The 136149-nt window shown below is 38.0% G+C and overlaps 2 protein-coding genes across 8 annotated transcripts; one reads left to right on the top strand and one right to left on the bottom strand.

The window, feature by feature from the left end:
* Nucleotides 1–7155: 7155 nt before the first annotated feature.
* On the bottom strand, nucleotides 7156–21923 carry rnpc3 (RNA-binding region (RNP1, RRM) containing 3). Of its 4 annotated transcripts, none has more exons than XR_014626098.1 (17): nucleotides 21874–21923; nucleotides 20593–20752; nucleotides 20471–20518; nucleotides 20273–20382; nucleotides 17164–17265; nucleotides 14451–14562; nucleotides 13756–13824; nucleotides 13439–13581; nucleotides 12102–12227; nucleotides 11808–11962; nucleotides 9688–9855; nucleotides 9254–9348; nucleotides 8788–8846; nucleotides 8494–8626; nucleotides 8231–8303; nucleotides 7766–8082; nucleotides 7156–7572 (listed from the first exon to the last, which is right to left on the bottom strand). XR_014626098.1 is itself a non-coding variant. In XM_084398237.1 (16 exons), the coding sequence occupies exons 2-15, from the start codon at nucleotides 20746–20748 to the stop codon at nucleotides 8235–8237; spliced, it is 1545 nt and encodes a 514-aa protein (XP_084254363.1). In that variant the 5' UTR covers nucleotides 20749–20752; nucleotides 21874–21923; the 3' UTR covers nucleotides 7683–7812; nucleotides 8231–8234. The 4 variants fall into 4 exon arrangements, 2 of the variants coding, with proteins under 2 accessions (XP_084254363.1, XP_084254362.1); XR_014626099.1 differs by having other exon boundaries at nucleotides 7462–7572; nucleotides 7766–7812; XM_084398237.1 differs by lacking the exon at nucleotides 7156–7572 and having other exon boundaries at nucleotides 7683–7812.
* An 18670-nt stretch (nucleotides 21924–40593) lies between these two features.
* On the top strand, nucleotides 40594–109288 carry col11a1a (collagen, type XI, alpha 1a). 4 transcript variants are annotated; one of them, XM_084399411.1, is made up of 67 exons: nucleotides 40594–40959; nucleotides 45925–46089; nucleotides 47173–47386; nucleotides 50012–50174; nucleotides 57541–57666; nucleotides 59701–59787; nucleotides 61114–61218; nucleotides 63038–63346; nucleotides 63897–63959; nucleotides 64634–64675; nucleotides 64826–64888; nucleotides 66878–66952; nucleotides 68350–68433; nucleotides 68845–68901; nucleotides 70370–70423; nucleotides 70514–70567; nucleotides 70680–70733; nucleotides 70866–70919; nucleotides 71768–71821; nucleotides 71925–71969; nucleotides 72125–72178; nucleotides 72264–72308; nucleotides 73248–73301; nucleotides 74470–74514; nucleotides 74908–74961; nucleotides 75831–75875; nucleotides 76222–76275; nucleotides 76363–76407; nucleotides 77165–77218; nucleotides 77316–77423; nucleotides 77588–77641; nucleotides 80346–80399; nucleotides 82006–82050; nucleotides 82168–82221; nucleotides 82302–82346; nucleotides 83052–83105; nucleotides 83205–83258; nucleotides 83686–83739; nucleotides 83847–83954; nucleotides 85783–85872; nucleotides 88572–88625; nucleotides 91058–91165; nucleotides 91372–91479; nucleotides 92470–92523; nucleotides 93055–93108; nucleotides 93213–93320; nucleotides 95286–95339; nucleotides 95626–95679; nucleotides 95821–95874; nucleotides 96528–96581; nucleotides 97225–97332; nucleotides 97464–97517; nucleotides 97625–97678; nucleotides 98401–98454; nucleotides 100814–100867; nucleotides 101651–101758; nucleotides 102365–102418; nucleotides 102555–102608; nucleotides 103331–103438; nucleotides 104289–104342; nucleotides 105246–105281; nucleotides 105373–105426; nucleotides 105527–105773; nucleotides 106267–106379; nucleotides 107119–107187; nucleotides 108404–108637; nucleotides 108727–109288. In XM_084399411.1, exons 1-67 carry the CDS (start codon nucleotides 40839–40841, stop codon nucleotides 108871–108873), a joined length of 5463 nt encoding a protein of 1820 aa, XP_084255537.1. In that variant the 5' UTR covers nucleotides 40594–40838; the 3' UTR covers nucleotides 108874–109288. The 4 variants fall into 4 exon arrangements, with proteins under 4 accessions (XP_084255537.1, XP_084255540.1, XP_084255539.1 ...); XM_084399413.1 differs by lacking the exon at nucleotides 63038–63346 and having other exon boundaries at nucleotides 40641–40959; XM_084399412.1 differs by lacking the exon at nucleotides 59701–59787 and having other exon boundaries at nucleotides 40641–40959.
* The last annotated feature ends 26861 nt before the right edge of the window (nucleotides 109289–136149 follow it).

Genomic DNA, 136149 nt, shown 5'->3' on the forward strand with positions numbered 1-136149 from the left:
TGAATTGGTAACACCCCACAGGAAGTTCAATTGGAGTGAAAGAAAGATACATTTATTTAATTGAAATTTGAAAAAAACTTCACCACAGGTAATGCATTCAGGGAAATCAAGTGTTCCTTCACCCTGGTTTGCAAATGTTAATTTAATAAAAATTATGACATTATAGCTGAATACAAATGTATATAGGTGGTGTTTCAAATATAGATCTATAAAAACATCAAACTTACACATTTAACTTTTTTCAAAACATTCAAACAAGGCTTTGTCAAGCTAACATGCATTGCTATTGTAGTTTAATTCATTATAACTCTACCTAGTCACATTTAAATTGCAATTCTGTATACTGTTTGTAACCTTTATTCAAATTCAGGACGTTCTCAAATCAGTTTTGAATTGTGCACAACACTGGTTGACAAACACTCGCTTAAGTATATTTTTTGAACTTAGAAACTGATCATGAGCGTGAGTTAAAGTTATCATGCAATGCTTCACTGACAAAACCTCATTTTCAGAGTTCACCATCATTACTGCCATTCAAAAGTACAATGGCTTTTGCTCTGGTATGTTGTGTGCAGTGTTAAGCCAATGACGAACAAGCGTTTCACAGCATGGCTCTGGGCAAACGGCCCAATAGATCCCTTTTCAGCGGCAAATATAGATCCTTGTGCCCCCATTCCATGTCCTTCTTTCACACCTCCTGAGTGAAAACCCATCTGGGATTCTAACAACAAAAACCTGCACAGGATGTCTTACAGCGCACACAAGCTGACTAAGATTCAGTACTGAAGGCCAACATACAGCTGGGTAAGAATCCCACTGCAGTCATGTCAGCCCTGTTTGGCATTCAGCGAAGGAAGGGAGACGTATTAGTCACAAAGAGTCTCAGAGGGAACCGTTCTTACACATTCTGATCACTGTCCACCCCAATGGCCCTGAAAAAGCCAAAGCCAGGATTTATACATTTCTCTTAGATCGCTATAAATTCTTTACACCAACACAAATATGTCCGTCGGGAATAAGCAAGGTTACTGCAGATGAAATAAGTCAAAGATTCAGCTGGGCTTTCAGACAGCACAAAAAAACTAATGAGATGAAGACCAGCTCTGGCCTTCATTTTGTCAGCGCTAAGTTAACCTGTGAGCTATACTTTAAGATGTGATGTTTGGAGGAGGTAAAGCAGTGACTTTATGATTTCAAAGCACAAAAACTCAGAACACACTACACATACACAGTACATAAGGTTATTTTATTTATTTGTAACTATTTGCTCGATATGCAGCTACATCCAAGTCAGGCGGCCGGGGCCCATTAGGGGCCCTTAGCAAACTTCCAGGGGAGTCCAACAAGTCATACAATTATTTAAATGTATTTATATTAACATAATTTTAATAAAAAAATAAAAATGAAAAAAAAAAGAAGTACAGAAATACAAAATTAAACTCAAACTGATAACATATTTTTGAGTTTATTTGTTTTTATTGCAACAGAAGTACCTTCGTAGAAGGGCCTTCGAATATACTTGGAGTAAAAAATAGAATTTTGAGCACTGAATCATCCAATATAATATTTTCTCGTGATTACTGTGCAGGGCCTCTGAATGGATGACCCCGGGTAGTTGTACACTTACAGTATCTGGACACTTAAAAAAAGCTTTCAAAACGATATTTCAAAATAATTGCATTATATAACAAACATCAAAACAAGTGACAAGTTTTTTGGGTTTTAAATTATATATAAAAAAAGATATTGTTGAAAATTATAACAAAATGTATATTTCTGTCGTGACAACTTTCGGAGTGTTTGGCATGGTAATGGATATGACAATGTTGATATGTTTGGTTTTGGTGGAATAGATCTGCTACACTGCTGCTGCTGTTATTGTTGCTGCTGCAGAGCAAGTACAGGACTTGCTACTGCCAACACATACACAGAAATGCTGCTGTGAGCAAGTAAGGCCCCGATCACACCTGACGCGTTTTTTGCAGTGAGAGGCGCCTTTTTTCAATTGTTTTCCTATGGCAGTGAGCGTTCTGCGCGCTGTTTATGCGCTTGCTGCGCCTCGCGTTTTACCGCCTGCTGCCCCTCGCGTTTTTTTCCACTATCCAATCGAATGAATGGAGAGGCGGGCCTTTCGTTGTAGTGATGAAAACAACAGTTGCTTTGAACGCCCAGAGAGTGCAATGATGGACGATAAACTTGTGGTGCTCTTGCGGGTTACCAGGAGCTTTACGACTTCACGAACCGTAATTACCACAATGTTAACAGAAAGTAAATAAAGTTAATAAAAGGCCGATTTGACGTTTACTTGACTGACAGGACAGCTGTTTCTGTGGTTGCCTAGCAACATTAAAAAACGCAGCGTACTGCTCATTCTGTGTGATCGGGGCAGTGCTGTGCGGCTCGCGTTTTCGAACCTGAAAAACGCGTTAGGTGTGATCGGGGCCTAAGACATGCTGCTGCTGTGCAATAGCATACATGAATTACCCATAGCAGATCTATACAGGTGGAGCTGGGGAAGGTGGAGGGTTTCTGAAAGCACGCTGCACTGCAAAGCCAAATGCTAACCAAGTATTTGAAAGTTGAGCACGCGAGCTCATTGGCTACTGATACAGCAGGAACCAATCAGATGTGCCCTATAGATAACGATGTGATTGCAAGCAGGTTGAGTTAAGGACCTATTAGCCTGCGCCATCTAGAGTTATATGAAAGAACTTTATATTTGTACACTTTCTAGTTGTAAGGATACTGTTACTTGGTTTGATACTTTATCTAATGCAATGAAATTCATACATTTTTATGTCTGAGTTAAGTGTAAAAAATAATTCTACTGTACATTCAATATACAAAATTGTACAAAAAATTTAATAAAAACTTTGCTTTAGTCCAATGAGATTATACACCTCAGCATAATTTAGGGTCATAGGAAGCTCAACGGTTAACTAAGATACCCATCTGCAACAGAACAGATTGCGGAGATAGTCACGTGTAATTTAGTAAGCATTTTCTGACAGGGACAAGAGCTCATTACTGAAGTCTCAGGTTAGATTGAAATGGTGACCTTTGTGATGACTCTCATCAAAGACATTAAACATCTATTATTCAAATGAATTACTTCACCTTCTCTCCAAATCTTACTCATTCGGACAACGTCATGAAACTTTCAGGAGTTGCATGCATGAAATATTTACAGCGAAGCCATCACTCATTCCATAATGAATAAGCACACCTTGCCATTGACACATTTACTCTTGGAGCACGAAGAGAGAAAGCAAGTCGTGTCCTTCACCGGGCATCTTAATGCTCATCCTCTGCTGTGTTCACCACAGTAAGCAAATTGTTGTTGGGACACACACTTATAGTGTGACATCAGAGAAAGTTATATCATGCATTCGGTTTCCTACAATGACAGTTTAAAGCATACAAAAACAATAGCACAACTGTGCAACTACACAACGATAGACTTTTTGTCTATTTTTAGATCCACAGCTGTCACATTTACCCTGTTGACTCTCTAGTGCTTTACGTCACTGCAATCCACCTTTCCTTTCACAACATACCGGTCCCAGCAGCAGCTTGACGTGACCCTTTCCGTAGGGATGGGCCACAGTCATTTTGTACATTTTGAAGACCATGAGAGCAGACAAGAGTCAGCATTCATGATGTTTGTTTGGCTCCTGCTGAAACAGTCAGTGTGCTTTAGTCTCGGAGAGGACAGCTCCTACCTGGACTCCTAGACTGGGTGGACGGATGCCCCAAACGCCCCATGACCTCTCCGGTTGTCATGGTTATTCACAAACACCAGGGCTGTGTCACAAGGCATAAATCTCCAGCACTCACTGAAACAAAAAGAACTTACATTTGAACAAATAGAAGAAAACTCACAAAAAGCATAAAGGGCAAGAATAAAGTTATGTTGTGATGTGAAGAGAATCTATATTTATCATATGGAACATGACAGCTGGTTTCTAGCTGGCCCAATAGGTTCATTTGCTGGTCAAACTGGTCTTTGGAAAATTCTTGTTGGTCTTAAAATAACATTCCTTCCTTACAACCAATCAGATTTTAGGGTTAGATTATCACCTGGGTTAGAGCCTTCAGCATTTCATATCAATCTATAATTTTCCCTTTTATTATTACATACATTTTAAATGATAGATTTATTATAGTGACAATCACAAATACAAACATACATTTACATATGTACATTTATATCCATCCATCCATTTATTTCCATCCACACAAACACACATATTACCATACCCTACCTACACTATCAACAAACTAATAAAGTAATAAATTACACATACTATGCAAGTGTTGTAGATTTGAATTGCTAGCACTTACTGTTGTTGTTGTTGTTATTATTACTAATAATCACATAGTCTATAATTCAACAAATCCTGGTTGCACGCAACAGGTGTCATGAAGTTTGTTGAGCTAAAAATGGCTCACTCACAGACCATTTCAAATTCGTCACAAGCTAATTTTGATTCGAACCGAAAGTTGTGGTTTCTGAGTGGCTGAGTTATTTACTTTGAACATAGTCTATCAATTTCCACCAGTCCAGTTCCACTCATCCAGTTTCCGATTCCGAACCGATTGTGGGAATTGACTGAGTTCACTTGAGCAAGAGTCGCGGTCATTTCCGTATTGACGCCAATCAGGGTGAAGAAGAGAACATGATAGGCGGGCAATATTACTTTAATAGGGTAATCAGCCAATCAATACGAAGTTGTTAACATGATAGGCGGGCATTATAGCAGTGACAGGTTATTGAGCCAATCGTAGCGCTCAAGTTGTGTGTTTGAGTGTTTCTGAAATTTAAAATAATACATAGGCCTGGTTTCTCAGACAGGGTTTAGATTAAACTAGCAGTAGCCTAGCCCTTATTTCAATTAGGACATTTAAGTAGCTTTTATAAACGTGCCTTTTAAAAATTAGGCTGGTGTGCTTGAGACAAAACAATAGCACTGACAGATATCAAGTTGCTTTCTGTTAAACCATGAATTTTAGTCTGGCTAGGCTTAAGCTATGTCTGTGAAACCGGGGGATAGTGTGCAATGTGACTTAAACCCACCTTCAGTAGCTTACTAATGAAGATATCTTCAAGTGTCAGTCCTTTTCAATAATATTTACCAACCAAATGATATTTGGCCTAGACCAGGGGTTTTAATACTTTTTTATTTCCACGGACCCCTAAATATGATGCTCCATAATGATAATAATATAATTAATTTTACATTGTTCTCTGAACATTTTCACGAACCCCCTAAGGCACCCTGGATGTCCTCGGACCCTAGTTTGAAAACCCCTGGCCATAGACTAAACCCTAGGGAATCCCTGTAGCTAAATTGAACCACCAAGAAAAATCCACATATAAATCAAGACTTGTCTCCACATATTTTATGTGGGTGGGCCACCTCTTCCTTTTGAGCATGGGACACTTGTCCTGCCTAGGTCACGTCCCTGACAGAAATGATATTTATCTAAATGCAGATAACCTCATTAAAAATGTTCTCCTTGTATTAGAGCTCTGAAGCCCTTTGATAGCCTCATTGCGTTCCCGCTGTAGGTAGAAAAGCACAGCCATGTCCTTTGATGTGTCCTGCTAGGCAGTGTTGTGCTGTGGGCTCATGGTAATGAACCGATGCGGCTCCTGCAGGTGAAGATCTACACAGACGTTGTCATCAATCACACGTGCATCGGGCGGTGGGGAGAAAAGGCACTCGACCTGCGGCTCGTACTTCAATGCCACCCGTGAGGAGTTCCCATCTGTGAGATACTCTGCCACTGACTTCAATGATGACAAATGCACCAGCTGCCATGGAAATATTGAGAATTACCAAGACATTTATCAGGTATAATTTCAAAAGTGATAAAAGGGCCCTTGTTGGGAATGCCATTGGACATAGACGGAAACTGGATTTTTTATTCTCATCTAGGCGAAGCAATCAAGAGTATTTGAATATCAGATGGGCTTCATATGATCCACCACAATAATTTTCCATATGTTTTCATCAAGGACGATAACTATAACGATAAAGACATAAGCTGTGTTCCAACTGATGTATACACTATGCACTTTGTACTCAACCATCTAGTGTATGGTGCAGATGTATGGTGATTTTGTCATCCAGCATCAGAGTCTGTTAGTATTGCTAGTATTTGTTTCTGCAACAGAATTTTTTCCTCGTGCAAGTTTATATCTCGCAATTCTGAGAAAAAAGTCAGAATTGCAAAATAAAATGTAACAATTACCAATTAAATTTGTGGGGGAAACAAGTAGTTAGCCCCTCCCCCTCTAGTATGTATGTGCATATAGTATATAGTATATATAGTATAGAGTGCAACAGTCGGGTTCCGGAAGTAAAAACGCCATTCATATTCTCAATAGGGAAATAGATTTTTAACGGTAACTTAAAAACTGTTAAAGACAGACCTACTGTGTACAATGAGGTTGTTAATCAATGGTATTTGGCTAAATGATTTCTCTTAAGTACACAGTCATGGCTTTTATCCGTTTTATCCCAAAAAAATGTTTTATATATCCCTATGGGAGAAATAAATGGAAAAATACTTCCGGAACCAACGCAAGTGAAAAAGGGGGTGGGCACTAATGTACTCAATTAAAGGTGCGAAGGTTGAGTGTATGGCTGAATGTGTCTGAAATCGCATACTTACTATTTTGTAGGCAAAAAACAGTACGAGACAAAAGAAGTATGCCTGAATTCACAATACTCACATAAGAGTAGGCAAGATGAACTACTACTTCTGGTGAGATTCTGAAGTGTACATATTATGGACACTTTACTGTCCCATGAGGCCACGGGAGAAGATTTGTGAATGGCAGTGAAACAACCCAACTGATGCTGGTAGATCACATGAGAACAACATGGCAAATGTAGTACGTCCAGATTACTTTCATACTACACACATTCATACTATATAGAACATACTTAGCACTCGCAAAGTGCGTGCTTATTCAAAATAAGTCCCTACTCAAGTGATTATGCGCTTTCAGATGCAGCATAAGAAGTGTCTAATATTTCACGCTTAATTTAAAAATGCATCATCCATTTCGTTCTTGGTGTGAACATGCCTGTTGTTCAATTGGTCTTACACTTATGACGTTTTTTTATTTTTATTAATTTTTTTAATCCCATGGACAGTGGTTTAATATTTTAAAAGCAGAAAATCTCAAATCTCATGCAATGTCAAGAGCAACATGATTGATTATGAAAACCAATTAAACATTTGGAGTCCCAAAAATCAAACCTGGTGCAATGCATCTTGAGAATCTTAGATCTCAGAACTACAGTCTAAAGTACAATAAACAAATAACAGCTAATCTTCCCGAGTCGAGCCAGCCCTGGTCACAGTCTTTCTTGTGTATTGTTTGTGTTTGTCTGAGCTCTGCTGTATTGACAGCACCATCTGTTGCTGTGCTGCTGGAAGATGAGCCGGCTGACTGATAGCGACTTTTAAATTTATTCCCCTTCACTTCAAAGGCGCATGTTGTGCGTGCAAAACAATACTGGTACCATTAAACATCAGGATCCGACCTTTTGCAACCTTGAACGCACAAACAACCCAGATTAATAACAATATTAGACATAAAAGTATATATAAACAACATTGCTATGGTCTTGAAATTGGCCAGCAGTTTCAATGAAGATGCCAGATGGCAGTATTATTTCCTTTTATTTTACTGTATTGCAAGACATATCAACAAAATCAGTTCCTAAAAAAATAAAAATAAAATTACAATAGATGATGATGAACTTCAGCCCAACAGGACTCAACAGCTGCAGTCTGCAATAAAATAGAAGGGAAAACATGTGAATAGTAATAAGATTTATGTGCGACAATGTATGAATTTTATTTAATGCTAAAGGACAGTGCTGAGGCAGAAAAACATTGCTTGACATTTGGAAGAATTCAGTTATTATTACCTATATATATTTTTTGATAAAAGCAAGCAATTTAAATAACTCTTTTAAAGGATATTTTAAAGGATATGAAGTAAAGATGGAGCTGCCGTAGGCTCATGATTGAGGTAATTTGATGCAACATCAACATCATCTTAAACAAATAGAAAACAAATCAAGCTTACAAATCTAGAAGCTATAATAATAAATATTCAGTACATTTTCACCAACCCACTCCAACATACGGACAGCTTGAAAAATAAATACATATAGTGTTGATCTCAAAGTGATCCTTAACCCACCAGTTTAGTGTTTTTTCCCTCCTTTCTTTGAGTCAGCAGATTCCTGTTTAGGTTTTGCAGATCTGGCGAAGTGCTAAAGTTTAAGTTAAGGCATACTGTTATTTGACAGAAAAACATTTGTAATAATAAATCCTAGATGAACCTAGACAAAAACATTAATTCCAGCATGTCTAAAAACAGCTCAAGTGGATTTCTACATGACTCTTCATCTATACATGTCTGTCAGAGTGTTAATGCAGAGAACGGCTGAAAACAAAGGATACCACCACAAGAGGTCTGTCGTTGAGTATATATCCATTGGTTTCCTTTAAGGCCTTCTCCGCGATTCTCTCGCTGGGGAGTTCGATGAATGCCTGACCTTTCATCCTCCCCTCTCTCATCAAAACAATACCAAACCTGACGGGAACAAGCACGCTTATACATCAGCACATGTTCATAAAGAACTCACCTTTATTCATCGCTCCTGAGAACAATGTTTGCTTTTCATTGGCTTTGATAGTGATTCGAGGAATGGAGGCCTCAGACAAGGGCCTGAGGCATTAGACAGTGGTGCTTACATGTTTCTCTCCTCCTCTGAGGAGATGTCGATATACCGGCCATAGATGGACTTCAGATCCTGCGGAAAAGATTGAGCTGGGTTATATATCTGGTACTAAAGTGAGAATTATGAGCTGTCAGGCTGTTCTAGACACATGCTGATGAAGTGGTATGTGAACTTAAGAATTTGCTATATATAGAATACAAATATATATGGTATATTTGGAGTATACTGTAATGATAAAGAGTAGTGATATCGGTAGGACTTATTTTACAGTCCTGTTCCGCATGTACATACTATGTACTTATTATAGTTATTACAATAACTGGGTAATAACTAGGTACTGACCCTGAACCTATCCTAAACCTAACCTTAACCCATGTAGTTACCTCATATCACCCAGTACTTTCTTAGGCAAGATACATACGTATTATATATATATTTATTTATTTATTTATTTCCAAGACTATTATCCAGATACTTACTTTTTCTTCAACTTGCTTTGCAATATTCTTAACATAAAGCCTGCAGGTTGGTTCTCCGGGTTCGTAATTTTTAAACACAGACATTTTCTTTATCTCTGTAAATGTAAAAGAATCAATAACAAAATAAATCAATACAACAGACATACACAGTCATGTGAAAAGTCAATCTGAAACAAAGTCGTTAAAGGAATGACTGGCTGACTTAAAATAAATACCTGCCAGTAATCACTAGCAAACATCTGAAACATACAAACAGTCATATGACAACAGCCTGGTGTGCTATCAAATATTAATTTCCTCTTTAAAGACCGACTGCATCTTTCTTGTGAACACTCGAAGCTAAATTCTTTAGTAGAGCTTCTCAATTCTATTTGATGTTCGGTGTACTACAAAAAAGAGAGAGTGTTTGCGTGCACAATTTGAGAGTCTTTCACCGTCTCTGGAGAGTCTGCCTCTCTCTAGCTCTCTCCTAGAGATGAACTCCGAGGGGATGTCCTCATCTTCCTCCTTCTCTTCCTCCTGTCTGGGGACCTGAGCGCTTGGGTAGATCTTCCCGAACCCTTCTGAGGCTTCCTGAGCGGAAACCTCCTTCTCTGCCGTGTCTAGGAAGAAGTTGCATAAACATAATTAGAGCGTGTTTTGAACTGTCACAGTGCTCAATTCCAATCTGTTCGTGAAAGGCTGCCTGTTGCAGATTTCAATGATGACAAGTGAAAGGCGGCACCGAAGTCTTGTGTGAACAACACGCATCAAAATGACAAGCCTTTGACTCTTCAAAACAAACTAGAAAGCACAGGATTGTTTTCTTGTCATGCAGAAAAGCAGAATCAATACCTGTTATCAATAACAAAAAGCACGTAAATTCAGATAAAGTGGAAAATCCAAGCCAGAGGAAAAACAGGCGAGTGTATTAATCTCGGAGGGTGACACTGGTGGGTTTGCGGGGGGTCACGCTCCATGGGGTTTCCTTTCAGGTTCTTTCATAGCGCAGTTGGAGATGTCACCTGGCAGTTGGCAGTAAGCCGTAAGCAAAAGCGTATGAGGAATTATGGGAAGCAGCGAGGCTACACAAATCCTCTGGAAACTTGTCTGACAGATCTATAGTGCCTAAAGTGTACTAGAGCAGGAAGAGCTGATAAGTTCCCTCAGAGAGGTGGATTTCTTTGACGTTTCTCGTCATTTAAACATCAGTAGAAAATGAGTATAATGAAAATAACTACCAGCCCTGTGCTAGTTTCTTTTATAAAGAGGGTTAGGAAAGCTCTTTGGCTTTGAAAGGTTTTCATCTCCGTTTTTGGTCATAGACATTAATGAAAAACAAACAGGAAGATCAAGTAAACAAAAGACCGGGAATCTCAATTTGAGAGCAGAGGATGGCTTTTATTTGCTGTGTCTGCATGTGCCAACATTAAATAATTGCTAAGATGTATTCGCACCGAAAGGTTTAGTGTGCGTTTTATTTTGTTTAATAGTTCCGTCATTCCTGATTCCTGAATTAGGTTTGCACAACAATATATCGAATTAAAACTGATATCATAATAAGGCTAAGTGCGATTGTCAAATTGCACAGGCTGCGATTTAATTAAGTAAATATATATATATATGCTACCGGTTCAGAGTGAACCACGCCACCTCAGAACAGCTTGGTTCATTTACTGTGAATAAAGCTATTCTGAGACGCTGTGAGCTGCATGCGTGTAAATGAACATACAGCGCCTTCACTCTGAAACTGCCAGCACATTTGTTTATTTGTTGGCTACCCGTCAAATTAAAAGCTTTAAGGTATACAGTTTGAAAATGAACAAATTAAGAAGTAAATACTAGTACTGTAATTGTACAGTTTTATTTGAAAGTACAATGGTACTATTACAATATAATTATTTTGTTTTGATTTATTTAATAATAAATCACAATAAAATAATTATGTGTGTGTGAATGTGGCCTGTGAAAACTCAAGTGGAAAAAGATTTTTTTTTTTACTCTGTTAACTTTATGGCTTAAGTTAGATTTTGCAAAGAGTAAACGCAAGTACATCCACATTTTTCAAGTTTTGTTCAGTCAACCCTAAATAGATTTCGCACTTAAAAGTAATTATTTACTCTGAAGAATTTATTTATTTATTTTATTTGTTTTCTATGCAGATGCACTCCCCAACAAAATCACCCCAATTATTCTAGAATTAATAAGCTATTCAAGTCATATGGTGAAACTTCCTATACTTGTTCATATTGCAGAAAAACTAAATATTGCTATTTTGACGATTTAATGAGTTTTCTTTCCAGAATCGTGCAGCCTTATCCCGAATAAAGTTTCAGGGTTATCCTGACACAGGGGAGGGTCTCGGCGCCTCATGGTGAGAGCAGCTCGGTCTGCTGACAGCCCGATACATTAAATCTTCTCTCCAGCTGAGTCACTATTCTCAGGGCTAATTGCTGTGTTAATTGAGCAGGTCCGCTCAGGATGGATGGGTGAACCTGGGGCGCATTCGGTGATGCAGGCGGATAGATAAATGAATGATGGGATAGAAGGAGTGGCGGGGGACCTGAAGCCTTACCTTCAGTCGCATCTGCGAATTGCCGCTCTTGATTCTGTCCAGGCCCCTCGAGGATGGTGGACACCTCAGCCGATATATGGAACTCAATTTTCTTCTGTCCGAGCGTCTGAGTTTGCTCGAACACGTCTGCTGGCTGCAGGGCTGGGCCTGAGGGTCTGAGAGATACAACAATGAGCTTTCAGCAAATCTCTTTGTATTATAAGGTGGTCTTTTGAAACTATAAGGCGTTGCTTAATTTTACTTAATTAATTATAAAGAAGCTTATGGTTGAGTGAAATGTAGCTGACAGTTTACCCGTGGGAATCCGGTTTGGGAATAAACAGGAAGTCTTTTAGTTTGGGTTTCTTTCTCTTGGAAGAAGTCTTTGCTCTCAGCGGTCTTTTGCATGGCTGGTTAACAAGGCCCATCAGTCTGATCATCCTTTGTGGAACGCAGGGAGAAGAAGTGTGAAGCTATTAAACATGTATGGCTTTTGAAAGCAAGGCAAAATACAGCAATGAAACAAACAAACTGAACACTTCGCAGCTTTTAGCTGCTGCCATTCTGGAGGCTGACAATCTGTCATGAGAAAACATGCCAATGCTGATGATGCATCGTCAAAAATACTATCACATTTTAGACATGTGGCAAACACAATATTTGTTAGTAATCTGTCTGTCTGCAGGGAAAATGCCCATTAAGGCCAGAAAAATCTGGTTTGTTTATTATTATTTGTTGATATTTTGATATTGAACATTTAATTGTACATGCTCATTTCTCATATTTTTACATTTAGGACTATTATGGAATAATACTGTTCAAAAGTTTAGGGTCAGTATGATTTTTAAATGTTTTTGAAAGAAGTCTCTTATAGTAAACCGAGTAATAGTGTGGAAATGCTACAATTTAAAATAACTTTTCTATTTTTAATATGGTTTAAAATGTAATTTATTCATGTGATAAAGCTTAATTTTCAGCATCATTACTTGTCAATGATGTCTGATGTACTTGATGTTACTAGTCTTAAGTGTCACATGATCCTTCAGAAATCATTCATGAAATCATTCAGAAATCATGATTTTCTGCTCAGGAAACATTTGTTATTATTATCACTGTTAAAAACAGTTGTGCTGCTTAAAATTTTGATCAATTGAATGCATCCTTGCTGAAAAAAATCATACAAGTTTGCTAGTAACATATTCACAGTTTCTGAGAAACACTGTTGATATTTGAAATGAACCCAAACAAACACACCCCTCCCTTCTTTAAATCTCCCTCTTGCTCTCTCTCTCTCTCCTCCCCCATCATGAGTGTATAGGCCCCCTACTGCTGATTGGCTGTGTGATGTAGTGCAGTGCTCAGTTCAATCCACTTTCAACAGCGTTTCTCAGAAATCGCTTACTGCACCTTTAACTTTAACTAACTCTATAGCTATAGAGCCCCGTTTGGAAACGCTGAAGAATGCAACACATACTTTGACACATTCAACATACTTTACTACTGATTTTCGAATTCAGTTCGGATACATTTCAGAACACAACTTGCTTGCATACACTGCGCTTCAGACATTATTTTGATTGCCCGCATCTACTAATAATGTCAAACTACTTAAACAACTTGTAAATAAAATAGAAAGATGGAAAGCCGGCTACCTCTCTTTATCTTCCTCATCTCCACTCTCATACTCGGATTCTTCTTCACTGCCCGACGCCCCCTCCTCGTGCTCCGGCAGAGGAGGGTTCTGTGGGGGGAAGGGTGGGGGCATGGGCGGCAGTGGGCCTGGGGGCATCTCAAACTGAAACGGTGCAGATGAGTGGGTTACACCTTCGTGTAGCTCATCAATATTAGCATAGCACTTATATTGATGGGATTCAGTGAAACGCAAAGCATCAGGGATGAGGTTGACTTTGAATTCAGACTTCAATTTAAGATAAGATAAACATTCACAAAAGCGCATATACCAACTCACCATTGGCGGACGAGGCGTCACCGGGCCGAATGGGCTGGGGAGGTTCATCTTATTCATCAAGTGAAGAACCTGTGGAGGAACATGTTCATCTGATGAAGAAAGGAGTGTGTGTGTGTGTGTGTGTGTTGTATTCACACACCTGGTGCTGCATATTTCTTGGGCACAAACATTAATTGTGACCCTGGCTCCATATGTAACCCAGATTGCTGCATTGGAATATATTTAGGCTCAGTGATGGCTCTAAAACGGAGCTCTGAGCAACAGATTTAATGTGATTAAAACACCAGCCTGTTAGAAGAAAGCTAGCGCCACCAAAAGGCAGGCCAGATTATATCATGCTGTTTCACAAAGTGGCGCGGTGTAGCTTAAGGGAAAATGTTAAATACATCACTCATCCCTCCCACATGAGTGTGATATTAATACCATCAGAATAATTCCCTCCAAATATTGTGGTTTGATGTTTTAGGGACTGGACTTGATTCAAAGAAATCACATTAGTGCCACTCTGAGAGCTGTGAGAACGTTTTCCTGTCTTTTTGACCTGATATGAACTAAAAACCTGAAAGAGGAAGAGAGATGCTGGTACACAAGAGGTAATCATATAGATGTGCTTGTTTACACATTCCCAACATGAACTGATAAATAAAACAACAGAAAAAGACAGGGGAAAAAAATACTTTGTTGTCTCTACTCACTTGAACGTAGAACTTGGGTACGCTCAAAAGTGTGTGTGAAATGTTTGTCAAAATTCCACTCGAAGGAGGAGGGTATAAATATTTCAGCGTTGGATTTGTTTGAAATTTCAACCTGCGAGAGGAAAAAAAAAAAAAAGCATACATGAAAAGTCGTTCCAGAAATGCCACCCATGACAAAATCCATGAACATAATGGTGAAGCATAAATATAAGAACGAGGTACAAATATTTTGGCTGTGTTTGGTAAATGCCCACGCCTGCATTCAGGAACGGGTGAGCAGCTACCCTTAGTTAGCTACAGTTACAGCTACAAGTTACAAACAAAAAGTAACTTTTATACTTTTTTATTTTTATGATTACAATCAGGTTATGTCAATTCATTAAGAATTGTAAAGAAAGTAAGTTTGTACCATCATCACTTTTAGTATACCACTACTCACCAATACTGAATATTATTACTATACTGTAGTACTTAATTTAGGGTAGGCAATATTTAAAATATTCTTAATGATTTTGCTGGTAATATAAAATTATGCTTTTAATGTATTTAAGTCTCATAAAGTCACCATTAAACTAGTTTAATGATCCTTGCCAGTATGAGAGCAGTAAGATTTTAGCAAGATATTTAATTATAATATTTGTAATAATTACAATTAAAACAAATACCTAATTCCATTATGATTATTATTTATTAATAAGTTTGATAATAATAATAATAATAATAACAATGAGAATTTAAGTGTCTGCTATTAAATAAATAAATAAATAAATGCATAAATACATACATACGTACGTACATACATACATACATACATACATACATACATAAATACATATATATATATATATATATATATATATATATATATATATATATATATATATATATATATATAAAAACAAAAAAAAAACACTGATGAGCCAAAACATTATGACCAGTCACAGGTGAAGCAAATATCGTTGATCATCTCTTGACAAGGGCCAAATTGTTATGGCAAGGCAACTGGGTCAGAGTATCTGTCAAACAGTAAGGCCTGAGGAGGGACAAACCCCAATGTGTTGGACGCCCATGGCTCATTGATGCACGAGGGCAACGAAGGCTGTCATGTCTGGTCCAAGTCAACAGAAGGTCTACTGTGGCAGAAGTCACACAAAATTTTAGTGATGGTTATGGGAGGAATGTGTCACAACACACAGTGCATCACACTCTGCTGCGTATCACCATCACCCTGTCCACCTTCGAAAGTGCCTACAATGGACACGTAAGGGTCTTAACTGGACCTTGGAGCAGTGGAAGAAGGTCGCCTGAACCGCTTTCTTTTACATAAAGTGGACAGCCATGTACATGAGCACGGTTTACCTGGGGAAGTGATGGCACCAGGATGCACTGTATAACGACGACAAGCCGGTGGAGGGAGTGTGATGATCTGATGATCTGAAACCCTGGGTACGGCCATTCATGTGGACGTAAATTTGACAGGTGCAACCTACCTAAACATTGTTGTAGACCAGGTACACCCCTTCATGACAATGGTGGTCCCTGGTGGAAGTGGCCTCTTTCAGCAGGATAATGCACCCTGCCACACTGCACACACATTGTTCAGGAATGGTTTGAGGAACATGATGAAGAGCCCTGGCCCCCAAATTCCCCAGATCTCAATCCACTTGAGCATCTGTGGGATGTGCTGGACCAACAAGTTCAATCCACAGCAGCTCCAGCTTGCAACCTACTGGACTTGAAGAATCTGCTGCTAACGTCTTGGTGCCAGATACCACAGAACACGTTCTTGGGTCTTGTAGAGTCCATGGCTCAGCGGGTCAGCGCTGTTTTGGCAGCACGCAGAGGACCAACAGCTTATTAGGCAGGTGGTCATAATGTTTTGGCTCATCTGTGTGTGTGTATGTATATATATGTATGTATATATATATATATATATATATATCTCAAAGATACATACATACACATAACACACACACACTTATATACTGTATATTTATTACAAACAGTAATACATTTATTTTATGCTTTAAAAAAGCATATTTAGCTGTTTAAAATGTACAAAGTAACATGGATACTGTGAAAAGAAAGTGCTACCCACAACTCCAACTCCAAGATCCAACTTTGTAACAGACTTTCCCTCGCAAGCCAAATGCTTTGAATGTCAAGACTCTTTCAAGTAGAATTTGATTGCATGTTCTATCATGGAAACGGTCTGCACCTCATTCAGAGCATCACAGCACTGAAAAACATGCTTTTCAAGCCACCCTGGTCTGTGCACGAGCTGCTCAGAATTAAATAAATAAAAATCTGTCACAGCTCCGCTCGTTAAGTGAGGGTGAAGTGCGGGCTCCTTGTGCAAAATTATATCTTAGCCCACGGTCTCTTTATCAAAGGCCACCTGGTGCCACCACATGGCAAGAGCAGACGGGCTGTCACTGCAGAACAGACACTCTGAGACATGGGCCTGTAATTGGACATGAGACGGATGGTGACAACCACTCGCCAACTTCCTCTCTCCCTCTTTCTCTATTCGCTATGGGCACTTCCTACAGGATTACCAGGGCCTGAACTACTGACACCAGGTACGGGATGTCAGCCGAGAGCGTTAGCCTGTCTCAAATCTCCAGTGCCATCATAAACACAGTGAAACTCTCGATTGCGGGAGGAAATCAATGTGCTGATCAAACAAACACAGATGCACCTGTACACCTACCCCAGACTGGGAGCAATGCTGTTGTCCATCATAGGGACATTGTGGTGGTGTTGTTGTTGTTGTTTTTCTTTCTTCCCCTTTTCAGCTTTAGCACCAGCACCACTGAAACAGAAGGACAACTATTATGGGGGGCGTTTTACTATAAATATAAGCAGTGTTGGGGGTAAGGCATTTCAAGTAACGCAAGTTACAAAATCAGATTATTTTAAGTAACTAGTGAAGTAACACTACTTTATATTTACAACAACATATCTGAATCAGTTTTTCAAATAAGTAACATGAGTTACTTTGTTTTCCCATTTAATGACTGACACCTCTCCTGTCCCCCTGTTAAGAGAAATTGGAAGTAAGTGCAGAGGTGTTGTGTGCACTGTGTGAACATGATGGTTATTATAGATCTACTAAATGTGAGAATGTATTTATCTCTATGCATCTCATTTGCATAAAAGCAGATTCAGTATTCCTCAAAATGAATAAAAACAGTGAAATGCAAAATCAGAATACGCAAACCTGCAATAATTAAATGTAAATAACACAAATATACTTTCTGCATTTAATCTCACTTAATGAATCAATGTTTTTGCTGCTGACATTCAATGATCCAATTCAAGCATACCAATCAGCAAAAATGGCTTTAGATAAACATCACATTTGTGTTTTTTTTGTTTTGTTTTTATTTAAAAAAATAAAGCGTCATTCGATCATAGATCAAATAGATCATAGATCAAATCGATCCACCACCAAACAGCGTATATTTTGTGCTGTTTTATGCGTTACAGACATGGTGTTTGCAAAACTTACATTTCACCGGAATATTCTCCATCTGTAAATCTTAGAAAGTCGTGCAAATATTTCCATTTTGCTGCTAAACTTCACACTGAACGAGCGCTGCTGCGCGCCAAATAGGAGCGCAATAATTCTGACCAATATATACATTTTGCTTGGAAAATGAATAGGCTATGCGATATTTTATAACACCAGAAATATCTTCTAATTATAATAATTTATCTTTAGGATGTTGGATAAGTTGCAGTGAACTTATAGCTCATTATAGCTCATTACAAATATATTTTATACTTAAAAGAAATTGAACAGAAGTAATTCAGGGAAGAATTTTTTAAGAAACCAAATATAATAAAGATACAAAATATAGTTTTGGGTTTAGGACTTAAGCTACTTAACAAAGATGACTTATACTTATTTAGAATTCTGAGAATTACAGCTTTTAAAGCAATAATTGTTTTTTTTTTGGCGAAAGCAAGAATATTTGGTTAGATTTAGTTTATACAGTACATTATGGAGAGGATAACGTGAAATTAAGAGCACAAGTATACATTTTGAAAAGATATGTGCAACTCTAAAATTAAAGAATATTCCATAAAATAAAGGAATACATATTAGCCTACATTAACTAAATAACTATTTGTATAATTGTGTTAAATGTGTTTGAATTGAAAGACATAATAAAGTACATAATATATCTATCTATATATCTATCTATCTATCTATCTATTATATATATATATATATATATATATATATATATATATATATATATATATATATATGCTTTGTTGTTGGACATTAGATGTGCCTTATTTAGAATTTTAAACCTATAAATGTATTTTTAGGGACTATATAGCCAATTAATAAGCGCAGATTCATCTTACCAGTTAAAATGTAGTCTGTGCTTTTGTAATTATTTATTTAAAATTTTGTGATTGTAACTTCTGCTTTAATAAGGTTTTTTTTTTTTTTTTTTTTAGATTGTAATGTTGTAATGTTCTTCTAATAACCATAAAAATGTATTACAGCTGCCAAATAAAACCAGAGAGAAATGTATTCATAAATCTTTAAAACTATCTAATTAAATCTTGGGCACAAAACATTTAGCCAGTAAATAAAATCTGGATAATATATATTGTATATACATAATAATAAAGTCAAATAATGGTATGAGTAACTGAGTTCGAACTATTTTAAGTTTGCTTTATGAAACAGAATCAACCGACAATAAGTCTGACTAACCAAAATAAGCCTGGCTTGTATTCTAATCTTGTTTTATGGAACAACCCTCAGGTGAGGAAAAAGTCATGCTAAAGTATAAAAAGTAACACAATTATTAACTTTTTTAGGGAGTAATGAAATATTGTGATGTATTGGACTTTTCCTCAACACTGAATATAAGGGTGTTTCTTCAAATATGGACAATTTTTGATAATGTGAACTTGTAGAAAATAAACTATCTTAAAACATATTTGTCATAAAAACTAGTTTAACTTGTCTACTAACGATGTTCAGCCGTGTATGTACATGCATTATGGGAAAATTGTCATTTTTCCTGAAACATCATGAAAATTTCCACATCATTTCTAATTATGAATTGTGTTTTATATGATTAGGCTATGTGATGTAAATAATATTTTTGAAATTTTTTAAATAAAATAGCAGACTATTATGTCTTGCTAAGGCTAATTTCATAGCTATAATTTTATGTATTCTTAGATCCTATAAATATTTTCACTATTTTTTGGCAAAAAAAAAAAAAGATTGATTAGAAATGACTCACACCAAAAATATTTGTTTTTAACCTATATTTACCAAAAAAAATTCTCCACACATGACAATTCTCATTTTACATCAAATAAACTGACAATTTTGTCGCAAATTTTAATAAAACTATATTGGCAAAATTGTTGGTAAGAAATGTTGTGTAGTTTTGTAAACAATGTATATAATCTTTGTGAATATTATCAATGTTTTTAAAATATGTAAGTCAATTGAGTTTTTTCCTGAGACAAGGATCAAGCAAATCTAATCAAAAAAGGCATTTGAAAAGTAGCCAAATAAATGATTTAAACCATGAACAGATAAATTCCAAGAGAGTTTTAATGTGAACTATATATAACTAAATTAAATATGCTTGTTTGAATCAACCCCTGTCACATAAAAGTGCCCATATTTGAAGAAACATCCATAAACACAGTAATGATAAAATATAGAAATGGACAATTAGCCAATCAGAGACACGTTTAGACAGTGTGTATTAGAGAAGGGAAGGAATATGAATAGCTGAAAGTCTATTGTTATGATTGATTTTGCCATTTACCTGTTAGACACAGGTGGGTCTTTCAAAACACTGACATTCTCTTGATCTTTAGCAAACTCAACCACTAGTGTGTGACCAAGGATTCTCAGCTGATGAAGTCTGTTTAGCGCCTGAGGGTGGAGAAAAGCAAATTTGGATTACTAACATGTCGAAGCCATCTCTTAAACCACAAGAGGAGCAAGTGTATTTTAATTTTACCTTAGAGGCTGAGGTCTGACTGCTGAAAGTTGCAAATGCCATATGCTTCTGCAGACGACAATACAATCAGGTCAGCTGTATTTATTCATTGCATCATTTACCCACAGCAATTTGCAACTTACTAGTGGTCCCTTCTCTGACAGCGCTCTTACGGAGGAGGCACCAAAATATTTCAGAAGATCCTCTTTCTCATCTCTGTTGAGTTCTCTGGGCAGATGCCGTACGATGAGGGTTTTGCTTTTCTTTGTTTGAACGTCGGCCTCGTCCGTTTCTGCCATGATTCTACATTGAAAGACAAACAATTAAGTCCATCAGTAACTTTGTTAAAGTAGTTCATGATGCAAATGGCATGTGCATCTTTAAAGTGAGCAGAGGGTAAAAAAGCATGTTTTCATTGTAGTTTAGTGAGCCAAAACAAAGACTTGCTGCATTATAAAAGTTACAAGTCACCTTAATTTTGATTTCATGTCCACAGCTTTCCCTTACATTGCACACCAAATCAATATTTTTAACATCAATATAAATGCAATAATGTGCATAACACATTAAACCAAATGAATGTTCCCAATCTAAAATAAATAATAATAAATGTTTGCAACAAATTTGACCAATAATTTTTTTTTCTTGAAAAGCCATTATTTTATGGCAATTATGCTAATTTCCCTCACCACATCCCAATACTGCAACATCAATACATATATCAATCCTGCCCAGACTCATTAAAAACAGCTGAACTGTATAAAATCTCAACATTATAATATTTAAAAAGTAAGTATCATTATTTTTGCATTGGAATAATAATAATAACGTTTTCACATTAACGAGAACTTGCGAGGGACATAAAATGCTTCAAACTGGATTCATCAAGATAGTTATTACCTTCATTATTATATATTATTAGTATATTAAGTACATATAAAAATTAAATAGAATGCATGGGTTAATGCATTTTAGTTCTTTTCAATACTATGACAGAGCAAACTTTCTGCATAATCCCGCAGCGTGTCTGTCCGGAACTGAAGTTAAGCATCTATTGTTGTTCAGGGGGAATGAAGTCCTGGAAACACAGTATCTGCACAGGCTAAAGAGGACTATTCTTATATCTGACCCTTATCAAAGACTGAAGGATACGTGGAATTTGCATTCAATGAGTAACAGGCTTAAGATTTTAAGTAAGTAAACAGTTAAAAAATTAGCAAAAGCACGTTGAGAGGTTTTGTTGTGAAGCGAGCCTGACAAAACATTAGCAGCAACAGAAAACTCGAGTACAGATAAACGACCGTTTATGGTTAAAATAAAAATGAATAAATAAAGCATTGCGCTTCTAAAGAAATATAGAGCAGCATAAAGATAGTAAATGACACAGTGATGGGTTAAGAGCGAGAGATATGAGACACACATACCCTGTTCAAATTCACCCTCTTCCGCACTAAGTTTGTGGGCGTGTCTAGTGAGGTCAAGGAAATCGGATACGTGATTGGTTGTTTGCGGGCCATTTCCTTCACTGATTGGTGCGCAATGGACATCATTCACAAACGGTCAACTTCCAGAAAATTCTTCTCTTTTTTTTGGCCAGGAGATGGCACTGCTGATAACGGAATTAATCAGGATCAGCATTTCAGTCAGCATGTGTTGTAAAGAGGTGCTTAACTTTCAGAAAGTGTTGAAATTCTAAGACTATATTAAATGAGCTGTTTAATTTATGTATTAATTTAATTAGTAAAAAATGTAGTATTGTTTGTAAAGTTGCAATATATATTTTTCTAATAATGTTGGTATCTGGATTGAATGGTTGAGCTTTGAATGCGGTCAACGTGTATTCGTGTGTCAGTGTGCCATACACAAGCTGACTTTTATGAGTGCTAATGGCTTCACTCGACTGGTCTTTCTCTGTAATGCTCATACTATGTGGAGATCAGACAAATGTGTGTATGGCTGGCATATAACCAAGCCAAATCTTTGCCTCCCTTCTTCCTTCCTAGTCATACTGCCCCTCTGTCTCCTGAGTCCTACTTATTCAGAATTTTTTTTCCATGACACCCCCTTTTCACATTTTCAAGAATCCATATTCAATGAGCTTGAAAGATAAATGTATCATGTGGTAAGTTGGCAACAGTTTATATTTGCCTAGGGTGGCCTAGCAGTTGCAGATCTGGATTGGTTGTCACCATTGTGCCTTATAAATACTTTTTTTTTTGCCAAATTTCAGTCCCATGACATATTGTCTGTTAGTTTTTCATTTTTGAGTTATGAAAGGTAGTTGGAACCTCATTAGTATACAATTTCAAACTTGATGACAGCTTTTATGAGTTTGTGTTATACTCTGGTAACAGTCAAAGAGAAGTGACCCTGGTTTAAGGGCCAACTTAACTTGGAGATCGTCCTCACCATTGTCAGACAGCCTCCAAATTCCAGTGCAAATGAAGTTTTTTTTTTTTCCAGTTTTTTTCTTTTCTCCATTGCGGACAACATGGGCATTCCTTACGGGGGGAACAATGCCCCCTTTCAGTCTGGCCGGCTCTGAAATTTCACAGGTGAAGGGAGGAGCGGAAGGTATCTAATCCCTGGCCTGAACAGCCAGAGCCTGAGAGAGCAGGGAACGGGACTGCCCGTCTCTGACCACCCTGTCAGCTGGCCCGGCTAGTGACAGAAACGTGTCAAGAAGGAAAGGTTTGTGCCCCATCAGCATTGCCTTGTGAAGCATAAATCATCTATCATGCTGACTACTCGTGGTCGGACAGTGCTGTGAACTCTCTAGAAGCCTGTCGATCATTGTTTGATGGTGGTGACGGATGTTAATGTAAAGTAGTTTGCAATAAAATATATTATAGACCTAATGACATGGTAAATGTTTATTATATTGTGTTTTTTTACAGTATGTTTAAATGGTCCTGTGATGTTATAAATCTTTTTTTTTTAGATAAAGCATGCAGTCTCTCTATTTTTATTTATTTATTAATATTGTATATTTTGCAGCTCATTTAAATGGTAATGTGGTGTTACTAAATAATATTTGCAGGTAAACCATGTAGTCTTTCTTTCTATTGTTTTCAGTGTTGTATTTTCTGCATCTTATTTAAATGGTCCTGCAGCATTACAAATACATTTTTGCAGGTAAACCATGTAGTCTTTCTTTCTTTCTTTCTTCAAAAAATACAAAATAAATAAAGAATTATTTATTTATTTAGTATTTTTTGCAGCTCATTGAAGTGATCATGTGGTGTTACAAATGGATTTTTGCTGTTAACCTCTCTCTCTCTCTCTCTTTATTTATTTATTTATTTATTTATTATTTTTTTGCAGTTAATTTAAATGGCCATGTCACAAATAGATTTTTGCAGATAATCCATGTAGTAAAAAATATATTCAATATTGTATTTTCTGCAGCTCATTTAATTGGTCCTGTGTGGTTGCAAATTAATCTTTGCAAGTAAACCATGTAATATATATATACAGTGCAATGCATAAGTTAATACACCCATGCTAAAGTTGACTAAAAAGAGGAATAAAAAATCATATTTTGGAAATTGAACTTAATGCCTTAATTAAAAAAATTAGGAAAAATCCAACCTTTAAGGACACCAATTTTCTTTGTGAATGAATAATGTATCGTAAATAAATAAATGTTCTTCCTTAAAATACATGGTGCATAAGTTAGTACACCCCTATGTTAAATTCCCATAGAGGCAGGCAGATTTTTATTTTTAAAGGCCAGCTACTTCATGGATCCAGGATACTATGCATCCTGATAAAGTTCCCTTGGCCTTTGGAATTAAAATAGCCCCACATCATCACATAGCATTCACCATACCTAGAGATTGGCATGATTTTATTTCAGTTAGCCTAATAGCTAGTTTGATTTGCATTGCTCTCAATTTTTTGCATTTGCCCTCAAAGTATTTTTTTGCAGATAATTTAAATAGTAATGTGGTGTTACCAATTAACGTTGGCATAGTCTTTAAAAAAATGCTATATTGTATTTTATGCAGCTTATTTAAATGCTCCTGCAGCGTTACAAATTAATTTTTGCAGGTAAACCATGTACTCTTAAAACGAAGGGTAAAAATATATAGAAATGAATAGATCAAATCAAAATTAATAGATTAGCAGTGGTTAATGGACAAACATACAGTTGATTTTTATTGAATATACATTTTTATAATGAGCTAAATTAGACTATATTTAACTATATTAAAACAAACTGATTCAGCACGGTATCCATATAAGAGTTTGAAAGCCAAGATTGAACTGTACCACTGTGACCATAGACGTACTGCAATGTGCCGTGGGCAGCACAGCAAGTCTGAGTTGTTTGCTAGTAACAAACATTAATTTGGGTGAGGGTGAGTATGGGGGGCTAGAGATCAGTGTAACAGGCCTGTCTGCAGTAAAAGTGCTTTCTGGATCAACACAAGCAGAGACACTACATTCCTCTAGCTGTAATTTATATGACAGCTCTAAAACAAGCCTGCTGTCCTTGCTGGAGGCAAAGAATTCTTAATCCCAAATGTTCAGAAACAGCCAGAGTCCTATGTCTAAAGGAAAGTAAGTAAACAGATAAACAATCACAAATTTCCTGTTTATTCTCTTTGGGAATGTATGCGTGCTTTTCCCATTTTTCATGAATTCCTGGTTAAGACATTTTATCTGATTCAGCATAAAGCAGAGGCATCACAGGCTGTTTATTATACAGTTATTTTAAGACGCTTATAAACTTTTATCCTGCCTCTTAGAACATTCTTAAAGGGATGGTTCACCCAAAAATGACAATTCTATCATCATTTACTCACCCTCAATTTGTTCCAAACCTGTATGAATTTCTTTGCTCTGCTGAACACAAAGGAAGATATTTTGAAGAATGTTGGCAACCAAACATTTGTGGGGAACCATTGACTTCCATAGTATGGGGCCATAGTCAATGGTTACCGACAATCTTCAGAATATCTTCTTTTCTTTGTTCAGCAGAACAAAGAAACTCATACAGGTTTGGAACAAATTTAGGGTGACTAAATGATGACAGAATTTTCATTTTTGAAAAGTGCATATGCATGCTGTTTCTTGCCTTCGAACTTGCATTAAACATGGAATTTTGTGGCTTTTAGTCCATGCTTTTTAGCATACTCCTAAACATATTCAAAATTGTTTTGTAGCGGATACAGCATGTGCATTTAAAATTTACAGTATTTTATGAAAAGTAAATAATAATATTGATGACTCATCATGCACCCACAGGAATAGCAATTTGCTAAATATTGTTCAAGTGTGATGTAAATTAAAGTTATTGACTAATTTAATTGAGGAAAAAGCATGCATGTCTTTGTTGAAAGTGTGTGGTTTAAGTTCGCAAAATGACTTTAATTACTTAGCGCCTTCATCCACAGCGCTGTCTTGGAAAGATTTAATCAGAAATAATTTCACAGAGGAAGGAAGCTACATTCTGTCTAAGTAATTCCTTATGTCATTGTGTGCAAGCATGCATCAAGAAAACAGACTAGATCTACTGCTGTTGCTGTTATCTAAACCACCACTTCTCTCCTTATTCTCCATCTTTTTCTAACCTCCTCTCTCTTTCTGTTTCTTTGACTTTCTCTCCAAAAGGCCTTTCAGCACCTGCCAATCTCTAAACAACATGCTTTTGACACATAGTGCTTACTTGGGGGTTGTTTTGGATCTCAGTCAGGTTGTAATTACGACAGATGAAACACTGCGCCAGTGGAGTGGATTCGAGTTATCATTTCTTTAATTAGTCCCAGGACAACAGAAAATCAAGTCCATATGATGGTGATATCAGCACAAACCAGATTCCTGAGCAATGTGCCATGCAGATGTGAGTCCAATACAATGGGAACAACCTATCCTTTGTGATGCCTTGCTCTGGTTTTGATATGACAAAAGACACTGAAGCTCGTGACAGAATGTGAAGCAGACAGATTTGGCGAATGGTAAAAAATTCTTTTGTAAAGCTGTGATCCTTTTTTATGTTTTATTTTGATTTTTGATTTTTTTTTGCAGTTGGTAGGTTGATATACAGCAGATGTAGGCCTACATAATACCAGTGCTCCAGTGTTTTCAGACAGTGACTTTGCGCCAATGTTTAAAGTGATTGTTTTCTAATGTTTCCAGACAGTCACTGTTGTTGGCTATCCTGTGGTTTCAGATGGCACCTGTGCGCCAGTTATTTCAGACAGTAAGCTACCATTATCCAAGTGTTTGTTTTCCAGTAATTTCAAACTGACTGTTCTTTTCAGTGACTATTTTGCCAGTGTGAATAGGAATTCTAAAATCCTAAGTAAAAACGTGTCATCTGAAGAAGAATTTCAATGTTTTTTTCCTCCCTCTCTCTCTGTACCATCAATTAAGGGAATTATAAGTCCTGTGGCATCATTCCCTTGATCACAAGAGCTTTGAACTGTGTTGCTTTGACTGAAGTTATCATATAACTGTTTTGACAGATCAGCCAGGCTCGAAATGAGTCCTGCATTGACATGTAATATCAGATTAGAATCATTTGGGATGTTTTCAGAAAAGTCTTGCCTCATGCACACATTACTCGATGTGTTAAATGGCTGACCTTATTCTCATGTTTCAGTGTCCCCTTGTGCAGGATTTGAGTCGAGTTTGTTAACAAGGAATTTGAGGCAGGGCGCTCCACACTTCAGAAAAAATGGGAGATTCACAAATCAAACCATGTCCTTTGGGCTGGGAGGAACCCAGTGTTTTACTCTAGCCCAAAGGACATTGCAGTTATCGTTTTGTGAAGTGTTTTTGTGGTTATACTCAGAATGCTCATAGACTAGAAGTGATGTACATAATTTGAATTAATCATTTAGATGGAAAGTCTGAACGAGGTTGAATTTACACAACAAAGAATTAATTTAGAATTAGACAAGACTGAATTATTAACAAGAAAGGAATACCCTTCTATGCCAAACCCTAACTGCAGCTAATTGCTATAGCAATGTCATTTATTACTCAACTTAGCAGTGCATAAAGCTTCAAGGTGACCACAATGTTCATGCATGCGGAGGGCATGCTATTTTGGCTTTTGAGCCCCACTAATAAGAGATTTGCTGAGCAGTCTAGCTGTATATTTTCTTTTGATCTACGTTTCATGCACCTCGCCCAGTGCATAGGCCCAACCAGGCAGCAATATCCCAGCTAGCAATTATCTCAGTGATGCTGCGCCCCACCCCACATGGACCACATGGCCATGAACACGTTCACCATAACCACTATAGCGGTCTCCTCCTTCACCCTGGTTATACCATTAATAATCACTTTGATGTTGCACACATGATTTCTTTCTCTTTTTTTCCTTCCTGAAAATGTCTTCATTCCTGAGTGGGCAGGCAATCTTGAAATTCTTGATGTGTAGACCACCTGTCCCACGTTTTGTGGGATATGTTTGCACAGCCGTCATGTTCTATAGAGTGGGAAAAAATCAACCAATGCATTGGTTGCAAGATGCTCTGAATTTGGTAAAATGCATTTACTGATGAATAGTCTGCAGGGCTGTAGTAGCTAGGCTATCCGGGGCCCTGGTGTGGGTTGTTTCTGTGGGCGCCCCTCGGTTGAAATCACGTTTTCGTGAAAACGGTTTCCCCTTCAGTCACTGCATGTCACTGCAAATAGGCTTTCCAACTTATGTAAATCAATATTGGAGGCAATACAAGGACGCTAAAGACCTTAGTCTCTAGCGTCAGTCACTAGTGCACTTCTTGAGGCCAGGGTAGTGAGCTTTACCTGCACAGATCTTACTAGCTGGCCTCCATTACACTAGTTTAGTTTGGATTTCAGTGTCATGCAACAGCATCCTGAAAAAAAGGGTCAAGATGATGGCCAGTGAACAGACATTTCAGGAAAACTTGTCCATTAGCATTTAGCTGAACTGTAGCTATATGTTTCCATCGCAACCTAAGTTTGTGTTTCACACTACTGTACATGCATACTTATTTAGTGACTTATAGGTTTTATTTTGCAGCAGTTAAAACATATAACTATCATAAATGTATACTGCACTGAGGAACAGCCCTAAGGGATTTTAAAGCATCTGCACAGTGTAAGCTTTTACACTGGAAACTGACAAGCATAGACATGCTAGTGGTTCAAGTTTTTTGCAAGATGAGGGTCTGCCTCCTCACCTTTTAAACTGCCATACTTGTTGCTAAAGCCTTTAGTGATGAAAATGTCTGAAAGTTATGTTTCAAAGGGCTACTCCCCCTTATTTGAAGCTGCTGGAACGTTGTGATTACTTCAATAGAGACATTTTCTTCCACGAGGGGTGTGTTTGAATGAGGGATGTGAATATTATCTTTCCCTTTTTTGCCTTTTTTTACTCTTCAACCCACTCATTACCTTGTTAAGGGTCATGACTGTCTGCATGCACATGGCTCCATTCTTCAATATAAAATCATGCATTTTTTTTATTTTTATTTAAAGCTGAGCTTATCTTCTCTGAAGCACTCAAATCTTAAGTAGGCTACATAATTACCTGTCAGCATACAATATGATTTCACATAATTTTGTTGAGAAAATGTCTGTCAATATGTACCAGTATAGTTCCTCTGTGATTATTCATAAAAAATAGTTTAAATATGTGGCTACCTACAGAAGTGTTCATTTATAGTCTGCCTTATAAAAAGGTTTTGGGCTGAAGCTTTAGTCACTGTGCATCAGGTATTGTTTATTGTGTTATATGTTTAGTTGTTATTTGATGGTGGTGAGTAGCCAAATTCAGTTCAGACACTAAACTATTATTATTCATGTTTTCTGTCAGATATAAGGTTTCAATGTAATTGTGTGCTTTTTTATACAGTACATTTACATTTTTTGGTATATAGACAAAAAAATTAATACAAAGAAATTGTTTTTATATCGGAAATATAATATTGCATAAATATATATTATGTACTAGTTTTTCTTAAGAGATGCTGGCTCAATGCAATAGGGTGTTGTAGGTCGCCAGGGAGTTGCCATATGACTATATAGGCCATTTATATGTGGTTGCTAGGGTGTTCTGGATGGTTGCTAGGTTGGTACAATATACTGGTTTTGTCGACAACAAAAAACGCCTTTATGATATTCGTTTGCACCAAAGTTATATTGAAAAGAGTGGCAATATTTTCTTCAAAACAAAAAACAACAACGATAAATGAATTTATTATTATTATTATTAACCTATGGGGTTTGTTGCAGTTATCCACTTGTCTCTTGATATGGCTTGGATTACCTAATCACTAATTATAGACTAATTATATACTAATATAATTAGGTTTTGAAATTGACGCAAACCAAAGCCTGCTTATTTTGCACTGCACCTGCAGGAACTATAATCTCAGTGGTTAAATGTCTGACTGTGTTTGGCAGTGTCGGCTGGGGCTGGAAGTGGTCTGCAGTTGGTGGGGCATGACTGGGATAGGGCAGAGATCAGGCTGCTGGGAGAGGAAGGCAGTGCAGGTCTGAACAGAGCCGAGACAGACTGTGCAGTTAGACTAAGAGCGCGAGACTTGGATTGCCATGGGTCACAGCGTTTAGGTCATTTACGTCAAAGTCCCTTTATGGCAAGTCGACTTTTTTAAACTGACAGGAGGGTCTTCCAGTCCTACAGCCAGCATATTGAATGTTATGATTTTTTGCATAATTTTAACTATGCGTGGTCCTCTTCCTCCTACTATAAAATCTCTGCTGCAGTTCAATAATAAACCATGTTTGTTTTAATTCTATCTTTGCAATAGATTTTTCTTTGCACAAGCATTTGTAATTAAGGAACTCTTAGCGTGCAATCGTGGAAAATGTTCTAGAGAGGGATAGTAATTTAAGAGACTGTGATTACAGCCACCCAGTGATCAGCATGTGAGATTTGTTTTTATTTTAGTGACTCTGAGAGGAAAGATGTCATTACTCTGTTGTCTTCACTTCCGTCATCCTGAATGCACAACATTTTATATATACATATGAATATATCTAAAATGTTTCGAAAAGAAAAAAGTAACCCATTTTCAAAAGTTTGCGTTTTCAGGCACCCAAAACACTGTTGTTGTGTAAGGGAACGGCCAAAATGCATAAAAAGTTTTACGTTTTTAGTTGAAAACGGTGTTGTGTAAACAGCCCCTTAAGCTGTTGAGGGCATAGGCAAGAGTTTCTCTCAGATGTTTCTTTTAAAGTATCTTAAAGGGGTGGTATAATGCCCTTTTCACAGATGTAAAATAAGTAATTGATGTCCCCAGAGTGTGTATGTGTTACAAAGTTGTACATTTTTGAGGGTGAGCAAAAACGCACCATTTTTGTGTCTGTTCCTTTAAATGCAAATGAGCTGGTGCTCCGGCACAGGGGGCGGAGCTTCAACAGCTTGTGTCCTTTTACCTCACACAGACATGCACTGGAAATTTCAAAAACGTTTTGCCTTTTTATGTTCAAACCGAAGTCAGAAAGATGGAGAGACTCAAGAAGAAGTAACAACATGTAGACAACCTTTCTGAATAGTTAGTTGGTGAATTTATGTAGCTTATGTGTAGTTATCTTCTAGTCATTGATTAGCATATTCTGTCTTGATGTTCCCGGGGGTGGGGTTTATGTAAATTGTAGGGTTAGTGATGTCACTAATCCGGGAGGAAGCTAAATAAGATAAATTCAGGGTGAATAACTCAGATAATTTGGATTTGGACGAATCTGATGAGAAATAGTTAAGTTCATAGTGAGATCTTTGACTTTTGATTACAGACTTTGTTGTCTTGGTCAATCTAAGCACAGTTTGAGATATTGTTGAGGTCTCTTCTGAAATTAGAAACATTTCTTCAAAAAAGATACATGTGAGCTAACTTTTTTTCCTCAGAAAAAAAAACATCTAAGAAGCAGGAGATTTGCTTGATGCTGAAACAACTGAGACATTAAAGGGATACTCCACTTTTTTCGGAAATAAGCTCATTTTACAACTCCCCCAGAGTTAAACAGTTGAGTTTTACCGTTTTAGAATCCATTCAGCCGAACTCCGGGTCTGACGGTACCACTTTTAGCATAGCTTAGCACAGATCATTGATTCTGATGAGTCCAGTAGCATTTCTTTCAAAATGACCAAAGAGTTTCAATATTTTTCCTATTTAAAACTTGACTCTTCTGTAGTTAAACCGTGTACTAAGATCGACGGAAAATGAAAAGTTGCGATTTTCTAAGCCTATATGGCTAGGAACTACTCTCATTCCAGCGTAATAATCAAGGAACTGTGTGGCTGTACCATGGGTGCAGTAGGCGTAATGATATGACGCAGCGCCTGAAAATAGTCCCCAGCTCGGTAACTTCTTCCAACGTGACCGGGACTAAGTTTGTCTAACCTATTAGACCTATTTTCAGGCGCTGCGTCATATCATTACGCCTGCTGCACTCATAGTACAGCCGCACAGTTCCTTGATTATTACGCCTGAATGAGAGTAGTTCCTAGTCATATAGGCTTAGAAAATCGCAACTTTTCATTTCCCGTCGATCTTAGTACACGGTTTAACTACAGAAGAGTCAAGTTTTAAATAGGAAAAATATTGAAACTCTTTGGTCATTCTGAAAGAAATGCTACTGGACTCATCAGAATCAATGATCTGTGCTAAGCTATGCTAAAAGTGGTACCGTCAGACCCGGAGTTCGGCTGAATGGATTCTAAAACGGTAAAACTCAACTGTTTAACTCTGGGGGAGATGTAAAATGAGCATATTTCCGAAAAAAGTGGAGTATCCCTTTAAAGAGATCGCTTTTGTGATATTTCTTATAGGGTTTTCTTGGAATCACTAACATCAGCAAGTCGGAGCCATGTGCATCACTCCAAGGCTAGGCAAATATCTCCTGGTGTGTCGGAGTGCTTTGTTGAATCAGTCTGGAGCTCCTGATGTGTTTGATCAGATGTTTCCTGTATCAGTGAGCTGTTGTTTTACCCTCCAGATGCTGCCAAAACGTTCAGTCAGGCTGAGTTTATCAAGCATGGAAATATAATTAGCTGTTGGAGTGGTCAGATACATTCAGAGTTGTTGTGTTATGCACAGGGAGAAGGGTGATAGACCACACCTATGTGTTTTTAACAGTGTTAAAACATGAAGTTTAACAGCAATGCTGCAGATATAGAGAAGATGTTCACTGAAGTTGATTTAAAGGAACACGCCACCGTTTTTTTAAATAGGGGTTATTCACCGTCTCCCCTACATTTAGATAGGTGGGCAAACGCATTTTTGTCTCAGTGCATGCAATGTCTTAGTCTGGCAGCGCCACCGCTAGCTTAGCTTAGCATAATGAATGGAATCCTTTGTTGCCGGATAGCATGTCGTGAGTAAAAGTGAAAAAACAAAACAAAACAGAAGACCCTCTCTGCGCCCAAGTAGCAGTGGTTCGTCTGTGCTTCCCCCCAATATAGTCCCAAGTCAATATCTGACTAGGAAATCAACTAGTCTTAACCGGCATAGCTATTTGTACTCGTTGTGAATACACAGGCCACAAAAAGTAATTAGTGTTTGTTTGTTTTTTGTTTGTTTTTTAATCACTTTTACTCACGACATGCTATCCGGCAACAAAGGATTCCATTCATTATGCTAAGCTAAGCTAGCGGCGGCGCTGCCAGACTAAGGCATGCACTGAGACAAAAATGCGTTTGCCCACCTATCTAAATGTAGGGGAGACGGTGAATAACCCCTATTTCAAAAAACGGTGGCGTGTTCCTTTAATACCACTGTATAAATAAATGGGAATTAAAATGACTTAAGGGCTTAAGGGCTTTGATTCATTTATGATTGTCTTCTGGCTATGAGCTTTATGAGTCAGTCTCCCACATCATTTGACTTCTTAATCGATGAGCTGTAATTATATTAAGCAAACTTTTAACCGACTTCATGCAGCGTTCTCTTCAGATGATTAGGTTATTGCATTTGACAGCATCAGAGAGCATGAAATAATTGGCACAGCCATGGCAACTTAACATCATGCCCAGTGGCAGAGCTTGACTATGGTATGTGTCTGCTGAGAAAGGACTGGGTTAGATGCAATCTCCAGAAACTGGATATCAAAAAGAACATTAAAGATAGTATGGAATTATGTCTGTTCGTCTGTCTGTCTGTCTGTCTGTCTGTCTGTCTGTCAGTTTTTCCAGTTTTTGACCAGTCTGTCTGTCTGTTGGTCATATCAGTGTTTTACCAGTCTGTATGTTTGTCTGTCTGACTGTCTGTCGCTCAGTCGTTCTCGTTTTAGAGTTCGACCAGTCTGTCTGCCTGTCTGTCTGTTGTTCCAGTTTTCTGTATGTTTGTCTGTCTAGTTCCAGTGTTCTATCTATCTATCTATCTATCTATCTATCTATCTATCTATCTATCTATCTATCTATCTATCTATCTATCTATCTATCTATCTATCTATCTATCTATCTATCTATCTATCTATCTATCTATCTATCTATCTATCTATCTATCTATCTAACATAAAGAGGGAGACGTTCTGTATGTCTTGGCACATACTGAAGAAATAAGACTCCCATGCTGTTATTGTCATCCTTGATCTTTATTTTTTGTGATTATAAAATGATGTTGACAAATTTTCAGGCCTGGGTAATCATGTGTTGTAGAACTTGACTGTACTTTAAAATATACTTATAAGCATGCTGACAGATGATTATGAGTGTTGGTTATAAAAAAAACTAATTAAATTAATGTTGGGATTTTAGGTTAGATTAGGCTACTTGTGAAGACTGCCCAAGAAATGTAAATGCATTTTCACTACCCTGAGCCAGATGGGTATAGACAATGTGTGGTCCCCCTAAATGTTTACTGAGGAAGTTCTTTAAATAAGCGCTTGGAGACAGGCACACTTGTATATGTTTGGATAAATAAAACATAAAGTTTCCAGAGGCACTAAAGAGGCGTCTTCCTTTGTATGTTTGAATTATACACTTGTTAAACTTTATGGGACATATTTCTAAAGTGTATGAGTAAGCAGTGGAGAGAGTGACAGCAGAGAAAAGATGAGGTTGATGGGCTTTACTGAAGTCAGTAATGGAAGAGTAAATGATCTGATCTTTCATACGATGTCTTTTTTGACTAATTCTAGAGAGTGATGCCAAGGCCCTGACACCCTGACGCTGGCAGATCATATCGATGTCAAGACCATATTTCATGTTCCAAAAGGCCTGACGAATGGATCTTTCATGGGCTTGTCCATTTCGGCTACTTTCGGGGGTTGTGAATGCCCTCCTGCAGTGCCAGACCACCCATCTACTTTCCCTGGGACCTCATGTTCTGGACACTGGGTGCGTCCTGCTCACCTCACCCTTCCTGCGGTCCATCTGGGATCATTTGGTTTGACCCCCAATGACTGACTCACTGACCTTTTTACTTTTTTTTTTTTTCACTCACCATACGTCCTTGGTGCTCCTCAGCAACCCAGGAGTGTTGCACAGCTATGTAAAGCCTGGTGCGGTTTGTCTTTGCTGAAACCAAACTGCTTTTTAAATATAGTAGGTTTATGTATCATAGCATATGTTCTTCATATGGTTTTAGAAGATTGCTGTTGCATTTCTTGTTTTATTTTAAACACCACTGAGTCTGGAGTAATATTCTACATCTGAAGTAATGGGCGTCACGCTTCCTTAGGTGTAGAATGCTTGCCCAGACAAAATGGCATTTGTGAGGAAGAGTGAATGAACTACTGTGAGATTTGACATCTACAACCAAGCTTTGAATAACTGTGAGGGCCCTGGGGTGAGTTTCCAACCACTGCTAAACATGAGCAGAGAGCCATTCCCTCCTGTAATGTAGTATGTTGGTGATCAAGGATGTAAGAACGACTTGAAAAGTGTGGTATATTAATGGAGATTTGCTACCAAGTTTGTGATCCACTTTGTTAGGTGTTAGGTGACTGAAACTTGTCCTCCATCAACAATAAACTAAAGCTTTTGATCATGTGGAGGAGATTCATAGGTTTAGTTTGCACTTATATCAGGACCTGAGTCTTACATTATATTTGTATCTGTAAATAAGAGGCTTTAAACACTATAAAAAGGAGTACAAATCAGCCATAGTCAACAATCAACGTATATGATTTTTAAGGGCTTTTTAAATGCTTAATGACACCACAACAAAGTTCTGCACATTTATGAACCTCTAACCAAAGCTATTTTGATCTTGTGTAGGCTAATTATGTATATTTACTCAAATAAAGTTAGCAGCAGTCCCCCCCTTTGGCTTCCACTATGCACAATGTGGACATTACAGATGTAGACGCTCTTAAAATGGAAGCGATATTTAACCAGTATTCATTCTAGTACCAACCATGGTAGACCACAGTTAAAATAACCGGCTCACAATTCCAGAATGACAGTCCTACCACTGTCTAGAAATTTTTTTTACCTCAGAGAGTAGTCTCAAACGTACAGTTTGAGCATTTTCGATTGTTTCTCATGTTTAAGTTCACTCCCCAGGTTGAGGGAATGTGTTCTGTGGGAGTTCTTTGTTGAACACAGAGCACAGGTTGTATGTTGAGTGACTGAACTCTCGGTCTGCTCTAGCCCTGAGCTGAGACAGAAAGAGCCCTTTATACTCCCTCAGGCTCTGTGTGTTTAGACTCTGATGGACAGAAGCTAGTGGCTGGATAGTGTGTGCCTGTGAAAAGTCTCCCCTTACGATTTCACTTAAGGTCAAATAATAATGCTGAAGGGACTAGTCATATCTAAAAAAAAATCTTAATGTTCTTCACATTAAAGGGATAGTTAACCCTAAAATAAAAATTGAGTCATCATTTACTCACCCTGGTGTTGTTCCAATGCCGTATGCCCTTCTTTTATGGAACACAGAAAGACAATTTTTAAAAAATGTCCCGCTCGCGCTCGTCCATATTATGGCAGTGAATAGCGACAGGCATCAAGCTTAGACGTAAAAGCATCACAGAATGATCCCATGCGACATGTGCCATATATTCCAAGTGTCCTAAGGGTATATACGATAGGGTTTAGTGGAAAAAACTGAAATGTATTATTTAATGAAATTCTTGACCTTGCCTGTTGGGCTTCTCTGCAGGACATGAAATACAACTCATGTACCTTCTTTTCTGAGGTGTTATCGCATCACATCTGTCAACTGTCATTCAGACTGTCATCAGTCAAACAGAGTTCCAGTCCGGTGATATTGGACTCAGTGAAGAAAGTATACAGATACTTATTTCTGTATTTCTACCAGAAAGACTCGGGAGATAAAATGATATAACAAGAGTAAATTTATTAATAGCTCAGCAAGCATAGTCTTTGGCGTAGGCCCCGTCCTTAGCAAGCAATGCGAGGGTAACGGAATCTGCAAATCCCGCCTGAAGATGAAGGCAGGGGCGCAGCCGACCCCCTGGAGGTAAAGGAAGGGACCATCCTGGTGGTGGTGGGGAGGATGGAGGGAAAGGACCATCTTGGAGGTGGTTGGGGAGGATGGAGGTAATTGGCGCCGTCAGTATCTGCGAACTCAGACGGATGTAAGTACCATTCTTTTATACTGAGAGTGTTAACACATGATTGGTTAGAAGTGAGTTAATTCATGACGCGCTGATTGAGTCTTCCTGGCAGAACTTAACGCTAAGCTTACATTTCATGTATTTCATGTCGCGTTTTTGTTCATTTCGATTTCTGTTATACTTTTGCATTTTTAAAAAGCTTAGTGTTGGTCACTATTCACTGCCGTTATATGAAAGTTTGAATTTTTTTTTTTTTTACATTCTCCTTTTGTGGTCCATGAAAGAAAGAAAGGCTTACGACAATAGAACAACACCAAGGTGAGTAAATGATTACTTAATTTTCAATTGTTAACTGAAAGTTAACTGTTCTTAAAGTATATATATTTTTCTTAATGTGAAGAACATTTTAGGAATCTAAAAAACCCTTTTCCACTTTGTTCATTTTCATTCATTTGTTTGTTTGTCTGTGGTCATCCGATCATAAGATTTTGAACCATCTCCTGCGGAGTTCACCCATGGACAGTCCTAGCCTGGCTAACGTCAGACCTCTTCTCATTGAGACGTGGTCTGGGAACCACATGTTCATTTTCTCGTATTTGAGGCATGGTTTACGAATGCCCAGAGCCGTTTATTGGGCGCTATGAATGTCTATCAAATGCCCCTGTAAGTAGCTCATATCCAATCGTTTCAATTATACCAGATGACGTATGTAGAGCGACAGAAATTCGACGAGGAAGAAGACGAAATAAACTTGCGTTCTAAACTACTTAGAACACTATCTAAGGCTGCATCGAAAGGTAACTTCGCGTCTGCTGCCATATTGGATCCATAGATATAAACAAACTGCTTCGGTGTGTCGCATAGACGTCGTCATCGTCTTGCTGCTCCCTCCCCGTTCTGTGATTGGTTCCCTTTTTGAGGGGAAAATCTGGTCCATGGTGTTCAGGCTGCCTAGCAGCGTGAATAAAATCGCGCTGCGCACAAGGCAGCATGGGGAAACCCAGGCTAGGACAGTCCTGGAACTGAACTGAATTTTTACTATTGTGAAGAGATGTAGACTGAGCCAAGTCATGTATAGTTAGTATCATTGAAGATAAAAATGCAAACACACTAAAAGGTTGCCTCAAAGCATGCATAACTACATCATTTTACACGACAGGAATATGAGAATCTGTTCTGCACACATCTTAACACATGTTCTTGGCGATGAGGAGCACTTTTTATGTTTTATTTATTAATGTATGTGATAACTTTGTGATTATCCACCGTGTTCACACCCAATGCACACAATATGATAAGTAGCCTATAAGAATGCCACATTTGTTATATCAGAGCCATGTAACTGTCAGAATGTGTTTTGACCTTTGATCTCTGGCAGAGTCCATCAACACAGTGAAAGGTAAGTGAAAATTACTGCAACATTTTTTGAAATGCACTTCATCATAATCTATTAGTCAAAATATTCCGACAATGTAATCATGATCACAGGCGTTACTGCATGCAAATAATCTTAGGATCTGAAGATCTACTGTGCATGTTTCTGCAGACAGTTCACCGAGTGCAGTTCCAACTTGCCCTGAGGTGATGACATAATGCTTTGTTGTATTTATATGAAGATGATTTGTCTCACTGATTTTGTATTAATCATTTTTTTGATTTTGAATCTTAATGCAAAATGCAACAGTCATTTGTTCTTTTTTCTTTTTCTTTTATTCATTATTTCACAGAAGAGATCTGGCATGCTAACAAAAAATTATTTCTGGCATGGATCACGAGCTGGCCGCGTGCCATTTGTTTGTAGAGCCAGTTGTTCATTTTATTCATACTACATTTTAGAAGTGGAGCTAAACTAAATGATCATTTGCAGGTTCATAAATTATATAATGTTGAACAATTCCATTTCAAACTATCATGGTACTTAGCCTTTACATGGCTATTTGAATCGGAACTAGAGACATTTTCTGCTATTGGTCACATTTAACGGGAATTTCCTGCAAACCAAAGAGATGCCTTTTTTTTAAACTAAATTATTCATACCCTACTAAAAGAAGCACACTATCATTTTATTCATACTTTGATTTTTTTTTGTGTTTGACTCTGATTTTCAGTCATTATGTGGTTAACTAATTTCTTCACCTTTACATTGCAGAGTGTGGAGGAATGAAACTGGGAAAAGTGATGGGCTGTCAGTCAACCTTAGCCCCTCCCACACAACCTCCACATGCACTCTTGAAGAATAAAGGTCTGCAAAACATAAGGTGTTTTCATTTGTACTTTCTTGTCTTTTATACTTTTTCCTGCTTATTGACATTCAAAGCCACACTGTAAAAAGTCTTAAAATTGAGTTAATAAACTTCATGCGTAATTGAAAAAAAGTAAGTTATGTGGAATTGTCAAGTTCACGTAACTTAACTTTTTCAGTTCACTAGAAGTTTATTTACTTAAAAATTTTAAGGCAACAGGTTTTCTTACTTGTTTTAAGTTAAGTCAACTGAACACTTTTTACAGTGCAAGAGTTGACGAATTTCTCATGGATTTCATCAAAGTTTCTAAATAACCTTTATGAAATCCATAATAACAGTAATAATGTTCTAAATAACAGTTGACGAAGGTATGTTAAATCCAGTATGTTAGTTCTATTCAAAATGAATGCTAACTTAATGGACTCATCATAAAACATTACACAGCTAAAACACAGCTCTCTGGAATACTTGATTCGGTAACTTTATTTTAAGGTGACGTATATGTTACTACATGCACTTACTATAGTAATAACAGTAAATTATGCATTATTACAAGTAAATAACCCTAAACCAGACCCTAACCCCATCCGTAACTCTAGTGTAGTTAATTCATTTTACTCTTTTCTTTACTCAGGACTTTTCTGAGTTAGTACAATATAATATAGATCACCTTAAAATAAATGATAACACTGTCATTGTTACATAATGTTACATGTAGTTACAATAATAATTATAAAGTATGCATAATCACATGCAACTAACTAACCCTATAGTAAGTTCATGTAGTTAATTAATATTACTCAGTACTTAAATGTATAATTACAGTGTAACAAAGACACCTTAAAAAAAAGTGTAACCATGTGTAACCCTTGATTCTGATGGGTCAATAGCTGCACTTAAGCAGTCAAATATTTCGGAAAATATTGTCCTAGGCGACGCTGTATTTCTATAGTAATATAATGTTGTCATAGTATGTGTAAAATATAGGCTACATAAAACAATATAGGCTACCTAAATTATCTGTGCTTGTTTGATATAGGCTACATTAATTATCTGGTAAGCATGCTTGTTTATGTTATCAGAAAAGTTATAATAAATGGTTTCACCATTCTGTTGGTGATACAAATATGCCTAATCCGAAAACGTACAAACATTGAAGAAATATGGAATTGCTTGCATGTTCTCTCTCTCTCTCTCTCTCTCTCTCTCTCTCTCTCTCTCTCTCTCTCTCTCTCTCTCTCTCGCTCTCTCATTCCCAGGCTACTCCAGGGATTTTTTTTTTTTTTTACCGGCTTTCGTGGGGGACGCGCAAGAGTGCGACCAGGGGAGGCTTTGGAAAACTGATGGGTGGATCCCTAGCCAACTTTCAAGCCCCGTGATTTGCTAATCGGGGTATTTTTCCCTTGTCATTTTCCTGTAATCCAGGGTCTGGGTCCAGCCCTCTTGACGGTGAGGCGATCGAGCGCTCAGCGTCTCATTTTGATTAAAGCCCGATTCCCTTCAGTCTGAAGGCTGGGCGCATGGAAAGGAGGATCTAAGGGGGCCCGGCGAAACAAAATACCCTTCACATATGGCTGTTTAGAGCAGATCGGGCACATTTTGGGATTGTAGAAGGGAGATCATTTTCAAATAAGCAGAGGTCGCCCCGGGTTTTGTACACATTTGTGGGCGCCCCAACCATGGAGAGGCCAAGGTGGTCCCCAATGTGGAAAACGAAAAGGTGGCTTTTGGATTCCACTGTTTTCAAATTCATCACAGTTTCCCTCGTCCTGGTTCTGCAGGCTCCAAATGTCAGAGCAGGTAAGGAAAGATAGACTTCCAAACTTTTGATGAAGTTATAGGGACTGTCAGATAGGAGATGCGCATTTGCGCCCGCGGATTTTAACGCGTTTAATTTAGACAGGTGATCGTAGATCTGCATCCCATATGTGTGTGTGTGTGTGTGTGTGTGTTCTACAAGATAGAATAGGCTACCAGTGCATATGAAATCAAAAGACATTGTAATCATGAAATGAAGAAGACTGTCTTCTTTGGAATTCGTTAAAATAAAGCTATCAGTTCCCCAAATGATTTCACAAGCGTTTAATACAATTAATAATGCAATTTCATGGGCATATAACACATAAGGTTCATAATGCTTAACTTATCTACAATATGTGCATTGCATGATTGGATCGTGATCACAATGTTAAACACAGAAACCATTTTTGTAAAGAAACCCTGAGTCTGTAATTTCAAATAGTTAGTAGTGAAAGTATGTAACTACCTACAAGTGGACTTTTACGCATGACTTTGTTTGTTCTGCCCTTTTAATTTGCATATACCCAAACTTTTGCGATTTTATTTTATGTCTATATATTTGATGTTATATTACACTCAATGAGAGGGTGAAGAGGAGGAATGTGTCAAGAAAGTTTCACGGAGAAACAGTTTAGGATTTACTTTGGGGCAAAAAAAGCTCTTTGTTTGAACCTGTGGTCCGTTAGGTGTGTGTGGACACGGTTAGCATGGTGGAATTCCTCAGGGTTTTACATCCATGCCTTACATTTAAGAAAATAAATTGGAAAAGTATCTTCTTGAATGGTGTGATTGTGGTGATGAAGTTGTGTGCCAAATTAAGTGCAATTAATAGGAGATTATCTGTAATTGATATCAGGCTACTAATTTATGCTCATAAGACTTCATTGTGAACAAGTGTTCTGGCCGCATTGACATGCTTTTTTGTGTGTTATGAGCTATCTTACAATCTTTGACTATGATAAGAATTTGATTTATAGTAACTGAGACCTGGGAGGTCCAATTTACAATGGGCGTGACTGATAATAAGAACTGCAACAAGTAATGTTTCTCTTTTCGGTTACAGAAATATGGAAATGTAAATAATGCACTTGTAATTTATATATGCTGTAAATGTAACAAATAAAATCTTTCCCTTTTGAAAGTTTTTTTTATTTATTTTTATTTTTTAGTCTTGTCCGCTTTACACTGTTCATTAGAGATTGCTGCAAGGTAATGAACTAGCGTTGAGCCCACAGTGGGCTTTAGCCAAAATCACCCTTTCCCCATTCACCCCTAGCTCCACCGAAGCCCAAGTGGTGGCTTTCGCAACATTGTGACTCCCATGTCTCTCAAGGTCCACATGATGAGTTTCCCAGTGGGAATGTTTCTCTACTAAGTGCCTTCCCGTTATTTGATGACTGTCCTCTCTGTCCATCCCTATTATTTTGGAGGCTTCAAAGGGCCCAGAGCCACCCAGGGGCCCCAGTCTGGCCTTATGATAGGTCTCACTCACCCTTACAGGAACAAAGTTCTTGCAAAATTAAATTAGGCATTTATTTTGTTTGAAAATGACAAAGACAATGGATTGTTGTTGTTCTCTTATTTGCCACATTTATTAAGGCTGCTTAAAAATAACCTTAATCATTTTTTTTATTTTTTTTTGCCTATCAAAATTGATAATAGATCTTATAATGTATTAATCCATTTGGACTTCTGAAGCAATGCATTATATCATTTGCGGTTTGTGGCTTGTGAAGGCATTTCTACCTGGTGCCCTCTTGAGCTGGCAGTGTACTGACATGTTTTCTCAGCCCCTGGGGCTGAGGAACATCAGATGTGCATTCCTTCAAACAATGCACACATTTCAGAAATCTTTCCGTACTCTTATGGTAGATGGTGCTGACTAGGTGTCAAGTCCATTAGGGCTATTCACGAGTCATGCTTTTGCGAGATAACTCTATGCATGTTTGTTGTGGTTCAGTCCATTTTTGAAGTAAATGTAACGTTTTGATGTTACATAATTGCATGCGGTTCTCTCTGTTGCATATTAAATGTACACTCTCAAAAATAAATGTTCTTAAAGGGGGTTTTCGCAACGATGCGACAGAAGAAACATTTGGGGTTTCAGTGCACAGTTCTTCATTTTTATGTAAAGAACTTTATAATATAAAAAACATTCTTCCACAATAAAGTGCAATGGAAAGGTTCCATGGAAGATTCTACATGAAACCACATATGCCAATTAAGAACCTTTTTTTAAAGAGATGTTTAGACAAAATAAACAATCCGTCATCATTTTCTCACCCTCAGGTCGTTCCAAACTTGTATGACTTTCTTCATTTCACAAAGGAGATATTTATGTTGTAGACAAAACACATACTGTACCTGTTCCCCATCTGTTTCACACTAGAACGAATGTGTTTGGAATGACATTAGAGAGAGTAAATGATGACACATTTTTAGCTGAACTGTCCCTGGAATATTAGGTGAACTGAACAGTGTTCTTGAGAAGCAGATGGCTGAAAGGCTTTATTGTTCTTTGATGTTTCTCTACAGTCGTGAGGGAAAAGAATTTTAGCAAAAAATTTGGTCAATGAGGTTGCCTCACGGAGAGCCTGTGGCATAATGCTTTCTTGTTCAAGCGGCACGCATGTGTCAAAGAGGGGAGAGCGAGGGGAGAAGGGGGAGATAGAGGATGAAAAAGGGAGAGAGAGAGAGAGATTCTGACTGAATTCATTATTAGAGTCTCAAGGAGCAGCAGGTAAAAAGGTCTTCCGTTAATATCACCCCAAAAAACGAAATTCGAAAAACTTTTCTGAATGTATTACATTGCATTCCCTTGACCAAATGAGAGCTCATCCATTGGAACACATGTTATTTTAGCACTACATTTGTGTCTTCCTGTTACCATAAAAGTGAATTTCATAATTAAATCATTTATGCAAATGACATAAGAAGCCCCTCCCACTTTGTGGTGTCCCTTGGAATAGTAATGATGGCAGGTTTATGATCTTGATGTGCAACTCTCTCTCAGTTAGCACCTCCCTCCACATTCACACTCGATGTCTAATCAACCTTCTTTCCCACACACACAAGCCTGCCTAATGCAAAGAATGAATGAAAGTGAAACAGATCAGCGTGTGTGTTTGCACAGCAGCCTGGTTAAAATCGCACCAGGTCATCAGCTGCGCTCTCCGAAAGGCAGCACATTCTCAGTTGGTATTCTGAAGTATTTAGGAGTATTGACATTTTTCTTTGGCACTTGAATGACAAAAGGTCAGAGTCGAGCGACAGCACCGCATCTGGATTATATGAGGCCTGAGGTTATGGAGAACGTCTCAAGAAGATCCCTCATTGTATTAGATGAATCTGAGCTTTTCCTTTTGTCTAGCTTGTATGTTCAGCATAAAGCTCGGTCTAAGTCTCTCAGATCGCGAGGGAGCATTCCACTCAACACAAAAAAAACGGCAGAAGAATGGTGTGTCACCTTTTGCTTTTCAGACTTTTAAATGGGGTGGTAAATGTTTTCTCAGCACTGGGAATGCCTCGGCGTCTTTATTATAGCGGTTTAGACCTCCCAGTCCATCCTTTTGTGATGTAGCATGCCTTTATTGTTGGCGGTTTGAGCGTTCAGTTTTATGTGGTAGATGCCAAAAATTCACTCAAGTCCCAGAAGACACATATGGTACTGTTGGTAGATTCTAAAAAAACACCCAGATGCCAAACATGTGCCCCTACATTCACAATTAATCATGAAGACATCCTTCTCAATGGTGCTTTAAGGTTTTGAGTTCTTCCTCTCAGTGAAGTTTCAGGGTGATCCAGGGTAAACAGTGTTTATCTTTCATCTCGCTTCGTAAACCATAATGAAACCGTTGGTTCAAGTTTACTTAACCCAGCTGTTGCTGAAGTGTCTCCCAAAGAGTTGATATCGGAATTTCACAAGGGTCAAATCTCATAGGAATGAAGACTAATGATTTGAGTTTTGATCATATATATAGCCAAGTAAAACAGACCGAATTTCAGACATTGGCCTCTTTTTTGTGGTTGTGGGTCATAAAATAATGTTTAGAGATCATTTTGATGCAGTCACTCTGGTCATCATTAGGTTAGTTTAGTTCATTTGACTGTGCAGCTTTCATTATACTTACTGTCCACACACACGTACTGTATATAATCTGTTATATGACTAACCAATTAAATATTATAGATACAACAGTATTAAAATACAGTAGCTATGATTTTATCCTAAATTTGCACTTGATATTATAAAATAATTACAGTATACATGGAAATGGAATACAATTGTGTAAATAAATAGATAATATGTAGATTATCCTAAATAAGTCTTCAAAAGCTGTTCTGTTGAAGTTTAAGTTAAAAACACATTTCTAATTTTTAGTTGCTAATTTTATATTGGAGGTTTCCTACAATAGATTTACATGCGTCAAAGGCCAACAAAAAATTATCCTAATATACATTGCACATCACCGATCCAGAGGCTTCCTCAGCGCTATTATACACAGTGATACAAACAGTAACGATGGTGTTGGTTTTTCTGTATTTTTCCATCTTTTTGAGATTTCGACAACACAAACCAACCAATTCCAGGCCTCAGCTACAACTACAGTGTTTGAGGACGGGTCAAAGTAGACGTCGTTCGCTGTCAGCCAATGAAGACCATTATGTGGCATTATGCAAATGTGTTACATTGTTATGTACGTATATAACAGAAAGTGAGTCTGGAATTTCGAACGACTCGTTTCGGCAGTTCAGAATCTATTCTTTCTTTTAGGAGACAATAACATTATTCGTCGTGGACTTTGATCTTTAAAACTTTGCAGACCTTTTACATTCACAAACAGCTATATTATACACTGCATGAAAGCAACTTTATCTGCTTAACTATGAATATTTCTAATGCATTCTCCTTCTTTATTCATTTATTTATTCATCTTTTTTGTGTATCTTCTCAACCCCATGCAGCAGAACCTGTGGATGTCCTTAAAGTATTAGATTTTCCCAGTGTCCCAGAAGGAGTACAGAAAACTTCAGGATTTTGCACAAACAGAAGAGCATCACAGCCAGACACGGCCTACAAAATAGGCAAGAATGCCCAGATCAGTGCCCCAACCAAGCAGCTTTTCCCAGGTAAGCCGAACCCCATGAACATGTCTCCATATCCTGCCTACGTTTAGCTGTGTTTAAATGTGCCCTTTGTTGCGGTTGCCAAGGCTTTTGACATGAGATGCCATCTCTGATTGTGCAGGGCCATGTTTCACTCAGACGCTTGTATTGTTAAGCGGCAGGAGAACTTGGCTAAAATCTCTTGACCACAGCATGGCTCATCTGCTTAGTTGCATAAGAAATGAACAGAAACGTTTAAAGAGGTAGTTCACCCAAAAATACCTTGTCATTACACATGGCTTTCTTTCTTCCATGAAACAAAACAAAAAAGAAGATTTTTTGCAGAATGTCCAAGGCAATCCCCCCCATACAACTTGTATTCAGTACTACATTCCAAATCCTCTGAATTTATACGATAAGTTTGAGATGCATTATGTAATTGGAATGTGGTCATAATTTTGCAGATGTTTCTTTATAATGGGAAAACAGATGCATGTTTATTACTGGTTATTATTTCTTCAGCCCAGTTAATGCCATATATCTGATGTTTATTATCAAGGCTCTTGCATTTCCCCTTTTAAGTAGATATAAAGGATTACATCTGTGTTTAAAATGTCAAATCTTCTTCCAATGCTTTTCTCATTCATGGCCTTTTTAGTTAAACAATGTAAATGCACTAATATAACATTATAAAATAATTCAAGCATGAATAAAACTGCTTCATGAAAGCCAGAACATGCTTTAAATAGACAGATTTAATTCAAAACAGTTAAATAATAAATCCCGTTTAAATTTGACAAATATACAGTATATAGATATTTTAGTAAATGTATTTTTTTTTATATTTAAAATGTTAATTAAATGTCACAATAAAATAAAATAAAAACACATGCAACTTTTAATCGCTAGCCAATCTGTTTACAGTATAATTTAGCCAGATTCATTTGAAATTAATAAATCAATTGATTCCTTTATTTTATTTTTAACTGGCACTATTAGTCCTCCATAATGGTTGCAAATTCAACAAAGCAATTAGCTGGTTGGATGGACCTCAAAAACTCAATGAACTCTTCAGTGACCTTGTTTCCTGTTTGTGCTGTTTTCTAGATGGAGTGTTCCCTGAAGACTTTTCCATCCTAACCACCATCAAGCCCAAAGCTGGGATCCAGTCCTTCCTTTTGTCCATCTACGACGAGAAAGGCGTCCAACAACTAGGCGTCGAGGTGGGCCGCTCACCTGTCTTCCTGTACGAGGATCAGACAGGCAAGCCTGCCCCGGAGGATTACCCCCTGTTCCGCTCTCTCAACCTGGCTGATGGAAAGTAAGTCACAGACCACAAAGCCGAATGTACAGGGGCTTTTTTTAGACCTGTTTAGATCCATCCTCAAAGAGAAAGACCGAGACTGACTCCAGACAGGGTCAGACGGAGGTCAGTCATCAGCCCGTACCAGCATGAAGTCATTTGTTACCAGCCTAGACTTTTACACTGTAGTCCTGATCCATTACATATATATATGAAGACATTTCTGGGACCGAAATCTTTTCGGTTGACAAGCAGACAAATCAGAATTACAGGTGACTATTGAGGCGTTAGTTATGTGTGATTTCTTCTGCGAGGCAAGCCAGAGGAGATCTCGCTGTGACTCTGGATTGATGAAGTGAAGCGGACAGGGCCGCAGGTGATCTGACCTCCAGGGTTCTGTTATTTTAGAAAGATGGAAAGTCTGATCCATTGGGGCTGAAGCTTGATCTTAATTAACCTTCTTGGTTACATCATCAGGAAGCTCTTACCAACATGAACAGACATTTTTGGAAGCTTGTTCCTGCCTCAAAGTAAAACATAAAAAGGTAATTGTGAGATAAAGTTTAAAACAAGACAAAAAGCACATTGTGAGGTATAATAGTTGCGGTTGCAAGAAACAAAGTCACAATTAAGAGATAAAAGGTTACATTGTGAGATAGTCACAGTTGCGAGAAATAGTCACAGTTATGAGATAAAAAGTCGCATTGTGAGATATAAATTCGTAGTTGTGACAAATGATCACATTTACGAGATAAAGTCACATTGTGAGATTCTGTATAAAGAAATAGACATAATTTCAAGATTAAAAAAGTCACATTTTGAGATAAACTCAGTTTTGAGAAATAGTCACTATTATGAGATATTAAGGCCATTTCACACCGCACAGACAAACACCATCAAACAAGTTGGACGTAGGATTTAGTATTTTGTGAAAAATAACTGTCATGTTCACACTGCCCCAACAGACACCAACAAACGCTGATTGAACATGTCAATTGGCCTTGAAGTTCACAATAAACACAATTAAGAGAAAAATTCACATTGTGAGATATAAATTCATAGTTGAGACAAAAAATCACAATTACGAGATACTGTATAGTCACACGTGCAAGAAACTGTCATAATTACGATAAAAAGTCTCATTGTGATATAAATTCACAGTTTCGAGAAATAGTCATAATTATGAGATAAAAAATCACATTGTGAGATAAGTCACATTTATGAGAACTAAAGTCACATTTACAAGAAATAAAGTCGCAATTTTTGTAATCTGAGGTGAAAACATGCATCCTTAGATGTTATCATTATTAATGTTTTGCAATGCTTATTTTTGCCTAGAAACTCTTTGAGTCTTATTTTGACACCCCGAAGTGCTAAAATGAGTTGACAGAACAATGTAACTCAATGGATGTGCTTTGTCTTATTAAGTTTAAGAGGCTTTATTGTAGGTATCAGTTCAATGGGGTGTTTTGCTGCAAAAACAACAATATTTCTGTGAAGGATTAAAGCGCTTATGTTTCTGATAGGGATTTTGGGTTAAATGTACCGTAATTGGGCTAATTCTGTCATTCCAATTCCCTTGTGCTGGAAGAATTATAGTTGCAAGTGACTTTATAAAAATAATTTGTACAGCTAAACAGATTAGCTATTACCATTTTAATATAAATTTCATCTGCTTTTGTGGTTCATATTTCTTAGAAACATACAAATAATTGCTTTTTAGAATGTTATAATTATGGAAATTTTATCTTGAGGAAAAAATCTGAAATGCATTTATGAGAAATGTGTAAAATGTGTTGCTCTACTATACAGTACTATAATATAATCGGATAATGCAACAATGTGTTGCTTACATAATTTATGCATATGGTACATGGAAAGATTAATTACACCTCTGTACGTCCTTAGGGAAAATGGGTTATTTTTGATGTAAAAAATGTGTGACTTTAAATCATTGCATCTGGCAAGTCCAGAAATTAACTAAAGTTTTAGAATATTCCCAGGATGTTTTTAATATCTAAAGGCATGAAGTACGAGACTGTGGTTTTACACCGTCACACATCTATCAATCATTCGATAAATCTCTAAGTCTTAACCATGTAAATTGCCTCTTTTTATTCCGTTAACAGGTACTTTATCCAAAACATTGGTTTCTAGCCACAGTAAAGCTAGTTCAAGTTTGCCAAGTACTTTAAAGACACGAGCCAGAATAAAGGTTTTTCTTTCTAATGAAGTGGATTATGGGAAATTGATCACCCTCGAGGGTGCTATTGATACACCTTTGAAATCTCGCTGTGGCTTCTTACCACAAGCCCGTCCAACAGTTTCCCTCCCCAGCTCAATGTTTTGACTCTACAGTTCAGTTTCTCTGCTGTACCTTCCTGACACACACTTTCTACAATGTTCACAGTGTCTGTCATGCTGGATAACTCACAGGAGGGGATTTGGTCTAGGGTTTAATGAGTTTAATCCAGTGTTAAACAAGGCCAAAGTTTGAAGGCTGGAATGTGGTCCACTCAGGAATGTTATATCTCAAGAATGGAGGCGAATTGTCTAAGGTTTTAAAGTAAGACACGTCTCACGTGTGGCGGCCTTTAACCATTTGCTGGGTTTGTAATCGCCTACTCTTCTTGTTCCTCACAGGTGGCATCGTGTAGGCATCAGTGTTGAGAAGAAGACTGTGACCATCGTTGTCGACTGTAAGAAGAAGCTAACCAAGGCCTTGGGCAGGAGTGACCGTGCCATTATTGACACCAGTGGTGTAACTGTTTTTGGCACCAGGATCCTGGATGAGGAAACTTTTGAGGTAAAGCTGTTTTCAGTGCAATAAAGCACGGATATCACTCTGAAGGCCTGACTTTGTGAGATGCTTGATCAAGTATAAATTGACACGTATTTGAGGTGTTTAACATTATGAAAACAACATCTGTTCATTTGAGAACAGGAGAGTAAGCCAGAGTTGGATTTATAGTCCAGCTCCGGGGGGTTTTGCATGCTCTGTTCAGCCCATTTAATGACAAATAAAACTAGCATGGGGTATAAATAAACTAGCCTGTAAATAAAAAAAGGTTCTTCTGAAAAGTTTTGGATTAAGAGTCAAATCTGGCTTTTCCTTTTGTCCATCTTTTGGATTGCAAAGCCTTGTATCCGTCATGCATGTATACGTCACATCTAAAATATTTTACCTTCAAAAACCCACTGCAGCTTAATTTCATCACAATCAATTAAATAATACATGTTTTTCACTAAATATGTGTTAAATCTGCATACAACAACAGCTCAGGTTTTAAACTCTATCACACCAACAAGTTAAGCAGGAATATGTACATTTTGCTATATTTATTCATGCTTAATGTGGTGGCTGCCTATTGGTACCTATTTTGCTGAAGGTTCAAGATCGAAATGTTCAGTTATGAAATTTGCAAATAACTATTTGGCCTGTAACATTTTTCCTCAACGTGTTTCGTTCTAGATGAATGGCAACTTTGGGGTTTCTGAGGGGTAAACAACTGCCTACTTGTATAGTTAAGGACTATAAAAGGAGAGTTTCTTTGCAAATGTCACAAAAGTGAAGTTTGTGGCATTTTATGTAGGCCTATGCTTTGTGTTTTCCACAAGCTAACAGCTATTTGCATTAGCATCCCATTCATTGTTTTGTCTTTTATAGTTCCATCATGAGAAAGATCAGTGTTTACATCTCTATGGCAACCTGTCAGCATATATTTATGTAACTTTGTGGTAACATTGTTCTCTTTATCCTAATGCAGTCTATTTGCACCTTAAGCAATTAACCTTAAGTTGTTTTAAAGACCATGGAAGTAAATGTATTAAAGTTTAATATTAAAGACGCAATACTCAGATTTGACCAGTATTAGAGATCAGTTCCATAATGGCAAAGGTGAATATTTGTCCCTCTGGACACTGGCTTACTCAGGATAACACAGACAGACCTTGTGTCACTGTTTACCTTTAAGCGGTCGGGTTTTCCCCTCGCTTCCTGTTATGAAGGCTTCTTTCACCTTGTAATTAAAGCTACTCAAAGCCAGAGGAGCCTCTTCATGCAAGAATTGCTCACTGCCTCAGCTGAGGCCTTCATTTGACATGGCTAATGTTGTGAATTTTCGTAAGTAAAATTATAGTATCTGCACCATCGCACAATGCATTTTAAAGGTTAATATTATATTCGTTTGGTGGTTTAAGGTATTACTTTTTATAAAAAAAAATGTGTACAAATTACAGACCATAGAGATTTCTGTAGGGGTGGCATATGTATGTATGTATTAGCAGACATGACAAGTTACAGGTTTAAAGGAAAGTCAGTAGCCCTGCCATCACCTCGATTAGAGCGGAAAACGCTAATTAATGCTAGTTATTAAAATATTTTCACAGTCATGACTGCATGTGATACATTATGGCATACATAGATGTGCTCAGAAACTTGTTTCTGCACTTTTTATTCATGTATCTCACATATAAAGTTTGACTGGCAAACTTGTGTCTTTTAGGTATCTTGTTTCACAGTGTTATGTGTGCGTTTGTTCTCTTACGTTCTTTTAAAAGTCACAATTGAGGCAGTGTGGAATGTGCAGGGTCAGAATGAGTTAAAGCTGTAAATAATGACATACAATGGGCCGATTGACAGGTGATATTAAAATGCATTGCTTCTTGTTAAAAAGGAGGGCTAGCTGAGGCCTTGGATGTGTGTTTGCCTGTGTAACTGAGAACTTGCTTACTGGGGGATGGGAATTATTTCTTATTAGCCCATATTGTATTAAAAGTATTTTAATTGGGAATTCTTGTTGTTAGTGTGTGGTGACATTATATATTTGCTTGACCCTTACCCTTGAGGTTTTGCACTGTTGTGAATCTCGTTTATGTTACCGTAATTCCTCATGCATTGTTTCAAAACCTATTTTATGAGAAGATGATGTTGACAGAGCTGTCAGGTGTTCCACAAATCTATGATGGCTGTGATCATTTGTATATGTCAAACTTTAATACTCAGTATTTTATATTTATCTAGCAGGGGAAAAACAAGATATCATGATCAAAATTAAGAATTCATTCACAGAACGTATTACTTCATGTACGAGGCTCCGTATATGTGCAACTTCTTTTTAATTATTATTATGTATTTTTTTGCAATATAACATTTAAACTTATTGGGCTTTTGTCCATAAAAGTAGTCAAATGTTTAGAGGGTTGTGATAAAGGTCATTTCGAAGTGGTCTCATACAGTTTACCTGACAGTTTAGAGAGTTTCATCCTAGATATATTCTACATTTTTTACCTCTTGCAGCATATATAGAAAAGCTATGAGAGGTATGCCCAGTATTTAGATTTGGCGTGTCATCTGGGATTTGTATGGATGGAAACACAGAGTTCTCTGTGTGAGAGCATGAACACCATGACTGTTCCCACTGTATGGCTACTTCTGAAGTGTATTTTGGGAAATATGGGGGAAATACCTGGTCAGACCCGTAGGAACAACATCCCTTACTAGCCCTGGATGAATCAACACTTTGTAGGGCCTGTAGAGAAGCCTTTGAATTTTGCAGATTCTACATGAGCATACAATGCAGGATAGTGGTCCAAAAACAGATATAAGTTAAAATATAGAGTTATTTTTTTTACTGCACTTAGTTCCACAAGTCTAATATCTGTCTCATAATGAATAAGAACCTTTCTTTAAACTACCAGGGTTATTATTGTTAATTAAAACTAAAACCAATAAAAAACACCTTTGTTACTTGAAACTTGAAATTACTTAAATAAAATAAATATAAATAAATAAAATAAAATAAAAATGCTAAAAAAAAATACTTTTTTTTATTTCAGCTTGTTTCCAAGGTATAATTTCTTCTTTTCAATTAGTTTCTAGTTAGATGATCAATGTTTATATGGTAAAAAAAAAAAAAAAAAAAAAAAAAAAAAAAAGCCTAAACTAAATCTGTTCTTCAAATAAAGTGATCTTGTCTTTTCAGATAGGATTAAAACGCTCAATTTCATATTACAATCTCTTTATAAATGCGTCAGATTTTTGGTTGAATAGACTTTCAATGGAGGGACAGAAATCTCTCAGGTTTGATAAAAAGTATCTTAATTTGTGTTCCGAAGATTAATGAAAATCTTATGGATTTGGAACGGCATGAGAGTGAGTAACTGAAGAAAGAAAACTTTCCCTTTAATAATAAATAAATAAATATAACAAAAACACACAGCTAAATTAATGAATATTTAACTAAAATTAAGATTAACACAAATCTTTTGGATTTGGATCTTTTGGAGTATTGATGACAGAATTTTTTTTTTGGGGTGAACTACACTGTAAAAAAATATTGTTGGTTTAACTTAAAAAAGTAAGTAACCTGTTTGCCTTAAAATAAGGTCATTGAAATAAAATAAAAAAATTGAGTTAATAAAACAGAGATTAGTTTTATCAACAGAAACCGAAAATATTATGTTATCTGAACCACATAAATTATCTAAGTTGATTTGACAAAAGAAAAAATGTGATAAATCATGAAAATTTTTTTTTACAGAGTATGCCTAAATATGACACAACATACGGCCAAATTAATAAAACTAACTAAAATTAAAGTGAAAATATAAAAATGAAAATTATTAGTAAAGGATATATCCTGAGTGAATTGTTGCATTGATCATTGACATTTGAATGACAGTTCAGAAACCCATCCACACTTTTTCCTGAATGGCCAGGTTGCTCTCTTAATTACTATTGTCTGTGAGGTAAGGAAATAGCGTTGACCGCGGCTAATAGTGTTGGGTGTGTTGCCAGGCCGCTGAGTTCACGGCTCTAGGCTTGGATACATCAAAGTTCACTGCTCCTTTTGTTTCCGATTTGGTGTTCGCCACCATTGGCTCCCTCTAGTTCTGTAATTAGAGCAGTTAAGCACAATTAAATGACTGAGGAAAATTGACCAAATTCTCTCATGTTGTAAAGCTGAGGCATTATGGCACTTAATGAAAGGTTTCCTACTGTGCTATGTTGCTATTTGAACAGTTTACTGTATACTCATGCTGGGGGTCTGCATCTTAAATAGTTTTTCACACACTGGGCCTTACAGACAAACAAGCTTTTTAGTACAAAGCTGAGATGTTTACGAATGACTCATGGGTCATTAGTGAAAAGCTGTTGAGTGATGCTATTGGTTCATGTTATTTAAACATTTCTGCATAGATTTTCCCTTAACATTTTACCTAGGTTACATCGTTCTATGGATTGCACTTTATATTGTATCTGTGACAATAGAGAGAAAGCTGCTGTTACAGTTACCAAACAAACATCTTTTACGATATACATTGCAAGCCAGCATAATGGAAGTTACGATAGTCTTCTCTTCCCTATTGTGACCTATATCATAGTGAAATTGTTTCTCGAACAAGAAAAAATGTAGGGCTGGATTGTGTCGGTTTTGTCTTGATTGATGGTTGTGGTATAATAAATACTGCAATATTCCATAAAAAAACTAGAATTGTCCATTTTGATTTCATGGTGACTTTAACATAAACCACTGGGTGGGCTCAAAGTTTGTTTGAACTGATTCAGCGCTAGTCTTAGACCAGGCTTTCATGCATATCTTATTCAGAATAAGCTCTGCAGGGTCCAGGGAGTTGTTAAGGTGCATGGGTTTCAAATGAGGTAATACGTGTCACTTTTATTCAGGCATTGGCTTGATCTCCCTGTTTTCCCCTCCATCTTGGCACCAGGCTCTAATGCCAAGCCTGGCTTTTGGGGCCAATCCTGGCTTTCATGGTCTGGTAAATGTACTGTATGCTACTGGGCCAACAGGTGATTAATGCAAATACGGCTTGGATTTACTTGACTACAGCTTAGTAGTGTGATTTGTCTATTGATATTGATTGTTTTTTTAATGAATTATACAACGATTCGTCCACGTTCTACTTCTCTCGTGAACTGTCATGAGTTCGGATCTGGGGTGGTTTTCAAGATTTTCACTGAAAAATACTAGTAAAACTAAAGGTAGGATAGGCAATTTTCAGAGAGGCTAGCAATAGCAAGTTAGCTTTGAAAGAATAATATCCGACTCTCTCTTCTCCAAAGCCACGCCTCCTTCAAAACATGAACTTGTGCAGTATGGAGCAAACAAAAGCATCACAAGGGACTGTGTTAAAATACCTCATGTACCTCAAAGCACATAACATTACAATAATAATGAACGTAAACAGCTTAAATAGCACTGACCTGTACCAACTGACTGCTGCAGATTCATTTCGGCATTGATAGTGTTGCTAAAACGCATAAATTAGAGTCACGAACCGCTCCGAGAATATAACATCATGGGTTTCCATCTCTTCCAAATTACAATAGTTATGGCGTAAACGCAACATAAGCTTGTTGTTTTGGTTCAGAGGAACTGTAAAAGGTGGCTGCTCTTTCAGTTAAGGTGTTCAATGACTGACGTTTGTCTAACTCTGCATAGCATGAAACGCGCTGATGACGTGTGATGTCTGCGCAAAGCAGGTGCGAATTTAGGTGAGGTATGGAAATACACAGGTTGACAGGCTTGTAGGACATTCGAACCGAATGCAATGATTGGACGAACATTTTATGGTCCTACGCCTTCCATATACGATATACATATAAATACATTTAGACCACTTAACGTCGTGATTGCGTCATGAGGCTTTCAACCTGCTTAACAAAAAAAAAATCTGTATAACCTACTTTGCCTAAATTTCAATCTGTTCTTCACACAAAGCCACCAGATGACTTCATAAGTTGTTAATTTTAACCACTTGTTAATTTGAAGCTTTAAAGCCCCTTTTCTCATTCGCTTTCATTATTTTAAATGATTGTATTGGATGCTATTCAAAAATTCTCAATTTGTATCCTACTGAAGAAAGTAAGTCATGTGATGGTGGATTTATAAGTGTCTTATTTGCGTTAATTAATTAATAATATTAAGAGCTGGTATTTTGGAGGTCAAACACACCTCTTTTTTTTACTATGGGCACACCTGAGCATTTTTCTGTTTATACAGTTGAGTTTACAGAGAGCGGTATAAAAATACACAGACACACATGCCCCTAACAAGTCCAAGCCTGCTGTTTCTTTTTAGTTTTTTTTTAGTGGTTGCCTTGCTGCTAAATCGCACAGTCTCTCTCTCTCTCTCTCTCTCTCTTTGTGACAGTGCCAAGGAGAGACCTCAGGTTCGAACACATCCCCCAGATCTACTTGTGGAGTACTCACTGTAGAAGTCATGCACGTTCCTCGTAACAGACCCAGGTCATACTGAACCAATCTAAAGCAGCAGCTGAACAGAATGATCTGAATCAGTTACAGCCTATAAGAGACATGTGGCCTTAAAATGGACACAAATAATCGCTTAAATCAAAATCTCATATAGTAAATGATGTTTTTAATCAATAGGTTGTTGATCATAATGCAGGATGAATGTAAGCTATTGTTTCTGACCAGAATAGGGCAAGAAACAGATTTCACTCATTTGGAAGAAAGACGATGTTCGGTTTCTTTATAAATGTGTGTTTAATGTGTTGACCAGAAGGTTTTATGAACTGTTGTCTAACCATTGTTGGAGGCCGCATTTTATATGAGAGGAAACTTCCTGTCTGGGTTTCCATTACCAGGTGTTTCGTGATGAAACACGTTTTATTTACCTGCTTATAAAACAGCAATTTCCTGAACCATCTTACACCGCGTTCCTCATTGTGAAAGTGGTTGATGATTTGTTATTTTGTTGCCTTGACATTCCATCATTCCATGCATTTCCTGCTATCCAAAAGTGGTATTTTTGTTCTGTTTTGACCAACCACAACCTTCAAAAATAAAGGTGGGATTTTTTACAATGATGCCATAGAAGAACCATTTCTGGTTCCCCAAAGAACCTTTCAGAGAACAGTTCTTAAAAGAACCAATTTTTCTTAGTGTGAAAAACATACCTTATATAAAGAACCTTTTAATCTACTATAAAGTCCACTATAAAGAACCTTATGTGGAATGGAAAGGTTCCACCAATGTTAAAGGTTCTTCATGGAACCATAGATGCCAATGCCAACCATTTCAAGGGCCTCATCAGTATTACTTGATGTCTTAGTATAACAATAGAGGTATTTTTGGTAAATGAGCACATGTATCTCATGTATCTTTCTGTCATTCGTTCCCTCAGGGTGATATCCAACAACTGCTGATTGTGTCCGACCCTAAAGCAGCTTACGACTACTGTGAACACTACAGCCCAGACTGTGACGTCCCCCACAAGGACACGCTGCAAGCACAAGAGCCCGGGGAGGAGGTTAGTAAAGACCATAAGCCTTCCAGAAGGCCAAACGTTTCTGGAAGTCTGACACGTCGTTGATACTTTTGACACTACCGGTCAAACGATTGGACACACAGACTTAGACTTTGTCGTTGTTTTCCACATGTTAGAATTAGAGGGAAGTCATCAAAATTATGAAATAACATTGAAGAACAGGAAGTGACCAAAAATGTTAATTCAAATCATACTTTGACACATTGTTATTCTTATTCTTATTATTAAATAGATACAATTATTTTTAGATAAAGTATGGCAAACTACAAATTACTTCATAGTGAGGAATGATCATTATGGCAGGAATTTTTCTCTCATGCCACAAAGATAATAGATCAAATACATTTTAGATATATATTTTACACTACCGTTCAAAAAATATTAATCGTACCTAAATTGATCAAAAATTCCAGTAAAAACAGTAATATTCTGAAATATTATTACAATTTAAAATAGCTGTTTTCTATTACAGTATATTTTAAAATGTAATTTATTCCTGTGATGGCAAAGCTGGATTTTCAGCAGTTTTCAGTGTCATACGATCCTTCAAAAATCATTCTAATACGCTAAAATTATCAATGCTGCATATTTTTTTCCAAAATATAATAAAATATACAAAACAGCGCATTTTTAAATTACTTTTTGTTTGTAATATTGTCACTTTACTGTCACTTTTGATCAATTTGACGTCTTCGCTAAAATAAGGTTTTAATATCTTTAAAAAATATATTACTGACAAAATTTTGGACAGTAGTGTATATACAATAAAAACATATCACAGGTCAAAGGTCATTCTCACCTTGACGCTTCTGACCTCTGTGATGGCTCCTGTAAGCACAGACACCATATGTCATTTTAACCCATTATACCCTGCTGAAACAGGGAGAGGGTCGTTTCCTGAATGTGAGAAATCAATAACCCTGAGATGCTCTGCTCATAAATCATCCTGGGCCAGGCTGAATGGGGTCCAATCAATTCTGAGTGATCACCAGCCGTGGAAGAGGGCCTGATCATCAGCGCAGTGTTTTATGAGCTCTTATGCTATATGAGAATTAACATATACTTATGTTTGATGGATGAAGCCCTGGAGAGCCCGACTCAGTGGTTTTATTGGCTTTTCTGCTCCTCTAACAGCCGTTATTTGTGTTGAAGAAGCAGAAACAGAGAAACTGCTACACAAACATAAGCAAAATATTTATTAAACCATCCATTCATTAATTAAAAATGTGTCATAATTGATGAATGCATATAGAAATTTCCTTTTTTTTTATTTTTTACTTTTTTTTATTAACATAGAACTTATAATTCTAAAACGTAACACTTAACATTTATTTAATGACAATTATAAAGTCTAGATATTCGTTTAAAACTTTGTACCAGACACAGGAAGTTTTATAGCTAATAAGACTTTGAAATGTGTTAGAAATAGGAAGAAAGAGAAAGAGTTGACTCTTTCTATAGGTCTGAGCCTTTAATCTGCCTTTGCTTTAAAGACAGATGGGATTTTACACTCATATAAAGACGAGAAAGAATAAAAAAGGGGGTTCACTGTGAAAACAACCAACATGTGGCTGTTCATCTTCTGCTTCAGACACGCAGGGCCTTTTTAAAGGCTTTTAAACACCCACCTGTAAATCAGAATAAGTACATCACATGTTATACATTAAAGTAATTAATGCAGTATGTTCATTTATACTGAACTCTCACACAGTTAATCAATCCAGTAACACAAACGCATTAGTTTTGCTGTCTTTTTAGGATTCTGAGATTGTTTTGATCATGACTTAGCACTCTAACGTGGCTTATTTTCATTGGACGCATTAGCAAACATGAAAATATGCTTTAACATGAGAAACGTGTGATCAGGATTGCTGTTTCTAATTCATCTGTACTGTATAAAACCAGCTATACAGTATACCTAACCATCAAGTATGTAATGCACCCAAGGGTAGATTACATTCTAAATAAATTTTGTATGCTTTGCTAACCTCTCTCTCGTCCTCTCCCTGTGTGCAGTACCCAACTGGTGTTGAATATGGGGATTTATTTGATTATTATGAGGGAGCGACCCCCCCAGCGACAGATGAATATTCTGAGCCGCAGGTAAATAATGCAGGAAATGTGTGATGTGTTTATGTCAATCAGAGGTAGCCACACCCCCTTTCATTGTCCTATTTACAGTACATTACATGGGCAAAAGTATGTGGTGTGGGCTGACCGGTGTATGGGTCTGTCAAGTTGTTCCACAGTGGTTTCTTGGTGGCGTCCTGTGATGCTGGCAAGTCATCGAGCAGTTTGGTACACCCTGTGCTACTGGAAATGTTTGTTTAAGAAGATTATATGGCTGTATGAGTTTTACTCTTAACTGTAGTGATTTACACTACAGTTGAAAAGTTTGTGGTCAGTAAGATGCTTTAATGTTTTTGAAAGAACTCACCAAGGCTGCATTTATTCAATCAACAATACAGTAAAAACAGTATAATATTGGTATAATTTAAAATAACTCCTTTCTATTTTAATATATTTTAAATTGTAATTTATTTATGTGATGGAAAAGCTGGGAAAGAAGTCTTCAGTATCACGTGATCCATCAGAAATCATTAAAATATGCTTTTTTTGTGCTCAAGAAACACAAATATATTTTCTTCAGGATTCTGTGATAAATAGAAAGATGAAAATCACTCTACTGTCACTTTTGATCAATTTAACGTGTAACATTACTTAAAAACATTTGCATTTTTAAACATTTTTGACACATTTTTACTTTCAGGATTCAAAAGAACAGCATTTATTTGAAATGTATAAAGCATGTAAAAGCCACTTTTGATCAATGTAATACACCCTTGCTGGATAAAAGTATTATTTTCTTTCAAAAACAATAATAATCTTACTGACCCCGAACTTTTGAATGGTTGTGTATCCCAAGTTATCTTGAAGCTATCCAAGTAAGCCACATTTGAAGAATAATAACTGGATCTTATTTACCTTCTAACATGGATGCCTTGATGTGTTGTGTCTTCTTCCCTTCACCGTAACCTTTTTCCAGAGAGTGAAACGTAGTGTCTCCATGAAAACGAAGAGGACGAGAAAGTCCCCTAAGTCTTTTTCCAAACCCTATAAGTACCAGGAGCAAAAACAGGCTAAAAAGTTAGCCCCTAAGAAGAAGAGAGATGGATACCTGCCACTGCTACCAAGAAACGCCATTCTAGGGGTAACAGTACAAGTGTAGTTCGTGTCAGAACCCATCAAGATCTCTCTCTCAGTGAGGGAAATCTCTGATGATAGTCTGAGCGTGCCGTCCGCTACTTTTCCCTCGATGCTGTCCTTGCGGATCCGGCTTGTAACGCTTGTGGAAGAACTGCTTGAACTGTGTTAATTCCTCCTTTCTTATCTTCTTCCTCTTTTTTTCTCACTTTGAAACTGCTATAGCTTAACAATGTAGATGGGGAGTACTATACAGACAGTGAACTTGACTACGGAACAGTAGATGCTTCCAAAACTCGGTCTCCTGTCGCAACCACTGGACCAAACCAGGTAATCATTCGATTATATACTTTGACTGTTTGGGTGAGGGTCTCTAAAATGTGGGACAGAAAGAGGAAAATTCCAGGCACACGTCTTATAAGGAAGTATTTGATTGAAATGACAAAGACAAAACAACAATTCATGGCAATTGTTTTGTGTTTTTTGACTCTGGAACTGTCACTGCAAGGGAACTGTTTTATCCAACAACATAAAAGCTGATATTCACCATGAAACCGCCAAGTTCTAAATTTAGCCAATCCACTTCCTGTCATGTCTGAAACTTTGGACATGTCTAGAATATCAAGTATGTTTCTCAGTGGATTGACTTTTAGTTGGTTTTCAGCTTTCTGTTGTGGATGTCAATGATGTTTAAGGCTGGATTCAAGAAAAAACTGCAATGTATGAATGATCAACCATCCTATCTAAATTTTTGTCTTAGAATTGATTGCTAAATATTGACAGGTTGCCGATTTTCTAGCCCTGAATATCATTGAGAAGATGGCACATCCCATTCAAAACAGTTCCCTCAGTAAGTGACCCAAAGAGGGCTGATGTTGAAGCGTCCACATGCTAATATGTGGACCTCTGATGAAGTAACAAAACATCATAGCATTAGTCCCTGTTGTAATCTGGTTGAATAGTTCTGGCACAGAACTATATTTAACAGAATCGAGCTCTTTCACAGCCATTTAGATGTACGTATATACAGATGTTTATCTTTGATATTGCATATCTTATAATAAGCGTGAGTGTGTTTTTCTCAAATAAAAAGCAGTAAGAAATTGTCCCATGTGCTAAGTACATTTTTAGGACAAAAAAAAAAATCCCAGTTGTAATCAAATGCAGATTTCAGAGACACACTTTTAAATGTTTAAAACAGTTCATTTAAATATGATATTTTCCTGCATTTGATCACACAATTAACATTCATAAACACTGCAGTGTGATTTATTTCTGTCTTCTTTTTTCACCTCTAAACATAATTCCATTTTACCATTATGTTTATTGTGGACAAAAGACAGGAATATCCTAACGTCTGTCATAGACTTGTATGTGTGATTATTAAATTAGTAATAATGTTTTTTATAGAATTAACACTTCTCGGCTAATAACACACAAAAATGCCCCCAATTTGTCATTTACACATCCACAAATAATTTGTGCCATAAATTCTCATCAATTGATCAAAATCCTTTTATACAATCCAAATCATCCCAAATATTTCCATTGAACGGGACAAAGAATGTAACCCCAGCTAACAGGGAATATTCTCCAAACTATAGCTGTGTTTAGCAGCTAAATGTTCTTCCAGTAATGTTAATAGAATGTTCATTTAAAGTTATCTGGTCATTAATAATGTTCTCAAAACGCTAACACAAAAACATTATTTATTCGTCGTTCATGGAACTTCATGAAATCTTTTAGTTGGACTAACATTTTTTAAATGTTACTACTTATTAAAGAATGTTCAGAGAACATTTAAAAGTAACAATCCCATAATGTTTGGAAATGATCAAATGGAATGTTCCATTAACATTTGCATAACCAAGAAAAAATATTTTTAAAAGATTTTGAACGTTCAGAGAACATTAACTTGAATTTAGCAAAACGTTCTTAACAACATATTTCCTTTAGCTGGGACCTTGTTGCTGCCAAAAATGTATGTGATATTCTTAGTAAATATCTCTCATGCAATTCATTTTTGCTTTTGCTTTGCATACAGTAATAGATTAGATACAGTAGTATTTGCTTTAACTGCTTAAACTAACATCCATCTTCCCTCGAACTCCCTTCCCCTCGACCGGCCGCATTGCTTGGGTATAATAAGGCTGTGGAAGAGGAAGTTTTCAGTGACTATGTCACTGAGATGTCCCAGGCTGGTCTGGATGCGACCGCTGTCCCGGAGGCCGTGCTGCCCAGCGGCACCGTCGACCCCCTCGGAGTGGACGAGTATGACTTTAAGGAGTATGATCTTAAGGAATATGATGTGACTGGGCTTGACAAAAATCAGTATGAGTACGGGGCGTATGATGAGTTTGGCAATGCGGCTCCGAACCCTACGTCCACTTATGAGGACAGTTTTGGGCCAGGGGTCGCCGCCGAAACCGACATCGCTGAAACAGAAGTGACGTCGGACGTAAGTATTCCCCTCCCCCAAAATGAGGGTGTCGTCCTGCAATCGGGAGTGTTGGATGTGGGAATCTAGCATGCATTGTTGGCTTTGTAGTGCACCATTTTGCATGGGGTCCATTCATTTTTCTGTTCAGTGCGTTTGTTTATACTAATTTCTGTCCACTGGATGTTATTAGCATGTTTTGAAGCACACAGACCACTGCACTTCTTCCTCACTTGTCTGTATTAGTTTCTTATTATAGATCACATTGATTCACAGATCACTTACATTCACACTCTCATACCTGAGACCCATGGAGCTGCTGTAGATTACACTCCCTGACTGTCAGCACCTCATCTCCCATATTGCCCCAGGACACAACAATTACCCCATACCACAGACCCAGCTGTCTGCTCAGACACACCCTTCTCCTAAAGAAGCTCATACTTCCCCTCCGTCAAACACTCCAGTACCTGTCTACCTATCTATCGTTCTATCTATCGTTCTATCTATCTATCGTTCTATCATTATATGGTTCTATCTGTCATATTTAACCTCTCTTGTATGTTTGCAGTTGGGTAGAGGTGCTGATCTGGGTCAGAAAGGAGAGAAGGGAGAGCCTGCAGTGATTGAGCCAGTGAGTGAGAGGGCAATTCTGGACTTTTTTTTCCCATCGCTTTGGAATATTTTTCATATTTTTGTTTATATAAATAAATACAAATGTATTTATACAGTATTGCTGTAGCTGCTGTTGTTTAGGGTTGTGATGTTCCTCCATGTTCAAAAATGGTAGTGATTGTGCTGGGCAAACTCCATATATAGATATGATGCCAAACTTGATTGGTTGATTGGCAAGATTGGGATTCCTATTACATACCTATTACAATGGTAGGCCATTTGCCAATTTAGCAGACATTACAAACATTCCTTGTCAGATATTTATGGAATATACATGCATGTCTGACAGATTTTGATAACTGAATGGATCATTTTGCATGTGATGAAAAAAACCTTTGACAGTTTCGCTGAGAATCAACTCATCAGTTTTGAACAACAAGCCATGTGCATTTAGTTATTTTTAAAATTGTAGACAATTGTACATTACTCTTTTGCTCACATCTTCCAAAACACATACGATTTACTTCAATCAATAAGAAATTCAAATCTGATGTGAACAAGAAACTAATTGTTCAGAGATATGAACTTACTGAATAAATGAGAAATGAGCCAAATTTAATGGTTATTCATTTATTAATTTGATGTTGCAATCAGTTTTTGATTGTAATTCTGATTTTGTTGTCTGATTCATAGGGCATGCTGATTGAGGGACCTTCTGGACCACCTGGGCCTGCTGTAAGTTACATCAGTTATAATATGAAATATTCAACCGATGTGTTCTAGTGAGTTTTATGAACAACAAAATGATCTAAATTCTTTTGGTAATTGGGTTATAATTGTGATCAGATCTGTCTGTGTTTATTTCTGTTTTCTTTTTGTCTTTAGGGTCTTCCAGGCCCTCCAGGTTTACAAGGCCCCCCTGGTTCGGCCGGAGATTCTGGTGACCGGGTAATAATTTGTTCCAGTCTCCGAATCCAGGCTATGTTTACATATGATGATCACAGTTATTTTCAGGATTTTAACAAGGCTTGGTTAACGTTTAGGTCTCCAACTTTTTCTATCATATTTTGGATTTTGTTTTACAGAAATTGAATTAGTCTTTGACAAGAAATGAGGCACTGATTAAGTGACCAAAGAAGCATGTCAAATGAAATGTGTGATGAACAGCTGCGACACAGAGAGAAAAGCTTAAGCCTGATAGGGGTTTGCTGGAGACTAAGTAAGAAATGCTTAGAAAAACAGTCTTTCTGTAGTAAACTGCAAAGACCCCTTGTGTCAGTAAACAGTACATAATGCTAATTTATTCTGAACCGGGTCATGGAAGATTCCTGACCCTAAGGGCACATTTACACCCACTCTGACATATTAGGTTTCAGATGTGAAACTCTGAGCTTCTTTTTCAGACACACAAATTAGAGCAAGATAGTAATAGTGAATACAGTGAGTACATCAGAGCGAGTGGCTCAGTGGGTAAATCGGGACAACATTTCTGATTAAATGCACCACAAAACTCTATGCATAATACATCTATTGCTCACAATCTTCTGTCTTAAACTGTTTGAGGATAATTATCATTAGACATTTCCAACCAACTCCAAAGTCTGTCTGGCAGTCAGATGTTAGGTTTGTGTTTTGGGTATTACGCATCTACGTAAAAACACTCTACTGAACAGCACACACACACACAAGAATGATAATGATGACACTCACTTGCATCTGAGTATACTTGAGTTGTAGACAGATACAGTTAGTTTACAAGTAGCCTAAATAAAGGAAAGAGCATTACAATAGAGGATTTCTAAACAACTAAATGCAAAAATGCATATCAATAAAATGTGGGACTGAAATGAACATTATGTAGGTCTTGAGTACTTCCTGTTAAGATTTTGTCCATAATGCAAAGACAAACTAAGGGCCGGTTCACACAGAATGTGTTTTTGCTGTTAAAACCGTGAGATGCACGTTGGTTACCCTGTGAACCTTGCCAAGTAAGACATGTTCCTGGATCAACATACTTTGTTGATAGTGGAACAACATTCCTGTCTGAAGTTTTAGTCCTAACCCTGTCCCTACCTATAAACCTAAACCTACCCATAACTTATCCCTAACATCAGAGGGAAATGATAGGTGAACAACACCGATGTAGAAGCACTTAATCCTGGTTTTAAGCCTAAAATTGACATAAACTGTAATTTTGTCTCTCAAATCTGATTGGTTGATTGGAATGTTGTTCCCAGGATCAACAAAGTTGTTGATCCAGAAACATGTTGTACTTGGTGAAATCACTTTTACCGATACTGGTCAGTGGAATGGAAAAAAGTGCAAGGTCTAGAGACTCGTTTTTTTTTTTTATGTTTAACTTCTTTTAACTTGAGCACCGCGTTTTTAGAATGCTGTGTCATGCGCGAGACGCTGCAAAGTACTGCGAGCGCAACGGTTAATGACGTTCGTCTAGTGCTATTTACATTGGAAAACAATGGAAAAGTAAAGCGCAGTGAAAGGGAAAATAACATTCTGTGTTTGACTTTTCAAAATGAGAAATTACTTTTAATATCCTTTATTAGTGTTAATTAACATCTGCCCAAGCTAAACCTGTTGCAAAAGTAAAAGCCTTTCTTAGTTTGTTGTAATTAGACGTGTTGGAGACAACATGGAACCATCTGGCCGGGGAATATGAAGTGTCATTTAGGCAAGTAATTATTACACAGTGTGTCCCCCCTGTGCTCATGAGCTTGGAAATGAAACCAATCAGTATCTTTAAACTGGGCAACTTCACTTAAGGGTAATGGAAGTGAGAGGTCTCTCTCTCTATCGCTCTTTGATCTTCCTCCCTTTCTCATTCCTCTCTTGGCATTCTCTTACCTGGGTGTTGTCAAGTCAAGAAGTGTCAAGTTACTGATTTATCCCATCTCTCTCCCTCTCTTCCTGCTTCCTCAGGGTCCTCCCGGCCGTGCTGGTCTTCCCGGAGCGGATGGCATGCCAGGACCCCCTGGTACTATGCTGATGTTGCCAGTAAGACCCCTTAATCCTCACGAAAACCTTCTGCTGCACAAGTTTCATGCTTGCATTCAGCAATAATTCATACATTAAAATAATAATAGCATACTTATTTAGAATATATGATTTTTTAGTAGTTTTTAAAGGGAATTAAAACCCCTCTAAATATTAATTCAGCTGCTTTTTCATATATGTGACCCTGGACCACAAAACCAGTCATATGGGTCCATTTTGTGCAATTGAGAGTTATACATCATCTGAAAGCTGAATTAATAAACTTTCGATTGATGTATGGTTTGTTAGGATAGGACAATATTTGGCCGAGATACAACTATTTGAAAATCTGGAATCTGAAAAAATCAAACCATTGAGAAATTCATCTTTAAAGTTGTCCATTTATGTTTGCGATTGTGCTGCATTCACTCACAAAAATAAATGTTTTATATATTTACGGTAGGAAATTTACAAAATATCTTCATGGAACATGATCTTTACTTAATATCCTAATGATTTTTGGCATAAAAGAAAAATCGATAATTTTGACCCATACAATGTATTGTTGGCTTTTGCCACAAATATACCCGTGCGACTTGTGACTGGTTTTATGATCCAGGGTCACATATAAGTTGAAAATCATAATGCTTTTTATATTTGAATGACTTACATTATAGTATAGTATGAAGAGTTATAGGCTACATAATGAGACTGCAAATAATGACTGCATTCTTTAGAACATATTGTTGTTTTCAAAATGTATTGAAAATCATCTTAATCCTAATTAAATATTCATAATGTTGCTTTTCGTGTTTGATTGACTTAATATGTATAGTATAGTATGCAACTGAATTAAGTGTTATATGTAATGATGATAGGCTAAATTCCATCTAAATCCTTATTTATTCATTTATTCAAATTCTATATTATTCATAATATTTATTTTCGTATTTGATTGAGTTGGATTGCACAGTATAATATAATATAGTATAAAATGTTATAATGATACAAAATATTACTGCATACTTCACAATATTTTTGTGATTTTAGTAATATTTTTATATTTCTATATGTTATTAGTAGAGTTTAAAATATTGAAAACCATCTAAATCCCAATGAAATATCCATAATTTAGCTTCTCGTATTTGATTAACCTGGAATTAAAATATATTACAGTATAAAATGTTATAGATAATCAGGACACATATCAAATAATGACAGCATACTGTACTTCACTTCTTTAGAGCATATTGTTTAGTAGTTTTCAAACGTATTGAAAATGCCACCTAATAATCCTAATTAAATATTCATAATGTTGCTTTTAGTGTTTGATTGAATTAATATTTATTGTATATGATGGTATGAAATGTTTTTTTCTAAATGAAAATGATCATTAATACTCTGCTGGTGTTTGACAGTTCCGTTTTGGCGGAGATGGGGAAAAGGGTCCGGTGGTGTCGGCTCAGGAGGCCCAGGCTCAGGCCATTCTGTCCCAGGCCAGGGTGAGTACGAGACAAGGGCCAGGCGAGCAGAATTAAAGGGCCAAATGGCCCCGGAGCTTCAGCCAGCTGTTTGCTAAGCGGGGAGGTGGGGGGCTCTTGACTGTTTGTTGGGAAGAGGTGGAGCGATGGGTCAAAGGGTGGAGAGGGGATTTGCTCCGGCCTTGTTTGCGCTAAAACAAGAGTGAAACGGAGGAGCACAGGTTGCTTTGACTCATGCGGAGACACTAGTTAAAAATACTAGCAAGGTTCACGACCCGCAGGAGGCCGACCCTGACAGGTGTTGCAGATTAGTGTGAGCGCTCAGATCTGTCCTTGACAAATGCACACACGGCTCCACCTCCTCTGGGTAAAGAGAGTAGATGTGTGCCAGTCGTGATTGATGATTTCGATTTTTTTGGTTTGTGTCCGCAGCTCGCCATGAGAGGTCCATCAGGTCCAATGGGTCTCACTGGAAGATCTGGCCCAGTGGTGAGTTTCAATGACCTCATGACCTCTGCAAAAGTCTCACCCAATCAGCCTGCGAATGACCATTTGACTGACTGAAAATCTAAGCAATGCAATTTCATGTATTGATTCAAAGTTCATCACCACTAATTATATGCAGAACACCATCACTGTCCCATTCATTACACAGCCCTGCATATTCCCAAAAATAATATCAGTATGCTGAAAAATATCAATAAAAACTTTCCATCATTCCATCAAGATTTTTCCGTTTATATATACTGTATGTATCAGCTTTAATGCACTTATCAAAAAAATAAAATAAAAAAAGGAAGTCAAATGTCAATATTTTAATTGCAAAAAGAATAATTCAAAATGTGTCTTTTAACTTACAATACTGAAAAGAGTGGACCAATATGTTCAAATACTTAATTGCAAAGAACTTTACATAAACATAAGGTTATAAATAAGCTTTTTTCATAAAATATGTAATTTCATTAAATATGTCACTGGCCATAATTCTAACCTTGAAATCAGGATTAGGCATAAAATAATGTCATATACAGTATGTGAAAATGGGCTGAGAATTGAACAAATAGTTCTATCCTGGCTCAGAGAAAAATAGGATTCATGTCTTTCAATGTATAATAAAAGACTTCTTCACAGTACAAATGGTTGTCAAAAGCAAAAATGCAAAGAAATTCATTTTTTGAGAAAGTGTGATGTGCTAGAGCGATACAAATATTGGATTTAATTCGGCAAATATGATATTTTTACAACTCAGATCATCCACCACCAAGGGGGATAATGTCCTTGGGCTCCAAAATCCAAAAACTTTTAGCACAATATCACAATATCTTTTCTTTTACTGCTCATTCAATGAGTAGAGAGGCCAGGTAACCAGATTAATGAACTGTCTGACCTGTTGAAACACGATGGGCCAATGAACTCAAGCCTAACCACTTCAGGCGAGAAATGATCCTGCTCAGATAGAACAAAACTAATGACCAAAAACCTAAAATAAGCATGAAAAGCACAGTCATGTCATACTTATCCTGCATAAATGACTTTGACTTTGAAAATCACAAGAACTGTTTAATGGCTAGTTGCGAATCCTCAGATGTGTCATTTGAAAATGATTCTCTATGGTAGGGTGCAATTTTAGGAATAAACTCTTAAATTATCTTTTAAATTAGCCATAAAAAAAAACTAGGACTGTCTGTCTGGGATAGCAGCAATTTTTAAAATCATCCGTTTCTCAGATGAATGTGGTGCGGTGCTAAGAAAAACTTCTGTACTTTTATTCTGGGCTTATGTTTATGCTCTAGGAGAGCGCAGAATAATGTGGAATTGTTTATGCTGTGAAAGATTGCCATCTGCTGTTTGGTTGTATATAGTGCAGGCATTTCAATCTTTCTGTAATTGTGTTAAAAACGTGTTGGTTTGGTCTGGTCTTGGTCTAATGCATCTCTCTAATGTCAAACACTTTCAGGGTCTTCCAGGTGCTCCTGGACTGAAGGGAGAGAGTGGAGACCCTGGTCCTCAGGTAAGACACAGCGTTGCTCACCACCCATCACCATACAGTCCATAACTACAGAATTACTTCCCTAAATAATCATGTATCTTTCCACCATAGGGTCCAAGGGGTATCCAAGGCCCGCCAGGGCAAATGGGAAAATCTGGCAAGAGAGTGAGAGATTTCTCTTTATCTTTCACACACACATATGCATTTCTTAAAATTTGGTCAGTGGATAGATACACTATGGTTCCCAGTAGTATATAATCTCTGATCTCTGTGACAGGGCCGTGCTGGAGCCGACGGGGCCCGTGGAATGCCTGGAGAATCTGGATCTAAGGTACAAGAAATATTCTCACCCACATATGCCATACTATGCTATTACAGACAGTATGCCGTTATACAGTATATATATATATATATACTGTATATAAATATATTGCTTGACTGTTTTACCTGGTCTTCTTCACAGGGTGACAGAGGTTTTGATGGGCTTCCAGGTCTGCCTGGTGAAAAGGGACACAGGGTGAGCACAATTCATTAGACGAATACAGTCAAATCAGAGTAAATGATCAGGGTTGTATAGAGGGTTTGTAAAAAGTAGACGAAGAGGTTCACAACAATTCTCCAGCTTTTGCTAATTTCTGTATTATCTCTTAGGTGCAACTTTGTGGTAACTTTGTGTATTGTGTTAAAATAAAATCAGGAAAAAAAATGTATACAATATGCCACAAACAAGTTAGTTTCTTCATATTGCATTATCTCTACTTAGGCTTTGATTTAGCTAAAGTATGGGCTTAAATACATTAATTCAAGCTGAATTCTGAATGATTATATTGCCCAATTTGTTTAACTCCCATTTTGTGTAATTTTCCATCCATCCCCACTATAATTTTTCTAACTTGCTTCCAAACAGGCATATAACACAGCTTCTTTTTATCAAAGTATTTTGCGGATTATTATCATAATGCTATTGATTAGCATTTTTACATTTTGCTAAATTTATATTAGCAAAATTGTATATTTCTTTGCAGTAAATGCCATGTTTTTTAAACAAAAAGTAACAATAATTCAAGGTACAAAAAAGCTACATAATTCAATAATTCATCATTATTTTGGTGCATAAAATCTGATTCAGTAATAGGCACCAACAAACAAAAATTCACCTTTATAATAAATATATGGTACTGAGAAGAAGTAGAAAGAGCCTCCTATTTAGGAAACCCTACAGTAGGGTATTTCCATCCTGTTCCCATCTCAACAAAGGTAATAATTATAGGGATCCAAAATGGCTCCCTAGATCACTTGCAAGCAAAGGTGAAAAGACTATATATTAAGTTAGATGTAATAAAGTTTGATGTCTCTTTATGACAGGGTGAGAATGGTCCTCCTGGTCCCCATGGACCTACTGGAGAAGACGGACCAAGAGTAAGTGCTTTTCTGAATCACCTGAAGAACAAAAACGACCATTTTCATCATTTCACTGGTTCCGCCGTTAAAATAACCATATCCACTTCTTCCTCAATTTCAGGGAGAAGATGGAGAGATTGGACCAAGAGGACTTGCTGGTGAGAGCGTAAGTGTGTACTTTTTTTTTTTTCTAGAAGAAGAAGAAATGTTTTATTTCTAGTCTGCCACCAGGGGGCAGAGACACACAACAGCCTATTATGATTCCTATTAAAATTCAGATGAGAATACTTGCCCTTTTAAATCAGAACCTTTTTATCTCAGGGGCCGCGAGGTCTGCTCGGCCCTCGAGGCCCTCCTGGACCTCCTGGACAACCTGTAAGTGATTGAACTTTTAAATTTATAATCTTGTGGATCTCATGCTGATTGCTCGCTTCTAATCTTTCACTATTGATTTCTACAGGGCATTGCTGGTGTTGATGGTCCACATGGTCCCAAAGGAAACATGGTAAGAGACATGGATCTTGTCAACCTGGCATTTTGTAGATAAAATCAGAGGAGCATGCTGATAATATTGAGTAAATCTCTGTGGGTTTTGAATGTGTTGTGGCCTTGTTGAATCTATAGGCCTAAGACAGACTACTGTGAAGTTTAAATCGCATTACTTACTGCCACAGTAACAACAACGCTGGTGGATGAATAAACCTTGTGTAACAAAATAGCTCTACATTTAAGCGTATCAAATCCGAAACATCTTTTGTTTTTCAGAAACCAAATTATGATGACTAATGAAAACAGCTAATACAGGATAAATGCTAAGTCATGACCTCTCAGATATATTCAAGAGCTTTTTTTCAGAACTAAACTATTATACCATGAAAAAGAAGCTACTCTGATGGCAGTTAATCTTGTACAGTAACTAAACACACTAAAACTTCGGGTGAACGTAACGTACTGTCAAATATGAGAATAGTTTAATCATAAGTAGGCCTAGCATTCTCCCAGCTAACAGGGAGTTATAAGCAAACATTCTTCCAGTAACATTAATAGAATGTTCGGTCAGAGTTATTTGGTCTTTAATAATGTTCTCAAAATGTTAGCACAAAACTGGACGTAACATTCAGAGGACTTTCAGAAATAATGTTTTCATAACTTAATGGGAATGTTAGCAAAATGCTCTTAAAACATATCCTATTTGTTAGCTGGCCTGAAGGTTACATGGTTTAATGGCCTGCCACCTTTAATAATAATAATAATAATCATTTTGTCAGCATCGTGTTCATCATATTAATGTTTTAGCATCATATTTGCATTAGAAATATATAGACCAGGGTCATATAGCAAATAAAGCTCACATGTCAACACACACAGAAATATATTAAACATTGCTGGTTATTTGACATATTCAGGGTGCAGTTGATGCAAAGCATCTTTTTCTGTTGAACAGGGACCCCAGGGAGAGCCGGGCCCTCCTGGACAGCAGGGAATCCCAGGAACACAGGTGAGTACAAACACACACTATAGACACACAACCTCGCAGGTTCTACTAGTATTGAGTATTGAGAATTGAGCAAGATCCAGTTTGGGTGACTTTGGATCATTGCAATTAAATTTTTTATTTTGTTCCCAAGGTCCTGGAAATGTCACAGAAATTAATAAAACCTTAAAGGTCATTAAAAAGTCATGGGGATTTAATTTTTTTTTTTTTTGTCTAAATTATATCTTAGGTGCAATCCCTCTAATATGTTAATATTTTGAAAAGAAAGTATGGTCTTTTGTGTTAAATTAAAAAGAAAAAAAAAACAGTAAAGTAAAAAATAATATATTAGTATATAGAAAATATATATTATTATATATTAAAATAAATATATTACATTAAATCTTTATTTATACACTAAATTACATATATTAATTGCCACACAAACATGCTAGTTTTGTCACATTTCATTCTCTCTACATTTAAAAAAATTGGTGTAGAACCAATTACAAAGAAACGGTAAGTAACCTTGAATTAAACCTGAAATTTTGAAGTGGAAAATGCACTCTAGCAATCTGTTTTATTTATAACTTCAAAAAAAATACCATAGCTTTGATTTTGCTCAATTATGGACTGAGTTCTGAATTATTATTCAGCCCAATTCATGAAACTTTTTGTTTGATAATTTCTCATCCCCACCATAATTTTTCAATCTTACTTCCAAATGGCTTTGTCGCACTGAATCTCAGAGGGCACGATGAAATGATCTGAAATATTTCTGTAAGCCTCTGCTCGGCCCAGAGGAAGTGGGCAGCTGAAAGCGTCTCATTCATAACGCCCCACCTGCAGCGGTCCAATCGCAGCAGGGAGATCAAATTTCCCTGGAGTGAACTCCTGGACAGCACACACACTCTTACATTCACAAATACACAGAATCAGACACTGTAAACACACACATAGTAATCACGTGTGTACGCGCACACTCTTCAAGCACAACTGTGCAAACACGAATGACCCTGCCAACACACACACAGGGACAATACAATATGTCTATTATTGGGTGTAAGTCATCGGAAAAGACTCCTCTTTACCACACACCTATCCCTCTATCCCCCCCCCCCCCCCCCCCCCCCCCCGCCCCGCTGCCATGGCAACAAAGCTTGACGTTTGCTGTCTGTTTTCTGTTGTACAGGGTCTGCCAGGTCCGCAAGGCCCTATCGGACCGCCTGGAGAAAAAGTATGTTTTCTATCATTTTCATGCATATCATTCTCAAGAGAAAAGAATGAGACCAAAAAGAAAGATTATCCAACATATCATGGTGATATAAAGCTTTAGATAATATTGTTGGTTCTTTATTACTTATCCCTTATATATATATATTTTTTTTTTTGCTCCTTTGCTTTGGATAAATGAATAAATGCAAATGTTAAATGTAGCTTCAGTGCAGGATAGATCATACATCATTGGAACATGCATTTATTTCTGTAGCATTCATTTTCGAGCGTACTTCCTTTTTCATAAGACAGATGGATCATGATTCAGTGGATGTTTTTTTCCTGTAGGGCATCTGTGATCCTAGAAATCCTTCTTAATCCAATCGAAGTTCTTTTTCTCTGTCTCTTCATTCAGGGTCCTCATGGAAGGTCTGGTTTGCCTGGATTGCCTGGCGCAGATGGACCTCCTGTAAGTATCAGTGATACTAATAATACCAAGTGATTCATGTCTACTAAACTACTAATAGGAGATGATTGAAAAACATTTCACAGTATCATTACTTTAAAAGTAATGTGCTACAATATTGCATTGCTTCCTAAAAAAGTAACTAAGTATGTTACTTACAGTAGTTACGTGTTATGGAAAGTAATAAGTTACGTTACATTTGTGTTACTTTTTCTCACCTGGGCTAGGCTTGCTTGTTTGTTTTTAATAATACACATAAAAAGTTAAATTTTTTGGCAAATGTAAACACCCTTTTACACCCAAAGTTAAATGAATAAGACTCTGGCTGATGGAAATGCAAATTCACTCCTGTACAGTAGAGGGCGCAGCTCAGACAAACCTTTCAGCTGTGCTGCCATTTTAGATTGCTGAGCAATATGACACGGGAAACAAAGTTCAACACTCTCATTTCATTTTGAGGAATTCTGAATCTGTTTTTGTGCTAGCGAAATGAGTAAATGCAGATTACAATAACCATCATGTTTACACAGCGCACACAACGCCTCTGCACTTACTCCTGATTTTTCTCAACATGAGGACAGGAGAGGTGTCAGTCAATAAATGAGAAAACAAAGTATTCAGTACTCAGTTACTCAGATATTTTGTTGTAAATTTAAAAGTAATGCATTACTTTACTAGTTACTTGAAAAAAAGTAATCTGATTATGTAACTTGCGTTACATGTAATATGTTGTCTCCAAAACTGAGCATCATAGCAGAGAAAATGTGTTTTGTGACTCAAAACTCTTTATAGCAATCTTTGAGAACTACTAGACACTAAACAGTCTATGTTTCTCTGTCACTTTATAATAAATATCTGTCTTTATTCTACAGGGACATCCTGGTAAAGAGGGTCCACCTGGAGAGAAAGGAGCTTTGGTAAGCTAACACTTTTTTTGGGGAGTATTTACACTAAATATGTCTTGATCAATTGGATTTTTTTATTTTTTATGATCAGTTAGCTATCAGACCAGTAAACCTGCAAAAATTAACAAATACAAATTTTTTGATTGAGTGTGTTATAAAAATCTGCCTTTTTTATGCATTATGCATTTAGTCTCAATTAGGACGTTTGAATGCCTAATTCAATTTCAGATTAAGGCAGTCAGTGTTGGAAAGTTTTTGATCTGTGTTTAGCTATAAACCTCTTGCAAGGTTACTTCAGTCACGGATTTTCATTCCTCGCCAGACACATTTTATAATTTTTCAATGTTGTCATTTTCAGGGCCAGCCTGGTCCCCAGGGCCCCATCGGCTATCCTGGCCCTCGCGGTGTGAAGGTAAAGCAGTTTTTGTGTTTGATAGAGATTTATTGGTGTGCGATGAGTTCGTGAGCTTTGCTTGATCACATGCTATCGGTCTTATAGGGTGCTGACGGCGTTCGTGGTCTGAAGGGAGGCAAAGGAGAGAAGGTATGCATAAATCCACATCTTCTCTAAAAGATAGGGAGAAAGTGGCTGCGTCATGCTGTACCCTCAGCTTGACGTTATAACTTGTATTAAGAATCACTGCAATGACATACTGGTCAGTAAATCTGAATAAAAAGAGTTCAATAGCTACTACACATTCTGTCCACTTAAACATCACATCATAAGTGCTGTTTAATCATGCAGAGAGAGTGTCATAACACTTATTCAAGACACAAAATCACTCCATCACCATTAAGTACATCCAGATCCACACAAACCTCTTCTTTCCCCTTTTCAAAAACCATCTACACATTTTGAAATGAATGCTGATCAGATTGCAGTCTCAAATGTTTGACAATGATACTCAATTGACGGTTGGGTTGCAGTGCCGTCATGACAAAACTGAGTGTGTCCATATCCACATAAATAAAGCATGAGTTGAGTTGACAATCATGCAGGTAATGTGGTCACAAAGTTGCATCTTGCAAATGAATGTGAAAGATTCAGACTGAAGCTTAGTGACAGAAAATGAGAATTCAATCATAAATCATAACAATTAGCATACTTTTCTCCATATTCACATTATTGTTCCTTCCAGACTGAATACAAGTAATTGATAGTGTTGCTGTACTGCTTTGTTGTCAGCAGATGGAGGTCTAGTACAACTCCAAATAATTGATTGTTGTATTTATATGCAGAAGCTACAGCTTCATCACTATATGTTTTCCATAATGTATTTTCTTCTCACCCTACTTTTCAGGGTGAGGATGGTTTCCCGGGTTTCAAGGGAGACATGGGTCTCAAAGGCGACAGGGTAAATAAACAGCCTCTAGCCTTGCTGGCTTCCAGCCCAAGCTAATTTTACCCTATGAAGGGCTGCACTGATTGGGTTATTTTCTGTGTATGTTCAGGGTGAACTTGGATTGGCTGGACCGAGAGGTGAGGATGGACCGGAGGGCCCGAAGGGTCGTTCGGGCCCCAACGGTGAATCTGGACCCCTGGGACCTGCTGGAGAAAAGGTACACTGCTTGTTGATTTCGGTTTACTGTGATTAGTTGATTAAAGAGGCGTGGGGAATCAGGAAGTGATGCGGAGTTTGTGTTTTGAATATTAATATTAAATTAGATTTTAGTTTGTCCAAAGATGTTCCTGCACTAATGATCTTTGGCTTGTTTTCCTTCAGGGCAAACTTGGTGTTCCGGGATTGCCTGGCTATCCAGGACGTCAAGGGCCAAAGGTATGCACTTATATTGAACATGACACCTGTTCGTTCATCATGATTGTTTCACTTACGAGCTAAACAACAACTTGGCTCATTAGCATGAACTAATGCCCTCCTGAGAATGCATTATGCATGCTGCACCGAGTAAGGCTCTTTTAAAATGAGCAGCTCATGCCAGGATTGTTCCCTGTGCTGTTGGGGATGCTGGTCACGCAGGCAGCGAGGAGAACTCTGAGCACAGATGCATGTGTCAGACCTCAGCGCCTTTCATCAACAACAGCATCAGCTGTAACAGCAGTACCCAATCTGGTTCAAGCCAGCCCCAAATTAGACCTTAAGTGGTCTTGGAGGTCTGGAAACCTTCTATAATGTTGACGTCATTACAGGCAGCTAGTTGGTAAAATGGAAAGACTGAGTTTCAATTCACAATATTGTGCATTGCTTGGTAAATCTGTAAGTGCATTGTACATGTATGGTCATTTATCATTTATAATCAGTTATTTTTGTCAATCAAAAATATCTAAACATCCTAAAACTAAATATACATGAGTAGCAAAACTGCCCAAGATAAAAAGCTGACTTGTTTTCTGAGAATATTACCTTTTTTTTTAAATGTTCTTATGCCATTGGAAGATTACTTCATTTCAATTACTCAAACCTCATGTCGTTCCAAACCTGTAAGACTTTCGTTTTTCTTCAAAACACAAATAAAGAGATATTTAATGAAATCTGAGTGATTTCTGTCATATGCAACTTGCTTCAAAAACTTCATGAAGAGATATGATTCAGGCGGTTAAGTCCACATTTTCTGAAGAGACTTGATCGTTTAATATGATGAACAAATTGAATTTAGGTTTTTATTCATATGTAAACATTGACCAGCAAACATAAACAAGCTCAATCGTACTATCTTGATGTGCGAGAACAAATCTCATTGGATCTTGTAGAAGCTCAATTGTGCTGCCTAATGAGAATGAACCTCATTGGTTCTTTCACATCAAGCGAACATGCTTGAGCTTTGGTTTACCACAGCTGATGTGTGCATAAATGAATGTTTATATGTGAATAAAAGGCTAAATTAAATTCGTTCATCATATAAAGCGATCGTGTCTCTTCAGAAAATTTGGACTAAATCGCTCAATTCATACGGATTAGTTTTACGATCTCTTTATGAACTTTTTGAAGTGTCAAAGTGGTAGTTGCGTAGCTGTCAGTGGAGGGACAGAAAGCTCTCAGGTTTGTGTTTCGAAGATGAACAAAAGCCTATTCGGGTTTGGAACGAAATGAGGGTGAGTAAATGATGACAGAATCTCCATTTTTGGGTGAACTAACCTTTGAGCCACTGATTTTTTTTTTTTTTTTTTTTTTTGTGAATTCAGTACCAAACATGCTCTGCTGCCATCTTAAAAAGATATTATAAAGACAAGAGTATCAAAATTTGTAAATATTACCATTTATGTAATATTTATTAACATGAATAAGTTTTTTTTCTTTTTTTTTTCTGAACTATTCAGCAGACCACTCCATTTAACATACTATATTATAAAATGTTACCATGCTACTCTATCAAAACTTCACTCTGTTAGTTTGAATGTCCCGATTTACTCGACAGGCTCAACCAGTGGCGTGCGGTTCTGTTTCTCAGTCTAATGGCAGAGTGTTCGGGAAGCCTAATTCACTATTTTTGCAGTTCCTTTTGGTGCTGATAGTAGAGTAGAAATGACATCATTAATTTTTAATGCTTATCTTGAATTGACTGGAATAATATGAAAAAAAAAAAACAGTCCTAGCAGTCTCGTAAATCCGCTTCTATTTAGCAGCATTAACGAATGACAGACAAGTGATGTGATTACAAGCACTTTGACATGCCATCATCTCTGGAATGGATTCAAACAGCCTGCCAACTCTCAAATTATCATGAAGTGCACTTTCGAAGACCAGCCATCGCTGTCTGAGTGGTTACTCGCTTCAGAGTTGTGGCATTGTTTTATAGAGTGTCATTGCTTATTCGTCAGTGTCTCACCTTTATAGTTTCATAATATCTTTTATGGTAAATCAAACCTGATTTCTGCAGGGCAGAGGAAATAGAAATGTATGTGCAAACCAGTGTATTGATTTTCTTTCTTGAATGCTTATACTGCTGCCAGGATTGAGGAACGTGGGTAAGCTGTTTTTAATTTACTGCACTGAGAATGAGAGAAAGAAACTGACAGGTAGTGAGAATGAGAGCGATTAAGACTCATGACTCTTAATCTTAACTATGTTTGGTTGTTTATCTGACTGAGTGGCCATTTGTTTTCGTCCAACAACTGTTGTTTTGGTTGATTATTTCGTCCTCCATCCTTGGTGAACCCTGTTGTATTTCCAAACTGACAAGCGATCCCTTCCCGAGCTCTCCTGCGCTCAGTCTTGTGCAAACAAAACAAGGAAACTGATAATCGAGATCGACCTTGTTTATCTTACGCATTCAAGCCTACCGCTTGCTGAATTATGATTCTTAGAAAAAAGCTTGCCTACAATTGGGACAAAGCAGTCTCACAGCTATTTAAAACTCTACAGTGGAAGTAGCAAAGCCAAAGATGCTAATGCTAACAGATTGTAATGGCATTTAACTGTCGGAATCAGTAGGAGAGTCGGGACTCTTGGAGTTCATCCCTCATTAATATGCAGGTCTTGCTGCCTTCCCTTCCTCCCTTAAGTCTTTTTCTTTGATTTGCAGGGTTCGACCGGTTTCCCCGGATTCCCAGGAGCCAACGGAGAGAAAGGAGCCAGGGTGAGATGGATTCTTCCAACCTGCTTTGTGTGAAGTGCACACTGCATTATAACAAACACATGAAAAAGGCTGATTGATTCCTTTTATGAAAGGATTTGTATGATGACTTTGTGCAAAAACATGGACACGAATCAATACCTGACAACAAAAGATGCTAGAATGATTGTGTTCTTCACATGATTTAACGATGATCACGCATCTGGAAAACTATTCACTTTCAGAAAGTATGCAAAAGTGCATGAATCCATTAAGTCAAAGGTCATCTCTGAATTCTCCTTTACATTTACTTTTACATGTAGGCTATAGTTACTTTTTCTGTTCATGTTTACCTTTACATTTGCCTTTGCATTTACCTTCACACTTACCATAAATTTACCTTGCACTAGTATGCAGTATGCAGTAAAATCAAAGAAGTGTCATTAAAATTAGTTTCCACCTGTTAAATTGAGTCCAGATACATTCCACTGACTGAAACTATTCAGTGCCTGATTAGAAATCTTACAAAGTCAAAGTCTTACAAAGTTGTCTAAACTATACTACTATAGTCATCAATGACATTTCAATTATATTTTGCTTATAACAGTAAATAACCAGAGCTGTAGATTACATTAAATGTTGTTTTGGGTTTTTTTCAAGCTACCGCTCAGTCTACCAGCTTAGCATACTAGGCCGACTAGCCTACTAGCTTAGCTTATCCCCTATGCAAATTATGTTTTTAAATTACATTTTATTTTGTTTTGTTTTATTGGCTATCACTTTCAACACTAAAAAAATACCTCATTAAGAGAGTTACAGTAGCAGCATTTTTAGCACTGTTGTGCTAAAGAGAGCCTGCGGTTTACTGTGTAAAATTCCACTTACATTTAGATGCATTTTGTTTATCAAAGCAATGGATAAGTGTATACTGTATATGTTTGTGACCATTTCTTAAGCAGTATGCTGAGTAAGTATTTAATGTAAACCTGAAGCACTAACAAGAGCGAAATACCTGTACCAATACAGCGGCATTGCTTGATATTAATTAAATAGATGGAAACTATTAAAAAATGTCAACACATGTTGACTGAAATTGCATATGCAGAAAAAAAACACTGACTTCTACTCTGTGTACAGTACATCACGCTCTGCAAGCCCATATATGGTATAGAAAGAGTAAATGGTGGTGTCCACCGGGGAAAACTAATCAAGTATTTCCTTTGAGAGATTCTCATCTATTATTGTAGTGGGAAATGCTCTCAATTGGAAACAAACCTTGGGTTTTCCCAATATTATTCATGGGAAACCTCTCAGTGAAAAAGCAATGTGCTTTAAGCATTTATGATTATTCATAATTAAATGTCAAGTTAGCTGCTGTTTAGATCGTGTGCAAAATGCCAGTGTATATGTGTATGTTTGTGTGCTTTTACTACACCTCATCTGAAACAAATATTGCTGTGGCTCCCAGAAATCCTAGGGGAAAGTTTCCAATGCTTGTTTTCCCCTGTACACACTGCCATCTCATCTTGGCAAAAAAGTACGGCAGCAGCTGCAGCGATTGGATTTGCTTTGTGTAGCTATTGAATTCGCTCTCAATTTTTACCACACTCATTTTTCTTTCTTTTCAAAGGGGGTGGCAGGGAAATCCGGTCCAAGAGGGCAAAGAGGTCCGACGGTATGTACCGCTTCAGCACTTACCCAATCACCTTCCATTTCCACTTAAATTTGCATTACAATAATAAGCATTTATGCTGAATTGAATTATGCAAGTCACCAAGTTTTGTATTTTTAGGGTCCCCGTGGCTCGCGCGGTGCCAGAGGCCCAACGGGAAAACCAGGCCCTAAGGTACTACTTCCTTCAGACTGTGCTTGTGTCAGTCACTTCCATTGCAGTCCTTATGCTTCACCTCTCTTATTATCCCACAGGGCACAGCAGGCAACGACGGTCCACCTGGTCCACCCGGAGAGAGAGTAAGTGCTACCAAAAATGCAATGCAGCAGAAAACATTGTCCTCCCATCATTCTATCTACAGTGAGATGGTGTACGGCTTGAAGCGCTCCGAGAGGGTGCTTTTGCAGGAAGCGCAGTGAGGATTAGCTCAGCATGTGGGTGCACTCCAGATAAGAGGACTTACCACCAGACCTATGTTTTCGTCTGGAAGCTATTATAGATTTATGAAGATCTCTTGAGCATTAGACCATTGGAAGGCTGTTGTCCAAGGCTCACATCATTTGAAATCTGATGTTGTACTGTGTATATCTGCTGTGTAATCCTGTTCTTGTTTTTTCCTCTATTTTTTTCAGTGTTTTCCTCTTTATTTATTCTGGTTTTCAGTCTGAATCTGTAGGATTTTTTAAGCTTGTCAAAAGCCTGTTGACTGTACCTACGTTGTACTTTCAACATAGTTTCAACTTATAATATTGTATTGATGCTTTGTTATTTGAGTTTTTATAAATGTTAATGAGTTCATAAAACAAATTATCAGGTCAGATAAACATTCACTTCTTGCACACATTTCTGATTCTGATAACCTTCTTTATACAGTATATAGACATTCTGATACATGTTCTGCTGCTGATATTGTAATGTGACAATCTGTCCTACTTTATTAAGTAAGACCAAGTAAAGGAGTAGACTTTTCACCAAATATACTTATTTTGTATGGTCTGTTCCAGGGACCTCAAGGGCCCCAGGGTCCCGTTGGTTTCTCAGGACCAAAGGGCCCCCCTGTAAGTACCTGTTTTTTTTACAGTATTATCCATGCTGTTTTATATGCTAATAATTTAAAAAGTGTCATTTACAATATACCACCACATTTTGTGTTTTAGGGACCACCTGGAAAGGATGGGCTGCCCGGTCACCCTGGCCAGCGGGGAGAAACTGTAAGTGTTTCCAATCAATCACGTTTATAGATCTGCTGCCCAAATAGCAGTATCTAAATGATAACCTATAGTAGACATCACTGAGGTGCTCGAGCATCTGGGAAGAGAGGCTAAGCATGTTAAAAGAAGCAGCTAGGAACTGAATGAGCGTTCTTCCTCTGAGTAATTTGTAAACCTGAAGGAGTTATGGAGATTCTGTCTGATCCAGCCAGAGGCTTTATTAATAACTACGTGACCCAGTGGGAGATGTTTATCACATTTAAGAGCAATAAACCTGTGAAGGACTGCAGCTACATATTTTGCCCAGGAAATTGTCATATAAATTATTGTTGTACTTGATGGTCCATCGACGATAGATGGATGGATGGATGAATATATATGTGTGTATTTATTGATTTATTGCTGTGATTTATTTTTTTTCCCCTAGGGTTTCCAAGGCAAAACTGGCCCACCAGGACCTGGAGGTGTTGTTGGACCACAGGTAGGCGTTCATGTTTTCACAGCATTTATTACTGTATTCTCATTTGAGCTAAACAGGAAGACCATGCCTTTCAATATCACTCAAATATATCTGTAATGGCCTGAAAGGGTCCAACAGGAGAAACCGGCCCTATTGGTGAGAGAGGACATCCTGGACCCCCTGGTCCCCCCGGAGAGCAAGGTCTCCCAGGTGCTGGTGGGAAAGAAGGTGCAAAGGTAAATGACTTTCATGTTTACATGACTTTTAGCCAAACTGGCATACAGAATATAGACAATCAGAAAATAATTGATTGTTTTGGAATATCAATAGCTCAGCTATTATTCTTATACAGCCCCTTCTTATTGGAAAACTACATAAACTAATAACAAAAGCAAAGTGCCTAGCAAACAAGTAAGGTCATACGAACTAAAAATGATTGATTATGACCCACATTTATTTTTTCTTGACAAGAAAAAAGAGCCAGTGAACATCAATTTGTTGACCAAAAACCCGATCTGTCCAAGTGCATCCAAGTTTACCAGCTCTATAACATCAGTACTGTGGAGAATTGTTGAATTTCCTTTCGAAATAGAGTCTAAATTGTTAGTAGACATGGCCTTTAAAAACTAAACTCAACTTCTCTGAGTGTCCAACCTTCTTGTCTCGGTTTCAAGTCCTGTCACTCCTAAACGGAGACACTTTAATCAGCTTGATCGGCTCACTTTAGACAGTCTGTCAGACTTGAGTGAACAGCCCAGAGGCAGAGTATGCTGCTGAAGTCTGAGTGGTCAGACTCACGGTCCTTTGGTCATTTTCCTGATTTTGCTCTTTTGTTTCCTCTTCTTATTAGACATATGACACTTTCAGTGGTCCAATCAAAATGCAGAGACACTGAGGTCAAGTGGAGATTGTCTTTCAAAGGGCTAAAACTATAAAACTCAAAATTCACTCTTGAGCCCCTCAGGCAGGCACGTATGATTGCAGTTTACGGCATTTGCTTAAGACACATTTATTATTGTTATTACTTTTTTAGGCAGGCTTGCATTAATTGTGCTGAAATATTACCTACCACCGCTAGGGCTTCATGAACAGAAGTTTATTTGGAGCTATTAATAATGTAATGTACTGTATAAAAGTTTTGGGTCATCATGTTTCTTATGAAGTTAATACTTATGCAATGACACATTTAATAAATCAACAGTGACAGTGAAGACATTTATGTTCCAAAGGATTTCTATTTCAAATAAATGCTGTTCTTTTGAACTTTCTATTCATCAAAGAATAAAAAGAATAAAATATAAAATGTCACAAAAATAAACAAACAAAAAATATTTAGCAGCAACTGTTTTAAATAATTTTTAATTTTAAGAATTTTTTTTTTTTTTTTAGCATAACATAAGCATATTAATGATTTCGGAAGTATAATTCGACACTGAAGACTTAGAGTTATGATGCTGAAAATTCAGCTTTGCCATCATAGGAATAAATTACATTTTAAAATATTATATAAATATTATAAATATTTATACAATTATAATATATTATAAAAATATATAAATATTATAAAATAATATATTAAAATAGAAAACAGTTTTTTCTGTATTATATAACTATCCCACCATCCCCAAACTTTTGAATAGTAGTGTATGAAATTGTCTTTTAGTTGAAATTTTATCAGCATCAGTTAGACATATCAACATATTTATGTTTAAATGTTCTTTTCATTATATTTTAAAGTTCAAATGTGTTTTCTGGTGTTGAAATACTCATTCCTATTCCAGCCTGTTTCCTCAAAAAATGTGGTGTAAAAATGTTTTCAACAGGCCAGTGTTTCATTATATAAAATTTACACACTTCAGTTTTAATCATCCTGTGAAGTCAGAAACATTAATTGAATCGACCTGCCAGTGCTAGCGACGGTGGATTTGAAGCTAGCAATAATTCAGAATAATTTCATCAGTTCAAAGCTCATTAGCATCAGCTGAAAATTCATTTGGTTTAAATTTCCTGTTCATTATATTTGAAGTTCAATAAAATATTCAATTGCCAACTGTCTGTCTGCAGGGAGATCCAGGTCCTCAGGGCAGTCCAGGAAAAGACGGTCCTCCAGGACTGAGAGGGTTCCCGGGAGAAAGAGGTCTTCCCGGAGTGACGGTAGGATTGTGCTCCTGTAGCGAATAAATCACTGCAATAAATCCTCCTAATCTTAGAGGTAGACAGAGGGTTAGACAGCAGCCTTGGCTCATTACAGCCACAGAATTGGACTTCAATACACTCCACCAAGACTTTAATAGGGCAGATGACCTCTGAAAGGGCTAACTTTGCATTGTTTAATGCAAAGGTACATTATGCTAATTTGGCTGCGGCTCACATTTACCAGCTTTTGAAGCGGCTGGGTTGTTTGTCTTTTATATGTATTATCTGGCCAGAGAATGATTTAATTGGAAATGTTGCCAATTAGATTTTTGGAGATGAGGTTGTTTGTTCATTGTTGATGTCTGATCTCAAGGTCAGTGGCAGAGGCTGGCTATCCATGCGCTGCCTGATTATTTTCTACTGGGCTGATTTTTTTACCCCTCTTAGGACAGCAACAGTCATTACTGAGACCACTGTGTGTGTCTGCCCTTTAGAGAGGCAATCTCAAGCCCTCACACACATACGCACACGAAACACGACGGCACCTCCATGAACACTGACACAAACACACACACACACACACACACACACACACACGAGAGCTCTTGTCAGCTCTTTGATTTTTACTGTGCCCCTGATGACAACTGTCCTGTGAGAGAAAAAGAGGCCAGTAAATATCAATCGTGTGGAAGCAGAACCAGCAGGCAGTCGAGTTCTGTGGATTTCTCTCTCAAACTGAGATTAATGAAACCCACAGTCAGAAGACACCAAACCCACTGTCACTTTGCGCTGTAGTTTGTGCAAGTAGAAAAATGAGTTTAGAAGCAGTAGAACTCAATGGTCTGTAATGACATGGGTATGTGTGTGATTCTCGCTTCCTCATTTACTTTCGCTCATTGTTAAAAAAGAATTCACTCAAAAATACAATTTTGTCATCATTTACTCACGCTCATGTCATACCAAACCTGTATGATGTCAGTTTTTCTGTGGAACAGAAAATACAACTACAAAAGCTCCATACAAGTTTCCATACAACTACAAAAGCTCCAAAAAGGACCATGAAGGTGCCATATAAGTGGTCCATATAACATGTGCACTATAAGAAATCATATGCTAGCTCTTTTGAGGAACAAACTAAAACAGTTTCTACTTCTGACTCTTGAAACAATTATGGTGTCCACTGTCCATTGCACAGGTTGGATGTCAATAACATCAAAGGTCATTGGTATTTAGTCTTTAGAAGACTTGGAATAAAGCATGCGTATGGACACGTGTCATATGGACTATGTTTATGGTGTTTTTATGGTGTGTTTGTGTACCTTTTTCTATCTATGTAAAGATTCTTTGAAAATATTGGTTTGTAGCAACATGAGGGTAAGTATATAGTTTTGGGCTAGCTATTCCTTTTCATAAAAAGCTAAAAATTCTGTTGATGAAATCTGAGAGTTTCATGAGATCACCATATCTCTGGATTTTTTTTCTGAATAGTTCATAAGAATTCATTAGAGTAGTATCCTCTCAGGATTTTGTATCTCCCACAGTGTTCCTGGTAATTTTTGAAGCATTTAAGTCGATGAGCAAAACATCACAGAAATAGAATAATTTTGATCCTGTGCTGAAAGTAAGAATTAGTCTAAAAATGATAAATAGAAAGTTTGTTATCTTAAACATCATTTACCGTCATGTTGTTCCAATGTTGTATGTGTTTATTTGTTTTGTTCAATATATAAGGAGAAGTTTTCAAAATGTTTATGTGGTTACACTTCAATTCCATTGTCCACTTCAGACATTAAAAGTAACTGAAAGTAACTTTGCAACTACATGTCTGTCACGGGTGGCTGTAGAAGTAACGCACAAAGATGAAGAACTAGGTCACACAGGCTAAACTAAAACACAGTGAAACTAAGCCAAAACAGAGCATACATGTTACAATGTCTCATTAGAGTATTAGTAGACTGTTAGGTTGGGTGTTAGGGTTCGGGTTAATAGAATAAGTTGAATGTAGTTGCAAAGTTACTTATAGTCGGTGAATGTCAGTTGGGGGACCATCAAAATAAAGTGTTTGCAGATATTAAGCAGACAGTCTACTAATACTCAAATTATAGTTATAGTTAGAATGTCTGTTACCGTTTACGCTGCTCATTTCTAAACAAAAGCATACAGACCACAAAGCTCCAAAAAACCCAATATGACTTGTGCACTATATTCCAAGTTATCTGAAGCCATATGATAGCTTTCTGTTATAACAATCCGACATTTAAGCCATAGTTCTCAAATCTCTTTCACACTTTCATAGATTCAAACTTAGCACGAAAGATATGTAGAACTAGGTTTAATGTCAATAATGAAGGCAAACTCCACAGGTTTTTTGTACGTCGTTTTTGGTCACGACACATTTGCAAGAACTAAAGTTGAAAAAGAACAACCATGAGCACTTTCAGCGTGGATTCTCAAAAGCTTTCAACGTGAAATCTCCATTATGAGTTCTGTTCTGTGTTGGTCATGTTGTGTGTTATCTCAGTTATGAGCTGGAGGTAGACTTGTTTGCTCAGATATGATGCACTAAAACATACAGTACATGTTTATATATGGCTTTGAGCATCAATAGATGATGTGTTGGATAATGTTCAAGAGAAAATAGCCAATGCTGACACTTTGATATGAAGCTGTTTGTTAGGCCTATTTATTTACTCACCCATTCTTTTTGCCCTCTGCAGGGTCCACCTGGTTTGAAAGGAGCTGAGGGCCCTCAGGGCCCCCCTGGTCCTGTTGTAAGTACTCTGTTTCCATGGTTTCCCTTCATTCAACGTGCAAAGCTCATTCTCACAAAAGGGGCATTCAATATTTAGGAGTCTGAGAGGGTTGAGGGACTGGTCAGGAAGATCTAAGGCTCAAAAACACCATTAAGGATTTAAAAAGTGTTCTTCGCCACCGAACACACGCGCAAACAAAGAAGAGTGCGCAGCTGATTCATACTCTTTCTAAATGAGAGACACCGAATCGGACACAGTAGGATCGATGTCTCCCGCAGTGCCTCTTAAAAGACCATGCAGTGGCATTAGTTAACACTAGAGGGTGTGATGGTGACCACCACAGTGTCTTGAGATAAATTCACAGCACTACTTCATAATTACCTCCTCTTGACATTTTATACCATAGCTGTTTCATTTAGATTTTATGTGATGGGCATGACGTTGAATGTCCTCAAGCTTCTTTAATTAAAATCAAATTCTTTTCTTCACCGATTCATTTCTCTTTAGGAAAAAAAATAGACAAGTATTGTCACCCTATAATTGCTCTTTTTCAGGCCTTGACAGTGCACTGCAAGATTAGAATAGATGGATGAAAAGTCATTGAGGAGTTTTAAATTCAACTGTGTCAGTCCGATAAAGGATACATTTGCATTTGTATGAAGATGCGGGGGTCTACAAATTAAACCACATTTAGAAAGCGAGATAAGGAGTCTAAGGGCATGTTCGCCCAGTAGTAAGAGTACATTTGCCGCCGAACCGAAAGTTTTACGATGCTTGAACAGCTCCCCTCAGAGCTGTCTGTGTCGTTCTGATTGTTTGATTCCGTCCGCGCCACGCTGTAGTTTATTGCACTCGCTAGTCACAAAGCGTTGCACGGGACTGCACACGCATCCTCTGTACTGTCCCTGTGCAATGATTTATTTAGCATTGCTTGCAAAGGCAAAGATCACTATCAGGTGCAATTTGGTGCATAAAATGTCCCACATGAACATGACGTGATACCACAAATCTATTGTTGGGAAATGGTGTGGGACTAAAGATTTTAAATGGGTGCTAAATCCCATAGACTTTGATTAAGAACGCTCAGAACACCTTACCAACCACATAAAAAAATGGCCTACCATCCACATGGTAACATGTTAAAAACACTGAGAACAACTGCATAGCAATGGCCTAACATCTGCATAGCAATGTTCAAAACACAAAGAATGCCTTAGCAACTGCATAGCAACGCCCTAACACCACCATAGCAATGTTCAAAACACTCAGGAAACCTTAGTAACTGTATAGCAACACCCTAAAATCAGCACAGCAATGTTAAAAAATACTCAGAAAGCCTTAGCAACCACATAGCAACACCCTAACATCAGCATAAGAACATTACACATTAATAACTGCATAGCAACACCCTAACATCAGCATAGCGATGTTAAAACACTCAGAATGCCTTAGCAACCACATAACATCAGCATAACAACATTACATATTAGTAATTGCATTGCAACACCCCAACACCAGCATAGCAATGTTAAAACACTCAGAATGCCTTAGCAACTGCATAGCAACACACCCTAACACCAAAACGTCTGAAATGGTTTGTTTTTTTGTGGCTAGAGCATAATCATTCATAAGCTAAAGCTCCTCATTTGGATTTTCTGCACTAAAAGTACATCCTTGAAAGGAAGTTGTCGCCTGGGAGAATCTGTTTTAATCCTTTATACATGACTAATGAGTGAGGTACGGCAGATCTTTACAAGCCTATTAATTCAGTACAGGGGTTTTCAAAGTCAAAGACAGTGGGCCTCCCTTCTAACACAAAATAGACAATGCACACCCCCCAACCCCCATTTTAACTTTATAGTCTGCATTGTATGAATTATACACAGATTTGAAAGCTTTGAAAGATATAAGCGCTGTGAATGATTTTCTTTTTTCTTTTGTTGTTTGATTAACATTAACGATATAGACAGCAGCAGGTATGCCTATGTGAGACTGCTGTCACTTTAAGACCTTATGCATGGATTTAATAATCATTTAGGCAAACTGCGCAATAAGCCGCAAAAGTAAACTAAATTCAGCACTCGTGCACGTCGGGTGTGCTACAGAAAGTCGCCTGTCAGTACCGAATTCAGTTATTTTTCGCCGTTTTTTGTGCTTTTAATGACTCACTTTACTGCTCTAACGTGTTTAAGTAGTCCTGCACTGCTGATAAATAAACATGCAGAAAAGCTATATAGAAAATCTCAATCGATTGACATCGTCGTATTGCTCAGCCCTAGCCTCCCATGACATGCTCTCGCCCCCTGGGGAGGTGCGCCCTACACTTGAACCTGATGAAAACCCTGATGTAGTATATGCTTCAGTAAATCAGACTTGTCAATAGTGTGTGTATGTCTATGGTGTATCTCAGTGTCAAATATGTTCAATCGTTTTGTCCGTGATGGTTATAGGGTTCCCCTGGTGAGAGAGGAGCAGCAGGACCTGCTGGCCCCATTGGCTTGTCTGGACGTACTGGACCTCAGGGACCCCCGGGACCTGCTGGAGAGAAGGGTGCACCGGTAATCTCACTTATTAGATGTGAAGATTATCAATATGTGTTTCTTATATTGCATTTGTTAGTGAAAGTTTAAGGTTGCTTACAGCACAGTGAATGCATACCGTCTAACTTACTGTAGCACATGCATCTTTTCAGCAAATGGAAAAAAATTGATTTCAATTCAGAATGTAATTTGTCACGAACTGAAAAATCTGTGTCTTTGTTCAGGGAGAGAGAGGTCCTTCAGGTCCAGCCGGTCGGGATGGAGTTCAAGGTCCAGTTGGTCTGCCGGGTCCAGCAGGACCTCAGGGTCCACCTGGAGAAGATGGTGACAAGGTTAATTGCAGTTTTAATTGACATTAATAAGCTTAGACAGTAGAGAGAAGGTGCATTACATTACCAAACATTACATTACCAAATTACATTAATACAATGCTTCTATTGATGTGTCCGTTCCTGCAGCCAAATCACAGTCTCCACAAAAGGACAGTAACAGATTTCACTTCATCTTAACTCGCGTACAGATTTAATGGAAGAAAGTTTTGTTCCAATGCATCTAAAGTTACTTTAACAGGCTTACACCGCAGAAAAATCTCAGTATGTCAGTACATCAATATATCTTTTCTTATCCCAACTATCCCATAAATCTCACTAAATTGCCCTCGCTTTGTACTTAAAACAAGAAAAAACTATTTTCCAATGGATTACGAATTTTTAATCAAGAAAACTTAATTCAAGATAAAAGTCTTCTGCAAATTTGCTTCTCAAGTAAATTTTCCTTGTTTTAAATATTTTTAAATATTTGTACTAGAATGATTCCTCTCCTATCATCCTAGCATATCTCACAACTCTTCCCAGAATTCCTCGCCCTCTCTTTTTGGACAGCATCATTCTTCATCATCACAAACACACACTGTACGAACATCTGAAACGCACGCCTATCTCTCAGTCGCTCTCCCCTGCCGCCAATCCATCATCATCAGCAAAGGCAGCCTATAATCAAATTAGCGCAGGGTACCATAAACGTTGTCTCTCCATCAGTATCCTCTAACCAACTTCATGGCTTACGTGCCAAGAATATGTTGTAGCAAAGCTTTATCTGGCCATGTCTGTTAGTTCAGAGACAATATTTGTCATTTCATTTACATTAAAACTCTATGCAGGTCATTGCCAATGTCATCTTTTTTACTGCACAGTAAATGGTTTATTTCAACATTACTTCAACAGAGTTTCTTTCATTTAAAATCACCTGTGTGATTTATGCATAATATAGTTTTTTAAAAGACAAAATGGATATTGCATGACTGATTTAAAACTTCTTTCCAGGGAGAAGTTGGCGAACCAGGACAGAAGGGAAGTAAAGGCGACAAAGGTGAACATGTGAGTAAATTCTGTCGTAAAATCCTTATTTATACAAACAGTAGGATTTGAATGCAGAACCGATTCTTATTACAAACCATTACCTAATGATTTTAAGGACATTTTTTTAGCATCTGTGCTCTTTCACTGATTCCACACACACACAAAAAAACATTAAATTGGCCTTCTTTTGTGTTGTCCTTGCTAGTTTTTGCATGCAACAAAAAACATACGCAACCAGTATAGTCCGATTTACTAATTAATAAGTCTTATTAACCAGTTCCTTTAATAAATTGATCTAAAAGAGTCATAAATCAGTCTTCATGAATTACACAACTGAATTGTCAATCACTGAATCGGTTTAAGCGGTTCTTGACTTGCTCACTGAACCACAAGTCCTTACTATCATGTCCAACTCCAACAAGTGATTTCCTCAAAAGTATTAAAAGAGCCATTCATTAAATCTTTGAGGAACCAGAATCATTCAATTCCTTATGATTCCCATCATAGTTCTGTTATTCTGATCACCTTCTTTATTGTGTTGCCCACTAGGGTCCTCCAGGTCCACCTGGTCTTCAGGGAACTACTGGAGCTCCTGGACCTGCTGTACGTCTTGACTGCACATTCAGAATTACCTTAGTTATTATTTCAGTCGTTTTTACATTGACTCAGTCAGAATACATTGAGACTCTGACTAATGCTTATTTCAGGGAGCTGATGGTGAGCCAGGTCCTCGCGGACAGCAGGGTATGTTTGGACAGAAGGGAGATGAAGGATCCCGGGGCTTCCCTGGACCTCCTGGTCCCATCGGTCTGCAGGTGAGTCCCACAGTGCCACGAGCTAACATTTTTCTTTTGTTTAGCACTGAGTCGCCAGTCCCATGGTAACCCAGACTAATGCAGCACAAACAACATTAGCTGGTGGCCCTGGGCAGTAGATGCAGTAGAGGTGTTTGAGATGTGAATTGATTTCCTTTTGATTCCACTTCTGCTGAAATTGTTCTAGTAAATAAGTAGACACTCTCTACAGACATGTAGGGTCCATTACATGAACAGTTCAAATTTTGGTTTGCTGGTGGTATAATTACAACTGATTTATTTATTCTACTAATTAGCGGAATAATTAAAGAGAGAAGACAAAAGGAGAAATTAAGAGAATTAAAGAAAATTGAATTTATAAAAGTTTATTTTGCACAATATCAGTCCCAACAAAATCATTCTGTCTATATATATATATAAATGTTTTATAAAAATCAGCAGTCATGTCATGTTTGTGTAGTAAACACACTGTATTTATAGAAGATTTATTTTAATCATCTCATCTCTCTCTTTCTATTTGATCATATTATGATCTGAAGCCTCAAGGTTCTGCCATTCCTCTATCAATCAATTAGCTGATTCCTCTGAAGGCGAGTCATCGCGGTAATGGAGTAACATCGACTGCTCCTGTAGTCCTCTTACGCCACCAAATCTCTGAGCCATTTGATTCAATTGAGTTTTAATTGGGCGTAATGCACTTCCATTTGGATTTTATTAATTGCATTTAGTGACCCGGTCCAATAGACATTAGGACAGTGCACACACACCCTTCAGTGTGTAATGAGTGTTTATGTTAATGGTCTCTGACTAAGGGCTTCTGCCCTGATGAGATCTCTTACCAGCACGAGAATCAGCGTGTTGGTCTGCCAGACTTAGCAGGTCACGTGGGTATTGGGCGAGTAAATATCAGACAAAATTAGACTTTGGATGTCGTCGCTCCTGACGTGTAACGGATGACGAAGAAACGCCTTTGAATGAGCAGCCCCCGAAGTCGAAAACTCGGTGAGGCAATTAGGGAGTAAATGTCAAGGATCAAACACGCATGATACCGGGGTCACATGCCTAGCGTGTTTATTCGCCAATGCAGGTGTGTTTTGATCCGAGATCTCTCATGTTATAGTATTTTGGACTTCTTTAAAACACAAATGCTTCCCTGGTTACTCTCACTGATGGATGTTTTACCTTTCCTGCTGGGGAAAACATTTAATTGGCCATTAATTAAGCTGAAAAACGGCATGAATTTTTCAGCTTTAGCCCCTAAGTTGAGAGCAGCGTCAAGTGAAATGAAGTGCATGCTGCTGGCCATCTAACTTCTTTTTGGTTGCCCGTTTTATTCCTCCAATGTTCTGGATTTAAAATGGGGTTCTCTCAAGTCCTAGGTGCATTTTTAGGGCATAATAATGGATAAGACGAGGGACATGTTCCCCCCCGAATGTTCAAAAATGAATCCTGTGCCGCTCTGGGGAAATATATTTGACAAATGTGCATAGATGAGTTTCTGTGCCAGGTAAAATAGCTTTCATATTGTGCTTAGTGTTGAAAGTCCTTTACATTTTTCACCCCTCGCTTTTTGCCAGCTATGAAAAGGTGACAAATAATATAGTGTTTGCACTGAACATGAGCTAAAAATCTGACAAAGGATATTAGCTGCTCTCTTAGATTTCAAGATGACAGATACTAAAACTCAATAAACACTCCCGCACTCCGCCTCTGCCTCTTCCATTTGCCATATGGCCCTTTTGCCTTTCTCCGCCAATTCTGAAATGAAGCATTATTGCTGTCCTCTGGTAACTGCGTCTGGGCCAGATTCTTTTTCCTCTTTTCTTCAGAGGGTCTTTTTTGTGCCTCACAGCTTTACACATCTTTGCACAGTCAATGACATCAGTGTACTATAGTATGTGCATGTATGGACATTTATATATTGAAGATGCATATAAATACAACAATATCTATTTATTTTTAAAGGGTCTTCCTGGGCCACCTGGTGAAAAAGGAGAAAATGGAGACGTTGGTCCTATGGTAAGATGTTTTAACCAGTTATTAAATACAGTTGTTTTTTTGACATGTCACTCCCCAATGCTCCATTTAAAAGACAAATATGAATACAGGACAGAAAATTCTGCTCACAAATGCCTTTTAATTTCTTTAAAAGTGTCTTTAAGGGTTCTGTTTAGTATTGTGTTATTTAGCATTTAATTTAATTTTGCCTTATTTTATTTTGCTTTTGACAACTTTGACCATTTTTTTTGTTTTTTTGACAACTATTAGTTAAATCTCATTTGTCTCTCTTCTTGTTTCTCCACAGGGGCCCCCTGGCCCACCTGGTCCCAGAGGTCCTCAAGGCCCTTCTGGTGCTGATGTAAGAGCATCTCTCAACATTGAACATTTTATCCAATCAGCAAATCCAAAAAATTACACCACTTTAACTAAATGGCTTCAGTGTTAATGGTTTTCACGTATGCCTCTTAACAAATTGACATAATCTCTTAACATATTGAAGGGTCCACAAGGTCCTCCTGGTGGAATAGGAGGAATGGGATCCGTGGGTGAGAAGGTAAGAGTATTCCTATCTCCAGTGTTTATTCCCAAAAATATCAGGGCCAAAGACCTATTTCAAGTCTCTTTTGAAGACTTCATTGATTTATTATTCGTGTCATCCTTTTGTCTGAATTAGTATAACAAAACGATTAATGCCTACATTACTGCAGTTCTGATAAAACCCCTCCATTTCACTGCTATTTGGCAGGCCCACAGGCCATCAATTTTTAATGCTTTGGCTGGCTGTGGAGATGAATTCAGAATATGTAACAGGTCACCATGATGTTCCATCCATTAGTAGTTGAGTATTATGTCCACTACTGTCCAGACTAGTTAAGTAAGCTACTGCTAAGAAACATAATGCAGCTTTATTTAGATAGTATTTCTGATTCATTCCATTCAAAAGTCAAATGTGCCATATTCTTCCTTGGTATCTCTGATCTTCAAAAGGTGTTCCATTTTTCAAAGCATGGAGGATAAAATGACAATGGTACAGTTAGATTTGCTGGTGTTTGTCAAATAAACTTTTGAAATTGGAATTTGGAAGTTTCCAAAATGGAAGTTTGACAGCTGGAAATTCTGTTTTTTAGAGTTGAATAGAGCTCAACATTCTACAGCACAATCATATGGTATGGTGCTATAGCTTATAACTAGTAATATCCTTCACAGGGTGAACAAGGAGAAGCTGGCAACCCTGGACCTCCTGGCGAGCCTGGACCTGGGGTAAGTCAAGTTCTCAGGAGAGATATGTGTGATGGTGCGGGTAATCACTTCCTGTAAGCTTTTCAGGCTTTATTGATTGTCTTGAATTAAGTGGCCACACTAAGTGAGTCGCTAAATTGCAGGAATGATTCCAATAAAGGTCTTTACTCTCATCATACAAAGAATAGCTTAATACAGTGACATTTGTACTAAAATATCGTCATATCATGAGGAATCAAAATCTCACTTTTAGAACATTTAGAATAAAGGCGTGCATGAAATATATACTGTAAAAATATACTCAAAACATCCCTTCATTTGAAACTAAACTGGAAAAGCAGTTTCTTCATTTCTGACACCAGAATATCTGTTTGGCATTCAGAAACTACACCTTTTTGTCACAAAAAACTCTCTGGGGAAAAATCAACTGAATAAAGCTAAAATGTTAACTTTGTTATTTATGGAATATATGTATTACAGATGGAAATGCAGCCTGTCAAAATTCTAGCCTGTCAATACTGACATGAATGGTTGATTAACTCTTTTGAATTGCTTTATCAGGATGTAGAGCGTGGCTGCACTCATTGTTCTCAGGGTTCTTTTGTTCATGGAGTGCCTCAGGGCTCTTTATTCAGCCCTTTCGTCTTTGTTATAAATTCTGCAGGGCCCAAAAGGTGAGAGAGGAGAGAAAGGTGAAGCTGGTCCCTCTGGTGCTGCTGGACCTCCAGGACCCAAAGGACCCCCTGGAGATGATGGACCCAAGGGTAACCCTGTAAGTGTGACACAACTGACATTAATTTAGTTTAGTCGGTCCTAATATTTGTTAAGGACACTAAGGATGAATTCAGTTTAAAGTTATTGATATGTAACTGTGTTAAACCTGTTTTCAATCTGTTACTATAGGGCCCTGTTGGTTTTCCTGGAGACCCTGGTCCACCTGGTGAGCCAGGTGTTGCTGTAAGTAGCAAAATGTAATTTGCAGGGTTAATATACTGCAAGGTGTTTGTATGTTTTGTCAATTGTCAGTTTATCTGTCTCTAAATTTTTGTCTGTAACATTATCAGGGAATAGATGGAGGCCCAGGAGAAAAAGGAGAGGATGGAGAGTCTGGTCAACCTGTGAGTATTAATAATATTTAGGCGCAATACCTTTGACTATAGTTTTTATAAACTGCATTTAGAATTTCCTGCTTTGTCATTTTATTCAGGCAATAATTACTCAAAATATGATGATTTAAATTGCAGAGCACTGTGTTTTCCTCTTGCATAGGTATATATACAGTACAAATAGATTAATAAACTGTAATTGGATATACGGAAGTCAAACATAATTGTCTGAGCAGTGGCAGCCCATAAACTGAAGTCCTTATTAACATTTATTATAGTAATTTGGATTTTCCAGTGCAGGAAAATTGGTTAATTTACCATTAAATTCAATGTATCTGAATCTCTAGGTTTACTAATGTGAATGTCTAGCCTTGAGAGTCTTTGTGCGAGGCCCATTTATAAGCTACAGTTCTATGAAAGTTTAATGAGGGGAGGTTTGTTTTGAGCAACACACTTTCACAGAAATGCATACAGCTTCTGATTAGAAGTTTATCATTTCAAAATCAAATAATCACACAGCTGAATAATTTCGCTAAATTGTATCCATCCTATGTCTGTGTGCTTTTGAAACCCCTGTGTTTCTTAATTGTGTTCAGTTAATTTCACGAAATTGGTTAAGGTTGGCAAGGCAAACGAAAGAATGTTTAGTTATAAACCTGAAGTCAATTATCTAAAATAGGTTGGTTCAGTTGTTTTCTGTTTTTGATTCATTTTCTTCCTCCACTCTATTTTAGGGACCTCCTGGTCCTTCTGGAGAAGCTGGCCCACCAGGACCTCCTGGCAAAAGAGTATGTATAGTCGTCATCGCTATTATACTATAAGCAGAGCCAGTTTATCTCTGGCATGGATAACAAACCTTTTTAATTATACATTTTTTTCCAAGGAGGAGGCCAAACAATTTTTCTCACTAAGAACGGATCACATACTAAAACTGCTATTTATTAATTGAATGAAGATTCTGACCTGTGTAAAACAGTCACCATTTTTGTTAAAGACTGGTCCTCATCAGCACGGATGATCAGTTGTTTTTCACCCAGGGTCATATCGCTCAACGGCAAAGAGAAAAAACAAAGTCCTTCACAGGGTGATGAATAGCGCATACTAAATCATCAGTCTGAAATCGAAAACAGCGTTTAAATGGCGTCAGAGCCAGAACTCATTTCCTCCACTGTAGTCCTACATCTCTCTCAGGATGAAAGAAGAAAATCAGTCAAGACGTTATATTGATCCTGGGCCTGTTTGAGTGACAGTGATGAGGGGACGGCGGTGTAAAGGATGTTACAGAGGAAGAGGAAATATAACTGTCACATTCGGGACAGGAATTGGACATCCTCTCCCACTGCCAGATCAAAAGAAATTTGTTCAGCCAAATGAAACCTCATCGCCTTGCAGAAAATAGTGTTGTTTCACTGGTCACGAAAATAACTCATAATTTTTTTAGAAGAGGGGAAAAGTTAACTTTTTCAATTTATATTGAATTGAGGGGAGTTTCACAGCACTCTATTGAACTACCAAGCGAAATATAATTTCATTTTGTCTTTGGCACTAGATCAGTTTTGCTGCGTTTACACTGAACTTGCAGTTGATCGTTTGGGATCTTCATTGATGCACAATGTCATATAATTGAACATTTTAATTTTACTTACCACATTTTAATGTGGAAAGGACAATGAAACATTTAACTTAAGTTTCTTATCCTTAGTTTTAGCTAAAGGTAACCTATTTTGTGTAATCGGCAATGGTTGATTGACACGTTAGTAGGTGGCTCTTCACTGTGGCCACATGTTTCTGATGTTTTGGACCTTGAATTTATTTAAGTGTACCAATTTTGACCAGATCACATGGGACGGATGTTAATACCAGGTGTAAACAACTGCTGGACCCCCTATAGTACCTTTTTGGAGCCCCTCAGGGCCACAAACTGTCCTGCTATAAGGGAAGCAGTCCTGGTTGGATTTTATAAGCCAGCCCAAGCAACACTATGCTATCCCATTATTCCTCCATAAAGCTTTATGGCATCTCTTTGCACAGACATCCATTATTCATGCAAAATGTGGAGAAAACACCACTTGCTTTCCCAATATGCTTGATGGAGCTCTCCCAGGGAAAATTATACACCCTATCCGCATACACGGATAGCAATGGCTGACGAACTGCGGATAGAGAAACTGCCATTTCATCAGCAAAGGTGTTTTAATCCTGCGAGAGGAAGACGGTCGCAGGAAGACTGATCTTGTGGAATTAAGTCTCCTGCATCAATAATTCTGGCTGGAGCTTATTTTGCATCAAACACAGAGACGTTCTGCTTTCTCAGCAGTTTACAGACCGCAGTTGGAAATGAATATGGAGATTCCCTTGCTTATTCTCTCTCTCTGTTTATTTCTTGGACTCTGTTCAGTCTTGGACCCGTGAGACAGTCCCTAGACTATTAAGCATCTTGGGAATTATTTAATTTGGTGAAGCTTCCAACTGTCATTAGTTGATTTCTTCCTGCTTTTCATTAAATTTACATATGAAAAATGATGCAGTGGAGATGGAGGTAAATTGTCACACAGGTTTTATCTTGGAGACAAAAGTTAAATTACACAAATGCATATTTTATCTAGTTGGTTCTCTATATTGTCTGTATGTTGGTATCAAACATCTAGTCCGAACCCTCTTAAAGAACTAAAATTCTAATATTTTTCCAAATCTGACATACATTCAAAGGTTCAAATGTAATATAATGAAGGTAGCTCTGTTGCAAGAGCAAGGATATTTTTCATAAATGTCAGGGCGGGGCAAGTTGTCACATGTTGTATTATCTTGAACATTTTTGCTGTTTCATCATGAATTGTTTTGGGGGGTTTTCTTGATATTATAGTTTTCAAAAAATCAAAAAAATGTCAATAGGCAATGTTTTAAGGATATATTCACTGGAGTAAAAAAATTGACAACCGGCCGCGGCCACTTTTACGAATATCAATGAATGTACAGTATGCTCACACAAAAATGCAAGTGGATCCATTCGCCTTATCGCCTATTAATAGCCATCAAGCAAGTTCCCCCAAGTGCTACCATGATGTCTCACTGTGACCTTTTCCCCATTTGTTTTTTAGCCCAGCAGAGAAAAATGCTCAAATACAATGTCCTTTTCTCTGTCCGCAGGGACCCCCGGGGACCGCTGGAGCTGAAGGCAGACAAGGAGAGAAGGGCGCCAAGGTAACGTATCATTCCAAATCAATTCAACCCAGGCACATACTGCAGCCTCCACTGCCATAATTAAAGCACATCGAGCCATGGGAGAAAGAACATCTCTGACAGAGTGACTCACTGTTAATACATGTGGATACATTGTCACTGTGGGATTGAAGTGTGTAGGTTCTTTTAGCTTTAGTTCATCAACTGAACCCCTGTGATCTAAATTGCGTAAGCATACAGAGATTTATAATGTAGTTAAGGGTTGTTAGTCTATAATATAATATAATATAATATTATATTATATTATATTTAGGGCTGTGCAACGATTAATCACATCCAAAATAAAAGTTTGTGTTTAAATAATATATGTGTGTGTGTGTGTGTGTGTGTGTCTGTGTATAATTATTTTGTAAATATAAATATACACACATGTATGTATGTATATATTTAAGATTTTTTATTTATTTATATATACATACATTATATACATGCAAATATTTCTCAAATATACATGCATGTGTGTGTATTTATATATACAAAATAATACACAGTACACACACAAAAATTATGTAAACAAACTTTTATTTTGGACGTGATTAATCGTTGCACAGCCCTTATTATATTATATTATAATTTTTAAGTCTCTTATGCTTACCAAGGCTGCATTTAATTAAAAATACAGTAAAAACAGGGTTTTTTCTTTATGTAATTTTTTCTTTATCAGTGATATTTCGGTGGGCATTGCATGCCAACTTTATGCATTATATTATAATTTCTATAATCCTCTCTTCTCCTTATTTTTAGGGTGAGGCAGGATCTGAGGGTCCACCAGGTAAAACTGGACCAGTTGGCCCTCAGGGTCCCGCTGGAAAGCCTGGTCCTGAAGGTCTACGAGGAATCCCCGGTCCTGTGGTGGGTCCCCATGTCACTCATAACCCTAATAATTCCACCATTACACATACACATAAATACAATGGCCCCAAATAGTTTTAGAACACTTATGATACACTCAAAGTACTGTGAATTTGAAACCAGGTAGCATCTGCAAACAAATGATGCTTGACCTTTTCTCTAAACTTTCTCTATCTTTGCTCATGAATATTAATTATGTGACATGGCATTTGCCCAGTAGTTCTAACAGATTACTACTCCCCACTGCCAATGCTTGGTGCTTTTGCGTGGTCTTAAAGTTATTGGTGAAACGATGGTTCTTTTCGTTGCACCGCGGCCAAGCAATGCAACAGCATTCATGCACTTTTAAGTATTCAGATAATTTGTATGGCCATTGAATATCTTAAATACACACACACACAGGGATAGAATTATATGAAACACCTCAATTCACAGAATAATAAATCACCAATCTGTATCTTTCTCTTGTATATATTTCTTGTCTATTTGATAATACTTTTTAGTATCTGGGCTATTAATCATTGTCCAGCCCAGAGTAAATCAATGGCAGACCATAAGCAAAAAACAATGCAATAATGGCTTTTGTAATTGGATGGATTTTCACAGGGTGAACAAGGACTTCCTGGTGCTGCTGGACAAGACGGCCCTCCCGGACCAATGGTAAGAGGAGAGACCCCATTCCCTTTGCTCGTTCTTTCTGTCAACCTTTTATCCTCTCTCTCTTTTCTGTGTGTGCGTGTACATGTGGGTATATGCGCGCAAATTGAGTTCTCACTGTTGGTTCTCTGATATTTAGGGACCTCCTGGTCTCCCTGGCCTGAAAGGAGACCCTGGCTCTAAGGGTGAGAAGGTGAGTGACATTCTATTTCTTTTCCTGACATTTTTATTAATGTGCTTTCAAAGAAGCTCAAGGTCAAAGATAAAGACTAGACTAGGTCACTCCATTCCAGGAAGCCAAGGGAAAAGTTTCAGTATAAGTTCTGTTTCAGTTCTGAAGTGCTTACTGGTTATTTTCTTGGGCATTTAATCATATAAAAAATACAAAATATTTTTGTGTCAAAATTTGTGTTTATATATATATAAAAAATTCATGAAAATGTATTTATTTAAATAATTTATATAATATTCATGCAGTTTAGATCCAGGTTTTTCATGTTATTTTAGTTTTTGTTATTTATTTAGACAGCGGACTATAACATTCTGTTTGTTTTTTTAATAATTAAAATTTAACAGAATCTGTTTATATTCTGATTGGCTGTCAATGTGTTTATCGTTCATCAGCTGGGAATAATCATTCTAAAAGTGATTCCATCGATATCGATTCTCTCTGCTTTTATCGTTATAGTTGTGGTGTGGACCCTGCTATTCTTTTATATTTAGAATTTTTTTTTATTATTATATCATTATCATTATAGTTATCGTACTTGGTGTGAACGGTCCTCTAGTATAATGTAAATTGATATTCTTTGATGGTTTGGTTATGCTTATATAAACATTCATTCTTTGTACATTTCGAATATCAACTGATGTTCTGATCTGTGACATCCGCTATAATACACGTTTTTCTTCCAGGGTCACCCCGGCCTCATCGGCCTCATCGGACCCCCCGGTGAGCAGGGTGAGAAGGGAGATCGGGGTTTGCCTGGTCCTCAGGGATCTGCTGGCAGCAAGGGTGATTCTGTGAGTCACTAATGATTTATCTGTCCTTTACCCCACCACACAACAAATGTCGTACCTCCAGCAGCGCACCTATCAGGATTTCTCCTCCTGTAATGCTTGCAAATTAAAGTAACGACCGACTGAAACAATAACGTCTGCACTTATTGCATCTGTGTACATCATCATAATCGTGTTATGGATGAAGCTGTCATGAAAGGTTCTCGGAGCCAGCAGTAATTCTATTACACCAGACGTTCCCATCAAACACCAGTGCGATTACATTTTTTTCACAGTCAAACTGCCAAATGTTTGTCTTTCTTTGCCTCGTTGAAGAAGCGTGCAACACATATCCAGTGTAATCAGCAAATATATAGAAAACCTTTAAAAGTTGATTGAATAATCAATTAGAATTTGTATTGGCCTTTGCTATGGCCCTTGCTCAGTGGTTTAAAGCAATGCAGCTTTAAACGTATTACGATTTAGCTTAATGAAATTGTAGTCTCCCCTTCTGTGAGTTTGGAAAAAAAATCGAAAACGATCCCATCTCACTAACGTTTCCCACTGGACAGATTTGCGATCTGTTGCTGAGTTTAGTAACAGAGGCTGAATTTCTCCCCACAGAATTAACTCAAAAGTCCTTGACGCTAATGAAGTGTAATGATCAGTGTGTATACAAACTAGAGGAATATATGATTAGCAAGAGTCGTTTTCATCTCTCTAGCAAAAGAATTGTACTTTTTTTAAAGACAAATCTTAGAGAGAATATCAAACTCATCACCTCACACAGTCGTTTGAATTTCTGCTTACCAACATCTTTACATATCAATCATAGGAAGTTCTGCTTTCTAACCATCTGCTCTTTAAACTGTAGGGTATCAGTGGTTCTGCTGGTCCGTTTGGTCCACCTGGTCCTCCTGGATTGCCTGTGAGTCTTTCTCGGTTGCTTGCATCTTTCATTCAGTGTTGTGTTATCGTCAAGGTCAAACTATTCATGGCACCAAGGTGCAAATTGGTGTCACATTGCCTATTTTTAAGAGAACTATTTTGAGAGATCTTACAAAAAAATAACTTAGCATTAAAAGTAGTCAGTTTTAAACACATCAAATGTCTTTCCCCTTTTAAAATTATGATTTTGGTCTTCCCCACCTCAGCGGTCTTGCCAATTGTAACTGTATTCACTATTTAAATATATACAAGTGTCATAGTTTTGACACACACTACCGTTCAAAGGTTTGGCGTCAGTAAGATTTAAAAACATACATGTATATAAAATTATAATACCAAGGACAAATTAAATTGGTTAAAAGTGACATTTATAATGTTACAAAAGATTTATATTTAAAATAAATGCGGCTCTTTTGAAGTTTCTCTGAGGAATCTCTCGCACAACTGTTTTCAACATTAATAATAAGAAATGTTTCTTGAGCATCAAATCAGCATATTAGAATGATTTCTGTAGGATCATGTGACACTGAATACTGGAGTAATGTTGCTGAAAATTAAGCATTCTCATCACAGGGTTAAATTTTACCTCAAAATATACTGCAATAGAAAACAATTATTTAACATTGCAAAAATATTTCACAATATTACTGTTTTTTTAATCAAATAAATGCAGCTATGTAGAGACTTCTTTAAAAAAAAAAAAAATCGTACAGACCACAAACTTTTGGACGGTAGTGTATGTTAGTTTTATTTTAGAAAAAGAAATTCTCATTCGGTTTTCTAAAATTCGACACAAATGTAATGTTAGCTATATTTACCAAGCTCAATTTTAATCCTATTTTGTAAGTCAGTTTTCACAGAATGCATTTCCGTTTTCCTTTAGGGTCCACAAGGGCCAAAGGGATCCAAGGGTTCGTCTGTAAGTACCACTTCAGCGCTGATCAATTTGATACGCTTGTTATAATAATGTCAGAAAACGCGCTCATGATTTTTAAATCATCTTCCTGCAGGGTCCCGCTGGTCAAAAGGGAGACACCGGCTCGTCCGGACCTCCTGGTCCTCCTGTAAGTGAACTTTTGCAAGCTTCTAGGAGCATTTTATATATTATATATTACATAAAATGCAAGAGGCTCATAGATACACACTGATTTTCTCATTCCGTAGGGTCCTCCTGGTGAGATCATCCAGCCTCTGCCTATGCACATGCCCAAGAAGTCCCGTCGCTCCATCGACATGCAAGCGGACGAAGCCGGCACCATGCTGGACTACGGAGAGGGCATGGAGGACATCTTCAGCTCTTTGAATAATCTCAAACAGGACATCGAGCGCATGAAGTACCCCATGGGCACGCAACACAACCCCGCGCGAAGCTGTAAAGACCTTCAGCTCGCTCACCCAGAATTCCCAGATGGTAAGTGAGCAAGGTGGGAGGTAAAGGAGACAGTCTTGAACAGATAAATCTGGAAAACATGCAACGTTCGCTGCTTTCCGAGCCACTCAATAGGTATTGGCTGTTCTTCTAAAATTCCAAACCCGTCACTCGGGAGGATTTGAATAACAACAGCAGCCGCAGACGGCTAATTGGAAAGATGTTTAGTATTCTGCGGACTCCAGCGGGAGCTAACCTCTCCCTCCCAAATCATGGCTTACAAAATGCCAGCTCTTACACTGACCTTTCAGAGCTGCTTTTACCGCAATAGCATTAGCCTGCTATTTTATTTACACTAGGCATTGCCTCTGCTGATGCCCATGAAGAGGGTTTTTTTTTAGCTGAAGAAAGGAATAAAAAGATAGACAAAGCTGCGGAGATATCTTAATTTATTATCTAAATGATTTCTTGAAGTTTATGCTGTCTGTGTCATTATTCTAGAGCCTGATGTCTGATGGGTTTATTTCTCCCTCAGGTGAATACTACATCGATCCCAACCAGGGATGCTCCGGGGACTCCTTTAAAGTGTACTGCAACTTCACAGCGGGAGGCGAGACCTGCATCTTCCCTGATAAAAAGTCAAATGGAGTGAGTGGCATTCTGAAACCCCCTAAGGAAGAGCTAGCCAATAACAGCCAGACATGATCACAACATCTTACCTCTGTCACATGCAATAGGTTTCTCATAAAGACCATATGAGAATCAAAATAGACTATATTAAAGTTTTTTTTTTCCCTCACATTTCAACAATAGTGACAATGAAGCACATTTCCCCCAAATTCTCTTTATTGTAAAGAGTTTTACTTTAGAATTTTTAGTATTTTCAATTTCAGCTATGATCCTTAGATTAAAAAAATAAAATAGTGAAACAATAATAAATAAATAAAAATTATATATATATATATTTCTAATTCATATTAAGCAATAAAACATATACTACTACAATATATAAATACTTTACAATTAAAATATACGTCATCATAATATATATATATATATATATATATATATATATATATACCAATTTTTTTTCCAACACTATCACTATGTTGTGCTCTCAAATCTAAAAGATTAGAAAAATATTCATAATTAGATCACATTTGAGTGGAGACCTCATTCTCAAGATTAAAATAATCTGCTTTTCTCATGCTGTGTTAAACAGAGCAGTATCAGTGAGTTTCAGTGAGAGAGATGTTCATTTCATTCCAGTTGTTGGAAAAATAGCTGGGTTTCATTTTATTTCATTTTCTGCTGAAGCAAGTTTGCTTTTCATTCAAAACTATTCACACAGCAAGTCTTTTTCCGTTTTCTTTGTGTCGTCTTTAAGGTGAGACTATCTTCATGGCCCAAAGAAGTTCCCGGCTCCTGGTTCAGTGAATTTAAGCGTGGCAAAATAGTAAGTGCACTTTCTCATCCTTCTTTCATCTACTCCTTTATTAAAAACATCTTGTCCTTCGAAACTAAGAGAACCTGAGTGTTTTGCCTCATCTTCTTTCTTTACTCAACCATTGGGCAGACAGTAAGAGCTCGGCTTTTAAAAGATGCTGTCACCGCAGCCCTGGATCCATCAACAAGCCGAGCAAACCCACAAACACTCGCACAACAAACACAACTGAGCACATTTATATTTGATGCGGTGGAGAGTTGTGAAGGCATCGCTGCACCTCTGTGAAACGAAACGGCTTTGTGTTTCTGGTGTCTGTTCCGACTGTTTTCTATTTTGTCAGAAGCGATAGTTTTTCTATTATTCATAGTTCCAACTTTACCAGTTTTAAATCCATTTATTGGTGCCTGTGAAAAGTGACTTGCTTTATCACTTACACACACTTTATCACTTAACACTTACACAAATCAAGTACTCAAGTAAAAGTAATAAAAAAAAAAACCTTAATAAAATACAACCGGAGTAATTTTCCATATAAAATTATTTTCAACCATATAATTTTCCATTTTACTTGAGTAAAAGTACAAAAGTTCTTGATTTTTGTATTCAAAATATAAAGCACTAATCATTGAACCATGTTTATTGTATATTCTATCCAGTACGCATTGCATTTATTTTATTACCAAAACTTATTATACATCAAAACATTAACACAAGTAAAATATCACAAACCTGAACAAGTAAAAAAAAAAAAATATATATATATAGTATTTTAAAAATGAGGGAAAAACTAAATTTGTGCAAATATGTGGTGAAAAAATTAATAAAAATACAATTTACAGATGTCATGTGGTGCAAAATGAGTTATGCAAACATACTAGTTTTATATCACTTAAAATTTCTACAGCAGTGGGGAAGATGCATGGGCATTCATTTGCATAATTTTAAGCTTGAAAACCAAACGTATATTATATTATATTATATTATATTATATTATATTATATTACAGTAACAAAAACAATGTTACTGGAATAGATAATCACCTTTTTAAAAAAGTCATGCCTATTTTGTGGTAAAATCATTAATAGGGATAAAGTAAATATAATATCTGCCTACTTGAATAGGTCAGAGAAACTTTATTCTTTTTTGTGAAGAAAGATTATTGCTGAATGAAAAAAATATAATTCTTCTTATTATTATACTTATCATTTTTGCTTTCACCCTCAAGCTTTCATACGTGGACGCAGAAGGCAACCCGATAAACATGGTCCAGATGACGTTCCTCAAACTACTGACAGCCTCCGCCAGGCAAAACTTGACCTACAACTGCCACCAGTCGGCCGCCTGGCACGACGCCACTACGGACAGCCACGACAGGGCGCTACGCTTCCTCGGCTCCAATGACGAGGAGATGTCATACGACAACAACCCCTTCATCACGGCCCTGTCAGACGGCTGTGCGGTAAGACCTCCGTCGTAGATCTGTACAAATCAATTAGTCATTTAAACATGCGAACACACAGTTCTGATGATCTTGTTCTCGTCCTACAGGCGAGGAAGGGCTACGGAAAGACAGTTCTGGAGATCAACACTCCCAAAATCGATCAGGTTCCGATCGTCGATGTGATGTTCACTGACTTTGGGGATCCCAACCAGAAATTTGGATTCGAAGTTGGTCCAGTCTGCTTCCTTGGCTAAAAAACACAGACAAAGAACAAAAAATATCAATAACTTGGCAGGGTAGGACGGGTTAGCGCACGAGCCAAGACTTTTTTCTTGACGTCATCAAACCATCGAGCCCGTTCCTGCCACATGCAAGTTTTGAATTTAAAAAATGGGGTAGCGAACACGTCTTGCCATTTATGTATGTATTACCCAGGAAAATACTTGTTGCCCTTGTAGGGCAAGGATCACATGACATGAAACCTGTTATGGAACGAAAAGGTGAAGGACAACGTCAAGCCAAGGCAAACGGTGAACCTGGGAGGTCCACGAGTCGGAGAAAGGGAGGACCTCTCATCCGGAGTCTATCGGTGCAGTGCAAACAAATAAATTAAAAAAGAAAAAAAAAGACGACAACAATGGTGCTTGTTCAAAATAGGAAAAAAAGAGGTGCTATGAGGAAGAGGATGTATTTTAATAAAACTGTAATTATTATTTTGTACATTGTTGATGTTTCTGAATCCACTTTCAAAACTTGCATGTGTATCACAATTACATCTGGCTCTTAAATTCCAAATCCCTCACAAACGTTTATAAGTTATAGAACTGAATAAATAAAGAATTAAATAATGATATTTTGTGGATGAATACTGTGTACTTGTTATTAAACAAATAAAAGACAGCATTCAAACAGTTCCCTATTATTAATTGTAATGTAAGTCCTTTGTATATATTGAGCATCCCGAAATCGCTCGCAGTTCGGCCCACTGGACACCTATAGAGGAACATTCAACAGCACATGCAACCTGTGCTTGATTTAAGTAATCTTGCCATTCGCTTTAATTTAATTTTTGTTTGTTATTTGTTTGTTTTTTCAGTTGTAGGTCGGTCGTATACCTCAATCTCTCTTGAAAAAAACCATACCGATGCAAGTATGGTGTGCCCTGTATATACCTTGGTTATACAGTTAAATTTATATATTTTGGGTGGGGATTTTTTTTATTTTTTATTATTATTATTAATGGGAAAAATACATATCTGTTAGGCCTCTTTTTGTTCAAAACCTTCTGTGAATTCAATGATAAGGCCTTTTAGGTGACCCATTTTTGTAACTAAAATGAGAAATTGTTTTAAATGTGCTTTTTATGGTTCATTTCATTATTAAAAACTGGATTCCAACCAACCATGAAACTGAGGTGTGGATTGATTGTTTGTTTGCTTTGTCAGGTCACATGGTTTTATTGTCTGTTCGTTCACCGTATAGATTCATAATATGTTGTGTGATTTTAGGTTTTAAATGACGTCTGACTGATACCTTCAGTTTAAAACATGGCATTATAAAGGGCTAGTTCACCCAAAAATGAAAATTCTGTCATCATTTACTCACCAAACCTTTTTGTTGGTTGTTCCAAACCTATACGAATTTCTTTCTTCTGTTGAACACGTAAGAAGATATTTTGAAGAATGTTGGTAACCCAGACAGTTGACGGTAGCCATTGACTTTCATAGTTGAAAAAATACATATATATAGCCTACTATGGAAGTCAATGGCTACCATCAACTGTCTGGTTAATAACATTCTTCAAAATATCTTCTTTTGTGAAGAAGAAACAAACTCATCCAATTTGGAACAGTTTGAGGGTGAGTAAATGATGACAGAATTTTCATTTTTGGGTGAACTGTCCTTTTGAATGCCAATAAGTGAGCTGTTATCCCAAAAATGCACTAGTTAAAATAAATGTTTGCTAACTCATGCATAACACCTTGTTTAATTAATTACTTCCTCGTATCATTTATCATGCATTACAGCTCATTAGCAGGTCATCTGGGATGTCTGAACAGGATGAGAACAGCGTGTTTACTTTAGAAAAACTTTCATACTCATTTCATACAGGTCCCTCTGGCTCCTTTCCTAATTGAGCGCTGGAAGCTACACAATCTGATGGCACCTACACATGGAGTCTCATTAGACATTGTGTTTAATATGAAAGCCCCGTCTCCATTTCAGCCTCTATATAGTTTGAATAAAAGCTCTCTCTATCTGCTCTTTGATGCATGTGTAAGCTCACCGGTAAGATCAGCAATGAAGTCTCTGCATTATTGGACATCTCTATTCAAGCTTTCAAAGGAATGCCAATTTGATATTTTTCTTTAGGCAAAGACTTTGAGTTTGCCATTTCACCATGAGCCTTTGTGGCAGGCATTCTCTGCTTAGCATTTAAAAAGATTTTCAAAGGATTTGACTCTCGAATGGACTCCATTTGAGCCAGGATCTCAGTTTCTTCAAGAACTCTTTTGCATGATAAGACTTCAAACTACTAATATATATATATATATATATATAGATATGAGATATGAGGTATATATATATATATAGGTATGAGTGAATGAAAAATATAGGCAAACATTACGGAGAGAGAGGTGTTTTAATTGGGAGTTTTGGAGGCTTGTTGCCCAATCAAAGACTGGTAACCTCTTTATAGTCGAAATAAAAGTAAATTGGTTAGCCTACAATACATGCTTGGTCAACTTCACAAACCTAAAGCAGAAAATGAATAAAAGACCATGTGCCTGTGTGTGTGTTTTTGTTCTTAAACAGCACAAGAGCCAAAGCAAATATTCATGTTTGAAGCTTAAAAATCAGTTCACGCTGTTAAAGTCAGATGTGGACAGTAACAAAGTACATTTACTTGAGTACTGTATTTAAGTACACTTTTTGAGTATCTGTACTTGAGTATTATTTTTTCTGGAAACTTTCTACTTTCAGTAATCAGTGTATTTTCCTTGAGTAGAAAGTAGTAATGTCAGTCAGGGGATGATTTTGGTTGCAAGGGGTTGCATTTTAGTTGGAAATGACGGATTGACGTCAGAACCCGACGTCGGATTGACGTCAACATCCAACATCGGACAGACGTTGGATTTTGGTTGGAAATGAAAGTCGGGTTGATGTCAATCTGACGTTGGTTTCTGACATTAACCTGATTTTCATTTTCAACGTTGGGTTTGGTCTTCTAAATGCAAATTTTGTCATTGTTTTGGAGCACACTAGCTTACAGATAACAGTAAGGCTAACATATTCTTTCTAAAAGCCAAAAAACTTTAAATAGGGCACTATTTGAGGGAACCATTGTGGACGTTATTGAGTGCACTTATTCAATCTCACATTCAATCCCACTACTGGAACTGTGAAATAAAATAAATTTGATATTGATATGAGGGTAGGCAGGCATATTTGTAGTATCTGTACTTTCACTCAAGTAAGGAAGTTGTGTACTTTGTCCACCTCTGGTCATAGTGGAGCATAACTTCTCTATATTATTGTTTCTGGTGCATCCCAAGCAGACAGCCAAGACAAACACTGGAAGGCTTTTTCCCACAAAACTTATATCTATTGGGGAGAAAACCTAAACAAACTGGTTGAATGCTTCACATTTCAGTCTAATGATAATACATTTTTCAAGTATCTGCACTTTATCAGTGTATTTTCATTTTGGAAATATTTACTTCACTACATTCCAAAGCATAATATTTGACTTTTTACTTCAGTAGGCCTACATAAAAAAAAAAAAAATTCACTCTTTGTTTTTTTAAGTGACGAGATCAAGACCTGCTTCAAGTAGCAATAACATTGTCCTTTTGAGATGATTCTTTTGAGCTGATTTCTTTTAAAAAGTTTGAACCACTTCACTAAATTGTTCATTTGTGGATTAGAACAATCTGATTGCAATGCTTAAAGGGATAGTTCAGCTAAAAATGACAATTCTGTCATTAATTACTCACCCTCATGTCGTTCCAAACCCTCTAAGACTTTCATTCATCTTTGGAACACAAATGAAGATGTTTCTGATTAAATCTGAGCGATTTCTGTCCCTCAACTATCACTTTGACACTATGAGTGGTTTAGTCCAATTTTTCTGAGGAGACTATCGCTTTATATGATGAACATATTGAATTTACACTTTTATTCACGTATAAACCTTCATTAACTCACACATCACTTGTGGTAAACGGAAGCTCATGGAGTGAGAGAAAGCTCTCAGATTTAATAAAAAAGATCTTCAGTTGTGTTCCGAAGATGAACGAAAGTCTTACGGGTTTGGAACGACATGAGGGTGAGTAATTAATGAAGGAATTTTCATTTTTAGGTGAACTATCCCTTTAAAGTCGGCATGAAACGGAAGTTGCGATAGTCTTTTCTTCCCTTTAGGTGAGTGTATATCCACTGAAACAGCTTCTCAAACTAGAAAAACAAATATGGCGGCACTTGATTTTGTCCATAGATATCATATATAAACGCTAGATGTCTTATGGCGCAGTCACTTCCGGCATCATCGTTCGGCCATCTTGTCACAGTGCTCTGTGCATTAAGGTGAATGATCAGCACGCACACAAATCCTCTTATCTCGCTGAAATCTTGACGGATTTACAAACTGTTTGGTTTCTTACAAACGTTATTAACGTGGCTATAATTCCGAATGCTTGAAAATGTATGTTATAATTTTTCATATGTATGCAGTGTATGTATGCAGTGTCATAACTACATCTCTGACGTTTATAACAAACCAAACCGTTTGAAAATCGGTAGAAAAATGAGCAAGTTATGGTTATTTAAAAGTACATGCACCATTGAAGTAGTGAGCGAGTACACTGTCGCAAGATGGCCGCCACGTGCGGACGTCGACCTCCATTGGCCAGCAGTGCGCACGAGACATCTAGCCTTTATATATGATATCTATGATTTTGTCAACCAGGAATTGATTGGATCATTGTGGTTTGCTACACTGCTGTGATATCATGTGATTGACAGGTTGTCCCGCCCTTACACCAGTAAACACATCATCAGAGAAGAGAAGAGATGTTGCAAAGAGGGGAAGTTATTTTGATTAATGATTACAAGGGCACTTGATGTGATGTGCACGGATAAATCATTTCTATCAATTACATGCAATAAGAAAATAATAGCATATAAAATTAAAACAAAATAAAAAAACTATTTCTGGTCATGTCCGATTTGAAACGCTCTCCAACAGAACTCCACTGTCTCATCCAATCACGAGATGATGTGACTATAAGCCCCACCCCCCATCACCTGCATTGCTCTGCTGGGTGCATGGACACTTGAATGATGTAATTTGTCTAACCTGTTCCAAAAGATAAATCATAAGTGAGATGTTTGCCTGTGTTTCATCTCTTCACACTGTCAGTAATTACCTGAGCTGTCCAACGATGAAAAATGTTCAACTAACTCTCTGCATGTGCTGTCTTTTGCGCCATTATTGTGGAAGGGGGGGAGGGGAAGAACACCCACACATCTCTCTTCAGGGGCCGTATGGGACCTGCCCTTCTCTTCTCCGTCTTCTCAAAGGCAGATGAACAAAGATCAAACGCGCTGGCCAATGGCATTAACTTTGAATATTCAAGCTGCATGGGTACAGAGAGATGCCACGTAACTGCCAGCCCATAATTCCCTCAAAAGGAACGCTAAGCCTCAAATCATAAAACAGCCACCCTTTTTGAGAAATAAAAAGCAGGAGGGTTTCCGTTGCTGTCAGTCAAGGCAATCCTCAAAGAGAAAAGCTGAAAGAAAAGCACCAGATATTCTGAATTGCTAAACTAAAAGGTAGTCGTGCATTAAAAGACTCTAAAGCAAACTTAATGAGAAATTCAGCATAACTGAGATGTTTAACTACTGCAATGAGGATATGAAGCTCTATGCAGGTAATTAAGTCTGGCTATTAGAAAAATGCACAAGTGGAGAGGTGTTGTAAAAGCAACACTGATTATGATGGGAAGTACAGCAGGTGGTGTATGGATTTGATGCCATTTACAGAAACGAGCATTTAACGCCTGGTGGGTGGATGTAATTGTATACATAACCTTCAGAACTTCATGGCCACTAACATCTCGTCACTGTGAGAGATATTAGATCTCTGTATATAATGGTGGTTGGGCTTTATTACTGGAGGCCTGACACTGGAAATATAATATAATATAATCCTTTTATACTTGAGGGTAAGGTATCAGAATTCACACGCATTTTCACAAAGAGTCTGTGTATAAAAGAACAATAGGATGAAAATGATGCTATTACTATTGTAAAAGAGACTGGGGCTAGTTGTCACAGAACTCATTAACTATGAGGTTTTGAGTATAATGTCTAATTATAGTTCAAATTCCAATATGACATTTTTGCAATTGATGTTTGGTAAAAAGTTGAACACTACTGCGATCTACTTTCTTACACCGCAGATTACATAGACTTACATTTTAGACAGAATATTGACAGTTTGTTTTGTTCTGTCAATGAAAATAGTTTCAAACCAAAGCTACTGCCGAACCATTGCAGCAGTGAATTAAACAGTGTTCTGAATCATTCAGTTGAGTAAATGATTCATCAGCTCATTCATAAAAGTAACTTGTTTCAGTTAAAAAAAAATCCGTTTTTGAACGAATCGGCTGAGTGATTGATTCAAATGAATCACTCATTGCGATGGTTACTTGTCGCCACCTACTGGTGCAACAATGTAACTTGCAGAAAGAATCACTGAAAAAATCCCCAACTGAAACTGAAATGGTTTTACTGTTAAAATATACTTATATTTTTTATATTGCTATTTAAATGTAAATATTGAAAAGCTAATAATTATTTATAATGCATTTCAAATTAATATAAGTTAGTAAATAAACTATATAATGAAGAAAATAGTAAATACATTTAAATAATTTGAAAAAAGATAGGTTGCATGTTATATACTCATGGAGTAAATAAAAATCTTTGTGCAATTTCCATGACAACTACTTTGTATTTTCCAATGTTTAAAATTATAAATATCTCTTATGTAAACACTTAACAATCTAATCTTTTTTTTATTTAAATACATGATATGCTAAAAGATTTATTTAAAAGGCCTACTTTTCAGTGTAAATGTGAAGGATCGATCTGAACATAAATGGTACACACACACACACACAAAAAAACAGCCACATTCTGATGAGTCTGCTGTAACATCCAGATACAAGCACAACTGGTCTGCTATTTATTGATCGTGTGATTTGAGCCTGTTAAGGGTCAGGGCAGCAAAGCTAGGAGACCGCGAGTGTGAGTGGGAGGACCAGCCAATGGCTTTAGTTTAGTGTGAAAGACATGCTAATCTTTTTCACCTGCCCTGTGTTCTCATGTGGACAACAAATGAGTTTAATGGATGGAAAAGCATTCATTATAGCAGAGGCATCGACTAATGAGCCGTTACAGCTCACAAGTGTCATTAAGATCCAAGACAGCATCTGATCTTTGAACCCCACTGTAATCATAGCTTTTGTGTACATGTGAGAGTGTGTGATAGCAATGGTGTCCGTGTTTGTGCATGGCTGCGTCCAGTGGTGTCTTAAACCTGTTCTTTTTTGATGCAATAACAGTCCTGGCACACTTGGTGCACTTTTTGTCAATTTTTAAATAGTTATGTTTCTAAAAAACAACAAATAAATAAAGCAAAACTGCAGCTGTACTAAAATGTAAAGAAGAATGTAATGTAAAATGTACACCTTCAATGAAATGTATGCTCTAAAGTGCATAAAAGTAAATATGCCACTGCTGTTAATTGCTCTCTAAATTAACTGGCCAATTAAAATTTGATAAATTAGACATATTGATTATGTGTGATTACGTGAGCATATAAATATATGTATTAGACTCAATTATATTAGACAAACACTTCCGAATTTTTTTCTTTACACATAAGTATATATATTTTTTGCACTGTATTTTTTTTTTTCATTTATGAACTAATAAAAAGAAATTGTGGATCAACTGAAGTGAGTTAAAAAAATCATGGATGGATTAAATAATTGATAAATACAATAATAAAATATAAATGAAAATGACATAAATACGTACAATTACATATTAGTCAGTTTAGACCAGCACCATTTTTATTTTATTTTTTGCCTCCAATAATCTACAAAAATGCACATAAATATATCTGTTAAGGGGCCAAGCACAAATTAACCATAATGATGAGTTATCAGACTGCAATAATGAGTACTTAAAGACGGTTTTAGATAATTTTTCATCTAATTTTTTGTAATCTAGGAGCAGGGGGCATCAGGGGGTGGGTCCATGTAGGGGATAGGGATGGTGTAATGGGGGGAGGTGGGGGGGAGTGTGGAAAAAATGAAAAAATGTGAGCACTGTTTCATATTTATAAGTACTGTTTAACATTGTGTACATGTTGTATGGTTGGTGCTCAATAAAACATATTAAAAAAAATAAAAAAAAGTTACCAGCCACAGCCAGCATTTTTGATAAATGTCATGGCCCCCAGGATATTTTCTTTTATGAATATCTGAACATGCAATATATAAAAAGAAAAAGACCAAGCCTCTGTTTTTTATCAACACTCAAATGTGAAAAGTGTCCAACATTTTGAACATTTTGAAAAAGCTGAGAAAATCACTACAACGTGCATAAGCAATTATTTTATCGATTGTTTCTGCAAATTTTTTTTTGTTTGTGTTTTGATCCAGAGATTCTGTGCTCTTTCAGATGTTGCACAATAGCGCCCCCCACCATATAACAATGAAAACATGGAAAATTCTGTCAATGGCGGGAAAGTGTTGTCTCATAAATGACGGAAAATTCAGTCAATGGCAGGGAAAGAGTTAATATTATTTAATTATTTAGCACTTTTGACCAATAAGTGGCACTGTTACCAGACTGATGTTGGTCAGTGTGAGGTAACAGTGACACAAACAAAGTTTAGAGTCAATAATATGCCAAAGAGTTGCAGATTTACAGAATCAGCTTGGCGTCGTGCCTTTAATTGTTGATGCGTTATTCAAGAATGGTTTGGTCAATCAAAAAGCTTTTAATAGCTTCTTGCCGGCATGGTCTAAAGATGATATGAGCCAATTTTGGTGAAAATCGGACCAACGGTCTAAGAGGAGTTTGAAAAAATTGGATTTCAAGAAAATTCAAATTTTGACTGACTATGGCATAATTGATATCAATTTCCTCTGTATGACTCAAGGTATCTATCAACACTTGTTTAATTAAAATAGACAAAATCTCACAACTTTTTGAGTGTGTTCAGGGCATGGCATTGCTGACACATACTGAGTAACAATGTGCTAATGCGTTTGTAAAATACAGCGTTTTAGGACAAAATTAAAAATGGCAGAAATGGCCAATATGGAAAAACTGTGTATCATTTGACTGAACTGAATTGTATGCTGAACTGAATCAAAAGAGACCAGTTGTATGGTTTTTAAGCAAAAAGTTATAAGCAAAAATAGCCACTTTTCAATTCTCCAGACCAGTAGGTGACGCTGTGCTGAAACGCTGCAAATTGCCTCACATCTTCCCTTCTTCTAAAGTCGTCTTTTCCAACTTTGACGTCTCTGCAAAGTGGTGTCTGCACTCTCTCAACTCAACTACTATGAGTACTCAAGGATGCCAAGTTTGAAGAGCAAGGAAGATGCTGATACTGACGTGAATCTGGCAGAAAGTGAGCCTTCATCCCTTTCATAGCGCGCACGGACTTCAAGGGAAGAGCTGAGACAAGAGGAGAGGTGATCAGAGAAAGAAGAAAAGCGATGCTGAACAGGGCCCGAGGCGCTCCGCAAGGTCTCCCTCTCTTAGAGACCTGAGAGACTGTCAACACGGAGCCCCACTGGGCCGCCCAACAAAGCCTCCCATCCACCCTCTTCAAAGACACCCCAGCATTTGAATAAGTTCAATCAGGTCCTGCTGCCACGGACTGTAACGTGATGCAGCAGAGTGTCGAGGCCAATTACACTCAAACCCCTAGGCTCATCCAGCTCAATCCTAGTGGCTTTTAGAAGATGGTCAGCGGCACCAGCGGGATGGTCGAGTGCTGGGCACGCAAAGGACAGGTGAGCAGATTGTGTTCGCCCAGCGAGGAGCCGTATCACCTGACAACTCTGATCAAAGGACGAATAAAAAGATGGGGAACTGAGAGCCCATGTAGGAGGATTCTGAATGCAAAGTGGCTCTCATCATAGATTATTCTGTGAAAGGATGTTTTACGGATGTTTCAAGGATATCCTCTTAAGGCTGACTTCTATTTGATACAGCGTCAGTCTTTACAAAATTACACTCAGCAAGAACTTCGATTTTTCAGATGTTCCAGAAACCTTATTATGGTTTAGATCCTATTTGGGAGAAAATAACCCCCATATTCCAGGTTGGTTTGGAGCCAATAGAGGAAAAATTGACGTCTGGCCCTCGGCCAGCAGTCAATACATAACATTAAAGTTACATTAAACCCATATCAACGGTCTGAAGATGAATAAGTGGCTAGTTTTAGACTGGATGACTGTTGAAGTTAAGACTTGCATTAAACAATTGCACAAAAAGATCTAACGTGCCGTGCCGTGGAGGGTGTTATCGCGTCGTCTCAGAGTTGTTAAGCCAGAATCCAGTGGTTATTTGACACTGCGAGAGGGAGCCACGCTTCATAGACCAGTATAAATCTTTTGCCGAGATGCTGCTATCCAAGTGCTGTTGGAATTGATTGGCTGAATTATTGATGACCATGAAAGGCTGTGTTTAGATGGCTTAGTAATTACTGCTATCTGTATTAAGAATTAAACATGACTCTGCTCAGTGTCATTAGCTAAAATTGTTCTTTGGAAGTTGATTACTTCACAGTAAACACAACAGTTTAAGTCAACATGAAACGCCATCTGCAACCCATTTTACTTTCCCGAAAAGTCCCAAAAATATGGAGCCTTGCACATAACATGCGGACAAATATATATATCATGGTCATGAATTAGGAATTTGTTCACTCGTTTTAGTTAAATCGTCACCATCAATTAAGAACAGTTCCATTGACTTATTAATTAGTTACTGCGTATGGCCATGATTTACTAACTATGAGGAAACAAAGTGAAACGTCATTCGTGGCCACGATATACATATTTTTTCCCTCATGTCATGTCCAGGGCTCTGTACAAAAAGAATACCTAAAATCTCTATGTTTTTAAAGGGATATTTCACCCAAAAAGGAAAATTCAGTTTCAACCATTAAGTTGTTCCAAACCTGTATGAATTTCTTCTGTTGAACACAAAAGAAGATATTTTGAAGGATATGGGTAACCAAACAGTTGATGGACGCCATTGACTTCCATAGCATGGGGGGAAAAAATACTATGCAAGTCAATGGGGAACAGAAACCGTTTGGTTACCAACGTTCTTCAAAATATCTTCTTTTGTGTTCAACAGAACGTCTCGGTTACGTATGTAACCCTCGTTCCCTGAAGGGGGCAACGGAGATGTTACGTCAGTGACTGATGAAATGGGGATTTTCACTGGAAAGCCCTATCACCTTCGAATATTAGAAAACGAGCCAATGGTATGAAAATACCATTGGTCTGCGGAATTTGCATCGCGAACTCCGCCCCACCGCGTGGGCATAAAAGGAACCGCGTGTGCAATCTCGCATTATGTTACCTGCTGAGGAGCCGAGACTGTGCACCCGGCCGTTTCAGCGGTACAGCGGAAGTGGCATGCGGATGTAACGTCTCCGTTCCCTCCTTCAGGGAATGAGGGTTACACATGTAACCGAGACATTCCCTTTCAGTCATTCACTACGAGTTACATCAGTGACTGACGAAATGGGGGTCCCAATCTAATCTCGCCACTGCGGCTGTCTTCCAGTGTCCAGCGCAAGCCCCAGCTCCTTGTCGTGTGGCTAGCACGAGTGAAGGGCCAGGCTAACGCAAGAATACCAAGGTCCACTGGGTAGCATATCCCAGATGGAATATGTAACAGCGCCTACCCACAGGGAGGACTTAAAATACACATATGACCCGAGTACGGGATGCATATGGAGAATGGCATATGGTATCCAGCCCACAGGGTGGAATGTTTCAACCTCGAGATGGCAAGAGGGGTTTTGCCGAGGGAAAGACACATGCTCGGAGGAGACTTACCGTGGAAATACACATGTGAGGGTTGCCCAATCGGGGAACCATGCACATGGAGGCACCTAACCGATCACGAGGGCTGACCAACCGGGTAAACTCATTTGAGTAAAATAGCGTACGTATCCAGTCCGTGAAGTGGAATGGCGCAGCAAGAGATGACACAGAGCAGGTCCTACTTAATGGCTACTGGAAGTGAGTACACGAGAGGACACTAGCCTGGTAATACCAAACTCTGCTACTTCGCTTTGCTTCGTAGACAGAGTCTGGCATGGCATAATTGAAAAGCGTTTTCTTTCTCGCGGGAAGGCGCTTGTCTGAAGTTTAAAATCATTGGTTCCCGTAAGCCAATCACATAACGTTTGGTTATGGCGTGTGTTATGCGCATGCTCAGCCGCATCTAACTTCCACTGTAAACACATGTAGTATGATGCGAAAACAAAACCATCAAGCGAAATACTGGAGTGAACATGGCTGTGAACGACTTTTGCAGATTATGTGAAGTAAATCTACGCATCCACGGTACAATCAGTGTCTACGTCACGGCTCTCAGCCCGCCCTCTGTTCGTTGATTGGCCGGCTGTTTTCAGGCCGGAGGAAAACGGAAAGCTATTACGCTGTCTCAGACTGAGTACAGAAGCGAAATGAAATTGAGTGGAAGTAAGAATCTGACGTAGTCAGGCTAAGAGGACACTGGCTCTACACGAAGATTGTAGAATCTCGCGAAAGTGTTAGGTGTCGCCCAGCCTGCAGCTCTACAGATGTCTGTTAGCGAGGCGCCATGCGCTAGAGCCCAGGAGGAAGCCACACTCCACAGGCCCTGCTCCTGGTAAGCCAAGACAATGGCGTCCACTATCCAGTGAGACAACCTCTGCTTGGAGAGAACTTATGCTGGTCTGAGGTCTTGAAACACAGCGTTCTGTCCACATAACGCACGAAGGGCACGCATTGGACAGAGCAGTGCCAAGGCTGGGTCTGCCTCCTCCGAGGGCAGCGCTTGCAGGTTCACCACCTTATCCTTGAAGGTGCTGGTGGGAACCTTGGGCACATAACCAAGCCGGGGTCTCAAGATTACATGAGAGTTAGCCGGCCGAATTCCAGGCACGTTTCGTCAACCAAAAATGTCTGCAGGTCCCCTACCCTCTTGATGGAGGCCAAAGCAACCAGGAGCGCCGTCTTCATGGAGAGGTACTTTAGCTCGACTGAGTGCAATGGTTCAAAGGGAGCTCTCTGCAGCGCAGATAGAACAACTGCGAGGTCACAAGAGGGCATATGTGGGGGGCGAGGAGGATTTAAGGAGGTTTCACTTCAGAGCGTAGGCGTGTCTTGTGAACAGGGCTCTAGCTGAAGTGATGGTAGCCACCACCCTGAGGTGATAGGGTACTCAAACCTTCCGTGTCCCGTCCAGGACCCATTTTTGCAGGTTCCAAAGATCGGGACGCGGGTGCCAGAGGGTACCCCATCTCTGAGAAAGGAGGTCCTTCCTCAGAGGGATTGGCCAGGGAGGGGCTGTCACGAAGAGCACCAGTTCGGAGAACCAAGTTCGGATGGGCCAATGAGGCGCAACCAAAAGGACCTGCTCCTCGTCCTCCCTGATCTTGCACAGGACCTGTGCAAGAAGGCTCACTGGGGGAAACGCATACTTGCAGAGGCCCCGCGGCCAGCTGTGTGCTAGTGCATCCATGCTGAGGGCCCCCTTGGTCAAGGAGTAAAACCAGCAGCAATGGGAAGTGTCTGGGGAGGCAAACAGATCTACCTGTGCGTCGCCGAACTGTTCCCAAATCAGCTGAACTGTCTGGGGATGGAGTCTGGGGATAAGGCTGTAGTTGTGAGAGCTCGTCGGCTGCACGATTCAGCTCTCCCGGGATGTGAATGGCTCGAAGCGACCGCAGATGCTTCTGACTCCATAAGAGGAGATGGTGTGCGAGTTGCGACATACGACGGGAGTGCAGACCACCCTGATGGTTGATGTACACTACTGTCGCCATGTCTGAACGGATCAGTACGTGGTTGCTCTTCAGTAACATCCGAAAACGGTGCAGAGCTAAACGTATGGCCAGCAACTCGAGGCAATTGACATGCCAAAGGAGCTGGGGTCCTGTCCAGGAGCCTGCGGCAGCATGTCCATTGCACATGGCACCCCAACCCGTGGCTGAGGCATCTGTTGATACAACAACATACCTGGACACTCATTCTAAGGGCACTCCGGCCCGTAGAAAGGAGAGGTTCGACCACGGGGTGAAGGTCTGACGGCAAGCCTGAGTGACTGATAGCCGAAACGTGCCTTGTTGCCATGCCCATCTCGGGACTCGATCGCAAAGCCAGTGCTGAAGCTGTCTCATATGAAGTAATCCGAGCAGCGTGACCGCAGCTACGGATTCCATATGCCCCAGGAGCCTCTGAAACAGTTTCAATGGAACCGCATTCTTGCCCTGGAATTGACTCAGCAGTGACTGTGCGCGCTCGCTCGAAAGCTGCGCGTACATGGCGACCGAGTCGATTTCCATACCGAGAAAAGAGATCCTCTGCACGGGGGAGAGTTTGCTCTTTTCCAGTTGACCCGAAGGCCCAGACGGGCGAGGTGCCAGAGCACCAGGTCACTGTGTTCGCAAACCTGCTCTCGAGAGTGTGCTAGAAACAGCTAGAATCGAGATAGGCTCAGGAGTGCCGCTTAGCCTGGCGTTTGGCAGGGTTAGGGGCGGAGACGGGCTGTGCCGCCTTCCTGTGACCACCTCCTTGCTTCGTCCTCGGTGAAGGCTGCTGCTTGGGCCGAGCAGGAGGGGCGGGAGCCGTAGGAGGGCGGACTCGGCGGGAAACAGACTGAGGGGGCTGCACCGACGGCTGGGTGGAGGCAACAGCTGGCCGTCAGGGCAGGATATGCTTTATTGCCTCAGTCTGCTTCTGGGCGGCCGAGAACTGTTGGGCGAAGTCCTCAACCGCTTCGCCGAAGAGCCCAGCCTGGGATATGGGGGAGTTGAGAAAACGCGTTCTCTCAGCCTCCCGCATATCAGCCAGGTTGAGCCACAGATGACGTCCCTGGACCACACAGGTGGACATCACCTGACCCAGGGATCGCGCAGTGACCTTTGTCGCCCGTAGAGCAAAGTCGGTGGCAGTGCGCAGCTCTTGCATGAGCCCCGGGTCAGCCCTGCCCTCGTGCATGTCTCTGAGCACCTTCGCCTGATGGACTTGAAGGATGGGCATGGCATGCAGGGCAGAGGCAGCCTGACCCGCAGCTCTGTAGGCTTTCGCCACGAGAGTGGCGGAGAACCTACAGGCCTTGGAGGGGTGCTTTGGGTCGCATTGCTTGAGTTGCATCGCTACAGAGTGCTCCACCGGGGAGACCCCAGTGTACCCTTTGGCCGCCGCGCCAGGTGGTTCAGGAACCCCAGGAACTAATCATCCAGCCTTGAGAGCTCGGGGGAGGGCGGCGGGCGCCACTCCAACCCGATGCTCTCAGCTGCCCAGGCAAGCATGGCCGTCATCCCCAGAGGAATCAAGCCTGCCTTTTGATGCTGTGAGTGACATGGCAACATCCACGGGAGCCCCGAATGAGACACTGGGTCCAGGCTCACCCAGAAGCTCCACGGCTTGCAATGTGGAGGGGAGCGTGGCCCGAGGAAGACTCGTCGGGTTGTTCCAAACCGTAACCCTCAGATCACCCTGGCCACCAGCCAAAGTATCCCCTCTCGAGGAAGAGATAGATTGGGGTGTGGCAGAGGGGACTCTACCCCCACGGAGGTCATTGAGTCTTGATCTAAGCACCGCGATAGCCATGTTCCCGCAATGAGAACATGACTCATCCACGAGCACTGCCTGAGCGTTCCTTAAAGCCTAAACATGCTAGGCATCGCTCGTGACAGTCAGGCGCATGGATCATGCGCCCACAACCAGAAACACATGGGCGAGACATCTTTAAAAAGACGTGCCCGTCCAGCTCTTTTAGAAAGAAAAAGCTCTTTTAGTAGTGCTGAAGCGCCCAGGGGAGAGCCACTGCAGAGACCAGCAGCAGGATCGTGAATCCGCTGAAATGTGCCGTCACACCAACACCGACTGAAGAACGTTCGTTGCTTTGAAGAAGGCGAAGGAGAAGCACATACACACTTCAGCTCTGAAGCAAAAACATAATGCGAGATTTAATTTAATTTAATTTAATTTAATTTAATTTAATTTAATTTAATTTAATTTAATTTAATTTAATTTAATTTAATTTAATTTAATTTAATTTAATTTAATTTAAAACATGCTCTTGATCTTGAAAAGGGATCTGCAAGATTTGGATTTGTAACATATTTTTTAATAAATAAATAGATTGGACAAAAAAGCCAATCAGAGAAATGAGATTGACCCTCATATCAATACATGTAACCTAGATGATATCAGTTTCAGTAATTTTAGAGGCAAAGGTAGCAGTTTTTTTTTCAATGAAATGTTACAAAGACATACTGTTTTTTTTGGGGGATAAACATGCACTGATGAAACATGCACAGTAATTAAGTGTATATGATCAAATTTCAAATACACGAGACATTGCAGAAAGCAATTTTAAATCTCTGTTGTCTTCTCACTCATGTCATGTGAAGGTCTCTCAGTTTTGAAACTAAAATTTAAATTATTACTTTCAAGGTAGAGAGAAATAGTGTTTTCAAACTCATTTTCAAGAATGAGGAAATTATACTGACCTCATATAAAGTAGTTTGCAAATGCGCAAGGTCTTTTGCACTGAATGATGAGCATTTGCATGATTTTATATTTATGTTAATGTGAGCATGTGGTATTTGTGTGAATACCAAACCGCAGGAGCCACAAGAGAGTCTTTCTCAACTTTAACCACCGACAATCACAGGGCATCTTCCAGCCCAGCAGCAGCTCCCTGCTCATGTTAAAAAGATTAGATGAGACATCCCAGACACAGTTATGTCTAAGGAGGCAAGCAACATTGAAAAACAAAAATCAATCAGCTGTGTATCGCAAACTGTCTGGAATATTGTATAGGTTTGTGTATGAATTACTCCCACTGCCTTGATTTAAATGTAACACTGTCTAAACTGCAAGCAATATGAAATAACTAGATTGCTCTATTAAAAATCAACAATGCGGTCAACGTCACAATGCCTGCAGCTTGATTATAATGGGAGCAATATACGCGTACCAATTTGCATACTTTTACTATGCACTGAACGTAGTAAAAATCTAAAATAAAAAAAAAATTCATAACCAAACCTTCAAAAGTCAAAAGCTAAACTCTTCCTTTCTAATATCGTGGCTAGCATATCACACTTTTTTTGAGTAAAAATCTCAACACATGTAATAACCTGTAATATTATAGCAAAATGTAAACCTTCAACCAGCTATGAATAACCCGCTATATTTCACACATCAGAAGCACGCGCACAGAAAGCTGGAAATCAGACGGCACATCCCGTGAGTATTCAACTAAGTTCTCTTTCTCGTGTTATTGCACTTAAATTGTCAAATACACATAGGGTTATGTTAAAAACACACAAAGTTTAAATAAACACAGTCGGTTATGTCTGTGAACATAATGTCTGTGAACATAGTAAAGAAATCGCATGTGTATATTAGATCTGTGAGTACCTACTGCTATATATGCTGTTAATATGAATCAAACAACAAAAGAAAAACAGAAAATCACTCACTGCTCTTCATTGACTATCTTAGTAACTTTAATAAGAATACAATTCTTACCTGAATGCTGCTGTTAAATGCTCTGGCGAGGAGATGAACATGGCGGACTGTTTACACAGCCCATTCAGGGCGGGGTCTATGCTAATAGGGCAGAGTCTGTAAGCAGTGGTGGGCGGGGCCTAAGCATTTGTGACGTCACAAAAGCTACAATCTGCAAACAGCTTGTTCTAAAACACTGCTTATGATTTATGGGGATTTAAAAACAGAGGAGTGGGTGGATTTTTACCATTATAGGGTGGTTGTGCACACACACTACCGATACACATTTATGTTCAAACACCATGTAAAAGTGAATTTTGCAGGTCCCCTTTAAAATGAAAAAACATTCAAATTACATGAAATGTCAGGTTAGATCTATTACCGTTTTCCCCCTGTATATAGTAACTCGTTATCCAATTAACAGGTTTTTACTGTAAATTGTACATGCTTTTACAGTTAAATTTACAATCATTTTTCATTTTGACACACCAATTCTCATATACTTTAATTAGTGCTCAGAATATGAATTGTGTACAGTTTGATTTGAAAGTTTTTTTAAAGAGACTTTGCAATTGTCATTTGTTATGGAAAGTAGCTCATGTGTTCAGCTATAGAGACACAAATTTATCCCGCTGTCTGTCTCCTCACTCTATTGAACCGTTGTTGTTTTCTGTTTCTGTTGGCTCCCGGGATGCCATTTGTAGTGAGCATCTCTATTTGATTCAACATTTAATTGATGATGATGGTGGAAGGATTTTGTGTACATCAGTGGGAAAAAAAACTAAGAAACAAATGTATAAATGGTTTGAAGTCTGGGGCAATTATAGCCTATTGCCCAGTCATTGCCAGCGCTTACTAAGACATGAATGTGCTTTTTCTTTTGCCCTCTGGGATTTTTGCTGAAGACATTACTTTTTTCTCTCTCTCAAGACTGCCACCATATCACATTATGTGTACACTGCAAGCGAACGACTAATGATATTGTGAAATTAATGATAATTTAGTTTTTGAAATATTTCAGTCTGGCAATGAACAGCTCAAATAACATCCCAAACTATGAAATAGTTTGCCATCATCACTAATAAATGGATCAGATATTAACCAGAAGACACACACTCAGAGACTAGAACATCTATCACAGCTTTTTGTATTTTTATACACCCCACAACATCAAGATTTCATTCATATTTCCCATAAAGTTGCTAATAAACGGAATTGTGTATGACTACTCATCAGTTGTGGAAGGAACCTCAATTGTTTGGCTCTAACAGGCTTCATCTGCTACCATATGTTCATTTGTTGGGCAGAAGCTTTCTTTGCCCATCCACAGCAAGCTGGAAACTGTGGAAACAATAGCAGCTAAACTGGCGTGACTGTGTTTCCAGCAGTCTGTCGATGACAGCTCCTGTGGCTCCAACACTCAGACTGCATATAGTTAGTCAATTAGACCTTGTTATTTCCAATTTGAGGAAACGTAGTTTTGTACTTCGACAGAAGCTGACGACATGGAAAGTAACAGGATTATATGGATTTTATGCGACTCCCCAGGCTAGAGTCACTCCGCTTAGCATATTTCATTAAATATTATATGCTGAAGTCACCTCAGGTCTGATATGAATTAGCGTCTTACATCCTGGGATGTTGTAACACAAAGAGTGGCAAAAACCCACATTTAGGAACCCACACAAAATGATTTGAGTACAAATATAATTAGATTTCACTTTAAAGCTGAGATTCGGTTTGTTCGTTTTAGTTTTCCAGTGTTATTTTGGCTTCAGGAAAAACTGAAAAACCTTTATATTTAAGTTGCCAATGCTAAAAATCTCTGATTTAACCTATGAAGTGACGTCATATTTTCTAGCATTATTTTTGTTATTATCATAAGGAGCAATTAGACAAAGGTTGTGGGGTAAAACAGTTGTAATTCAGTTTTTCATTTCACTTTTCACTTTATCTGGCCATTAGAATTCTCTCGTTTTTGTTTTTATTTCTTTATTTTATATTATTTTATTTTGCTATTGTGTCTTTAAGACTTTGGTTACAACAAATTTGGTCACACTTTATATTGGGTGTCTTTAACTACTGTGTACTTATCAGAAAATAAGTACAATGTTCTTATTGTGTTCATATTGAATTGCAAAACACTTTTGCTGCTTAGGTGGTACTAAGGTTAGGGTTGTTGGTGCCAGACGGGCCGGTCTGAGTATTTCACAATCTGCTCAGTTACTGGGATTTTCACGCACAACCATTTCTAGGGTTTACAAAGAATGGTGTGAAAATGGAAAAACATCCAGTATGCGGCAGTCCTGTGGGGGAAAATGCCTTGTTGATGCTAGAGGTCAGAGGAGAATGGGCTGACTGATTCAAGCTGATAGAAGAGCAACTTTGACTGAAATAACCACTTGTTACAACCGAGGTATGCAGCAAAGCATTTGTGAAGCCACAACATGCACAACCTTAAGGCGGATGGGCTACAACAGCAGAGAAGACCCCACCGGGTACCATTCATCTCCACTACAAATAGGAAAAAGAGGCTACAATTTGCACGAGCTCACCAAAATTGGACAGTTGAAGACTGGAAAAATGTTGCCTGGTCTGATGAGTCTCGATTTCTGTTGAGACATTCAGATGGTAGAGTCAGAATTTGGCGTAAACAGAATGAGAACATGGATCCATCATGCCTTGTTACCACTGTGCAGGCTGGTGGTGGTGGTGTAATGGTCTGGGGGATGTTTTCTTGGCACACTTTAGGCCCCTTAGTGCCAATTGGGCATCGTTTAAATGCCACGGCCTACCTGAGCATTGTTTCTGACCATGTCCATCCTTTTATGACCACCATGTACCCATCCTCTGATGGCTACTTCCAGCAGGATAATGCACCATGTCACAAAGCTCCAATCATTTCAAATTGGTTTCTTGAGTTCACTGTACTAAAATGGCCCCCACAGTCACCAGATCTCAACCCAATAGAGCATCTTTGGGATGTGGTGGAACGGAAGCTTCGTGCCCTGGATGTGCATCCCACAAATCTCCATCAACTGCAAGATGCTATCCTATCAATATGGGCCAACATTTCTAAAGAATGCTTTCAGCACCTTGTTGAATCAATGCCACGTAGAATTAAGGCAGTTCTGAAGGCGAAAGGGGGTCAAACACAATATTAGTATGGTGTTCCTAATAATCCTTTAGGTGAGTGTACTTATTCAACTTATTAACAGAATGTCTAAAGGGGACCATTTAAATAAAGTGTTACCAAGACTTCGTTGTGTTTGAAATGATCAGGAACCCTGTAAAAATAGCTAATAAGTAATTTAAAAAAAGCTAATAAATAAACTTGTCCCACATTTTAGTCTGCCAGGTAAGAACTGCCAAATAAACTGTACTATATTGTATAGCAAAAACCTATACGTTCTATAGATAGCAATGCTATTTTTTCTTTTCTTACACAGTATATGCTGCTGGCAGGAAATTGGAAGAAAAATGCACTAAAATGCTCTTTGCAATTGAGTAGCAACATCTTCAACCTAAGCACAAGCTCTACTCTTCAGGATAATAACCACTGAAATTTCAAAGCGTTTCGAAACCATTATGATGAAATGAAGCCTTGTTTACTAAAAATTACGTGGTCTTTTGCAGTTTGATACAGATTGATGCCGTTTTGAAAAGGCTTTGAAGCTTCACGAAAACCCCCAATAAATAATTTAATAACTATTGATAATTGAATGTGTTTTACTGTAAATAAAGAATTTTAGTAAAGTTTTTAAATCTTTTTAATATTAAGAAATTAAGAAATAAGTTCACAGTACTCAAAAAACATTGTTCACAATACACAATAAATAAGTTAAAATATCTTGTTGTGTTTCACAGTGTATCTTTCTCTCTCTCTTGGATGACCTGCACAGCAGTCTGTAAATCTACAATCTGGCAATAGATTAACTTAAATTCCAATCGATGCTACTCAAACAACTTCAGTTGTTTCGAGAGAGTCCAGTTCGAGAGAGTCTGGCTGTACCCAACTACGGTCAGAATCCAATTGTACAAACTGAGTTTCTGACTCCAGTACATGATTAGACTCAAAGCCTGCTCTAAAAAAAAGACGCACTTGGGATTTGTGCAATGAAGAACATTTACATTATGACTCGGTAAGTTCAGAACTCTAGAAAACTTGAATTCAAGTCAAATTCAAAAAAAATTGCTCTGTCTGTATTTTATGTAAGATCAAACATGACCTTTCTGGATCTGTTACAGAAAGTCATACTCTGAGCCCAGGGGGAGGGGGAAATGAAAGAGCAACTTTTTTAAAATAAGTCTTCGTAAAAATGAGAGATTGTGTGAGAAGAACTCTGATTCCACTGGGGGTGAGAGTAGAGGGGGGATGAGAAAAAAAAAACAGGAAGGAGGAAATAGGGAACAAAGGGATTGTTGGAATCCCCACTGGAACCATGAAGCAGCACCTCGACAACAGAAACAGGATGCCTCGGTCTGATGGGCCGTGAGACAGATCACTCCTTCAGCCATTTTTTTTTGTTGGAGCAGGGAGCTGTGAAGCAGACGCACAGGAAAGCCTGTAGAATTCAACACGGGTTGTGAGGAAGATCAACCATGTCTTCCTCATCCCTGCAGGCAGACAGTGATGTAAGGAGGCATTTGGATGCATTGCACCATGCGGTGGGGGGGGGTTGTGGGTGTTAAATGAAAGTACCCATGAGAGCCATTTCTCCCCGATGTGCTCCGCCGACACTTTGTTTAAACTAATCAGCACAGGATAATGACGGGAATGATTGAGATGTGCATCATGGGACGGGCTGGACAAACGCTGTGTTGGAATAAACTGTCGTTATTCATGTTCTGCAGAGGTGTGAGAGAGAGAGAGAAAAGGAGAGACAGTGGAAATCAGTTTAACAGCTCACTGGCTGCAACATAATTCGATAACTGCTACTATGCACTACAATTACATACTTAGCTGGTAAATAGAAAGTACATAGTTTGGAGTAAGTATCATGGCAGTAATGGGACATACCACATAATAAAACAGAAATCTTGATATCACATATCCTTTATACAGTATATGTAAGAGTTACAGCATGTCATGTTCAAATTTCAAAGTTTATTTCAACTTACCATTGAGGGCAAAATTACTTACAAATAACAAAACTTACAAAACTACATGCATAAATAAAATGGACGGATGGATGGACATTAGATGGATGGATGGATGGATGGATGGATGGATGGATAGAAAAATTTGAAAAGTGGAAATAAAGTGCCTAACATGTATTTAATAGTGGGAATAAAGTGTTATGGGTAGTATAAAGTGTTATGTAATGGGTAGGGTAGGAGTAGGTGTAGGGGTGGTAATGTCCAAATATACAAGTATTGACCCAATAAAGCAGCCTCCATTTATGATTTAAAAAATATATAATCATATACGCTAAATATGTTGTTATTATTGAATACTGTTTTAGAATATACTACAATACACTAAGGTGCAAATATTATCTGATACTATTTCCACTATAGCAGAGGTGGACAGTAACAAAGTACATTTACTTGAGTAATGTACTTAAGTACACTTTTTGAGTATCTGTACTTTACTTGAGTATTATTTTTTCTGGAAACTTTTTACTTTTTAATCAACTACGTTTCTGTCAAGGTGCTTAAGTAGAAAGTAGTAGTCAGTCAGGGGATGATTTTGGTTGCAGGGTTTGCATTTTGGTTGGAAAATAAAGTCGGACTGACGTCAGAGCCCGACGTCGGATTGGCGTCAGCATCCGACGTTGGATTTTGGTTGGAAATGAAAGTCGGGTTGACGTCAGAACTGGACTGATGTTGGTTTCTGACGTCAACACGATTTAAATTTTCAACCACAATACAACGTTGGAGATTAACGGCAATCTGGCGTTGGATTCTGACATCAACCTGATTTTCATTTTCAACATTGGGTTTGGTCTTCTAAATGCGAATTTTGTCATTGTTTTGGAGCACACTAGCTTATAGATAACAGTAAGGCTAACATATTCATACTAAAAGCCAAAAAACTTTAACTAGGGCACTATTTGAGGGAACAGCCATTTGGGCGTCCGAAACCATTGTGGACATTATTGAGTGCACTTATTCAATCTCACATTCAATCCCACTACTGGAACTGTGATATTGATATGAAGATAGGCAGGTCATAGATTCAGAGGCATAAGTTACTGTAAGTATTACATACAACAATGCAACAATAATAAAACAATGCATTGACATTTACTTTTTACTTTTGATACTTAAGTACTTTTAAAAACAAATACAAATAAAATCGGTCTTTACAACTTTTACTTATATTTGACCAGTAGTGTCTGTACTTTCACTCAAGTTGTGTACTTTGTCCACCTCTGCACTATAGTATAAATAGCATATAACAACTATTTGCAAAGAAAATAATGCTATTTTCACTTAATAGCATCTATGGCTATTTGCAACTAGAATTGTTGCATACTTTGAAAATCAACCTGAAATAATTCTCCATTCGGTCACCTTTGGCATAGGCATACTACTTTCAAAATAATATGATTTGGGATTCAGATACTTCAAATCTAACTTACTATAGTAAATATTAATAAAGCAAAATTACACACTTCACCTTGAACTTCCTTCTCTCCATTCCATCCACATTTTGTCTTTGTCTCTCACTTCTGCTGATACCGTCGGTCTGCAACACATTCCTGTCCCTTAGACAAAACTGAGTGTTGTGATAAGGCAAAAATTTGATTATTATAGAACATCGACTGTTGCAGAACCCCTCCAGCGCTTCAAGTGCTTTGTAATACGGAGCTGTTATTTGTTCAGCTGTAATGGAAAAGAGGTTTTCAGTGATTTATGGGAGGAAAAGTACCGTAGCTGCTTCTGTTTTCTGCATTTCTTGGGATTTGTATCATTGTTTTAGATCAGTATGTGCTACTGCAGATAGCTATGACTGTACAAGATTACATCTGAATGCAATGCCACTAATAAATACACACGCTTTCAAATACCGCACTTTATTAATATCTCAAATACTACAGAAACCACAGTCCCACTCCTCCAGTGTCATTTATCTCTATTCAAGTCATCTTTTTCCGATATTAAACAGTGAAAAAAACGAAGAAGAAGAAGAAGAAAAAAATGAATACCAAGATCAACTACAAACAAACTTGCTTTTAAAATCCATAATAATTTTGGAAGCGCTGATCCAAAATGGTTATTTCAGGCAATCATATATATCTGGACACACTGCTAAACTATGCTCTGTTACTAGAGAACGGATAACGCAGGGGACAAATTGTTTTTGCTGCATTGGGTTCCTCCTGCGACTCGCTGCGATAATTAGTCCTGTGCCACTTGAGCTTCTGTGGTTTGATAAACTTTAGTTTATCAGTTTCCAAAAGCCACTAGTGCGGCATATAGCATATGTTTCCAGACAGTTTCCAGTAGAGATTAATATATAATATACAACAATTATTCATGTGCAATGGAAATATGAATTAGAATATGAATATGAATATGAATAAGCAGTTTTTATTATTTTCCAAGCAGTCTTGGGAAGTCTTTGAGAACGTTGTACATAGAAAACATGCCGTAATGTAGTGAAAACCTACAGTGTAAACCTTAGTGTAAGCCTTAGCCGCATTCATCGTGAAGCGTGCTAGCGATTTGCAAAGATTAATATAAAGATTAATATAAAGGTTAATAAAACGTTACACTCACTTCTTCTGGAGGTGCAGCAGGAACACGAATAGTTGGTACCGATCCTTTTTTCAGGAGCAGCTTCTTAGCAAAACCAGCTTTATACTGACCTTCGTTTGTAAAGCAGTCTGGTGAGAAATGATTCACGCTAACATGAAAGCATTGACGTTGATCGTGGGGAATATTCCCTTCGAAAACAAAACTCAGCCACTGCGTCTTCAGCGGTTCGGATTTAGGAACATCAAAATGACTTCTGTGTTTCTTATTGCACCACAATCGCTTAGACGCCATTCTGCTCCAGCGTATCAACAATGGCGGACTATGATGACAGCTCGTTCACGAGCGAGGGCGGGTCTGTGTTGAAACGCTGCTGTCAATTAACAATCGTGGGAGGGGCGTCCGACCGTGTGACGTCACACGGTCGAACGGCTTGATTTGAGACAGGGGAAAACATATAAGGAGATAAAAAAAAAAACACTGGATGGATTTTTATCATTTTATGATGGTTGTGTACAGGCACTGCCAACACACATTTCAGTACAATCAACTTGTAAAAGTGCATGTATCATTATATGACGCCCTTTAATGAACTTCCATCAGAGAAAATTTGAATAATACAATAAACTATGACTGTGTAAAAACGATCAGCTTAAGCAAGCAACAAAGTATTATGCGTTTAAATGAGAAAATAACTCCAATTTCATATACTAGAGTTGTGTGGGGGTAAATTAAGCGCGATCTGCTGTGACGTCACAATCGTGTTGCATTGTGGTCTATGGATCTGAGTACATATTGAGCAGACTCGCTCCCTCTGTCAAAATCGAGGAGTAGAGGGTCTGTCCAAATGAACTTCCCGCACCCACTTGACGAAGTTGAACATGGTGGGGATTCCTCTGAGGTGAAGTGCTAAGGGAAGTTTGTGAGAGTATGTCTAAAAGTGGAGTTAAACACAGACAAAACTCAACCAGGCATCGCCTCTTTTTAATGCTGCCTTGGCCAACTATTTAAATTGAGAATATTGAGGAATATTGTGAGTGTGACATATGTTTCCTGGATGAAAACTCATGACTACAATTGGGGCTTTTGAGGGAGTTCAGAAACAGTTCACACTGATAAAGAGAATAATAACTCCCTTTGGAGTGGATTTGTGCTTTGAAACTTTGCAAACCATTTGCATGAACAAAAAGAAAGCCTACACACTAAAGACAGTATAAAAAAAAAGGACTTCTTAATGAATGATGCACAAGATTAAGGCCACATTTACACATAGCCGGGTATTTAGAGAAACGAATATTTCTCCCCCTCCGTTTTCAAAAATAACATCGTGCACACAACCCGCATAAATTAGCCGTCGAGCAACATCATAACTATGCCAAACCTATGGGCGGCAGTGTAGGGAGAAGGATAAAGCCATGCAAACCAATCAGAATCCTCAAAATCGACAACAACGAACGACTTCCAGTTCCTTTCAAAACAACCTCAAGCGAGGTTCGTTTGTGTGGACAGACAGCGAAGCAAATGCAAACAGGCCAAAAGCGTTTGCACAAAAGTAAAAATGAGTACCACCTTAACAGCATCCATGATCAAATAGTAGCCAAACAAACTCTAAACATAGGGCGCGTACATGACGTAAGCATTTTCTGGCGCATAATGTGACGTTTGAGAACCTAAAACCCTGTTTCTCCCAGTTGACACGGCAACACATAACCGGCGTTTTCAGAAATCTCCACTTTGGCCGGAGTTTTTAGAAATAATCGTTTTCTGGGATAAAAACGGCATTTTCGTGTAAATGACAGGCCAAAACGCAGGGAAATATCTGCGTTTTCCCATCGTGTAAATGGGGCCTAATTCTGACCCAGGAAAACAATACACACTGTTGTGGTCGTTGAAGCCACAAGACGAAGATGAGGGTAACTACAGTTTTTATTGAAACTAACTCAGGCAGGACAGACACAAGAACCGACAAGGGAC

Source organism: Rutilus rutilus, assembly GCF_951802725.1.
Source record: "Rutilus rutilus genome assembly, chromosome: 24".
NCBI lineage: Eukaryota > Metazoa > Chordata > Actinopteri > Cypriniformes > Leuciscidae > Rutilus > Rutilus rutilus.

Excerpts from the sequence above, each read along its gene's own strand:
- rnpc3 (XM_084398237.1), bottom strand. The coding sequence starts at position 20,748 with ATGGCAGAAACGGACGAGGCCGACGTTCAAACAAAGAAAAGCAAAACC. Across the intron at positions 20,383-20,470 it reads GTCAGACCTCAGCCTCTAAG|GCGCTAAACAGACTTCATCA; the intron begins GTAAAATTAAAA and ends CTCCACCCTCAG. Across the intron at positions 11,963-12,101 it reads CCCAAACCGGATTCCCACGG|ACCCTCAGGCCCAGCCCTGC; the intron begins GTAAACTGTCAG and ends TGTATCTCTCAG.
- col11a1a (XM_084399411.1), top strand. The coding sequence starts at position 40,839 with ATGGAGAGGCCAAGGTGGTCCCCAATGTGGAAAACGAAAAGGTGGCTT. Across the intron at positions 66,953-68,349 it reads GTACTATGCTGATGTTGCCA|TTCCGTTTTGGCGGAGATGG; the intron begins GTAAGACCCCTT and ends GGTGTTTGACAG. Across the intron at positions 107,188-108,403 it reads AATTTAAGCGTGGCAAAATA|CTTTCATACGTGGACGCAGA; the intron begins GTAAGTGCACTT and ends TTCACCCTCAAG.